The sequence below is a fragment of the Grampus griseus genome (assembly GCF_964374135.1).
Source record: "Grampus griseus genome assembly, chromosome: 11".
Classification (NCBI taxonomy): domain Eukaryota; kingdom Metazoa; phylum Chordata; class Mammalia; order Artiodactyla; family Delphinidae; genus Grampus; species Grampus griseus.
The window spans coordinates 77,554,002-77,698,180 of NC_139005.1; the positions used below are offsets into that span (position 1 = coordinate 77,554,002).

The 144,179-nt window shown below is 38.3% G+C and overlaps 2 protein-coding genes across 3 annotated transcripts; one reads left to right on the forward strand and one right to left on the reverse strand.

The window, feature by feature from the left end:
- The first annotated feature begins 9,797 nt into the window (after positions 1 to 9,797).
- On the forward strand, positions 9,798 to 37,200 carry METAP2 (methionyl aminopeptidase 2). 2 transcript variants are annotated; one of them, XM_082665482.1, is made up of 11 exons: positions 9,798 to 10,030; positions 11,796 to 11,903; positions 15,745 to 15,810; positions 19,572 to 19,674; positions 28,475 to 28,636; positions 29,394 to 29,575; positions 30,658 to 30,752; positions 30,993 to 31,089; positions 32,384 to 32,487; positions 32,993 to 33,108; positions 36,507 to 37,200. In XM_082665482.1, the coding sequence occupies exons 1-11, from the start codon at positions 9,880 to 9,882 to the stop codon at positions 36,757 to 36,759; spliced, it is 1,437 nt and encodes a 478-aa protein (XP_082521608.1). In that variant the 5' UTR covers positions 9,798 to 9,879; the 3' UTR covers positions 36,760 to 37,200. The 2 variants fall into 2 exon arrangements, with proteins under 2 accessions (XP_082521608.1, XP_082521609.1); XM_082665483.1 differs by having other exon boundaries at positions 11,799 to 11,903.
- Positions 37,201 to 37,340: 140 nt separating this feature from the next.
- On the reverse strand, positions 37,341 to 53,290 carry USP44 (ubiquitin specific peptidase 44; the record flags this gene model as incomplete). Its single annotated transcript, XM_082665481.1, has 5 exons — positions 37,341 to 40,846; positions 41,688 to 41,893; positions 45,930 to 46,038; positions 48,480 to 48,675; positions 51,869 to 53,290. 5 exons carry the CDS (start codon positions 53,288 to 53,290, stop codon positions 40,647 to 40,649), a joined length of 2,133 nt encoding a protein of 710 aa, XP_082521607.1. The 3' UTR covers positions 37,341 to 40,646.
- Between the last annotated feature and the right edge of the window lie 90,889 nt (positions 53,291 to 144,179).

Consider the following 144,179-nt stretch of genomic DNA (forward strand, 5'->3'; position numbering starts at 1 on the left):
AGGCTTATAAAACCGAGTTTTGTGGGACTTCTCTGGTGGTCCAGTGGTTAAGACCCTGTGTTTCCCCTGCAGGGCACATTGGTTCCATCTCTGGTCAGGGAACTAAGATCCTGCATGCCGTGTGGCTAAAAAAAACCAAGTTTTTGTTTAGGGGAAAAAAAAATCAAGTTTTGTGCATTTTAATTATGCTTAAAGAATTATTAAAAGATGCTGAAGTTTGTTTTAAAAAAAGTTGCTTAAAACTGGCATTCCTGGGTAGCTAGAAGAGTATTTTTTATTATCATTAAATTATTCAATGTTGGCTTCATTATCTTTACCCTGAACCTGAGGAACTTAGTATTAATAAATGTGAAAAATACCCAATTATGTTTGTTGAAGTCATGCTTTTTGATATGTCTTGACGTCTCCCCTCGATAGAAGCACATTTCTACATAATGATGGTTATATATTTACTTGTCATAAGGAAATCCATGCTTGCAAATATAAGACAGTATATCAGTACTTGCCTTAATGCCCCCCCAGATCTATTTTCAATGTCTTTTTTTCCTCTTTCTCAGCATAATGTTTATTAGTGAATTTAGATACAGGCCAACTTAGAAGTGGATCTTCTTTTATGGAAAGAGAGGCAGATAATTTCAATAGAGTATTTTTGCTCTGATCAATTGTGTACTCATTATAGTAAAAGTTTATATATATGTGTGTATGCTAGTGTGTGCATGTAGTGGAATAGTTCATATATTCAAAAAATATGAAGAATAATAAAACAAACTACTACCCAGCTTTATCAAATCTTAATATTTTACTACATTTGCTATAAATATATATATAGTTTTGGCCGCGCCACATGGCTTGTGGGATACTAGTTCCCCGACCAGGGATTGAACCCGGGCCTTTAGCAGTGAAAGGTGGAGTCCTAACCACTGGACCGGCAAGGAATTCCCCATTTTTTTCATTATTATAATTTTAGATATAACCAAAATTTCCAAGGAGTCTTGCCTGATTTCACTCAACTTTGTACCCTGATCTTGGTATATGCCATTCTCATGTATGTTATACAAATATGTCATAATCCATAATCTATCAGGGTTAAGATTTTTAGCTGCCAGCAACAGAGAAAAACTGACTAATTTAAGTAAATAAACAAAAATAAAGGAACTTATTCAAGAACTTAGAAAACCTTTGGAAGGGTGGAAGAATCAGGTTTGCAGGCTTCACTGCCGGGGAAAACATCCAGTGGGGACACCACAGTCACAGCTGTGGTGGAAGAGACTCTACAGTTTGCACTGCCGGCCCTGACCAGGACACGGCTACGAGAGCTACAGCCACTGCAGCTTCTGGAAGCCACTGGAGCTGCTCCTCCCACCTAAAGGGGGTCTGGGCAGCCTCTGCAGCTGCCTGAAAGTCTGGGGCAGGCTCTTGGGATTGGTGGAGCCTGAATCATGTGCCTGGACCCTAACTTCAGAAGAGACTGAGAAAGCAAGAATCTGGCATTTTTGGCATCTAGAGTGGAAATGCGCTCTGCTTCAGCAGGTAGGGGAATCCCCTCATGTGGAAAGTAGGTTCAGAGGCTGGATGCTCAAAACAAATTAGCAGTTGTCCACAATTTATACATTCTCTTGTTAATGGACATTTAGGTAGTTTCCAATTTTCCACTATCACAAACTGCTGCAGTGAAATTTTTGTACATTTTTTTTGTACATAAGACTTTAATTATAATGTAGTTAAACTTATCCACCCTTTCCCTTATATTTGTGGGGGTTTTTCTTGTGTTTAAGAATTTATTTTCTACCTCAAGGTGATAATGATATTCTCCTTATGCTTCTTCCAAATGTTTTATTATTTTGGCTTTTTATATATAACTCTTTAGTCTACCCGGGGTTTATGATGGGAATTGGGAATCTAATATAGATAGTTAGATAGATAGATAAGCAGCTGTAGCACAACGTTTGGAATAGGCCATTATTTCCTCTCTGGTTTGTAATGTTATCTCTGTTGTATATCAAGTTTCCATATGTGTATGGGGCTGTTTGGGGCTATCTATTCTGCTCCATTGGTCTAACTAGCCTGGTGCCAATACCACGATATCTTAGTTACTAACACTTCAAAAAAGGTCAGCAAAGCCTCCCTTTGTTTTTCTTCAAGTGTATTAATGTTATTTCTAGAATTAGCTATCTTACACCCCAAAGAGCAAAATGATAAAAAAAAAAGAGAACATTTTCATGTATGGTTTGTATGCAACATGAGCCACAAAGAGCAACAATACCACCTTTGCCAGTGGCTGGACAGTAGCAGAGAGCTCAGAGAAGGAGGCAGGGAGTTATCATCAAAGACATCAGGTGTGTTTGGAGTTAAGGCTTTGATCTCCCACCCTGTAAAGAACAGGCTGCTAGGAGCTCCAGTCTCAGTGATACTCTCTTGTTTTCCCATGACCACTTACTCCTCTATCCCCATGTTTGCCTTCACAGGGGAACACAGAGTGTATCAACATCAGGGCCCCTGGAGACACCTTCTGAGCATCCCTGAGTAATTTCCAATGTGCCAGCTAGTGTGCTAAGAGAGGTACATGTTTGCTGAAGATCTCATAGCTAGTATGCTCTGCTAGTGTGTTATCAGGATCGTATACTGTTGTCCCTCTACCAGGTGTCCTCTGTGCACAGGATTGGGCTGGAAATTGAACTAGAGCATGCAAACCATATGAAACAACGATTGCACATCAGATGGGCTTTCTTGTGCATGGAGCTTATTTTTAATTCATGGGCTAGGTGAATACTGGATTAGGTGAATGCTGGGTTAGGTGAAGACTTTATGGTTTTTTAATTCAAGATTTAGAGTCCAACTGTAGATTTAAAAGTTTCAGTTAGGGTTTGCAGAAATAGGCCATTATTGAATTGATATTCATCTCTTCAAATGTCACTGCAACTTGTATAACCGAGCCATAAAAATAATTCTACATTTAAATATGAGATGATTGGGCTTTGATTTCTTACAACAAACTTGAAAGCCATTTTAGAGCTGCCTCACACAGTGCCTGCTTGCTTTATCATTGTAGATTTTAAAGGATTTGGACTTCATTATTTGCTCCCAATTCTAGCCTAGGGTCAAGGCCCTCCATGATCTGGTCCCAACCCTGCCTATTCTATCTTCCACATTCTAAGCATCAGTGAAACCAAACTGCTTAGCATTCTTCTGATTTGTCTGCACCATCCCTCCTTCATGCCCCTGTTCTGCTCCTTACTCGCTGGGTCTTTAGGGGTGAGAAGGGCATGGTGGGATTAAATATTGTTACCTCTTAGGTGTGTCCTGGATATTAAATGAAATCTTGCAAGAACACTGTTTAGCATGGTACCTAGTGTATAGTAAGTGTTCAGTAAATATTTACGGTCCCTGACCCAGTATCCAAATTCTCCTCATCACTCGAGACCCTACTCAAAGGCTTCCTAAAAAATCCTTTAAAAAGATTTCTCCCTCCTCAAAACTTCCTCAGTGTTCTATCTATCTATACTGCTCCGACAGCACTTTATTCCTTATTTTCCACTGATTAATGGCATACATTCTTAATCTCTCTGTACAGACTTGAAGCCTTGGAGGGCAGGGACCAAGTCTGTACTGCTGGCTGTGACTGTACACCTGTGGGTGGAAGATGACAATTATTGGTTGAATGAAGTCATTCCATGGTCAGGTGTCTGGTAGCACTGCTTGTTTAGCGGCATTAGCAAAGTCTGCTGACAGTGCTTCAGGTACCGGAAACATTTCCCTCGCGGCATTTACCACTTTTCTTAAAATTCATTGTCTTCACCAAATGTGAAGCAATATTAGGATTGAGAGCTCTAGGGATTCTCTGCTCCTGGGAGTCCTGGCAGGTGTCTGCCCAAAATCAACCAAACCTCAGTGACTGGGAGACAATGTCAAGTTGATTCAATGTCTGCTGAGGTCCAGCTCCCTGGTTTGTAGACGGCTGTCTTCTCACTGTGTCCTCCCATGGTAGAAAGGGGTGAGGGAGCTCTCTGGGATCTCTCATAAGAGTACTAATCCCATTCATGAGGGCACAGCACTCATGATCTAATCAACTCCCAGAAGTCCCACCTCCAAACACCATCACATGGGTTTCAACATATAAATTTGGAAAACAAATGTTCAGTCTATGGTATAATATAAACAAAAAATCTGTGGGGTCCTCTGTAATTTTTCAAGTATAAAAAGGGTCCTGTGTCCAAAAGTTTGAGAACCTCTGTCTAACCCTTTTCCATATTACAACCTCAGTCATAGTATATTCCTAGTTCAACTCTAATTACCTCTGCCTTCAACACTAAAATAACCCTCATTCTTTAATAAGTAGTGGGAATCATTAACTGGAGTGATGGATAGAGAGAGCCTGTGAATGGTACTGTCATTTGTCCTCCAGTATTTCATGTGGCTCTTATCTTCTTTTGTAAACCCTGGACACTGATTCCCATGTAGCCCTGGTCAATGAAAACTTGTAAGTTCCATGTGGGCAATAGTACTCCTGATATCTTGGCTATAGGAATATTGCCTGGTGCCATATATGTGTTTCCCAAAGTCCAGCCTAAATATTTGGATACTATGGGGAAGATAAAGAAGTTCTATCATTAAGGATCTAACTATTCTCCAGTTACAAAAGGAGATAATAATATATTGTAAGATAAAAAGTTATAGGATGTTTTTGGACAGAACTAAAATAGGTAAAGAATTACAGAAGAGAATGTGGCAAGGGAGTCACATTTAATTTCAAGAAAGGCACTCTCCAGGAGAACAAAAGAGGAGAGCATTGCAAGAGTCATTGATGAAGTAGTTTTGAGATAAAAGGATCCTTTGCTCTATAAGCTAGTGTCTAGGATAGTGCATCCCAATCTCTTGTGAGAATCCTTTTTTTGTGCCCTTTCATGATATTGACCTCTCTAAAGTCACCAGGGCCTTCTTTTTTTAAAAAAATTTATTTATTTATTTATTTATTTTTGGCTGCATCGGGTCTTAGTAGCAGCGCATGGGCTTCTCTCTAGTTGTGGCGTGTGGGCTCCAGAGAGCGTGGGCTCAGTAGTTGCAGTGCGTGGGCTCTGTAGTTGCAGTATGCGGGCTCTCTAGTTGTGGTGTGCATGCTTAGTTGCCCCGCAGCATGTGGGATCTTAGTTCCCCGACCAGGGATCAAAGCTGTGTCCCCTGCATTGGAAGGTGGATTCTTAACCACTGGACCCCCAGGGAAGTCCCACCAGTGGCCTTATAATATCTAAAATCAATGGTCTAGTTAAGACTTTGTACTACTTGATCTTTATTCAGCAGTTCATATAGCTGACCAAACTTTTTGTTTTGTAAAACTTTTTTCTCTCCTTACTTCCACGTGATTATTCTCTAAAGTATTTTCTCCTTCTTGTCCTAACATTCTTTTGTGGTTTCCTTTACAGAATTTCCCACCATTGTTTCTTATAAACAAACAAAACCCCCAAACATTAGTGTCCCTCTGGGTTGTGTTCGTTTTTTTTATCCTTTTCCCTGAAGTACTTCATTCTTAAGCCTTCTACCACACCCAAGCCCTGATGACTCTCATGTCTATATCTCCACATCCATATTTCTAACTTACTACCAGATATCTCTGCCTGGATGCCATGCAGGCATTTCAAACTTAAAATGCCCAAAGCTTATCTTCCCTTCCGTCTCCTCCAAGACCTCCTCCTCCTCCTTTATTCCCTATCTCAGGGAGTGGTACCGCTATCCATCCGGGAACCCAAGCCAGAAACCTGGCTTGGTGTGTCATCTTCAACTCCTCCCTCTCCATATTCAATGGACCATTAAGTTCTCTTAATTCTACATTAGACATGTTTCTGCAATCCAGTCTCTCCTCTCTAGCCCCCAACAGCCTTCACATAAGTTCTCATCAATATTGTTATCAACAATAACATATTAGCAAGTTTCCCCTACTAGCAGGCTCTGCCATTTCCAATTTTTCTTTCTTTAGAATACAAGCCATCAGACTTAGGGATATCACTGCTGATAAAAGTTTAAAAAATGGTTTTGAGAACAGACATGGTGTGGGCCCCCCTTTTTCAAAAAATTTTCAGGGCACAAGAAACCATCCTCTACTCTGTTATTTCATACTAATAATTTTAGACTTATTAAAAGACTGTTCAACTTCAAAAACTAGCAAGTACCATACTCTCAGAATAGAATACAGTTCTTTAAATATATTTGGCTTTTAAAATAAAACACATGGATTTACTGGATGGAAACCACTGCCCTAGAATCTAGACTGCCATCAGAGTGATCTTTCACAAAGCAAAAATGACCACGTTTCCCTAGCTTGCAGACATCTGTATGTATTATATAACCATATACATTTATCCACAGAATCTACATCAATATCATTTTACTGGCTTTTAATGGCTACACAGTACTATTCATTGTATTGTCATGCTGGGGACATGTCTGTCGTGGTATATTTTAAGCATTTTTTAAAATATTAAATTTTAAATATCCCTTGTCACATATCACCTTGAGACCTTACAATAAAAGCCACTCTTCAGGGTAGCATAGAAGGCTATTTACAATCTGGTCTCACTTCACCTACTCCTCAGCAAGAACTTCCCCTAAACATGCCACTGTCAAATGAAAAATAATGCACAACCTAAAAGTTGAGAGTTATGTTTTATTCGGCAGACATTCTTAGGACTTCAAGCCCAGGAGACAGCCTTTCAGATAAACGCTGAGAAAACTGTTCCAAAGATCAAAAGCGGGCAGCCAGGATATATGGGAGTTTTTGCACCACCACCACTAGTCGGAACAAAGGGCTACTGTTAATGAAAGAAAACGAGATATCCCAAGTTAAGGAATTTAGTGTTTTTCTACGTATGGGAAGATGCAAGAGTCTGGGCTCACTGAAATCATTCCTTTGATATGCACCTCAGCTATCCGGGTCTCTCAGTCAGGAGCAATTCCCTGCCCCTTCTCCAAGGGGACATTCGTCAAGGTCTGTGTTATGGTCTGAATTGTGTTCCCTCCCTCCAATTCATATTTTGAAGCCCTAACCCCCAGTGTGACTGTATTTATATATCTGTATCTATGCCATATCATCTATACATTTTAAAATAGTTATATAGCACTTTTTAAACCAAAAAGATATGGAAAAAGATCCTCAGTATTTCCCTTAATGTCAAGCAAACAAGCTTTCCCATATTTTTCTTAATATATTTCTTGTTAACCCATTGCCAAAGGTCACAAAAGACATGTGTGCCTTAGGATATTTAGGCCATCATATAATACACACAAATGGAAAAATTTCAAGAGCATGGCTTATTAACAGCAATGTTGGCTAACACATATCACTATTGTGTCAAGTGTTGTGCTGTCACAGGTGCTTTTTCTCCATTTTGAAATTTAATTTCCATATCCTATGATGTGGTACTATTATTATCCTCATTTTACAAATAAGGAAACTGAAATTTGGAGCGATTAAGTGATTTGTCCTAAGCCACACCACTAACCAAGGACTTCAAAGAAAATAAGGCGGAGGCTAATTATGTTGCTCAGTTTGGAATTAATATTTTCTCACCAAAAATACATTTTTGGGACAAAATAATAAATATATCTTATTACATTGATTTTACAATAGGAAAAGTCTCTCTCTAAGGAAAAAAACCTTATTTTTGTCTGCTTATCTAGTTAATCATCTAAGACAAAATGACTTCATGTGATTAGCTAGAAAAAATATTCTCGTCTATGCTGGTATTGAGTTATATTTAATACAGGTTCTTTTAGATTCTTACTTAAGTTTTCAACATTTCTTATTCCTTTACCCCATTCAACTTCCTCTTATAGAGAAAACCAAATGAAGAAAAATGTGAAAATAAGGAGTGATGGGCTGTTAAGTATAATTATTCAGTTATCTCAGACTCTGCAGTGTCCTGGAAAATTATCATCCAGCAAATATTCACTACCGTACTGTCAAGATATGGTTTTCTTTTTTTACTATTACCTTGAAAGTTTCATTTTCTTGCGTCTTTTCGGAAAGAAAGGGGGAAAAGTAGAGTACAATCCCTTTGCAGCAAAGAAACAGTATTTTGTGTTATCAGTGCACTTTAGCATTACTTTTTTCATTGAACAAATTCTGACATTGATAATTCTGTAGATCAACTTATACCTCAAACACCCTTTGTCAAAATTTATCTACTGACCCTCTAGGATCCTGTGTCTACTGGACTGGGTCTGAGGTAGTAGCCATGGCCCAAGTGTTCCCAGAACTTATAGTGGAACTGGGAAGATTCACAACAAAGCATGAAGGCATTTTTCATACAGCAGATCTTAGTTATAAGGATGCTTTTGGCAGTAGCTTTGCACCACAACCAGGGTGAGCTTTGATTCCTCCTGAGGTTGACAGCCACATCCTTGCCCCCAATCTTAAGACCTTTTAGACCCTTTTAAAAATCTTCATCTTTATGACAGACTAACTTGGAATAGAAAATAATAAATGTTGTAAGGAAAGTATTAGCATTTTATTTTATTCTTATTTATTTATATGTCTCATTGAATGCCAAACTTTCTTGAGGATACTTTTTTTTCACTTTTGTATCTTCCACCAAGAAAAATTACTTCTAGTCTACAATCAATGCATATTTATTGAACAGATTAGGAATTTCAACTGGGAAGGCACAATACAGAATTACTAAATTTCTGGCACCTGATTACTTGGGTTTGGATTCTAACTCTGCTATTTACTTCCTGTATGACCTGGTGCAAGTGACCCAAACTCTCTAGCTCTAATTTCCCCAACTCAAAAGTGGATTAAATGAGATAATGAATGTAAAGTACTTGGCACTTCTTAAGTGCTATTTATACAATGAGTATTTACTGGGCTCCTACAATGCTTTAGGTTAGAGGTAGGTGCTGGGAATAAGAGTACAAAACAGGCGAGGTTCCTATCTTCATGGAGCTCAAGGTAGTTGGAGAGACACACATAAAACAAATAATCACACAAATAAATTACAAATTGCCATGAAAAAAAGTTAAGAATTCAATGCGTGGTTGTATGAGCAGGGCCTGATATAGATTGTTGAGGAAGGATTCTCTGAGGGAGTGGCATTTAAGCTGAAACTTGAAAGATGAAGAGATTCTCTATTTCCTCTCGTTCCTCAACTCTCTAATCTGGCTTCCATCTCTCTACCTAAATAGCTCTTTCTAAGGTCACCAGTGGTTTCCATGTCACCATAATATATACATCCGGCATTTTTCATCCTCTTACTTGACCTCTTAGCACTCAACGCAGTTGATCACTCCCTCCTCCTTGAGACGCTGTCTTTCCTTGGCTTCTCTAATAATAGACGCCTCCTGATCTCTTAACCTCTGACTGCCTCTTCAGTCAGGCCCCTTTGTAGGTACATCTCCTTAAGTGTTTGGATAGCCTCACCGTGAGCTGTAATTGTGAATAAAAACGCAGTCCTTTTGAGTCATAAAAAAGAAGTGTGTACACGTGAAGGCATTTTTTCGCCCCTCTCCTCGCTTCCGGTGCGCTGTATAAAACCACGAATATAAAACTTTCCGGTTCCAGTCGAGAGGCCCCTCTCCCGCGCGCGGGCAGCGCCTGTCCATAGGGCAGGCACGGGAATTCAACTTGACCCTAGCAGGCAGGTTTACCCTAGGCGCGGGACGAGGGTGTGGTCAGATTTCGCGCGGTTTCCCCGACCTCCTCGGCCACGCCCGCCTGAGACGAGCCCGGCCCAGCTCCACGCGAAATCCTCACAGTCGAGTCCTCCACCGTCCCAGCATTCCCCGCGCCCCTACCATCGAGAGCAGCTTCCGGCGTCGCTGGTGTAGGTGGGTGAAGAAGGAGCGGGCCCTCGCCGCCCTGTCTTAGTTCCTCGCGCTCTCTTGGGCAACATGGCGGGTGTGGAGGAGGCAGCGTCCTGCGGGAGCCACCTGAATGGCGACCTGGATCCAGACGACAGGGAGGAGGGAGCTGCCTTTACGGCTGAGGAGGCGGCCAAGAAAAAAAGACGGAAGAAGAAGAAGAGTAAAGGAGCTGCCACAGGTAAAGGGAGTTTTTATGTCTTCCCAGTCCCCGCCGGGATGGCCGAACGGCTCGACTCAGGCCCGGCGGGGCTGACAGAGACTAGGGACTTAGAATCCTGGACTGATTCCCAGGACTGAACGTGTGTCCGGGCCGAGCTGCAGATTTCCAGCCCCGGGGAGAGGCGGCTCCTCGCGTGGTATTAGGGACCTGGTGGGGGAGGGGTGGAGAAGAGGGTGCCTCAGTTTCTGTGGGGTCGTTGGGCTGGAGCCCCTGCATTGCCGGCGCTTAGCTCCCACGCAGACGGTGCGACGGACCTGAAGCCGTGCCCAGGGCCCAGCCTTCTCACCTTCCTCGCGGATTGGCCTCCTCCTCAAAAATCTGGTTCTGACCCATACTGCCGCCTCCTTGCTGGAGCAACGTGGGACATATTTTCGTCGAGGGTTGGGGGTGGAGTAACCGAGTCTTAGCGCCTCAGCAGCACCTCCCCCCACCATCCCAGTTTACGGAGAGATTTGTGTGGCGCGCAGCCCTTTTGGGGTGTGTGTGTATGTGTGTGAATGCCCACGCGCTCTTGTTACTGAGTAGTAACAGCAGGATGTGTGGTGGTGCGACTCTTCACCTGCCTAATCCCACAGTATCGTCAAGCTTTTGGGCTTTTAGGCCTGGATTATGATGCCACTTGTAGGCAGTCTGGGTAGGATATTCTGTGGGTCCGAATGGAGCTTTTCTAAATCTACTGGTAAGGCAAGGAAAACAGCTGAAAGTTTTCAGTTGGATTATATTATGAGTTAGAAACTTAATTGTTTGATTGTGAGAAGTCAGTGTTTTTGTTGCATCAAGGCCTTGGTTTTAGGAAGAGTTATTTGTACTGTTAAAATCAGCCACAGAAAGAGTGAGAGGATAGTGGAGAAGCCAGAAGTGATAAAGTGGAGTTGAGAGAGATTAGAGAGGGTTAACCTGTATCCTTTTGAAGTTTGATTAGATGGGAGTTGAAGAGGGAGAGCTGTAGGGGCTAGGATGCTTCCAGAGCAAAATTGAATCCCAGGATATAGTCTGGTGGCAGTTCCTGGCTTTCAGATGAAATCCAGACTCTTCAGTTTGTCCTTTTAAGGTGTTTAGCAGACTGACCCTAATATATCTTTAACAGTTCTGTCTCTCAGGATGAATTCTCTGCATAGCCAGCATGTCACTTCATTATGTGCTACATGGTAATACTACCTCTTTTTACGCATACATATCACTCATATAGCTACATTCTTATCACTTCTACAGCAGGGCCTGCTCTTGTGCTCAGCTGTTGGAGAAGTTTGTTTTTTTAGTAATGGAATGTCTTTTCCTACTTATTTTTATTTTACCCAGCCCGGCTTGACAGTTTCTTTCTTCCTGAACCCCTGAAGCCCCCAGGACCCCACAGAAATCCTCTTACTAAGGCCTTCAGCATTTATGGCCCATCTTAAGTCCTTGCTTGGTTAATAAATTATTTGTTGTAGTCTAATTGTTAAATACTTTAAAAAAGTTAAAACTACTTAAGGGTAGAGAACAACTTACAGTTTAACTCCTAGCACAGAGAATGTGTAATGAGTATTTTGTTGAACGGGCAGTACCACTTAGATATGGAATATTTTTCTTTCGTTAAATAAATTTTATTCTGCTTCAAGTAATGTTCTGCTTTTGTTTTATGAACATTTATCAGGAAGACTTAACATGTTTTTTAGAATCCTTAGAACATATTTTAGTGGGAAGATCTTTATTACATTTGATTTATGTTATTGTATTTGATCAGCAGAGCAACAGGAACCTGATAAAGAATTAGGAGCCTCGGTTGATGAGGTAGCAAGACAGTTGGAAAGACAAGCATTGGAAGAGAAAGAAAGAGTTGATGACGATGAAGGTAAATGGTTAATTTGATTTTTGTGGTTAGGAAAGCAAGAAAATATGACATTCTTTAACCAAAGTTGCTTATTTGTCCATATAGTCCAATATTCTCTGATATTTTACTTAACTGATGTTAAAGCCTCAATGTCACAGATGAAAAGGAAAATGTATTTAGTTATTAGCAACTCTTTTAAAAGTTGGATATGTTGAATGCTCAAATAACACAGATCTCAACTTTAAAAACGTACTTAACAAAAGGCCGAGTAGTGGGTATTAATAAGATAAAATTGAATGCCTGTTTATTTAACTAACTTTTATTGAACAGCTAATATGTACTAGGCACTATCTTAGGATACTTTCATCCATTCTCATTTTACCCTCACAAAAACCAAGCAAACAGGAAATGATAGTTATATGATTTGCCCAATGTGACACAGCTAGTTTGTGTAGAATAACAGAGCCAGAGTTTCAAACCTAGCACCTGATTCCAAGTCTATTCCTTTTACTCTATCAAAGGTACTTCCCTTTTTGTCAAAGGAGCATGTTGGAGTGCTTCTCAAATCTATTATGAATTTCCTGACCCCAGATCCTTGTGGTATTTTGGAGCTTTTGCCAAAGATTTCTTTAAAGACAACAACTCTTGGAATTGTAGGAATTGATGCTATCAGTAAGACAGTGGAGGGAGTGATTAGTTAGAACTATTTTTATTCTACAGCCTCTTTTGGCAGAAGAGGAGATAGGGCTTCCCCATTCTTAATTATCTATTGCTATGATCTACTGTTCTGCCTCAAGAACTGCCAGCTTGGGCTTATGCCTTCCAGTCCTTAGCAACAAATACGTGCTGTACTTTATCATGTTAGGATAATGCAGAGCAGTTGTTTTTCCTTTAGAAGGATAAATTCTCTGCCTTCAAGGAGCTTACAGTCAAATTTAGTGGAAAAAAATGCCAAGAATTGTTACCAAACCCGGACACCAGGTTGCGGCAAAGGAAAGTACAGCGTTTATTGCAAAATGCCAAGCAAGGAGAATAGGCAGCTCATGCCCAAGAGACCTGAAGGCTTTTAGAGAAGGGTTTTTAAAGGCAACATTAGAGGTGAGGGTTGCCAGGTGCCTGATCAGCTTGTGGACATTCTTCTGATTGGTTGGCTGTGCAGTAACAGGGTGACTTTTTGGGAATCTCAGTTATAGTTTTCTGGTTTCAACTGATCTGGAGTCTGTGTGCTGGTGGTCAGCATACAGCTAACTTTTTCCACCTGGTTTGGGGGGGTTAGTATCTGCAAACCAACTCAAGGATATGGTTCAAGATATTATCTGTAGCTCTTGAGGAAAAACCAAAGGTCCTTTGTTTTTAATGGCCAAACTATTATTATTTAGTTTTGTTTGATTGTTTTCCTTTGTTTTTGCATTTTTCTCATGTCTCTGATTAAATTTGCTCTTTGGAACTCAGGGAAAGCCTAAGAGTCTAAAGCTTTTTTACAGAAGAGGTGGGAGACTTGGGGTCTGTCCCTGAGAAGGCCCTACAGGGTCCTGCTTTGGTTTCAGATTCAAGGGAATAGTTAGCTTTTCCTTTTCCTTAAGCAAATCTCTTGTCCATTCTGCCTTGGTTTATGCTTCAGATTATAAACATATTTTGAACTCTTAACAAGAAAGGTATTTGTAAATTCAAGGTAATATAATAGGTTGCTGTTGACCCACTGTGTGTAGAATATCAATCACAGTGCTAATTTGAAGACAGTGCCTGCCTTGTTTCATTACACCTCTGCAAAGTTATATGAATCTCTTGACATTGAAGGAGGAAATTTTGCTTGTCAGAATGGGAATCTTCAGTGTACTAAAGAAGATTTTAGGAATATCAAATATTTAGGAATTTAGTTTTCTCCAGTTTGGGTTCATTGTTTTCCTAATTCATTTTGATAATCAGGATCAACCAGTACTATTAAACTGTTGTGGGCTTCCCTGGTGGTGCAGTGGTTGAGAGTCCACCTGCCGATGCAGGGGACACGGGTTTGTGCCCCAATCCGGGAAGATCCCACATGGCGCAGAGCGGCTGGGCCAGTGAGCCATGGCCGCTGAGCCTGTGCATCTGGAGCCTGTGCTCCGTAACGGGAGAGGCCACAACAGTGAGAGGCCTGCGTACCGCAAAAAAAATAAAATAAACTGTTGTGAGAAGTCTTTGAGAGGATGGAAAGCTAATATTTCAATATCTTTTTTCTAAAGGAAAACTGATTATTGTGGAGAGACAAAATATAGAGTTGGAAAGATATACTGGTATCTGCAATAAAATTTATTGAAATTTGGAGGTGGAATTGTGGGCTGAATGCTGATGGAAAGCTCATTGGAAGGAATGGGACTTAAAACCAAACAAAAGAGACCATTTTGGGGCAGGACAAAGTGTAGTGAACAGTGCAAACTGGCCTCATTATAAGACAATTCATTGAGGGAGCTTTTGAGCAGTTTTTTTCCCGTCTTTCGTTTGTTTATTCATTCGTTTCCTTCCGGTTTTATTGAGATATAACTGGTATACAGTTCTGTGTGAGTTTAATGTATACAGCATAATGATTTGACTTAGATACATCATAAAATGATTACCAAAATAAGCTTAGTGAATATCCTAGTTATTTGCTCTTAGTTATTTTAGTTATTTGTGGGTAGATTAGCATACTTCAGAAATGATTGTTGAAATTTATTGAGCAACATTTTTAGAAATTCAGACACTTATGTCTATTTTTGATACCTTTATTTAAAATATTTTAACTCACTGTTTAATCTTGGTCATAATCGTATTCTTTATTTTTTCTCAAAGTTTAAGTGTATGGTCATTGAGCTTCAAGCAGAGTTGTTATGAAAACCAACAGGCAGATCATGGCTATTTTGTATATTCTTTTGCCAGCTGTTTTTTTAAAATAGTTCTTATTTTTGGTCATCAGGTTCTTTTGAAAATCTGAAAACTATGAACCTAGGAGAAGTAGAAATTTTTTTGTATACAATTTGATCCAGAAAGAAGGAGAACTCTTTTTCTCTAATAACAACGTTGCAGGAAAAGATATTTTATTTATTTATTTATATTGGCTGCGACTGGTCTTAGTTGCGGCACACGGGATCTTCTTTCTTTGAGGCATGCAGGATCTTTCATTGTGGCGCATGGGCCCTTCGTTGCAGCGTGTGGGCGTGTGGGCTTCTCTCTAGTTGTGGCGCACGGGTTTAGTTGCCCCGCGGCACGTGGGATCTTAGTTTCCCAACCAGGGATCGAACCTGCATCCCCTGCACTGGAAGGCGGATTCTTTACCACTGGACCACCAGGGAAGTCCCAGGAAAAGATATTTTAAAATATGAGACCCCATTTACCTCTCACTGGGTTAGGAATCAGGTGATATTCTTGGTTCAATTTTGCTATTTATCTGTTAGGATTATCTTGGGCATGTCCTTAAACATTCCTTGTTACCTCATAGGGTTGCTTTAGGATCACATGAGGTCATGAAATACAGGTGTTTAACTGCAAAGCATATATAAACTATTATTATTTCAGATGAAGTCATATAGTCATTATTACAGGTATTTCAGTAACACTAGTTATTTTTCTTTCCTTAAAAAAAAGATGTTATTTAATACATGTTTTATTCTTAAAAATATCTCAATTCTTTTAGTAGAGTAAGTCAAAGTAAAGTTTACTAGTGCTTTTGATTGCACAAGTCAAATTCTGATACTTAAAGCTAACAGTATACAAAATTCGAAGAGTATTGGGTCAGCTTTGTCGTATGCTATTTAAGATGCACTGTGTGTTTGTGTACTTGTCTGCTTGTGCTTGTTTCGTCCCTCTGCTTATAAGGCTTAAGTGAACTTGACATGTCTTTTCTTAGATGGAGATGGTGATGGAGATGCAGCAACTGGAAAGAAGAAGAAAAAGAAGAAGAAGAAGAGAGGACGTTAGTGTTTTTAGTTAATCCTACTTGCCAAATTAGAAGTGGTTTATTAACCAGCAGGTTTGAAGAGTAGATTTGAAGTTGCTTAAGATCCTGGTATATGTTAGGGAAATAAATATAGGCTTAATGGAGGTAGAATTTAGTGAAACTCACAGCTATTTGGCAAGTACTTTGGTTTAACAGTCTTGTTATTTTCTTTAGCTGTATTCAGCCAGGGGATGTTAATAATAAATTTGTTGTATTTTACTGCATGTTAGGGATGAGTTCCTAAAAACTTTATAATTTAAAATTTGAATAATTCAAATAGTTTTGTCAGTGATGACTAAAGTAATGCCACCAAGTGGTAATAGGATAAACATAGTTTGCAGTTCACCTGCCAGTTTTGATATTACGAGATTCTTGGTGAATATTTAATGAGGAGTCCCATTATTTAAAATTTGTGTGTATGGTGAATTTTTATTAATAACATGTATTGTAGTATTTCAGATTCACTTAATATATGATCCTACTTGTATTTTATTTCTATAAACGATATAACCAAACATCTTCATAGACCTGAAGCTCTTAGGGAGACTAAGGGGAGACTGTATAGCATAGACTAAGGAGACTGTATATAGACTAAGGGGAATAAAGTTTGGGTTGAGAATCAGAACAAGTTCTAATCTTGGATGCCCTTTGGTTATTGGGGTCCATTGAGTGTCTGGCTAAACCTTCCTTTAAAATCTTTAGGCTGAAATTTTATGAATGAGAATATTGAGGGTTTGACTTTCATTTTTATCTCTGGGTTGAAATACTTAAATTATTTTTTAAGAAAGCTATTGGCTCTGCCAGCCATTCCCCTGATATGTCTCTAGGTGGAGATGGAATAGCCTTCTTTCTAGTCAGGCATCTATCCTGGTTAGATCCTTCTACTCAGGATGTCAGTTCTGCCCCTAGCATAATCTGTATTTAATGAGCACAGATTACTTGCATTCCAGGAATCTCCAGGTATTATGATGTCATGTTCCTTCCATTCAAAAATTGTTCATAGTGTGCTTGTGAGACGTATTACCTGAGATTGGCTTGAGAAAGATCTATTTCTCCAAATACTCTAAAATTGCTTCCTAATGAAGGTAAACAAGCAGGGAGGAGCATTAAGAGGCTGCTTTGTATTTGCCCTTGGTAGAATTCTTCCACTGACAGATGTTTTATTATGATGCCATCAGCCTTTGTTGTGCCTCCTCTGAGGATGTTGTTGAACTTAGTGTTCATTATATTTCTTTACGAGCAGTCTTGAGAGACCCTTTTTTTTCTGGTCTTAGTATCAAGAATAATTGTGCTTTTCCTGAGTAGTTAATGTGTTTTATTGCAGAAGCACCATGAACTATGCAAATAACCTAGCCTTTTTTTTTTTTTTTTTTGATATTGGCTACTAGAGGATTTAGAGCCAAATCTGGTTTTGTATTGGCCTTATTTCAGGTTCTATTTTAGGTTCTTTCTGTGTTTTGATTTTTGCTCTCTGATTTGCTTTGAATGTCTCTTATTTGTGTAGGCTGTCATAAATCACTTATGAAATAAACCAAATACTGTAATCAGGGGCAGTTTACTGCCCTCATTTTCCTCATCTATAAAGTGAGAGAATTGTAAGTGATAGTTAACAATAACTGCAATACAGATATTTATAATTATTCATAGTTTTAGATAATAACTTGGACATAGTACGTTATAAGTTTCAAACGTTATCCAGGATTTCATCTAGTTCCTCATTTTGTAGATGAGGAAACTGAGGCTTGGCACATTTAGACATTTGTCCAAGTCACAGCTAATAAGTGGTAAAGGCTAGGCTTCAACTTATTTCAATGACAAATTCTTTATTTTTTCTCTAATGAACTTCTTGAGTCCTTTAACTATTTTGTCTTAATAATTTGTGGACAATATAAAAGGCATCTTTATTAGATTTGTAGATGAAATATAAAGCTGAGGATGATAATACTTTGGTTGACAGAAATCAAGATTTCAAAAGAAAACTGAGACAATAGGCTAATATTAACAAGCTGAAATTTAAATAAGCATATATAAAGTTAGTATAAGGTGATAGAATCCTAAGGATTTTGAGTGCTTATACAGTGAGAACCAAAAAGCTAGGAATCTTAACCTTTCAGTAGCAGTAGGATTTTTAGAATCAACAGTGTATTATACTAATTGTACCTTATTTGAACTATTAATAGAAGTCAATTCTAGTACCAACTTAAAAGGATCACTGACAAGGTTGATGAATATGAGTGAAAGTGTTAAGAACCGCATCCCTTAAAGTGGTTTCTCATCATAGAGAGGAAGGAAGCAGTAGAAATGAAAAGTAAATTTTTTTTAACTGCGAAGAGTTAAGTAGAACTAACAGATGAAAGTAACAGGGAATTAGTGTTGGAAGAGCTTTCTAACAGTTACAGTTCTCCCCAAGTGAATGTATTTTAGCTTGGGAATAGTGATTGCCTCCGCTGTAAGGCACTTAGTGCCATCCGTCAGGGGTGTTAGAGGATTCCTGGATTTGAGTGTGAAACTAAATTAGATGACCTCTAAGGTCATTTTTGATTTCAAATTCTAAACGTTCCCTCTTCGGAGGAACCTAAAACAGCATTCCCCAAGTTTATTTGTCCGTAGAACACTTCTAAGCATTACATAAAAAAGAGGAAAACGGTGGGTGTTTGTGAAATATTGAATATTCAGATTAAAAGAGGGAACCAAAAAATGGTTCTGTAGATAAATGATTTGGCTCAGTAAATTGTCAAATTTTTCTTTATATGCATCCTTTTATTTCCCATTGCAGAACAAAAAAATCTAAAATATGTGTTAAAATTTCAGATAAAAACCCATAAGACTGGTTAAAATCAAAAGAAAACCACACACTTCAACTCAGTAGTTGTTACATGCTGCAGGTATACATTGAAAGTCATATATTATTGCATAAATTAAGTCTTATGTAACCTCCTGACATTCCTTGGATACAGCACTTGTTACTAAAAGAAAGTTCTTTGTAGAATAAGAACTATATAAGAACTAGTTCTTACGCATTTAAATGGATTTTTAGAAGACACATCTCTAAATATTTTTAAAAAGCATTTTGGAACACTGGTGTATTAGAATGTAGTTTGGGAAATAATGTGTCCTTAAAACATATGCTAAAAAAAAAAAAATATGCTAAGTACTGTAACTTTTTTCAAGTATCTGGAAATTTGTATATGGCTACCTAAAGTCTTTTAGCCCTGGGGTATGTATACATACTAACATACTAAGTATGTATGTATACATAATATACATACTATGTATACTAACTTTTATACATAATATACCCTTGGAATAAGTTTTTTACCTATTTTATTAAACATAATAGCTTTATATTTTTACTTTATCGCTATAGGATTTCTTTTTTATTTTCTTGTTGCTTCTTTGATTTTTATTTGCGAAAGCCAGCCTCTGTATGCTATTTCATTTCCAGTATAGTAAATGAAGACAAAAACATTAGAAGTGTTCTTTGTGCCAAGGCATATACTGTTTAAATACATAATGGAGTTCTGAGGAGTTGAATATTTTTATTCCCAAGTAATTAATTATAAATCAGGAGGTGGCTATTGTGGTGAAGTATCTTCTGTTTTGAACTGTAAATTGATACCAGGGAGGTTCCTTAAAGTCAGGACATATAATAACAATTAGGAACTGAGAAAAACTAATGCTAACTGCTTAATTTTGTTTTTAACTACAGAAGTTAATGCTTTATTTGTATCTCACAGCAAAAGTTCAAACAGACCCTCCCTCAGTTCCAATATGTGACCTGTATCCTAATGGTGTATTTCCCAAAGGACAAGAATGCGAGTACCCACCCACACAAGATGGGTAAGGATCATAAAATAACTTCCAGTTTGACTTTTGAAAGTTGTAGTTTAGCAATAAAGCAGATTTGATTTTTCTTAGGACTTTGCTCCACTACCTTAATAAAAAAGCTTATGAATTTGTTGCAGAGAAGATACAGTAGAAGCCCTCTTATCCAAAATGATTGGGACCAGTAGTTGGTTAATCTTTACTGATAAAAGTTAACTTAAAACAAACACTTGTTTTTCATCATTCTTGATCTTTGAGCATGGATTGCATTGAACTCCACTTTTTTTTTTTTCCATGGGCTGAATCCATAATGCATTGTCTGGTCTGTTCCATTTTGAGTTTCTGTGAACAGTAAGAACTAAGTAATCTGCGGCTGATGCCTATACCTACATTGTTTTTTTTCCTGAAATCATTTACAGTTCCATTTGACAGAAGTATTTTTTGACGACTTGCCTTTATTGAAACTCCTCTGAGTAGTCAATTTAGTTTTCATAGAAACAATTCTTTTTATGTAATGTATAATTAAACTACATAATTACAATAACAAGTACAGATGACTTACACAGGTTTGGGCACAGATAACCTGATTCTTGGAAGTGTTCTGAAAGAATGCATTTTATTTGGTTAGCAGACACTTGAAGTGGCATTATGTAGACTAGTCAAGAGCCTGGAAGCTGGGACCTAACTCTCTGCATTTGAATCCCAGTTCTAACACTTATTAGCTTTGTGACTTGGGCAAGTAATTTATCATGTCTGTGCTTTCATTTCCTTATCCATAAAATGAGCTCTTCATAGGGTTGTTGTGAGGAATAATATATGTAAAGCATTTAGAAGAGTGATAAACACATAGTAAGCATTAGGTAAGTGTTAGCTGCTATTATTATTATTATTCAAAACAGGAACCTAGCCACTAGTATTCAGACTACAGTGGGCATTGGTCTGTATGGTTTACAGAGGGATCAGGAGCATTGGTTAATCCAGTGGTTGCAATAGTTGGTTAAGAAAGCTTCTACTGTAGCACTATTTCTTTGACCTGTAAAGACATAGTTGTTTTTCTTTAAACTTAGAAAGGAACATGATGTTATATTTTATGGCATGGGCATCTTTTGTTTGAATTTGAATACATCAGTCACTATCCCTGTCTTAAAACATTTATTTTTAAAGTGTTACAAACATGCAGTTTTATATTAATTACATAAATTTTCATAGTTACATATGATGTGATGACACTTATTTTTTAATATAATCTTTTTTTTTTTTGCTTGTTTCCTCTTCCTTCCCGACCCATGTAACCACATAGCAGGTAGCCTTCCATATGTTTTATGCTCATGTATGTGTACATCTATCTCTGTTTGTGTAAGGAGAGTGTTTTGGTCATTGTTTGTTTACAAAAACAGAATCGTAGGCGCACTTTCCTCCTCCATACCTTTCTCATCAGGGCTGCATCTTGGAAGTCCCTCTAAGTTAATCAGAATAGCTCTGTTATTCTTTTGAATGGCTTCATAATCTGTGGCATGAATATACCGTACTTTATTCCACCATTTTGTAATTGATGAGCATTCACTTTGCCTCCAGTTGTTTTTTTTGCTGTTATAAAGCATTTGCAATAAAGATCTCTCTTAAGTATATACATATATATGTATAAATACATATATGTGTCTGGGAATACACATATATATCTCCTTATGTGCTGGCAGTTTTATTATGTGATAGTTCTCCAGGAGTGGGATTGCTGAATCAAAGAATATATTAATACTTTATGATTCCCAGATTGCTAGTGATTTTTGAGCATCTTTTGATTATTGGCTTTATTCTTTTGCTCTTGCAGAAGTTTAAAGATTATACTTTTATTTTATTTTTTATTGGGGTATAGTTGTTTTACAATGTTGTGTTAGTTTCTGCTGTACAGCGAAGTGAAGTAGAGTTCCCTGTGCTATATATAGCAGGTTCTTATTAGTTATCTATTTATACATATTAGTGTATACATGTCAATCCCAATATCCCAATTCATCCCACCCCCACCCGCCACTTTCCCTCCTTGGTGTCCATACATTTGTTCTCTACATCTGTGTCTCTGTTTCGGCCCTGCAAACCGGTTCATCTGTACCATTTTTCTAGATTCCACATATATGTGTTAATATACAATATTTGTTTTTCTGACTTACTTCACTCTGTATGACAGTCTCTAGGTCCATTCATGTCTCTACAAATGAGCGAATTTCGTTCCTTTCTATGGCTGAGTAATGTTCCGTTGTATATATGTACCACATATTCTTTATCCATTTTTCTGTTGATGGACATTTAAAGGTTTTATGTAACAGTATATATTCATATTTTGTACTTCTGGGTTCCTAGCAGTCTCTTCTGTTTTCTCAAACTCTTATTTTTTGTTTTATTACATCTTTAATTGGTCTAGAATTTTTTGTCTAAGGTTGGGGGTGCTAATTTTACTTTCTTTCAAATGGATAGCTAGTTGTGCTAGAATTGTTTCTTAAGTAGTTCATTCTATTTAATTGAATGACCACTTTTGCCATATACTATTCTTATATAATGGAACTCTGTTACCTTGTATAATGGAACCAATTTCTGTATTATTTATTCTGTTCCACTCATCTATTTGTCTATTTCTATACTAATACTGTTTATTTTGATAGTTTGATAAATCAGTTGTTTCTTCTCTGCCACACAACCCAACCAAACAGTTCTTTTTTTATTTTTCTCAGATACTTTTGGTCATATTTTTAGTTTTAATACACATATCCACAGAAAAATGCCTTTCTTATTGGAGTCACATCATATTTATGTATGTTTCAGAAAACTGACAGTTGTATCACATTGACTTCTCCATTGTCGTCGTATATTTTCCACCTTATTCTGATTTTTTTTTTAAATGTAGGTCCTGTCCCTTTTTTGTTAAGTTTGTTCTTAAGTGTTCTATTGTTTTGTTACTGATGTGAACGAGGTATTTTTATTCCCATTTCCATTTCTGTTTTCTTATTGCTAAAGGGGAAGAAAGCCATAGATTTCCTATACTTGTTAACACATTGTTAATATATATATTTTTTTAACTCCTGCATACCTTTCTCAGAGTATCTTTAACATTTTGTCACATTTGCTTTATCGTTCTTAATCTCAATGGAATATGACACTTATATTATGTATAATATACAAATAACACTCCATTTTCTCCTTGGGAGATAGAAAGATAGAAGGCAAATGTGGAAAAATGTTATATTGGTGAATCTGTACACATACTGTTTTTCTGAAGTATTTGAGAGTAGGTTGTGCATTTTGGGGTGGGTTACTAGATAAGTAGATATTTTGTCCTTTTCAGAGTTGTCAAATATTAAGGCACATGATGTCAATTTCTTTCACTTGGATAAGGTATTAACCAGTTTCTCTATTATATCGTTATTGTTTTTCCTCTTGTAATTAGTAATTTGTGGGAAATTATTTTGAGAATGTAAATATCTCATTCCTTAGGAACATCTTCCTTACGTGTGGAAATCCATGATTTTTTTAATCAGTTTTTACTAGGATGGTTGTTGCTCTTTAAAAAAATTTAACATTCTGTGTGCATTTCCTGTGTCATTAAAATTTTTTGAAACCAATTTTAATAGCTATAATGCTGTTCTGTATCTAGCATAACTTTATTAGCTATTACCCTATTTTTGAACATTAGTACTGTTTTCAATTTTTTGCCACTAGAAAAATTTCTGTGATGAACATCTTGGTATGTTAATTGAATCTGATTTTTCCTTTTTTCTAGATCTCTAGAAATAGAACAAAGAATTATTTTGAAATTCTTGATATATATTTCTAAATTCAGTAGGCAATTTTTTGAGATACTTGTTAATTTTACAAGCAATACATGTTCATTATAGGACAGTTAGGAAACACAGATAAGCAAAAAGAAGAAAGTAAAAATTTCCTTAATTCTGCCTGTGATTTAAAACCACTGTTTACTGTCTACTATTTTACTGTATTTGATCACTTGGTTAATGTGGTGACAGCCAGCTGTTTCTTTTTTAAAGGTACTTTGTTCTTTTTGCAGTTTCCAGGTAATCTGTGGGATACTTTGGTACTGTTGGAAAATCCTTTTTTTAACAACCTTTCACTTAATTATTTTAATATCCATTGATGATCCTTGCTTTATCAGTTATTTTGTGAGGACTTAATAATGGTGAATTTCTAATTCTGTCATGCCTTCTACATTTATTTGCTGACATTATTCTATAAGAAGAATTTTCCTTTACCAGCTGGGGATCAACTATAATTTTTTCTTATAGGCAGTTAAACATGCTTTCTCTCTCTCTTTTTTTCTTTTTTGGGCCGTGCTTCGTGGCTTGTGGGATCTTAGTTCCCCAATCAGGGATTGGACCCAGGCCTTTGGCAGTGAGAGCCCAGAGTCCTAACCCCTGGACCCCCAGGGAGTTCCCTTTTTTTTCTCTTTAAATACCAGTTTCCAGAGGAAGGAATTGGTGTCATATCTGCCTCATTCTTAATTATTTCTGGGCTAAAGATATGTATTTTTTTTATAGATATGCATTTTAAATGGTTTTTGTAAATGTGTCATATAGTGCTTTAGGAATGCACTTATAATCACTTTTAAGTTATCTGTGCAATGAGTTCAGAAACATTTATGACTATTAGAAATTAATAGATACCTTTGTATCTTTTGATTTTACTTATATTTTCCTGCTTTTAATACATCCGCCAGTAAAGACGAAATATTAAAAAGACTCAGAAATATCAAAGAGGTGCAAAGAATTTACATACTCTATATTATTATTATTTTAAAATATTTAATTATTTACTTTTGGCTGCATTGGGTCTTAGTTGTGGCACATGGGATCTTTCATTGTGGCATGCAGGCTCTTCATTGCGGCGCGTGGGCACTCTAGTATAGCGTGTGCGCTTAGTTGCCCCACAGCATGTGGGATCTTAGTTCCCTGACCAGGGATCGAACCCATCTCCCTTGCGTTGGAAGGTGGATTCTTCACCACTGGACCACCAAGGAAGTCCCTATATATTCTATAAACACTTCCTATAAAGATTCTTTTTCAAGCAGTTGTTTTGATAGTTTTGTTTTGCAGACATAATTTTTTTTTAAAGCATGCCTCACCTGACTCTCAGTTTAACTGCCTTTTGGAATAATTGGTATGACTTAGAATGATTTTTTTCATCTTATTTATAAATTTTTGTAAAATAGACTGTCAAAAATTCAAATTTAGGTAAAGGGAAGACTCCTTCAAAATCTTTCATTTGGGCCTGTAATTATAATTAAAGACCCTGACAGTAAGCTCTCGAATATCACTAATGATTTTCAACTTGAACTCAAGACTTAGCAAAATAATTTATTTAATTCAGTTGATTGATAGTTCTTTACTAACAATGCAGAACATTCCATAATCTTTTGAAGAATCCACTGCTTCTAAGAGTTAGCCAGGGACTTTCCTGGCAGTCCAATGGTTAAGACTCCCTGCTTCCACTGCAAGGGGTGTGGATTCGATCCCTGGTCAGGGAACTAAGATCCCACATGCCACCCTGAGGCCAAAAAAAAAAAAAGAGCCATTCAACCTTCAGGAGTGTAAGATAGTCATGAGATCTATTGATTTTAGTATTGGGGATCTTTATTATGTTCTGATTCTAAAATGTCAAATAGCATTTGAAATTTAATTACACTTATGGGTTTTTTTTTTTTTTTTTTTTTTTTTTGGGTTCGCGGGCCTTTCACTGTTGTGGCCTCTCCCGCTGCGGAGCAGAGGCTCTGGACGCGCAGGCTCAGCAGCCATGGCTCATGGGTCTAGCTGCTCCGCGGCATGTGGGATCTTCCCGGACCGGGGCACGAACCCGTGTACCCTGCATTGGCAGGCGGACTCCCAACCACTGCACCACCAGGGAAGCCCTACATTTATGTTTTAACCTATAAGAAGTCGATTTGAAGAATGTTAAGGTTTAGACTGAGGAGAAGAAATGGGAATTGATAATGACCAATTCCCTTTTCACATCCCTACATGCATAATACCCATCAGTTCCCTGTGGACATAGTCTTTTATCTTACTACCCTAGAGTAAATATTAGCTGGTATTTTTACTTTCCACAGAAATCTTTGGCTTTTGAAGCAGAAGGTGCTTTCAGACTTTACTGTCAGTATGGCTGTAGGTATATGTGCCAGGATTATGGACCATGTAAAAGATGAAGAATTGTGATTTATTTTGCTTAAAGATTGATCTGAGAATAAAGCTAGTACTCTTGTGCCTAAGATGATTTATTCTTAGAATGTTTGGATTCCTGGTTTTCAGGAAAGATTTTTGGACTTTTGGGAGAGACAGGGCTAGAGTTACAACTAGAGGTCAGGAGATTATGGCTTGTCTGTCCGAGCATGGAGCGAGCAACTATAAGTGTACTGCAGCTGAAGAAGGTTGAGTCACATCTTTAGAATATACTTTTTTTTTTTTTTCTTTCTTTCTTTTTTTTTTTCTGTATGTGGGCCTCTCACTGTTGTGGCCTCTCCCGTTGCGGAGCACAGGCTCCGGACGCGCAGGCTCAGCGGCCATGGCTCACGGGCCCAGCCGCTCCACGGCATGTGGGATCTTCCTGGACCGGGGCACGAACCCGTGTCCCCTGCATCGGCAGGCGGACTCTCAACCACTGCACCACCAGGGAAGCCCTGGAATATACTTTTTAAAGGATCTTATCCTGTTATTTTCTGCTCTGAGGGTGTTTGTTTGAATACTTTGATTACAAGTTGCCTCTTAGTTTTTACTATTCCTATAAAAGTAATTGATAACACATTTAAGTATGTAAGGGGTTTAAAATTGACCTTAAACTGATAATATTTCAGTTTTCTAATAACAGCAGTAGATAGATCCAAAATATATTTCTAAACAGTAAATAAGCTATAGAAGCCTCTGTGACTCTTAAATACCCTCAGTTTCACATAGGACAGCTCCTTTGGGCCTTTGTAGCAAATCAGAGGAAGTAGATGTTGGCACAGGTAGCTGCTGCAATAAGAAGTAATAATGATGAACTTGATGCTGACACGCAGAGAAACTCTGAAAGCATTTTGGGGCATTAACTTAGGGGGCTGTAGTTTAAAGCAGTTGGGTAAACTTTTTTATAGAGGGTCATATTGTAAATATTTCAGGTCTTGAATATTAATTCACTTCTGCTGTTGTAGCATGAAAGTAGGTATAGATGGTATATAAATGAATGAGCATAGCTATGTTGCAAAAAAAAATTGTTTTTGACTTTTTATTTTTTAGTTTTATTTTTGTTTATTTATTTTTGGTTGCATTGGGTTTTCGTTGCTGCGCACAGGCTTTATCTGGTTGCAACGAGTGGGGGCTAGTTTTTGTTGCGGTGCACGGGCTTCTTATTGCGGTGGCTTCTCTTGTTGCGGAGCATGGGCTCTAGGTGTGCGGGCTTCAGTAGTTGGGGCACGTGGGCTCAGTAGATGTGGCTCACGGGCTTAGCTGCTGCACGGCATGTGGGATCTTCCTGGACCAGGGATTGAACCCCTGTCCCCTGCATTGGCAGGCGGATTCTTTTTTTGTTTAATTAATTAATTTATTTTATTTTATTTATTTTTGGCTGTGTTGGGTCTTCGTTGCTGTGTGTGGGCTTTCTCTGGTTGTGGCGAGCAGGGGTTACTCTTCCTTGCAGTGTGCAGGCTTCTCATTGCGGTGGCTTCTCCTGTTGCAGGGCACGGGCTGTAGGTACGCGAGCTTCAGTAGTTGTGGCTCGTGGGCTCTAGAGCGCAGGCTCAGTAGTTGTGGCGCACAGGCTAAAGTTGCTCTGCAGCATGTGGGATCTTCCCGGACCCGGGCTCGAGCCCGAGTCCCCTGCATTGGCAGGTGGATTCTTAACCACTGCGCCATCAGGGAAGCCTGGCAGGTGGATTCTTAACCACTGTGCCACCAGGGAAGTCCTGTTGCAAAAAAATTTTATTTACAAAACAAGTGCCAGGCTGGATTTGCCTGCAGGCTGTAGTTTGCTGACCACTGTCTTTGAGGCAAATGAGAGTTATTTCTTGAAGGCATCACTTTTATACTAAGTGTAATTTATACTTCCGTGATCACTGACTTGTGAATTCTGTATTCAGTATTGCTTAAGAATCTGTGAAAGCTATAACTTCAAAAAAGATTTTCACTTGAAGCAGTTATTATTTTTGAAATGTACTGCTTAAAAAGGGACTTAGTAGATCTTCTCATTTGCAAATACTGAATATAAAAATCTTTGTTATCCTTGGCAGTTTTAAAATATGAGCCATCTCCTTCAAGGAAGATTACCTCTAATATATATACAATTAGAAAAATCCTGTGAATGCACATAATATTTTATGTTTTGAGAAAGGTATATGCAGGTTGCCAGGTCAAGTCTTTGGATTAGTACTTGCCCTGTTGGTGAAGTTAAATGTTAATATTTGGCGCATCCTTAAAATTTATATTACCTCAAGGAGAAGGATGACTTTTTTTCCTCCCCTCTGCTTTGTTTCTAGGACTCTTTTCTGATTTTTCTGGTTCTCTACTTTTGTGTTATTTTATGTGGTGTAGGCTATTAGTCCCTCTGACTGTGAATAAAATCTCACTTGAGGATTGTTTTTTTTCTAAGAGTCTTACAAAAGGTTTAACTTGATTAGGTTTGGTTGTACCTGTGTGGGTACTTGTATTTCAGAAACTTTGCCGACTTTTAATAAAAGAAACTGAGTATGTAATTTTTTTGTCCAAAATAGTGTATTTTTATCTCTCAGCTGTTATGCTTATTTTGCTGTTTATTAAATGACTAATGCTATACTATGCATACTATAAAGGCGAACAGCTGCTTGGAGAACTACAAGTGAAGAAAAGAAAGCATTAGATCAAGCTAGTGAAGAGATTTGGAACGATTTTCGAGAAGCTGCAGAAGCACATCGACAAGTTAGAAAATATGTCATGAGCTGGATCAAGCCTGGGATGACAATGATAGAAATCTGGTAAAAGGGATATGTTTTTGTAAGAACATGATAAAAGAAATTGTTTAGAGCTAACTCTCCAATTGTAATGTATGGCTTTCATTATATAATGCTTTGCCAAAAAACTTTAAGTGAAGGTTCTAGAAATACCTTCTAAATTCTTGTAGTGTCGATGTAATGAGGAAACCATAAGAGGACATTTGCAACTTCATTCACCCTATTTTGTACTCATGTACTCTCATGTGTACAAATGTACACATTACTGATTCTTATTTTCTGTTTGGAAATCTGTTACTTTGCTATCCAGTAAATCGTATTAAATTAAAATTCTGGGACACAAAACATTTATAATGCAATGAAGAAATAAATAAAAGTAATTATTTCTCCAGCTTTCCCCTTGAGAAATAATAAGCTATAGGGCAACTTAATACTCTGATCCCAAGAATATTCAAAACATGCAGCATTGAGAAAATAAAACGTAATCAGCATTTAAATTAGTCTAAGTCAAGAGTCTTATTTCCTGGTAAATCAGGTTGAAAGTGGATCGTGTTTTTCTGTTTCTCCAGATTTCTAGTGGAATTAAATTCTCTTTATTTTTTAGAGATGAACCTACTGTGTTCATAACGTCAAAGGACTGTTATTTAGTCACATGCAGAAAGTACTCAGATCACTCCCAGAAAGTAATTTAAGAGTTTTAGTAAACTTTTTGGAGTTGATGAACTGTAAGGTATATACGGGTAGGAACATAAAAGTAAACAAATTCCTTTTTTTTTTTAAGTGAAAAGTTGGAAGACTGTTCACGGAAGTTAATAAAAGAGAATGGATTAAATGCAGGCCTGGCATTTCCTACTGGGTGTTCTCTGAATAACTGTGCTGCCCATTATACTCCCAATGCTGGTGACACAACAGTATTACAGTATGATGACATCTGTAAGATAGACTTTGGAACACATATAAGTGGTGAGTTGTTAGAAATAATTCCCACTCCACCCTCCTCCTGAAAACTCTAGTCTTGTCCCTGTTGGGTGGGGCTGTAGATACTGAACTCTCACGTTTTCTTCTTGATGCCTCACTTTTCAGTAGAGCTATGTTGAGGTAGATTTTGAGATTTACTTTAAAGCATCCTACTTAGTGGAGTACAGTGAAAACTGTTGGGTAATTGAGGTTTATTACCTATTGTATCAAGGCATGAAAAATAGAATCTTACATCTCATTCAGTTCATTGTTGTAGACATTTTTTATTCATATAACAACAAAAAGCATTTACTTAGAACCTTTTAGTTTACCAACCTTTATATATAATGGTTAACTTTTCTATATTCTCTCCCAAACCCTGTTAGGTAAGTACCTTTTACTTTCACTTAACAGGTGAGAAAGCAAAGCTTAGATTTAAATACTTACCTGAGGTTTTACTAAATTGGAGAAGCTAGTCTGATGGTTAGTGTCCTGTGGACCTATACATTTTCTCTGCCCACCGTGCTGTTCCTTAGTTCCCCAGGCTTTTCTCACTTTGATTTGTTTCTGTTTATATATTTTTTGTAACTGCCTGGGTGAATATTGAATTGGTGCTGTCTTGAAGTAGTATATACCAACCCTGGAATTAATTTTTTCATTTCAAAACCTTTGTATAACTTATTTACACTTTTTTCCCCTTTGATTACAATTGCTGTCTGGGTACTTGATGTGCTGCCTTCATTTGAGCCCATCTTTTTTTTTTTTTTCTTTTTTTTTTGCGGTACGCGGGCCTCTCACTGTTGTGGCCTCTCCCGTTACGGAGCACAGGCTCTGGATGCGCAGGCTCAGTGGCCATGGCTCACGGGCCTAGCTGCTCCGCGGCATGTGGGATCTTCCCGGACCGGGGCACGAACCTGTGTCCCCTGCATCGGCAGGCGGACTCTCAACCACTGCGCCACCAGGAAAGCCCCTGAGCCCATCATTTTATGTTTCTGTTAACTAGCAAGGTTAATTAATAGAGTAGATACTATAAAGTAGATCATTTGACTAGCTGATAAGTAAACTTAAAGACAAATTTTCTCTTTCAGGTAGGATTATTGACTGCGCTTTTACTGTCACTTTTAATCCCAAATATGATACATTATTAAAAGCTGTAAAAGATGCCACTAACACTGGAATAAAGGTATGTGAACTGTAAGCGCCATTTCATTCAACATATTTTGAGCACTTTATAGCCTGTTTGAGTTATGTAAGACTGGTCCACCACCCTTAGGGTTTTAAGTGGGTTATTGTAATACAGTGTATGGAAGGCTTTTATAGAGGAAGTCATTTCTGCTTGTCCCTTATTTTAAGATATTAAGAAGTTAAGTTGCTGTAAAATTCTGCACTTTGAATAACAGAGTATACATGATTCTGTTTTTAGTGTGCTGGAATCGATGTCCGTCTATGTGATGTTGGTGAGGCCATCCAAGAAGTTATGGAATCCTACGAAGTTGAAATAGATGGGAAGACATATCAAGGTATGTTCTCTAAAAACGCATCTTATTTTGAAATGTCTGTGACCTTGGCAGAAATAATTTTGCAAGATAGTGTTGAGTTCTTTCTTTAGATCAGCTGCTTCATCTTTATCTCTTGGGAATTGGGAACATAAAGAGGAAAAACAAGGGAAATGACCTGTTCATGGTAGGAATTCTGTGGTAGCTAGCTGGTGGGAATTGTTGTCATCTACCCTGGTAGCTGATAAGAAGACACCTGGGGATTTATTTCAGGATGGCTGAAATGTAGGCTAGATTTTTTTTTTTTTTTTTTTTGCGGTACGTGGGCGTCTCACTGTTGTGGCCTCTCCAGTTGTGGACCACAGGCTCCGGACGCGCAGGCTCAGCGTCCATGGCTCACGGGCCCAGCCGCTCCGCGGCATGTGGGATCTTCCCGGGCCGGGGCACGAACCCACATCCCCTGCCTCGGCAGGCGGACTCTCAACCACTGCGCCACCAGGGAAGCCCTAACCTTACCTCTTGACAAATAGAATACTGCCAGCATTACAGAAGCCCCCCCTATTCTATATACCCCTTCTCAGTTACACTACAGAAGCCTTCTTCTAATAAGCCACTATCTTCAGTACTAAGGATTGGCATTTCCTTTTCTTTGTCTTTACCATCTGTTATGCATCCCTAAACATTAGTTTAATTATGCTTAATTTTGAACTGTGTGTGTGTGTGTGTGTGTGTGTGTGTGTATGGAATTGCACCGTATGTATATAATTGTGCCTTCTTTTGCTCATTTGGTTTATTTCAGGTCAGTGTATCTGTAGCTTTTCATTTTTATTGTTGAGTAAGTGTTCCATTGTGTGAATGTATTCAACAATTTGTTTATTCTGTCAGTGATCCCAGGACCTTGGGATTGTTTAGATTTTCTTTTTTAACATTTGAAATGTTGATGTAATAATAAAATTTAAGGTTTTTTATTTCTATTATTTTGACACAGAATCCTCATTTTCAAATTACCTTTTGGTCCATAACCATGAAAATACATATTTTTCATGTTTGTAATGCTTATATACATGATATTTTATGACTGTATTTTTATTAACAATAACTCCCTAGATGGACCCCCACCCATCATGTCCTCATCACATAGTTTATTCTTTTCCCATCATTTTCCCTACTCCTTCTAGTTTTTAATCAGTAACATTGCAGTATCCCAGTAGTTTTCCAGTTTGTATTTAATTATCTTAATGTGGGGTTATTTAATAGAGCCATACCTGTTTGTGCTTTTAGAGACCCTGAATAACTTTTTTTTTTCCTGTTATGCCAGTGAAACCAATCCGTAATCTAAATGGCCATTCAATTGGACCATATAGAATACATGCTGGGAAAACCGTGCCCATTGTGAAAGGAGGAGAGGCAACAAGAATGGAGGTATGTATGCCATTAACACTGTTCTTGTTGTGAAGCATTTTGACTTTTTTTTCCCTACCAAACTATGAAGCTAGTAGTAGTTGAGTATATAGTATGTTGAGCAAAATTAACTTGCCATCCATTCTCACCCCGACAGGAATTGGGCTGTGTGAGTGTGCAGATTGTGTCTGGTCAGACTGGGGCTCAGTCAGCTGTGGAAGTGAGGCATGTCAAAGGTTCATTCAACACTTCGTGAATATTTACTGAGCATCTCGTAGGTGCCCGTCTCTTTAGTAGGCACTGGAATGTATTCAGTAGTAGCAAACAAAATTCCCTGCTCATGTAAAACTTAACATTTTAATAGATGACACAAAGACCAAAAGTGCTAAGGAGATAAAGCAGGAAAAGGTAGATAAGGACTGCCAGGTATGGGACTACTTCAGCCTGAAGTTGAGATGGGAATTTTAATTAGTTCTGAATTTCTGAAGTTTTCTTCTCTACCCTTGACCCTTATATATATTTTTAGGAAGGAGAAGTATATGCCATTGAAACCTTTGGTAGCACAGGAAAAGGTGTGGTTCATGATGATATGGAATGTTCACATTACATGAAAAATTTTGATGTTGGACACGTGCCAATAAGGTGAGAGACTATAGTTTTTATATGACTGATGAGTTTCTCTTCCCAGTTAATAGCATTTTAAAAAGTGTGACGGACATCCACAGTGGCACATTCATAAATGCACAGTTCTGTGGCCTAAAAATAAGTTCTGTGGATTTCTACAATTCAGCAGAACAATTGTCCTGTTAAAAATTTTAACTGAGATGAGAATGATGTAAGTATTCACTTCATATCCAGTTTCCAACAAGCGTAATAATTTCAGAGATTATCATTTTGCTGGCATTCCTAGGTTTTTGTTCTTAGTATTTTCCCATTGGTAAACTTTATATTTTTTTATTTATTTTTATTTTTTTTAACATCTTTATTGGGGTATAATTGCTTTGCAACGGTGTATTAGTTTCTGCTTTATAACAAAGTGAATCAGTTATACATATACATATGTTCCCATATCTCTTCCCTCTTGTGTCTCCCTCCGTATCCCACCTCTCCAGGCGGTCACAAAGCACCGAGCCGATATCCCTGTGCCATGTGGCTGCTTCCCACTAGCTATCTACCTTACGTTTGCTGGTGTGTATATGTCCATGCCTCTCTCTCGCCCTGTCACAGCTCACCCTTCCCCCTCCCCTTATCCTCAAGTCCGTTCTCCAGTAGGTCTGTGTCTTTACTCCTGTCTTACCCCTAGGTTCTTCATGACTTTTTTTTTCTTAAATTCCATATATATGTGTTAGCATACGGTATTTGTCTTTTTCTTTCTGACTTACTTCACTCTGTATGACAGACTCTAGGCCCATCCACCTCATTACAAATAGCTCAATTTCGTTTCTTTTTATGGCTGAGTAATATTCCATTGTATATATGTGCCACATCTTCTTTATCCATTCATCCGATGATGGGCACTTAGGTTGTTTCCATCTCCGGGCTATTGTAAATAGAGCTGCAATGAACATTTTGGTACATGACTCTTTTTGAATTTTGGTTTTCTCAGGGTATATGCCCAGTAGTGGGATTGCTGGGTCATATGGTAGTTCTATTTGTACTTTTTTAAGGAACCTCCATACTGTTCTCCATAGTGGTTGAACCAATTCACATTCCCACCAGCAGTGCGAGAGTGTTCCCTTTTCTCCACACTCTCTCCAGCATTTATTGTTTCTAGATTTTTTGATGATGGCCATTCTGACTGGTGTGAGATGATATCTCATTCTAGTTTTGATTTGCATTTCTCTAATGATTAATGATGTTGAGCATTCTTTCATGTGTTTGTTGGCAGTCTGTATATCTTCTTTGGAGAAATGTCTATTTAGGTCTTCTGCCCATTTTTGGATTGGGTTGTTTGCTTTTTGTTATTGAGCTGCATGTGCTGCTTATATATTTTGGAGATTAATCCTTTGTCAGTTGCTTCATTTGCAAATATTTTCTCCCATTCTGAGGGTTGTCTTTTGGTCTTGTTTATGGTTTCCTTTGCTGTGCAAAAGCTTTTAAGTTTCATTAGGTCCCATTTGTTTATTTTTGTTTTTATTTCCATTTCTCTAGGAGGTGGGTCAGAAAGGATCTTGCTGTGATTTATGTCATAGAGTGTTCTGCCTATGTTTTCCTCTAAGAGTTTGATAGTTTCTGGCCTTACATTTAGGTCTTTAATCAATTTTGAACTTATTTTTGTGTATGGTGTTAGGGAGTGATCTAATCTCATACTTTTACATGTACCTGTCCAGTTTTCCCAGCACCACTTATTGAAGAGGCTGTCCTTTCTCCACTGTACATTCCTGCCACCTTTATCAAAGATAAGGTGTCCATATGTGCATGGGTTTATCTCTGGGCTTTCTATACTGTTCCATTGATCTATATTTCTGTTTTTGTGCCAGTACCATACTGTCTTGATTACTGTAGCTTTGTAGTATAGTCTGAAGTCAGGGAGCCTGATTCCTCCAGCTCTGTTTTTCGTTCTCAAGATTGCTTTGGCTATTTGGGGTCTTTTGTGTTTCCATACAAATTGTGAAATTTTTTGTTCTAGTTCTGTGAAAAATTCCAGTGGTAGTTTGATAGGGATTGCATTGAATCTATAGATTGCTTTGGGTAGTAGAGTCATTTTCACAATGTTCATTCTTCCAATCCACGAACATGGTATATCTCTCCATCTATTTGTATCATCTTTAATTTCTTTCATCAGTGTCTTATAATTTTCTGCATACAGGTCTTTTGTCTCCTTAGGTAGGTTTATTCCTAGATATTTTATTCTTTTTGTTGCAATGGTAAATGGGAGTGTTTTCTTGATTTCACTTTCAAATTTTTCATCATTAGTATATAGGAATGCCAGAGATTTCTGTGCATTAATTTTGTATCCTGCTACTTTACCAAATTCATTGATTAGCTCTAGTAGTTTTCTGGTAGCATCTTTAGGATTCTCTATGTATAGTATCATGTCATCTGCAAAGAGTGACAGCTTTACTTCTTCTTTTCCGATTTGGATTCCTTTTATTTCCTTTTCTTCTCTGATTGCTGTGGCTAAAACTTCCAAAATTATGTTGAATAATAGTGGTGAGAGTGGGCAACCTTGTCTTGTTCCTGATCTTAGTGGAAATGCTTTCAGTTTTTCACCATTGAGGATGATGTTGGCTGTGGGCTTGTCATATATGGCCTTTATTATGTTGAGGAAAGTTCCCTCTATGCCTACTTTCTGCAGGGTTTTTATCATAAATGGGTGTTGAATTTTGTCAAAAGCTTTCTCTGCATCTATTGAGATGATCATATGGTTTTTCTCCTTCAATTTGTTAGTATGGTTTATCACATTGATAGATTTGCGTATATTGAAGTATCCTTGCATTGCTGGAATAAACCGCACTTGAGCATGGTGTATGATCCTTTTAATGTGCTGTTGGATTCTGTTTGCTAGTATTTTGTTGAGGATTTTTGCATCTATGTTCATCAGTGATATTGGCCTGTATTTTTCTTTCTTTGTGCCATCCTTGTCTGGTTTTGGTATCAAGGTGATGGTGGCCTCGTAGAAGGAATTTGGGAGTGTTCCTCCCTCTGCTATATTATATTTTTATTTACTTTTTTTTTTTTTACTTTTCGGAGATGGTTGAAGTGTCTACTTTTTGTTCAGGTCTTTCAGTTTACTGCCGAAATTTCCCCCAAAAGGGCAATTCCCACCTTCATACTATTGATGAGTCTGTACTTGGAATTTAACACACACACGCATAGACACATAAATATAAGGTAGCCTTCATCTGGTCTCCTATTCATCTGCCATCTATAATTGGGTGTTATACATTCTGGTTTTTGAATGTTGAAAGAGGCAGCAAAAAGTTTTTTGAATTTTAATTACTAAGTGAAGTCATAGCTTTGGTTTGAGTTTTCCTTAATGAGGGAAATGAGTTGCTAACTTTTTAGCCAACTATTAATCTTGGATTTTCTTGTCTTAGGCTTCCAAGAACAAAACACTTGTTAAATGTCATCAATGAAAACTTTGGCACCCTTGCCTTCTGCCGCAGATGGCTGGATCGTTTGGGAGAAAGTAAATACTTGATGGCTCTGAAGAATCTGTGTGACTTGGGTATTGTAGATCCATATCCACCATTATGTGACATTAAAGGATCATATACAGCGCAGTTTGAACATACCATACTTTTGCGTCCAACATGTAAAGAAGTTGTCAGCAGAGGAGATGACTATTAAACTTAGTCCAGAGCCACCGCAGCACCTTTTATTTTCTAAGCTTTGTTGGAATACATTATACCAGAATTAATTTGCAACCTGTTGTCTTTAACAGTGGACCTATGTAATACTTTTATCCATGTTTAAAAAGGAAGGAATTTGATCAAAGGCAAACCATTTAATGTAATTAACCAAGGAAAAAGCTTTCAGGACTTTGAACTGTTAACTGTTTTCCTTCTGTCTAGGAAATGCTATAAAGCTCCAATTAATTAGGAATGACCTAATACATTTTGTTTCAAACACCTAAGAGATGCTTTTCAGATATTTATATTGCCATATTCTTAATTGAATGCTTTGAATGACTACATCCAGTTCTGCACCTATACCCTCTGGTATTGCTTTTTAACCTTCCTGGAATCCATTTTCTAAAAAATAAAGACATTTTCAGATCTGAGAGCTATATTTCAATGTCTGTGGTTATAATTCTGTACAGGAAATAGTTTAGCTTAATGTAGGAAAATGTAGAGCCTTTTATCTGGATTGTAGACCTCCACACTGAAACTTTTCTTCTGACGTAGTGGCTAAAACAAGATCTATACATGCATAAAGTGGGAGGAGAATCTTCATAAATTAATATACAGCTTTAGGCATATTTTACCTTTATTTTCTTTTTAGGACCATATTAGTCCTCGTCTCTCATTTTTCTCCTGACATTGGAAAGATCTAATTAAAACATATTAGTAGGAACATTGTACCAACTTAAAACCTTGATTTACTAAAATCTCAACCTTTAGATCCTTTGTCCAGTGGTAGTTATTTATTGAGAAATGTATTCAGCTTAGTAAGTGAAAAGGGCGCTTAAAACCACACAAATAAAAACAGGAGTACTTCCCATGTTTGGATCTTGTTCTAGTTAATTTTTAGGCTTTTTCATTAGTGAACCAAATTCTCTTAACACCCTGCCCCTGTACTGGCTTGAATTCATAACAACATGGGCGGTATTTCAGGAAGTGAGGTTACAGTGATGCTCATAGCAGCTAAGTGCAGAAGTTAAATGTGAGATGCCTAATACTTGTTTGAACTGAGCCCCACAGTTCTTGAGCAGATTGCTTGAATTTCGTGTAAATGATTCGTTGGGAATGTTCCCACGTAATTCCAAAATTGTTATGTACCAGGGTAAAGCCTTAATTTGTATATGCTTTAGCACAATAAGATTGCCTCTGGGATGCTGTTCAGTTTGTATTTTGTTTAACATTTTTCTCCTAAGAAACCTGACTTCTGTACTAAATCATTTATTATACATTAAAAAGTTGCTCTTTCAGATTAGAGCTATAAATGTTATCTTGTGGGATAAACAGTATAGTTTTTAGCTATATGAGCCATGTTTATTATGGTGCTAATGTTCAGTAGCTACCTTTGAATAATCTCTCCATTTCCTCTGATGATGTGCAAGTAGCAGAGCTCACCAGTTCACGCCTGGACATGTTACAGGGCTTGCGCCCTCCAGCTAGCTCTTTTGGGGCTTTGAGTCCATACCTTTCTGATGTGCTTTGGTGGGAGGTATAAAGTATCTTGATTTCTAAACCCAAGAACTTTCGAATTGAGTCAAGAATTTGTAGCTTTGTAAAACCTCTTCAGCAGTAGTGATCTCAAACCAATTATAAGCTTGAAGCTCCCTTCCCAAGTTGGGAGCAGTGGCATCACTGCATGCCCCGGAATGGCAAGGGATATGATCTTGTAAATAGGAAAGCTGTTACTTAAAAATTGTATTGTTCACCTACTAGCCATGTATCTCTTGAAATCATTTTGTCATGTTTACAATGATGTACCTTATTGGTAACAAATTATTAGCTTGATGTTTAACAATAGTGCCTTTAGTAAATTATTTTACAACCAAAACACGTTGTTTTTTGTTAGATCAACTTAGAATGTGTAAGTCCACAAGGAGATGTACTGTAAGAAATCTAAGTTTCTGTTCATTGACTAGGTTTTAGTTTTGTTATTTTAATAGCCTTCATTTTTTTAGATCAGTTTTAGGTTTGTAGCAAAACTGAGCATAAAGTACAGAGTTCCCATGTACCCCCCCCTTCCTCGACTTCAGAAACACAGAGCCTCCCCATAGGTTTTAGTTTTAAGGATTTAAAAAGTAAAGGGCTAAGTCACTTACTACTTTCTCGTATGTATTTACATTGAAGTAAGTACTGAAACAAGCAACTATACCATTGTAAACAACATAGCTTCCAGAGTTGTTTTTAACTGTTCCACTAAAATTAGGTACTAAAAGGTGTAGCAGTTTAAGTATAAAGTAATCCTTGACATTAAGAAACGCTAGACTCAGGTATCTTGACCACAGTAAATCTTTAATGAGGTATAATAATGTTAACAGTTGAGGTAACAACTTGCATAGGTATTTAATAGATGAATGATTTTAAACCTTAGCCATTTAATACTCGAGCTGTAGTTTTGGCATGAATGATTTGTTCAGTGATAAATTCTCATTGCACTTCACGATCAGCTGCCTGAAATGATTTCAACCTGCAAGCAAAACCCACTTGAGAAAAAAGATAAAGCATCTTCCAGTGGTTAACACTTAGCTAAGATATTACATAGCTCTTCTATAGAGGTTAATGGATTCTCATCTTTCTGAATAAAATTAAATTAGCAGCTGTAGGACTTTAAAGAGATCTAATAAGGTTGTTAGGGAAGAGCAAAGAGTATTACATACTATATTTTTAATAAAATGCAAGTGTAATTTTTTTTAATTTTAAAAAAGGGCCCAGTGTTTGAATATCTAAGAGGCTCTTAGTATTCACATAATCCTAGCAAGAGTAACTTAATCCAGGCTTTAGTTATTTAGAAAAATGAGATACTGAATATTTTGCCCAGATGCCAATATCTTGTGTGTCCTATGCAATTTTTTCTCCTCGACTTATTTTTATCCCTTTAAACTAAAAATTTCAAGATACAATATAGTACAAAGCTTTAAGAGATCTAATGTTAAATATATAAAATGAACTCATATCCAAGTTGAACTGTACTTGTATTATATCATAATATACTGTTTGCTACATTCAGTTTTTTTATGACTGCTTTATTAGAATCTGGACAAACCTATTTACTGCCAGACAATCATTATAAATCTTGGCCAGCATTGTTTTCATGTCCATAGTACTGAAGTCATTTAAACATGCTATTTATAAAGCTGTCATCTTCATTTGTATACAGTTTGACTATGCCAAATAAAGAACAATTATTAAAACTTAATAAATTTTTGAAAAAAGGAAGTTCCAATAACCAAAATAATGTCTGTTCTGAGCCCTGTAACACACAAAGCCTCAGGAATATTAATGAGTGTGATCAGTGAGTATTTAAGTGGTACCTTGATATTTCACTTTGTAGTAGTTTAACTCCCTTTAGAGGGCAAAGGTGACTTCAGTATACAAATCTGAAAGAAATGCCTTTTTTTTTTTTTTGGTAAGACTATTAGTGAAAAAAGTCTAATATTCTGTCTGATAAGAATTTGTATAGAAAATAGCTATAAAAGATAAATAAGAAATGTATAAAATGATGCCACCTGAACTTCTTCAGTAGAAGATTGCACAAATTCATGATCTGAGCCAATTAAGACATCGAAATATAAAAGAGGTAACACCAGTCTGAGGTAAACACTAAAAGTTTAAAACTCCCAAGTACTTGAAAAACGTTTAGTTACCTGCTGACATTGATACACATATACTTACGCTAACTTCCTCTGTAAAAAAGAGATTTGTTGTAGTTAGATACAAAATATGTAAACATAGTGTGCACTGATTAGTAAGTAAAAATAAAAACAATGAAGCTCAAAATTAAGTCAGCCCTTTAAAAAGTATATATACAAATCACAAGAAGAAAGCCCCACTGTCTTTGGATCAGCTAAGGATTTCATTAGAAGAGGCATCAGCTTCTTCACTGGGATGCTGGCTACCAGACAGGAGTTCTGGAGGCAAGAGTTTAGAATGTCCATTCTCAGTAACTCGCTGGGTATAAAACAAGATATAAGCTTGGGCCTTGCATACTTCATCCATAGTGCACATGCTTAGCTTGGAATCATTGCAGTGTACCCAGAACCCTAGAGTGAAGCACAGAAATACATCTTAATGTTTACAAAGGAACTTTAGAAGTTTCTAGTATAAATGAAAACATGGATTTAAAGACAGTTTCAGTGAGAGCTAAGCTTTTTTCAAAGGGAAAATAATAGTCTAGCCAATTTATTTCTTTTAATTAGAAATACAGCTTGGGCAGTATGTTACTCTGGAATTATCTACCTTTATTCTAGAAGTAATTTGAAGTTACAGAATCTGACCGATTGGTTCACTTGACACTAGCTTTAATTCCTGGTATAATCTTACCAGTTCATGCTTTGCTGGTAATTATACTGTAAAGCAAATAGTGTACAACTCATGGTAGTGTTAAATTAATTGCCTTCATGGGTTATTTGGGGCCTTTTGTCCATACCTCTTTTTTCTAAGGTTCATGGAGGCATTAAGTAAAAGTTTTATATGTTAGAACTTGAACTCAAAAGTTTGTTCCAAATATCTGTGATCTGCCAGTTCGTTAGATGCTTTGTTCTTTAACGAAAGTAACTGAATTAAACCAGTTAAAACAGAGGATCTACTTTTGGAGTGTGCCTTTAGTTTAATTTCTGACCTTTAATTACTGAGACCATCCTTACTATTTTATCCCTTCAGCTCTTATAAGTCAAAACTACCACAATCCTGCATAAAATATCCCATTTTCTGCACAAAACCCCCTGTTTTTTATGAACAATACTGCAGAAGCATTCTTGAAAGAAAACAGAGGTCAAGTGGCTTTGCTTAAGATTACTTAGTGGTCAGTTTAGAAACCCTGAAAGCCTGAACTCTGGCTTCCAAAAGTCTAACCCAAGATAAAACACTTTTTCTCGTCTCTACCTCCTTCGGAATTATAACAGTAGGCAGTGTAGTGTCCTGAGCCAAATCCTTTCCCGTGGTGCATTACTACAGCAGATAAATCATAGATAAAACATTCTGGTCTGAGGGATTTCAGGGATTCCCTGCAGCAATAGGGCTCCATGTTTAAGATTTCTTCAAAGCCAACATGAACACCAATCTTCTCTCGGTTATTATGTCCTGACCACCTACGAACAAATCAGGGTAAAATTGTCAACAAAATCAAGGGAAAATAACCACGTACTAGGTCCAAACTCATAATAATAGAAGGCCTCAGCGTAGAGTACAACCATATATAATAAATAGTGTAAACAGAAAATCCTTTCAATGCTAAAGTTGGCTATAAATAGAGGAATGTAGGCTTATTTACCAAACAGGTACAGTCAGGTTGTAAAATAAATTATTTGGCTTCTGTAATTAGATGACAGTATAGGAAGAAAATTAACTTTCAGAAAAATGTGGCACTATGGCATTTTCCCCCTTTGAAGAGAGAAATTCAACACACCAAAGGGTTTTTAATTCTTACTGTCTTGTCCATACTTTGAGGAGGATGTTCCAGAACCTAGAGTTTGTTCCTGGGAGACATAACCTGGACCTTTCTTGGCCAGGGGTGGAGAAAAAACAAAACAGGCACCTCTAATTCCTCAGAACATTTCAGAGCTCTTCATACTAAAAAAATAGAAACTGTGACCCTTCCCTGTGTGTAAATTAGTATAACACCTGTTAGTGACAAAACTCAAATAATGTCCCTATACTGTCAGTTTCTCAATCTGTTGGTCATGCTTCCCAGTACGGGGTCTATGCATGTAAAGCAATGTTTTCATCTTATGCATAGTATGAATTGGTGCTACAGGAGAAAAATAATGTAATATATGTTAGTTCTTTCAAGAGATTATAATCCAACTTGGGGTGTTATGGTGCAGAGACAAAAGAGAGACAGATGAAAATATAGTATTAAAGTATTGGGGCTTCCCTGGTGGCACAGGGGTTAAGAATCTGCCTGCCAATGCAGGGGACACGGGTTTGAGCCCTGATCAGGGCAGATCCCACATGCTGCAGAGCAACTAAGCCCATGTGCCACAACTACTGAGCCTGCGCTCTAGAGCCCGCAAACCACAACTACTGAGCCCACGTGCCATAACTACTGAAGCCCGCGCACCTAGAGCCCGTGCCCCGCAACAAGAGAAGCCACCACAATGAGAAGCCCGTGCACTGCAACGAAGAGTAGTCCCCTCTCGCCACAACTAGAGAAAGCCTGTGCACAGCAACAAAGACCCAATGCAGCCAAAAATAAATAAATTTTTTAAAAAAGTATTAAAACATGAGGTTAAGACAGCAGGAGGTAGAGAAGGGAGAGGGGCATATAGACAGGTTTTATGAAGGAAAAAAATGTGAAAATGCTTATTAGTATGATGTAAAATGTGGTATGGAACTAAAGTCACGTGAGACTTGCAAATTATGTCATCTGCTGGACTAGAAGTCATATCCCAATCTTTCCCTATTAAATGTATAAAAAAATCCTGTATCCAGTGTACCTTTAATCTTAGTAAAGATGGAAGACCAAGCATGGAAAATAATGGGACTTGCTTAACCTAAGTTCCTGTCATTCTCACTTTATCTCCCTTTTATTTTACCATAAAATTCAAACCTTAAATTATTTAATTATGCTAAAAAGTTATCTAATTAGAAAATATTCATTTCTGCCATTTGCAGCAACATGGATGGACCTAGAGATCATCATACTAAGTGAAGTCAGAGAAAGACAAATATCATATGACATCACTTACATGTGGAATCTAAAATGATACAAATGAACTTATTTACAAAAGAGAAGCAGACTCACAGACTTTGAAAACAAATTTATTGTTACCAAAGGGGAAAGATACGGGGGAGGGAGAAATTAGGAGGTTGGGATTAACCTATACACACCACTATATATAAAATAGATAATCAACAAGGACCTACTATATAGCACAGGGAACTCTACTCAATACTCTGTAATAACCTATGTGGGAAAAGAATCTGAAAAACAATAGATATATGTATATGTATAACTGAATCACTTTGCTGTACACCTAAAACTAGCACAACATTGTAAATCAACTATACTCCAATATAAAATAAAAATTAAAGAAAAAAATATTCATTTCTATCAATAGGTGGGTACCCATTATTTTCTGCTGATAAAAATACAGTAAAATGATAAAGAAAAAGATAACACTATATCCAAAATTCATAATGGTTTACTTCTGAGAGGGTGCAGGAATAGGACTAGGAGGCACACACATCGGAACTTCTAAGGTATTAGAAATGTTGTTTCTTATGCTTCTTAAAAGCTCTTGGGCGTCCCTCCCCAATCCCATTCTCCCTTTTATCTTACATACCCTATGTATTGTATACACTGGCAAATACAATAGTACTTTTTGAATAGATGAAGAGAAAGGAAAGAGATAAATGTGGTAGTAATGGCTGCATAAAAATGGTCTCTGAATCAGAAATATGGCATGAAACGTCAAAAATGTTTTGGGCAGAAGATGGAAGGGGGTCAAATAGGTTTAAATTAAGGTGAGCTTTAAATGGCAGATTAAAGAGTCAATTATGAAGAACAGGAGGTTCTTCAACAATTTATAGTAGCCAATTAAGTACCAATTTAAGTACCATAAATTTAAGTCCTTTCAATGCTGTCTTTATGGAATCTTATATGTTCTCACCTCTCCATGCTACCTGGCCCTGAACAATATTCACCTCCTAACAATCTTCCTGTTTTCATTCCACTTGATTTTACACACCATGGCAGGTCTCACCAGACTTTTCACTAAACTTTTGTTATATACCCTTTCCTTCCTTCATACCTTTGTTCAGGTTGCTCTCAGGCTAAAGTCCTCCTCCTGTATACACCCCATTCATTCACTTAATATTTTGGGGCGTCTACTATGTACTCAGTTCTAGGCTTTGGAATATAGGAATGAAAAAGACAAGATCCATGTCATTACTGAGTTTCTGTTCGTGGGGAGAGAAATAATAAACTATTGCAGATAGCGGTTTTTGCCATGAAGCAAAAATAGGGTAGGTAACGTGACACTGAAGGTTGGGTGGTGCTACTTTTAAATAGGATGGTCAGGGAAGTCCTCTAAAGAGATGAAATATGAACTGAGATTTAAATTATACAAAGTCCTCTATGCCATTAGAGAGGCTTTGGGAATGTTTAGATTTTGCCTAACTCCCTCCTCCAAGGCGCTGATAAATCATTTTGTATATAGTTTGTGATACTTGGTATTTCTACTTCACCATTATTTCTGTGCATGCCTGTATAATCTTGTTGAGAAAAGAATCCAACCTTATATTCCCCAAAGAATATGAAACAACATCTGGCATTAAAAAGCACTCACATGGTATCTGCTGACTGTACTTTTAACAGCTTAAATAAATAACTTTAGTCAATTATTTCCATTAACAGTGATTATCTCTGGGAAGTGGGACTGAGAGAAAGAGGTACTTTTAGTTTGGGCTTTTACATTACCTTCTGTAATGTTTGAATTTTTTTTTAACATGTATTCCTTTAATTTAAAAAAGAAAGAAACTGGCAACAACTAATATGTACAAGAAACATGATCTCAATAGTTTCCAAATCATAGCACATAAAGTAACTTCTCATTTCTTAAGAGAAAAATAAACTCTCAAGTTAACATGGTTATTACAAGGTATGAATCCATATGCTTTGATTAACCAACAGATTTGCCAACTAATTTATCTAAATATATTTCTGAAAACTGAAGCTTTTTGTTTTTGTTTTTAACTGCTTGGAACTGAACTGCTATACCATTGTTCAAATATTTTCCAAGCATGAAGCAATTGGGTCAAATACTCTCAAGTTATAGATTTAAATTTTAAAAATTTTATACCTAAAATATGCTGTATACTCTCAAATCAAATACTCTCAAGTTATAGATTTAAATCTTAAAATTTTTTTTTAAATCTTAAAAATTTTATACCTAAAATATGCTGAATATTAAGCAGAGACTTACAAGGAGAATGATACTAGCAGACCGAAATGCGAGGGGTCAGCAATACATTCTGCAAGGGAAGATAATCAAGGACAGTTACTGAACATGGTGTCTCTATGATTAGGGCTAGAGACAATGACAGAATTTTTTTCCCTTAAAAAAAAAAAAAACAAGTAGATAAGTCATCTAGCCAAGTATTAAAATTTATTCTACTACTAACCTGAATCGTTTGAGATGTAGTCTGAGAACCTGAGGTAGGTGGCAAATCATAAGCTGTTTCTGGGCTTCTGTGAGTACAACTGGTTTTGAGGAAAACCTTCTACGCTTTGCTGTGATATTAAAGACAGAATGAGATGCAAATTTAAGGATACAAGGAAAAGCTGAGTAAACTCAAAATAATTCAGACATGCATTATCAATTAAACATCTACTGCATTAAAGGCATTTTACTGTGTTAGAGATAAAGGCATGGCCTTGCCCTCAAGACACTTAGAATCATGTAAACACACAAAACTTATGAGCTAGTCAAGGTATACAGACATGTAAACAAATAAGCACATTGACTCTTGAACAATAAAGGCTTGGATTACACGGGTCCACTTACATGCAGATTATTATTTTTTTCAATACATGTACAGTCGGCCCTCTGCAGGTTTCGCATGCAGATTCAACCATGGATCGAAATTTACATCTGCAGTTGGTTGAATCCGCTGATACGGAATCTGCAGATACAGATGACCTACTATGGAATTTGAGCATCGGTAGATTTTGGTATAAAAGTGGGCGCTCCTGGAACCAATCCCCCATATATACTGTACATGATTTAATATAATCCTGAAAATAAGGCAACAGAATGATACTGTGCTATAATATTTTTAAATGGATTTGGCCATGCCAACTAACAGGAAAAGTTAAAACTCTCCCTAAACATACTTTAATATACTCTGAGTCTAATTAAAAAGTTTCATGGTCAGTTCATTTCTTGAGGCTAATCAGGATCCCCGGGGCATGGGACCTTCCTTCCAAGAACACCCATCCCTGCTTCCTGGGGATCCACCCCAGCACTGCCCAAGAAAGCAAGCCTTTACTAGCTCAGCATCTGAGGTCTCCCTCAGTATCTTGCTATTTTAGTACCAAATCTTAAACAAGTGGAACTGAGGATTCTTTTTGTTTACCCCCCTGCTTCTCTAGAGGTCCACCTATGGACCTTGTCCTGGCTGGGCCATTGGCTACCAAAATTTGCTCTTGATGTCCAGGAGCTATTCTTCAACTTGTACAATGACTGCGACTCCAGCCATAGCAGCAGCTGCTTCTCATGTAGGAAGTAGAATCAGTCCACCATGAGGCTGTCCTCTAACCCATCTCCTCTTGCTACCAGAAGCCTTTCCTCCAGGTCTATGCCCCTGAGATCCAGGTATCAGGCTGCTGCTGAATGTCAAAGACCTACCTTTGGATTGTCATCCAGAAATATATGGTCCAAGTGTAGCTACACAAACGATGTTAACTCCTTGAATTATAATTTTAAACATTTGACATTATGTATTAAATTAAGGCAGCTCTTTTAGGCCCTTATTTGGTGGACCGAGGAGACACACACAAACATGTTATAAAGCCATATTCTGCATTTATTCATATCTTTCTACTCCCAGATTTGGTGATGGAAGCATCTAGGACCATTCACATTTATGTCCAAGAAAAAAAATACTTCACTAACAAATCTGATAAAGGTTTATTTTCTTTTAACCTTATAAATCTTAGGCTCCTATAAATTAACAGATTTTATATTAGGCAGCACACAGAAAACAATGTTAGTATAAGTTGTTCTAGAATACGATCAACTGATGTGCCATTTTTTCAATGCTGGAACAGCCATGTTTCTTTTATATTTACCTTATAAGTTTAGTATCTAAAGCCCTAGAATCATTTTTTCAGACATGGAGCTTAAGGAGAATATCTGCAAATATAAAGTATAAACACTAAAATGCCATGTACACATCGACAGAGATAAAGAAACTGGATAAAGACACAGAAGATCCGATGTGGTTTTGTATACCGTTGCCTGGAGGATGATGCTTCTTTAATTGAAATGGCTATTTCATCCCCCAGTGCTGGGTTCCTATGCTCGCCTCTATCAGAGAGCTTATCATAGTAGATCTTAATTGTCTGTTTCCTCCATTAGGTATGTGAACATCTTGAAAGTGTCTTACGTCTATCCACAGCAACTAGAACAATTACTAATATAGAAGAGACAGTCAGTAGATGGTTTTTGAATAAATTTTTGTTTTTATGAAGCCAAAGTCCATAGCAGCAGTCCAACTATATGTCTTATTTCCTATTATATAAGTACGCGCACACACACACACACACACACACACACACACACACACATATTATCTATATATCAATGTTTTGATATGTAGCAAAAAGACTCATAAAGCAAACATTTCACTCAGTACTAAATAACATGGTTACCTTTTACTATTCCCATTTGCTACTTTATTCTGCCCTCACATATTAAATTTAAATCTTATTTTACGAATTCTTTCTATAATTTACTATAGGATCAAAACATTTATGTCATCAATAAGGGAAAACAAACACATAGTTCACAAATGCCAATTAAAAAGTAGAACTATCCAGCCAAGTTTCTTTTGATAAACTAACAGTTTATTTCTATACCTGCTACTAAAGGAATTTATTCCAGCTTCCTTCATTTGTGTTTCTCTTTGCTAACCTTAGAAAAGCAAAGAGAATATACAGCTTCTACTTACAATTGCACTGGTCACATATGTAGATTTTTCCTTCTAAAGCTTCGGTTTCTGTGAATTTGGCCAACATTTCAGTAACCAGACATGGCTGGGAAGCAATATCTTTTCCACTGCATTGGTATCTTTCTGGAAATTCCAGTGACAAGTCCCAGAAAGGTTCTATGGTGTTTGATTTGTTGTCACATGCAAGACATGTAACCTGCAAATAAAAATATTAGTTTCTCAGATTACAATCCTTCTGTCAAAATATTTATTCCTTTCACTAGAAGCCACTGCCAGTAAATTAGCTCTTCTTCTGAAGATGCACTATCAGAATTCTGAATAATCTGTTTTATATTATTTTCAGGGAATAATTTTTTTCTTCCGTAAACCCATCATGCATTGATGGGCTTTAACTACTAGGCATTCGAAAAGCTCCAACGGCATTAGTCAAGTCTGAATTTAGTAGAAAACCAAACCATGGACTCAGTTATATACCCATTGTGTGTATATATGTGTGTGTGTGTATGTGCGTCTATACATATATAATATATATGATATATATTTATATAAATTTAATTTAATGTGTTTAGATTATTAGACTTGAGGTTCTTTGCCCCTTTTCCTTCCTCATCTTTCACTGATTGATTTTCTCTCCCCAAATCCCTATAACCTCTTAACCATGATACAAGTAAAATACTACTAGTATATTTTTATATACAGATTTTAAAATATAGTATATTTTTATATATGGTATATTTAGTATATATTTTGAAGCCCTACCAACTGATAATTTCAAAGGATAGTACATATAACATAAATATACATATAAATATTATACATATAATATAAATACTCCCACTTAAAGCAAACATCACTACATTAAAATCCTCATCAAAATATAGGAACCATATAGAATATGAGGCCTTTCTAACAACTTATGTAGGAAACAGAGTAACTGGAAAAGGAAAGAATAATAATTTCAGTAAAGCATTCAGCAGGATTTAATGCCAACAAACACTGCCCATAACTGAAGACAGACTCTGTAGATCTAAAAATCCACACATGATACGAAATATCACTAAACTCTTTCATAAAAGCTATATTCCTGGAACAAACAAAAATAAAGAGGCCAATTTTAATGTAGATTTTAGATTTAACACAATGACACAAAGAAAATAATACTCCTGGTGTTTAGTTTGGGGACTCACTAGGACCATGGTCTGACCTTTTGAGAACAGTTTCTTGAATTTGGTGTGGGGGTGGGGCGGGGTGGGGCATTCCAACCTCTGAATCTCCTGAGATGACCAGTTTCCTAAGTGTTTATTACACATTGAAACGAAGACAGCAAAATGCTAGCACAACAATTTTTATTAATTTAAAAATTCATCCATAAAGGAAAAAACAAGCACATAACCACTCTCGCACTATTCAAAATATAAAATGGCAACTTTCTGGAAAGAAATTTGCAGCCAAGTATCAAAAGTCCTAATCTTTGACAAAGTAATTCTACTTCTAGGACTCTGTCCTAAGGAAATCATTAGAAAAACCGTATTAATTGATTGTGACATTATAATCATGTCTGGAAACAGTTTACAAGTCAACAATATGGAAATGATTAAATAAATTATGGTATATACATATGATAGACACTGAAATGTTGTGAAAAGAATGATCAAATATTTTGATGACTATGAAAAATCCTTACATTATTAAATGAAAAAGTGAAAAAAAGCAGGTAAATTCAACATGACCATACAATTAGCGGGAAAAATATGTGTAAATATTCAGAAGAAAAAAAAAACCTAGATGGAAATATACCAAAATATTAATAGTTTTATGTGTGGGTTATGTGGAGTTATAGTACTAAGGGATGATTTTTCTTCTGCATAGATTTACTATACCATATAGATTTTCTATATGGTATATATTATTTTCTTTATAATTGTGTATTTTAACTTTTGCATAAAAAGTTTAAAATGACAGAGAAAGATGGTGGAAAAATAAAATTGCATGCAACACAAGAAGCACAACTCTTATGTGCTAATTGACACAATGTAGAATCTATACATTTCTGAAATATGAAGGGAAATAAACTTCATAGATATTCCCTAAGAAATACATTTGAAATATTTAAACTACATTCCAGAAAAGTATGCTATAAAAACAAAAGGTGGTATTATTACCATGAAAGTTGAACTGAGGAACAGAAGCATGTGTATAGGGGCCTAATTGCCTCAGTTAAAAAATAAACTTTTTTTTTAAACATCTTTATTGGAATATAATTGCTATACAATGGTGTGGTAGTTTCTGCTTTATAACAAAGTGAATCAGCTATACATATACATATATCCCCATATCTCATCCCTCTTGCAAATAAACTTTTTAATAGATCTTTATTGGAGTATAATTACTTCACAATACTGTGTTAGTTTCTGTTGCACAACGAAGCGTATCAGCCATATGCATATTGACTTACTTCACTCTGTATGACAGACTCCAGGTCCATCCACTTCACTACAAATAACTCAATTTTGAATAAACTTTTTTTAAAGCTCTATGCTCTGGAAAAGTAGAGAGCCGATGTCTAGTAATAGTCTACCAACAAGTCCACTCATTCTAGAGAATCATTAATTAGATGGAAGATTCTGGTTTTCTGACTTTCACAGGGAAATTTTTGCGGGTGTAATTAAAATAAAGGAAAACCATTTAGGATCTTTCTAGATGAAATCACATTTATTTACCTTAAAATTTTGCTACCTACTTGTTAAAAGTTTTCAAACCTTGCCCCCTTTGGTTCTATAGGAAATCCTCCAGGGCTACTCCTTGGTCCCTGAAATTTCTCAAGTGTACACCAAATCCATTCCCAGTACAAAAGTATCTTCAGGGCTTCCCTGGTGGCGCAGTGGTTGAGAGTCCGCCTGCCGATGCAGGGGACACGGGTTCGTGCCCCGGTCTGGGAAGATCCCACATGCCGCGGAGCGGCTGGGCCCGTGAGCCATGGCCGCTGAGCCTGCGCGTCGGGAGCCTGTGCTCCGCAACGGGAGAGGCCACAACAGTGAGAGGCCTGCGTATCGCAAAAAAAGTATCTTCAAATCTGTTCCTTGTGGGATTAAACTCTTCTCAATCCCTCAGAGAACGAATGCAATATCATTAACCTAAGAAGCTCTGTTTCCTGATTCCCTCTCCCCATCAAAAAGCTTTAATATACCATGGATGTAAAACTAATTCCAATGATTCATGAAGGAAGCAACTATAAGAGTGAGCTGACTTCTTCATACATTGTAAAAGTGACCAATTTTGACCTGACAACAGTACTAGTGCTAACATACTCGATATACAGAGAATATGCATTTTTAGGCTTCACTTTATGAATTCCCCAAGATGAAAATAAGATTTTTAAAAATCCATACCTGACTAAGAAGTTGTCCATGAAAGATGTTATTTACAACATTCAGAACCTGCTTGATAAGTTTCCTTTGAGAAGTGGGGATAAGAGCTGGTAACCTGGTACCAGTTGTCTCTAGTTCATGCTGTATTTTATCCAAAAGCTCACAAAGAAATTCCTGAGCATCTTGTTGGGCATAACCACGAAAAGCAGGAATTAGTCTCCATACTGAGTGTAGCATAGCAAATGGTGAGACCAAGGCCCACTTTCCAGACCACATGACTTGGAACAAAGTATGCAATTCATGACAGAGAGAAATGTATTGTGAACTTGGCTCCCTTGGCTGAATAAGTTCCATCTTTCTACTCTTTGATGCTCCACCGCTTAGTCCTGATGATAAACTTGGATGTCTGGAGCGAACAGAGCATGTTTCTTTTTCTTGGCATTCATTCATTTGATATACTGTATCTGTGATTGGAGGATGCTTATAAGATGATCTTGTTTTATCACTAGCTGTCACAGCTAGCCATTGGTTCAGATCAAGTTTTAAAAAACATTGTCGAAAAATAAGTAAATGACTTAACACTTGAAGAACAGAATTCATATAGCAAGTATTTCCCAAATTTCTCAATCCTGTTACACCAGGAGTTACTATTGGTCTTCGTTTAACAGAGGAGTCACTGGCTTCTTTTAGTCTTACATCTTCTGAGGTAGATACTACTTTATCTTTTGCTGGTGATGCTGAGGCTTGCAGTGGTACTTGAACAGGAACTATTTCTACTGTGGTGGACTCAGCTAGACCTTGCAAACGTAAACTCTTTCTTGGAGGCATACTTTCCAATTCTGCTTTAACTTGATACTCTAATTCTTGCCGTCTTTTCTTCACTTCTCTTTTTGCTATTTTTTCCTGAAATTGTTCTTGCCTTCTTCTTCCAGTGGGTGACTGTTCAAACCAAGTTCGAAAGATTTTACCCATTAGTATCCTTCTCCTGTGCCAAAGAGCAGTATACATTTGATCTTCATTTTGAAGCAGAGATTGGGTGCCATCATGTAAGAAATAAGAATCATCACTTGTACCCACAGACCGTAAAACCCTTCCACTACGAGTGGTGCAGTGATAATTCTGACTTTTGATTGCACTTAATGTACTTCGTAGTAACTTCAGGTCTCCAATTGCATTATCATTAAGAACATAATCATCACAAAGGTAACAAAAAACATACATCTCGTTCACCTCCAATGCAACAGGATGACTGCTTTCTTGAAAGTGCCTGAGTGCATGTTCTTCAATATATCTTCCACAGGCCACATGGGAACAGCTAAGGCAAGCCCAAATAGACTCAGTTGTATTGCAGTCCACACAATGCCATTTCTGAGGGTTGAGGATGGAATGGTCTTGAGCAAGCCGCAACTGCCCAATGTGTTTGCACTTATCCATTGTTAGCATTTATTTAGTCTAGCTGAGAAACACATAATCCAAACAAGTCTCTGTTCATAACATTTGAAGCATCTGAAAACTAAGCAGAACAATGTCAATTTTTAATAAAAGAAAAACAAAAAGCCAATATTTTTCTTTTTCACAAGGTATTTTTTCCAGGAATTATTTTATTTTTCCAGGAATAATTTAATAAAATTGCTCTCTCTGCTCCCAGTACTTGGGCTGCCTGTCATAATACCATATGCAGTTCTCACTTTTCATTTACTCTAGACTTCACTAATCTTTCATCCACCTTGCTCTGAAAGCACACACACATCACCTAACTTTCTCTGATGGTTCCTTTTAAAAACTTTGTTTTTAATTTTATGCCACCATCTACTGGTAAAGAATGGGTAGCAATCCCTTTTCACATCCCCTTTTATCCAATAGTCTGAAGGCAGTTTACAAAAATATTCATTTTCTTAAAAATTGGGACTGGCAAGACCCAAATACATCTCATTAGTGTCTATATTCTGAGAGCCCTAAGTGGTGTTACTAAAATATAATCATAGTTAAAAGCATGGGTTTTGAAGTAGAAGCACTTAGGTTTGAAGCTACCTCTGCCACATACTGTTTATATGTCTGATTTGATCAAATATTCTAACTTCTCTAAACTTCATCTGTAAAACAGGGAAAATCATACCACCTTCACAGAATTGTTAAAGGACTGAGATAACAAAATATCTGGCACATAGTATGCTCAGATATTTTGTGAGATATATAAATGCTCAGTAAACAATAAATATCTACACATAGCTATAGTGAACAAATCAATATTACATTCTATTTATTTAAATGATACTAAATAAAAATACTAAATAGTCTAACTACCATTTAAAATTTGGCTTTCCACTAGTAAATCAATAATGACCTTTAATTCATGGCTCTGTAACGATAGACTCTGATTTGATAGACTTGACAGTTTGCCTTAAGGAAAGAGAAAAGCATTCTCCCATTCTGTCTTTGTATTTGAATAGACTCTCAGGAATGTGCAAGGATGTATAAGCAAATTAAGAAAAAAGAGGAAAAATATGAAGTGAGTGGCAATATAATGAACTTCTACATTCTGGCAGGCTAAGCATTATCTGAAATTAGAAGCTTATTTCAAAAAACAAACCTACAGGGCTTCCCTGGTGGCGCAGTGGTTGAGAGTCCGCCTGCCGATGCGGGGGACACGGGTTCGTGCCCCGGTCCAGGAGGATCCCACATGCCGCGGAGCGGCTGGGCCCATGAGCCATGGCCACTGAGCCTGCGCGTCCGGAGCCTGTGCTCCGCAACGGGAGAGGCCACAACAGTGAGAGGCCCGCATACCGTAAAAAAACAAAAACAAAAACAAAAAACCCCACACACCAAAGAAACTTAACATAATAAAACAAATGTGATTCTGACCCAGAAACTTGTTCCTTTATCAGTTAAAGAAACACATCTGCTACCTGAACCTAAAAAGAGTGAAACGAAATCTAGTTAAAAAGTAGGGAATCACAAAACATTTTCTTCATTGATTTAACATAAATTGAACACAAATTTTATGTTGCAGCTGAGGACCTAGATACAGAGCACTCACAACATTGTGTGTAGCATGATCAATGCTTTCCATTTTTTAGGACAGCAAGACAGTATGAATTTCAATGTTACTTGCAGATGCTGCCCAAGGCCCTAAGAAAACTGCAAAGGTAAGGTTGATTTTTGGGTTTTCCCACCTCTTTTTTGTAAAATCTCCTAGCAATCAGAGATACTCCTGCCCACCACCAATTTCTTAACTCTTAAATACAGGGTTTGCTGAATAAAGATTTAAGACTGCCAGCCCCAGCCCTCACAACTGCACACACTTCACTTCTCTTCCCTCAAAATTTCCTGAGGCCCAAAATCTGGTCAAATATAGTATTTTATTAGAACCAGCATTCAACAATAGCTGCAATGGCAAAAGTAAGACATCAGTGATTAATATGCTCCATTACCCTAAATCCTTCCAGGTACTGAGGTTAATAATCTTGGAATCATACTTGTCTCCTCTCTTTCTCTCTCCCCACATCAATCCTTTAGGAAGAATGTTTGGCTCTACCTTCAAAATATATCTAGAATCTGATTACTTATTATCTCTACTGCTACCACCCTGGACCAAGCCACAATCAAGTGGATTACTGCAATTAGGCTCCTAAATGTTCTACCAGCTTTGATCCTTGCTGCCACCAAAAGTTTACTGTTCACACAGCAGCAGCACACTCTGCCTTTAGACCCAGACAATGAGGGCCCAGACCTGACACGTTAGAGGGCCCCTGCCTGGCTCTCATTATGTGGAGTCAGCAGAGTCAAGGGATGTGGCCATCTGGAACAAGCATACATCCCAAACTCCCCTTTTAAACTGCTACTTGGGACCTGGAGAATTCCCTGCCCCAGTCATCCTCAAATCCTGCTTCCAGGGCATACCAGCAATAAGAAGCCACTGAAGAATTCTATAAAGGAGAATGACACAATCAGATATGTAGGTTACAGAGGGACCTGAACGGCAGATCTAGAGGAGGGATGAGTAATTAAAGGAGACTCTACTGCTCCAGATATTACAAGGAAATTAAAGCTGTAGCAAAGACAGGAGTAGAGGTAGATTAGTGCTGACCAAACACTGGTTGAAAGAACTGACTCAATATGGAGATTAAGTGAAGAATCTAGGGTTCTCTTCTATCTACTTTTACTTAAAAAGGATCACACAAAGAACACAGAGATAATTTAGTTAAACATTTGTTTCTGGCAAGTCATAGACAATAATTATTAATTCAACTTCTCGTAGAGATGAAGTGGGAAATGCTGTTTATTTATACTCAAGGGAAATTATTTCATTCTAAAATTTTAAAGAGGTGGTATGAGTTGACACCTTGCAGAACATTCAGAAAATAAGGCTCAAAAGAAAAAAAACCTAGAAAGAATACACACACACACACACACACACGTATGTGTATATGTATATATACATACATGTGATATATACATATATACATACGTGTGTGTGTGTGTGTGTTATCTCGGGGTACTAGGACTACAAATTATTTTATTAATCCATATTTTTAAATTCCCCAAAATAAGTTTTAAATAGGAAAGATAGTGCTAGATTATAGACTAGTCTCTTTACTTCCTTCTTCTCTATATCCTGCAAATACATTCCCTTAGTTATAAGGAATTTTCCTATTTCGTTACAGTTGTTACTAAAAAATCTATTTAGATGATGGCAAGGCCCTGACCTTCAACAGGAAGTGGCCTATAATCAAATAGCATAATTCCATTTGATGCAAAATTGTAAAAAGGGTGAAATGTTGATCAGATGCCATCTCTCTGAGAGGCAATATAGCAGGGAAGAGGTCTCACAGCAAAACAGACCTAAGGAATCCAAATGCCTGAGTCTAACACTCGGCTGCATTTATTACGTGACATAGACAATTATTTATGTTCCACATACCTCAGTTTTCTTATCTGTAAAATAACAGTAGTAATAACATCAATAGGGTTGATGAGGGAATTAGGGAAATTTATATTTGTAAAGCACTTACAACAATTCCTGGCACTTAATAATATGGCCCTTAGTACATCTTACCTTCCAATAATAATAATAATAATAATAGTGTTACTACTACTACTATTAATATTAATATTATAAATGCTAGCTTCCCTCTAGTTTTATCACTTTTAGCCAGGGGTTCTTCTCAGGCAAATGTGTACTAAGGCAAACTTAGGTACTAACTGATAATTAAGATGTTAGCTGAGGACTAAGGTCAGACCTCTCCCAGGGGTATTTGCATTTTAAAAGGCGATCTTTCAGATAAAATCTTTTTAAAAATCCAAAGAAGTGAAACCAGAATGGTGGAATGACAGATCATGAGATTAATATTTTAGAGTAGGGGGCCCACTTGCTCAGTCTATTTATGAAAGAAACCAGTAGGGGGTGGACGACCAAGCGAAGGGCAGGGAAGAATGAAGAAGGAGCTAGAGAGCCAGGCTGCTGCCACCAGAGACCTCCAGTTTGCTCTGCTGCCTGGAGCCACAGCTCAGAGACAGTTACTAGAGTACCCCAAAGAGGCCTGGTCACACAAAGATCTAAAAGCCTGGCCACAGCTCAGAGACAGTTACTAGAGTACCCCAAAGGGGTCTGGTCAAACAAAGATCTAAAAGCGTGGGCACAGCTCGGAGACAGTTACTAGCGTACCCCAAAGGGGCCTCGTCACACAAAGATCTACAAGCTTGGAAGAGAAGAAAAGGGGATGGGAGTACTTCTTGACACTTCCTATTTTCCTCTACTGGGTTCAGAGCACTTCTTTTCATTTGCTAATCCACTGCTGAGAAGCTATATATTAGCTCTGTTTGGCTCCAGCAGATAGGATAAGTGATTTGGGGCAGTATATTCATTTTATAGAGAGTTAACAAAATATTTTTGTACCCCCCCCATGTAGATTCTGGTAAAATATTACCTGTATCTATATATAATAGCAATATACAAATAGTCAAGATGTTTTGAATGAAATCTATATATAAAGATTAAAATTACCTATATCATTTTCTCATATTTTTAAAAAGTTTCACACTTTAAATTTCACTTAACAGCTACGAAATGGCTTTTTAAAAAACCAGATATGCTATCTTTATTTTAAATACAGATGGATTTATAAATATTCTGAAGGCTTCACTTTGTCATTCTTCACTGCTTAAAGACAATAAAAAATTTAATTTGTTCAAAGAAAACCATTCAAGCTACTCAAACTTTTCATGCCATATAAATGAGCAAGCATCTTTATTTTTACAATTCCCTTCAGCAAATCTCTAAAGTTTACAAAATAATTGTATTTGACTTGTTGAAACCTAATTATTTTACAGAGTTAGCATACCGTTAAAGCAATTATAAAATAGAAAGCTAAAATGACTAGAAGAGAAATAAAACATAAGATCTTATTAGATATGGTATTTATAGTCAAAGGTTTATATCCACACAAACATCAAATAAGATTACAGGTAAAATATTTAACTTGTTACGGTTCGACAGCACAAAACTGCTTATACTTACCACACAGTGAGGACTGTAGAATCTATTTTAATGGCTCTTCAAACCTCTTCTTGTAATGAACCCTTTCTACCAGCAGAGGTTCAATGGTCAGATGTAGATAGCCATCTACCAAGTCTTTATCTTCAGACCTAGCCCTTCTGAACCAGTGCCAGGCACACTTCAACTCAGCTTACCTATACATCTTGCCTTCACAGAATTAGCTTTTCCAATATTCTCTTATTAAAGATACTGTATTATCATTCAAGTACCCAGGCTACAAATCTTACACTTTTTTTTTGATTCCTCCCTCCCATCTTTTCCATGCGAACATTCAATTTGTCATATATAGCAGGGCTATCATTCCCCAAGTCTTGATTCCTTTCCATTTCCAGAACTATCATTCTCATTATGGACAAATCATTCTGAAGCACAGCAGTAACCTCCAACCTGGTCTCTCATCATCCGGACTCTCGCTTTCCTTCATAGTACTATCCCGCCAAATTAATCTTCAAGTTTGCTTTGAGCCTTTGATGCTTGTACTTAAAATCCTCTGTTCCTCATAGTCAAGTAAAGCAGTGGATTTCTAACTTCGACTAAGACTCCTTTAGAAACTTTACATCAGGTTCCAGTAAATGTGTGTATACATGTAACACACATACCTGGAGCAAAAGTTTCACAAACAATCCTTATAAAAATAATGTATTCTGATATTTCCTATTCCATTTCATTTAAAAAGAAAATGCTGGTCACAAATCACTAAACGGCAGTTTTTCAAATACTGCAATAAAAAAATACTTTACATTTGACAGTCGTGCTTTCAAAATTCTCCAGATTCCAGCCTATCTTCTTCATCTCATCTTATTACCCCTCTGTCATGAGCACTCCAGACAAAAGGAATAATCTCCAGTTCATTTCCTAAACTCATCTTCCTCATTCCCTCACTTCCACCTTTAAAAAATTTTATCTATCCTCCAAGGCCCAACTCCTTCATAAAGTATTTCTAGTTAAGAAAATCTTCTCTCCTAACTTCCTAAAAGGCTTGAATTGTGCCAAATGTGAATTCTTGGGTTTATCTGTGTGCACATCCTTACTCTGCCAACTACCTGCTGGGTAGGTTCCCTGTGGTAAGGGAGGGACTACTCAAGCATCTTTTATCTCCTTAGTAAGAAAAGGTAAGGGCTTTATGAAGATCCTCTAGGTTCTATAGCCATACTGTTTCAGGCTACCAAATTCTTGGCACAGTCAACTAGTATTAACTGCAGGCCCACTTCAGTTTTCTTTGTGTCTTTTAAATCAGTGGTTAAGAATAGAAAGTCATTGATCACCAGTGACCAAAACTGTCCCCTCCTCTTAACCAAGTGGCCGTTTTGCCCAGCTCAGGCAGTTTCCTGATAGTTTGTGATGTCATTATCCTACTTCCTCTGTTCTTAAACGAAGCCTACCATGTGTCTTGTCCCATCCTACGTGCTTCCAGACGCCCAAAATAGATCTTACACAAAAGCAGACTGAGAAATACTTCCCCAACCCTAATTGGGGTATTTTAAATTTTGGTATGACATGTAGTGACCCTTTAAATAAATATTTGTGCTCCAAATATAAGTATTACTAAAAGCTATAAGAATCACTGAAAAATTAGAAAGGTAACTAATTTTTTACTTCGAAAATGAACATTCCACTATAAACTTTTAGTTATCTTTAACATAATGATCCTTCTCAGGTGACCACTCACTTTCCACTTCAGTTTCTTTAGAAGACACTTAGAAAGAAAGCATAGAAACTACAAGAGGTTAGGTACCAGAGATCAGTTATATGAAAGTAATTTAGATTTTCTAATCAGTGCAATTAGTAGCATAGTTTTCAGATTTTTCTCATTAAAAATGTTTTTATGGAAGTCTGGAAGTTACCATGAAAAACAAACACAAAAATAGCCAAACTACATTATTATTTTAAAAAGTGACATAAAATGAGGGAAATGGCTAATATACATTTCTAGAAAGAGTATTTTAAAATCTGAGTAGTCACTAATATAACATCATCATGCTCTATTAAGAAACTTCCCTCTTTCATAGTTTATACTTAGTCAAATAATCATCATATAAGATTTACATTTTATATAATGCCTAGTGTGTCTTATAGGCACAGTTTTTACAACTATCAAAGGATTGTTTAAAACTCTTATAAGACCACATGATAAATTCAAACTCCTGAACATGGCATGTAAGAGTTTTCAAATTGTGGCACAATTTATACTTTCCTACTTTTATCTATGACCAGCCACTTCCCACACATCTTTTGTTAAAATGTTTTTATATATCAATGACCACATGGTGAATAAGTTCAATTTTTAAACATTTCATAACTGGGATATGAACTCTTGTTTCATAGGAAATGGGTATGCACATTTTATATAAATACTTACATAAATTACATACTTATTGAAGAAAAAAACATGTACCACTGGGCATAAAGTAGAATATTTAAATAAAATTGTCACAGTAACCATCTTTATCTCATTAAAGAAAATTCTCCCGAGACTTCCCAAGAGGGATGGCATATGTTGAACCTTTATTTAACAAAGATAATTTTTGTAACAAAACTTATTTTTCTTTTAACAATACCAAATAACCTAAACAGATCCTCTAGAAGCTATTAAAAGTAGGAAGATTTGTTATTTTCCATGATAAAAGATACGAGGAAATGGCAATTTCAGTAGGAAGTAGGCCTTAGGAATTACTAACCACCACAATCCTTACATGCATTTGGATAAGAATGAAAATAACTATCCACAGTAATTATGGCAAACCTTACCCACTCCTTATAAGCAGTTTTCAATTTTCCATTTATTTCACGGAACCACCATAGTACCCTGTTCTCTTTTAAGAGATGTTTATAAAATGCCAAGGGTCAAGCATAGTGCCTGGTACATATAAAGGGATTCAATATTATTGAATGAACAAATTATTGAATGAATAAACACAATGGGCTCTCAAACTCCCTCTGCTCCGTCTTAGGTATGCTATTATGCCTATTATGTGTTTTGGCACCTCTCCTTGTCAATCATGATGTATTTCCTTTCCTTTATCCTTAGAAAGGCTCTGGTTATTCTTTCTTCCTCTAGAGATCTAGAATCTATAATTACCCGGATCTTGCTTGAAACTCATTAAACAATAAAGGATACTCTTTCCCTGGGCCTTCTTCAAGTCTTAGCATGCCTCTCCTGAGGCACAGAGATTGTATCTAGTACCGACCATCTAAGGAAAAGCAAGTTCTGCTGCCAGATTATTTGATTTCCTCACCCACCACAACTTACAAGTATTTCATTCACAGGCAATTTTGTTCCAAAATATTTATCATTACATCAACCCACTGCAGCTAACTTCATAACAATAGGGGAAACGTTCATAAAAAGATTGACCATTCTACCATGGGTCTAGTAAATTGAGCTCAAATACTTTGTGTGAAATGGCCAGACTGTTATTCTAGTACATATATGACTTGGCCTAACAAGTATATTCTTGGACTATAAATTAGTTTTCTATGGCATGTAAAACTCCATTAAAAATGAATTTCTTATAATAAAGTGTTTATGATGTCTGAAAGTGCTATGAAAAATCAATTGTACTTCTTATAGTAATCTTTGTCAGAAGCCAGTATTGGTAGAATCCTTTTATATTTTAGTTACTTGTCACCTGTTTGGGCAGGGCCTAATGGCAAAACTGTCCCCATTACTGAACTCAGGAAAAGATTGGGCATACATTTCCTATCTTGATTAGACTCCTAAGCCCATGCTCTCAGCCTCTGTCTAATCTCCCTCAACTAGACAACTCCATTAGAATCTGGCAATGTTCCTTCTGGCTAACATTGCCAGGAGGGAGAAAAACTTCAAAGCATGTTTTTTTCTGCTACCAAGATGCCAAAATGTTGCCTTTCCCTGTACTTCTGTATGATCCAAAAACCCAATTGAGCGAACATTTACAGAGGTTTTTCCTCCATGTTAAGCAGTAAGTCAGGTGCTAGGGTTACAAATAAAATACAATCAGACTCTGCCTTCAAACAATCCAACAAGCAGAAAATCCTCTTATGTACTACCAATGCTATAACACTCAGAAAGATTCAAGTGTGTAGAGGAAAAGTTTGGTAGAGGTATATATGATACCTTATTTCTTTCTTTTTGGAGTGCAAGAAAAAAAATATGTGAAAAAGGGGGGTAAAGTCAATTGGGTAGAAACAATATACTTCAAACATTTAACCCAAATCTTCAACGGATTTCCCATTTTAAATATTCCAAAAAGTTTATCATTGTATATTACACTAAACGTGGATTCACCAATCACTTAAATTTTTTTAAGCTTAAAAAAAATGTGGGACATTAATGTTTTCAACGAAAAATAAGACTTATGCACAATCAAACCAGTCAAAACACTTCAACTTTCTACCATGTATATGTATTGAACTCTCTGTTCAATATCAGAATGTGTCTAAATTTCAATATGAATAGTCTACAATGATAAATACTGGAATGAAAAATCTGCTACCCATTGCAAAATTAATGGCTAGGACACAAAAAGCTAGAGAAACGGCAGTTTGGGGGAGAGAGGCTAAATGAGACAAAATGTATTAAATCTCTTTCAAATGGCCTGAGACACTAAATTAAGGTTAAAAAGATTAGGGTTCCAAGAATACAAAGTGTTCATGTCTTTCAAGACAACTAAGTACTGAATCTCACTGTGATTATGAAATATTCTATAAACATGTGCTTAACTTATGCTTGGCTTTCCTAATTTGATCACAGTGAACAGCCAATTCTTTTTCCTTGTTTATACCTAAAGCTGGTTTTAAAGACAACTCAAAATGGAATTCCAGGCCCAACATTACCACCCCCCTACTTTTACCCCACAGGCAGCTACTTAACAGATAATAAGGAATTCAAGTGCAGGGCCTGAAAGTCGTATTTCTATGCTAATTTCACAACCCCGTTACTCGCAGGATCTGACAAGGCTTAAAAATGGGGAGCGGGGGTTTGAGGATAAAGCGGCTCTCTCAAGGCTTGCTTATTTTTTAACTTCCAAAATTAAAACTGCAAGAAATTATCCAGTTACCAGTAGAATTTACAACAGCTCAAACTTGAAGTCGAAACAATTACCACGTTTCACTTTCTTTTTTATTGCGGGGGTGGGGGAGAGGACGAGTCCTACTATTTCGTAAACTTGAGCAGTCATTTTCTTCTCCCTATGCTGACACATTTCTTTATGCCCCCCAAATAAGTTTAGCCTATTAGCATTCCTTCCCCGAAGGCCAGCGGGAATGGTTTAGAAAGCTGGTATTCAAAAATCCCAAGTGTCTCTAAGTGGCAGCAGGTGCTGGCAGTGCCGGGACCCGATCAATGGAGGGAAGGCAAGACATTCCTTCTAAATGGAGGACTAGAACCGCCCTTCCAAAGCATCCCAGGGGCGCTTCGAGCATCACTTGGCGGCACTCAGAGCCAGGAGGAGGATGCGGTTTTATCTCGACAGTGTCAGCTCTACAGAGCGCCCCAGCCCGCATCAGATACGCGATCAGATTCGCGATTACACCTCCTCCACGCTCCGGCACGCGGGTCGGGGCACAACTCCCCCTCTGCATCCCCTCAAGTCCCCCAATTTTGCCCCTTCTCCCAACTCGTCCCCCGCCCCCAGCCGAGCGCAGGGTGGTTACGCGGTGCCCCTGGCCACAGGGGACGCCGCTCCTGGCAGCATCTCTGGGGACTCATGAGGTGCCGGCACCGGCCAGGGCATCGCTCGACCCATCTTAACTTCCCAGAGGCGCCAATTCTAAATTCGCCGGACCCGCCGCCGCTGCCGCCACCTCCTCCTCCACGCGCCCCTAGGCTCGCTCCCCTCAGTCCGTCGGCAGCCCCCTCTCCCTCCCTCAGGACCCCTGCGCCCTGCGCGGCGGGAAAACGCCGCTAAGTGCCTCCCGGCCCTGGGGGCTCCCGTCGCATCTCTGCTCCAGCAGGGAGCCTCGCTCCGCCAACCGCCGCAGCCGCGCGCGCCTCTCACGCACACTCACCAGCCCGAGCCGGAGCGGCCATCTTAGCGCTCGTCTCCCGCGCCCCCCTTCCCCGCTCCCCGGTGCCGCGGCTACAGCAGCAGCGGCGGCGGCGGCGGCGGCGGCCGGTCGGGCGGCTACGTCAGCGGTGACGCCGCGGCTGACCCCGCCTCCCTCCCCTCACAAGCCTTCGGAGGGCCCAAGGGGGCGGGCCGCGCTGCGTGGCGACTGCGGACCCGTGGGTTGCCGGCCTGAGGGGGAAACCCGCGCCCGGGCTCCGACTGGGCGTCCGGGGATGGACGTCCCCCGGCGCCGCTTGTGGCTCTGCGCGGGCAGTAGAAGCTCCTCCGGGGCGGGCTTCGCACCTGTCGTAGCCGTCGGGGCCTGGGAGGGGGCATCCAGTGTTTCCTCCCAGCCAGTGAGATGCACAATATCCCCTGGGCGTCCTTACTCCTTCATAGAATTTCTGCCACTCAGCGCCGAATTGGTTGACAGAAACGCGCGCCAATCTCGTTGTCGTCAGAATCTGCCCAAATTGGCGTAGAAAGTTTTCAAGAAAACGTTTCCTTCTCGAGGATGCACTCAGGTGTGAGCTCAAGTGGCGGCGACTGCTTTGAATTTGGCTTCTTCAGACGGCAGTCGGGCAAGGAAGGTTCCAGAATGGGAAACTCCCTGAGAAATCAGAGGTAAGGTACACGAAAGTCACCTCTGTCCAGCGTTACTTTACCTGAAATTGCCAATTTAAGGTAATGCAGTAGATTCCGAAAAGAAACGAAGGGAAGAGACTGAGGGATAAAAATCTGGAGAAGAGTAAAGTCAAGCCCATAGGTACGGGAAGATTAATCCGTTACTGTTTATTGAGCTTTTACTTTGCGCTCGGCTCTGAGCCAGTTCTGCGCCGCTACCCCGTGGGGAGTGTGGAAAATGAAAAGACACTGTCTTCCTAAGGGGGGAACTTGAAGAATCAGCGAGACAAACGTGCGAAGTTAACATGTCAATGGAGTACAATATCTTGCAATATATAAGGCAAGCTATAAAATTGTTCATTTCTTTTAATCATCAGTTCCACTTTGGGGAATATCTTTCAATGATATGACCTTAAAAAAAAATGAGTGCACAAAGCTATTCATAGCATATTATTCAAACAACAAAAATTTGAAGGGAAAAAAACACAAATCTAACCAAAAGGAAATGGCTAATTAGCTTCTGGCATATTGGCCTCAGGAATTCTTACGCAGATCACAAAATGGCAATAGCCTTACCAATTAATACTTGAAAAAATACCAAATATGTACATGAAGATTCAACTGCATAAAATGTAGTTATGCACATAAAGGTTAAAGATAAAGAATGAATTTGTATAGTTTAATATGCCTTTCATTCTTTTTTTCTATGTACTTAAGTGCATAATAATTCTTTCCAATTCAAGTCTGTCCCCAGTGCATTCCTCCCACTCAAAACACAAACTGCTGTCTTGTAATCTTCCTTACCACCTTCATTTCTAAAATGCACTAACTTCATTACATGAGAGCAAATACTTCTTCCAATTAAGTATTTCTAGCATACAGTATAGATTTCCCTGTGGTTCCTAGAAAGCAAAATATAACAAAAGTCAAAATCCTTGCTCGTACTTTAATGTCATAAAACCCTTCTGGAAGTTTGTTTGGCAAACTCTATCAAGAGTGCCACCTCTGATGTAGTAATTCAACTTTTAGAAATCCAAAGGGTTTTTACCTGAGACTCAGGCAGCTTAGAAGGCTGTTCATTTCACTGTTATTTAGAATAGTGAAAATCAGAAATGCGCTGTTCATTACTATTGGAATGGATAGGTACATCTGGAATAGTCACAGCACAGAATATTATATAGTCATCAAAAATCTTATTTTCAAAAAGTAAGAAATGAAGGAATATAGGTCAAGACAACTGTATCTGCCATTCCCATTCCTCTAAAAGGTTCCTTCTTCAAAAATTATCTTATGGCACTACATGACCCCTTCTCCCTCTTTGCAGCAGTTTGTGGACTGGCATGGACAACAGACCCAAGGGCAATAGATCTGTAGAAAGCTTGTTAAAGCTCTACTCAAACACTGTTCAAGGAGAAAGAGGGGTTGAAGTGGATTGAATAATGGTTTAAAGGTGCATTGGGTAGGCAAGTGGTGTACACCAGGCAGCAAGAACCACAAGGAGGCAGAAATCACGAATAATCAGAGGATACAGGGAGTAGCAGCTGAGTTACAGAGAAGCAGCAGTAACATGGGTCTTTACAAGATTCTGAGTAGAACTGCTTGGATTCTAGGAGCCTCTAAAATAACTGAAAGTAAACACTAAAAGCAAGATGCAAAGATGTATATACTGTATTTTAAAATATGTATAAATTATTCACATTCAACAACATTTGGAAGGAATACATCAACATTTTAATAATGGTGGTGAGACTACAAGTGATTTTTATTTTCTACAATGATCATAATTTTTTTAAAAACCTTAGAATTAATTAGAATGAAGACCATCAGTAGTCAAAAATTCTAATCAGAAAATAAGATGCAAGTGGTCAAAGTGACTAGCAGACAGAATTTTCTGAGATCATAAATGGCTTCAAGGGAAGGGTGGCTGGGTCTTTTAAGGACTGAAATGATTTGACTAAATGAAGAGGGGGAGGTGAAATGAGAAGAAGATGAAGCAAGGGCAAGCTGAACAGGCAGAGGCGGAGGGTACTGAAGAGGATGTCCTGAATAAAATGTCTTTGATACAAAGGTGTAAGCTAGGGAGAGGTGCTGGGTAGGAAGGGGGAACTGGAGATAAATTATCTGGAGATCATTGTTAATTGGGTTGATAATTAAAGAGTAGTAACTGGATAGTTTGTAGCGTAGCCTTTTCTTTATTATTACTACCATTTATTCAACTTTGAAAATTTCCTCAGCTACCATTTTATTCCAGGTCTTAACAACCTAGGCCTAAATTATGACATATCTAGCTTGTTTCCTGAGCTCCCGAACCTCTCTATTGTAATCTCATTTTTACATAGCTGTCATAAAATCATTCTTCTCATGTAATTTTCCTATTTTTTTTTTTACCACCATGTCACATCTAAGTTTTTTATTTAACAACGACGAAAAAATCTCAGTCCCTTCCCACCTTCATCAACTGACTGCCCCAAACTTGCCTATTACATCCTCAAAATCAGTCTTTCCCCAAATCAGCCTTTTGACTGCTAGGAAGTCAGTCTCCTTACCTTCTCCCTCACTTCAGGCACTTCCCGCCTTTAAATCAGGGCAGATGTTTATCTCCTAAGTAGAAGGCCCTCCAACTTTCACTCCTGCAAATCATTACAATCAGCCTCTTTTGGAGCTGGCCTAAAAGCTCTCACCTTCTGGAAACCACTTTCCTAGTAACAACTGGGCTTCCAGATTCCCCATCCCCTACCCCCACTAATACATTATCATGCAGTCACAGCTTTTGTTCTGAGTTGCCCGCCGGGTTCTCTCTCTTTGCATTGTAACTTCAGGGGCAAGGACTATGCACTTGCGCCATTCGTATACCTTACTCAGCGCAGTGCTGGCCGAAAATGCTCTTAAAATGTTTAATGAATTAACAAAATTAGAAGTTCCCTAGAATAATACGGGATTGTGGAAAAGACGTGTAGGGGTTTCCCTTGTTTCCACAGTCTCCATATGGGAAGAAATGGCAATTTGCCCCTTTCCCAAGGTAAGCAGACAGTTTCCTAAACAAGATTAAGATTTAATGACTCGAATACTCAATTCTGAGGCCATATCCAGCTTCTTCTGAAGTGGATGCAACACAAACTGGTTTTGTTTCTGTATTCTGAGAGGAAGGTGTGAATGAATTAAAGGAAGACAAAACACACTGCAAATTTTTTAAACTTTAGAGCTGCTTTTTATGCTTTGATTTTTAGAATTTTCTAGTCCAGTCTTTCATGAATCTGAGAAATAACAGGAATCCTAATTGTAGACAGATGAAGAATTTATGAGCTTGTTAGCTTTGAGGAAGCCACTTTCAAGGATTTTCAGAGTTTTACATACTGAATGTTCCTATCCAACTTTAAAGTTATATAAAGTTATGACAAATTTTTTGAGTACCTATGTACAGCCTGGCACCATGCTAGGCACTGAAAAATCCAAAGCCTTCATTTAAATGTTACATGTTAAATGTTACAAGGAGATGAATGGAGAAGTAGGTAAAAAGAATACTGAAGAGTTCAGACCTAAAGTTTGATTAACATGCAGCAACACAGTGCAGTTGAATTTTTAAAATGAACGACCCAAAGAACCTTAAATCTGTGGCAGATACGTAAGAAAGAAGTTGAGAGTAGTGTTGAAAACAGAACCGCCGATGACCGCTGATGGCAAGATTTGGCTTCAGTAAGTGAATAGAGAGGAAAGAGAACAGAAAAAATGGCTTTAGAACTAGCCTTTTTTTTAAAAAAAGGAAAGAACGAGGATGGTGGCAGATAGGGGAGGTAAGTGCAAGTTGAGAAGTAGGTGGTACCAAACGTGATTTAATTTTAAAGACCATTAAGTGTTTATTTAGAGGTCTGTGAGGGAAACTTGTACCTTGGAGGTGAATTACCAATGTAGGCCTACTGGAAACTGAAACAGCCCAGGGTTTTGGCATTAATGGAAGAAAAATTGTGAAGCTAGTGAATGTCTCTGTCCTTTTACCATCCTCACCACCTTCACCATACTCAGTTTTTCAGGGATCGTCAGGCTGCTTGTGCCCAGGGCTTTACCTCAATCTATCAAGGCCTTTCTCTCTTTCCTCCTATCAAAACTGTCCCCATTTTGTTCTAGGACTGTTATCGCAACCTTCCATTTTCTAAGGAGCCCAATTATCATGTAGTAAATTGACTCACTTGTAAATTATTAGCATCTAGTAATGTTTTTGCATTTCTCTCTATTTAGGTCTGTGTTCTAATGGACTTCTTATAGACACCAGAATATGGAGTTTCTAAAATGAAATTTTAAGCATTGTAGCAGATTAATGGGATAAATATTTTCTTAAGCCAAGACACCTTTCCAAGGATAAGCTATGATGTGTGTGTATGTGTGTGTGTGTGTGTGTGTGTACGTGTGTGTACAGTTGACCCTTGAAAACAGTGAGGGTTAGGAGCGGCTACCCCTCCCTGCAGTCAAAAATCCAAGTGTAACTTTACAGTCAGTGCTCCATATCCTACAGTTTCTCCACATCCACAGATGCAACCGACCATGGACCCTGTAGTACAGTAGTACTTACTTATTGAAAAAAATCCATGTGTAGGTGGACCTGTGTAATTCAAACTCGTGTTGTTAAAAGTCAACACATATATTTACGTAGATAACAATATAACATATTTATTTATAATCACAGTGTATGAATTTAGTTATTTTTACTTCTTTACATATGTTGCATGTTTTATCTCTATCTCCTCTGTAATGTTGGGAAAATAGTATCTGTCCTGTCTTTCTTACAAGGATGTATTAAATATCAAATGAAGTTTTGCATGTGTAAACCCTTCCTTCCGTGTAAAGAGTAGAGTAAATGTATTTATCATTATTATTTCTCTTAGGATTATTACCACCCTGTAAAGTTCTTTGAGGTCAAGAACTGAGTTTTGTTCATGTTTATAATCCTTTGAATTGAGTTTTACTTCTGTACTAAAGTAATAGTTGGAGGATAAATGCTGTTAAGTTTCAGATTAATTACAGTACTCTGAGAAACATGCAGAACAAAGTTTTAGTCTCCCTTTCTTACAGCAGGGGGAAAAGGATCTGGAAAAGCAGAGAGAGAGAAGGGAAAGGAAAAACATTAGGGGAGGAAATTTTAACTTTTAAAGTTTTAATAAACCATGCCCCAAAGATACTAGTAATCGTTCATGAGGGAAGATACTTGAGGTACCTAAATTTTGTTTTATATCCTGTACATTTCTTTAAGCCCACTTCTTTTTTTTTAATTATTTAATTAATTAATTTATTTTTGGCTGCGTTGGGTCTTCGTTGCTGCGCACGGGCTTTCTCTAGTTGTGGCCAGTGGGGGATACTCTTCTCTGCAGTGCACAGGCTTCTCATTGCGGTGGCTTCTCTTGTTGCAGAGCACGGGCTCTAGGCACGCAGGCTTCAGGAGTTGTGGCATGTGGGCTCAGTAGCTGTGGCTCGCGGGCTGTAGAGCGCAGGCTCAGTAGTTGTGGCGCATGGGCTTAGCTGCTCCGCGGCATGTGGGATCTTCCTGGACCAGAGATCGAACCCGTGTCCCCTGCATTGGCAGGTGGATTCTTTTTTTTTTTTTTTTTTTTTGCTGTACGCGGGCCTCTCATTGTTGTGGCCTCTCCCGTTGCGGAGCACAGGCTCTGGATGCGCAGGCTCAGCGGCCATGGCTCATGGGCCTAGCCACTCCGCAGCATGTGGGATCTTCCCAGACCGGGGTACGAACCCGTGTACCTTGCATCGGCAGGCGGACTCTCAACCACTGCGCCACCAGGGAAGCCCAGGTGGATTCTTAACCACTGCGTCTTCAGGGAAGCCGCAAGCCCACTTCTTAAAAAAAAAAAAGTCGAATAAGAAAAGCATAGGTGGTTAACCGTAGTTGTTTGTATAATTATTTACATCTTCCCAAGCCATTTGGAAATTAAAATCCTGCAGTGTTGCTCCTGGGTTGTTAGAAAGAAAGCTGAATAGAGAACAGCAGTCAATGCAGTAGGTACTGCATCATATAAAGGAAACCATGTACTGTAGATGCAGGATGTATGCATGTGATAAAAAGAACTAACAATTCTTCATGTGCAAGAACTAGGATGATCACCCTGCTTTTCTCTGCCATCTTAAGATTGCTTCCTTTAAGGTCAAAGGCCCTCTCGATAATAATCATTGGTTCAGCCATCTGTTAAGTAGTGTCTGTAAGCCTCCCTTTCCTCAGCTAACCAGAGATTAATGAGGTCCTAGAAAACCACATTTCCACAGGAGATTCTTAAGGGGCAAAGCGATTGTATGCAAAGGAGATAGCTCCATCTATTTCGTTTTATCTATGATCCTGGAACTAGTACTTACAGAACTAAGCAGAAAAGACACTTGACATAGATTTCTTAATTTTCAAAACTAAATATATGGCTCCTGATCTTTAGAAAAATAATGAAGGATGAGTCAGAAAAAAAAATGTGACATGAAGGAGGTTTTTTTAAACAAGTATAAAGTTTTCTTTCTTTTGTCTGTTTGTATGAAAACTCTAAAATGCCTCAGGAATGATCATAGGAAATTTGTATAAATTCACCATTAAACACTTATGAAATTATCTCTTCATAAAAATCAATGATAGTATTAAAGGATGGCTTAAACATTTAATTTACTTGCTATGCCCATAACATTTTATTGAATTAAGATTAAATCTGGTTTTACCATTATCATTAGCCAATCACAAAATTAAACTGTACAAAAGAATTATAATTTTAACTAGTCTTATTGTGAATATTTTCCCCCTTACTATTTTGTTTAATATGATCATGTAATGAATATTAGGGTTATTCCTACAAAAAGGCCTACAAAGTATGCTTTTGCTGTGGTGGTGTGATGGGATGCCAGGAGAGACCAAGCTTCTTTGACCCCGTTCTGAGGGTCAGAAATGCCCATATTATTAGAAAGTTTAAGAGGTCCAGGTTAAAATTCAAATCTGGGAGGAGGTAATTTGTTAAACTGTTATTAGTTCTGATATCTTAGTGCAAATTAATGAATTAGGTAAGTCAACAGTGCTCTGAAAATAATGGGAAAGAAGCTGTTAAATTTAGGAAATGAGGGAAAATGAGAATTGTGCATGGATATTATGTTGCCTCTGGGAGGCTTGATCAAGAGTGGAGCAGCATCAGGACACAGGTCTTTGGGGAAACAGAAAGAGGGAATCTGAATGCATGCAAAACATTTTATGGAAGACCAAGTGCTAGTCAGTAAGTCCAACACTTTAAATATCTACCAAAATCTGAGAAGAATAACTCTTCATAATCAACTCTGTACTTAAGAAAATTTTAAAAAACCTCGTTTGCAAGTCATTTAACCTTCATGCCTTCAATTACTCTTATCTGAAAATGAGAATTACAAAACTGACTGCAGATTCACTTTGTTTTTGTGAGGATTATATGAAAGCTTTTGTAAACTATGAAGCTACATTAATTCAAGGTAAATTTTAAGTCTAAAAGGTGGATAAATGATGTTTCTACCTAATTTGTAATTTATATTGACACCAATAAAAATCAGATTTAAATTGTAGTATAACTGTTAGCTGTTATTATGTATAAGACAGAGATCTGGGACTTCCCTGGTGGTCCGCTGCTTAAGACTCCATAGGTTTGATCTATGTTCGGGGTGGGGGGGGGAACTAAGATCCCACATGCTGCGCAGTGCAGCAAAAAACAAACAAACAAACAAAAAAAAACCCCAGAGATCTAACAAAGTTTTTAAATGATAATGGTTCCCAACAAATGCTAGGTGCAAATATTACTGAATCTTATCCTAATATGTGAGGCACTTTGTTGCTAAGCTTTTCCCCTTGTTCTGTATCTTCGTTCTCTTCCCTTTTGCTGGCCCCTTACCATCTGCTTTAAAACATGCAGTTTTCTACAACTTGGAAGTAATTGCTTGACGTATTACTTCTTGTCTCAACCACTTTATTTCTCTTCTCCTTTATGTCATCAATGAGAAGCTTGTATCAGTAGATCTCAATGGCATAGAAATAATCTAGTTGGTATGAAACTACATTTCATCACAATCACTAAAATTTCATTCTCCTTCAATCTCCATATCTACTTAGAGATATGTCTGGCCTCCCCCTACCCACTGTACTTACCAATTTTTAATTCATCATCAAAGTGCTCTGTAGAAATAATAATAGCTTTATATATTGTCAAGCACTAATGGAACATTTTTCATGTTTGTGAATTAGAACCATGGAACAAGACAGTCTCAGTTAGTAGTATTTTTCTCAATCCTAAAACGTTCTATAAATGAGAACTATAATAAAAAGCCTAGAAACAGTCCTTCCCCGATTTTAAAAAAATTGTCATGTCTCTATGAGAGTGATTGGTGGATACAAAATGTTGAAAATCCCTGGTTTATACATGCTACCTCCATTTTCTTTTCATGTGTTTTCTGTTAGCCACCTATAATCAGGCTTCCCACCTTTCTGCTTTGAAACTGTTCCCTTAAAACAGGGTCACCAGCAGTTCCTTTCTTGTCAAATTCAAAAGCCATTGATATTCCTCCACCACTGGCTAAAATTGATCACCCTTTCCTTCTTAAAACGCTCTTAGTTTTTATTCTAAAGACCTAGGCAGGCATCAGGACAAAATGAGAACACTGGCTGCCGCTGGTGCTGCTCCTGCTGATGCTGTTGCTGCTCTCACTTAGTAGTTAGCTTGTATTCATTGATTTCCCCTCATTTAAAATTTTAGATTTATTTTTTTACTGAGGTAACTTTGCTTATAATATTATATAAGTTTGATGTGTACAACATTATATTTCTGCTTCTATATACTCTACAGTGTGCTCACCACCAAAAATATAGTTTACATCTATCACCACACAGTTGTATTCACTGTTTACCATAATTCTCACAACTATCCTGTGGAGGTCAGTGTTATCGTCATTTTACAGTTGAGGAAACATGCTCAGAATTTAATCAACTTGCTCAAATTCACACATTAGAACAAGATCTGCTCTGGGAAGTGTTAGGTTTAACAATAGAGAGAAAAGCCTTTTCCTAATTGAATCACAACATGCCCTGTTTCTATATTTAGATTAGGTAGAGCTTTTTGTTTTTTTCCTATTTATCTGTAGTTCGGAGTGTTACGGTACTTCATTCGTGAAGATGGCATTTCAAGGAGTTTTTTGCCCAGGCTGACCATCCACAATTTTATCTAGTCCACTTTTTCTCTCCTTTTCAAGTTAACTGACTCCTATAGGAATACAAATGCAACCTTGGACTCGTTTAGGCTAGGCAATGCTCTAACCGCATACACTAAATTGAAAAGTATAGTTATCAGAATTCAGTGGATGACAACATAGATTTTAAATTAAGCTATATAGTATAATTTATTCAACTTTTGACTGACTGGGTATGTTTTATTGAAGCCATTGTAGAGATACAGTAGGATTTAGTTACATACATATTTTGTTTTCTCAAGTAAGTGCATAACAACAGTGTAATCTAGCTACAAAAGATTTCCTTAAGGTTTTTGTTGGCATGTCACCGTTAACAATTGGAACTTGAGTGTTTTAGATTTCATCTGAAATTAGTGGTTCAAATACAACAATAAATGGTTTTCATGGTTGTCAGCTTTGATTGAAGTAATACTAAACTTATTACACCACTACTTTTGTTTTTTAACTGACAAATTTGAAAAATAATACAGACACAGTATCTGTCTTATGAACACATTAAGTGTAGGTCTTTGATTTTTTTCATTTAACACACCCTTACCTTTTTCAGAGGCATTTTGGCTTTATTTCTTTAGCAGGTTTTTTCACTAAATCTTTTACCTTTCTCCCAAAATGCCTCCCACAATTTGATTAACAAATCTGATGGAGGGAAGAGAGAATTATGAGTTATCCCAAAGATATATTAAGGACATCATTTCAACATAAATAGAACGAGGAAAAGAAGAATTATGCATTAGTAATAAAGTCGTTCACTGCAGAACAGTTTAGACCTCTCAAAGGATTTTCGTACACATTCTCTTCATACTTAGCATTATATAGCTGAGGAAATTGAGGTAATAAGGGACTTGTGAGGCCACACAGCAATTATCAGACTAGGATTAGAAGACAAGTCTTCTTAGGACCAGGTATTGCTCTTTACTGTGTACCTTATAGATACCATAGAAGTGATTTGAGTAATAGTTATTAAAACCATTTTTTCCCCTCACAACTTGTCTACTTGTGAAAAAAACGGATTTAAATCTGACTGCCTAAATCAGACAGAATAGTGTTTTGGAACCCCCAAACAGAATTTGTGTAGATTATAATGAGAAAACATACTTTAGAGAATTTTACCTACAGCTTACTTTCTGTTAGATAGCTGCCTTGCCAAGCTAATTTGACATACGTTTCAAGGAGTCCAAATCAATTTAAAGGCCATTCTATTATAATTTATAGAAGCTCTTCCACCATAATTTATTCACCCATAGGTAAACTCATGACCTTGGAGAGTGAACAGAAAAACAAGTAAGAAGGAAAGGTCTCAGAGAAGAAACAGAAATGCATGTGTTCTCTAAGTTACGCATTATAAGGGTGGGTGTGAGGATCAACTGGTTCATACACGAGGTGTTTCCTCCTCTTCTTGATCTGAGTTATATCCTCATTTATTCATCTGCATTTGATTGTGAAATGCGTTGATGGTCACGAATCAATTTCTTCTGTTACACTCAGGGATACAGGAAGTGTCCTAATAAGCCCCAGCATCCACACGAAAAGGATAAAATCTTTGGTCTGAATTTTGCAGATGAGGCAGCTGAAGTGGGGGGTAAAATGACTGGTCCAAAGTAAAACAATGGGATACTTAAGCTTCCAGGATTCCAAAGCAGAGCTCTTTCCTCCAAGATGTAGTGACTCCATAACCAGGTCCTCGTGTTATTGGAAAATTCTTCCTGGGGGCAAATCAAAATTTACTTGTAACATTTACTCTCTGATCCTATTTCTGCCCTCCAGGGCCTCACTGAACAAACTGTTTTCTCCATTTCCCCCACCCCCTACCCCAGTCTCTTTTATGTCTTTGTGCAGTTTAGGATCAGAAGTGGCTTTGTTTCCTAAGAAAAAATCTCCAACCAAGAATTTTCAGTATTTTAGATCTCTTTCCCTCTCTTTTTAATGCCCACTTGTGCCTACTTGCAAAAGATTTAATGTCTTAAATATCTTTTGTCCTTCCCTTCCTCCCAGTCCCCAATCTCCTCTTTTTCTTTTACTCCCTATTTTTTGATAATAGAATCATCATCTAGTCAACCATTTATTTTAGATAACTTAGAATCATCTTTGACTCCCCCCATATACCCCATTTCCTGATCTGGGTAGCAGATGAGGCAACTGAGTTCAAAAAATTTAAATAATATGCCTAATATCACACAGTAAATTTCAGAGCTGGGATTTAAACTCAGTTGTGTTTGGTTCTAAAGCTCAGGGTTGTTTCACTATTTCACTAAAGCCCACTCAGATATCTTCGGCAGTCTGGAAATTGGTATAGCCAAGTTGTGTTAAAGGGGATTGTAAGTCCACATGTCTAATTTTGAGGTTATTTCTATGGTACCTTGGGCTATATTCATTACCTTCATCATTATAATCAAAGGATAGTTTAGAGATAGATAAGACATCATTACTATCTTCAAGGAATTAGACGTGATGGGAAGACTGACAACACAGTGTGGTCAGTGTTATAATAATGAAAAAAGGTCAGGGACTTAGTTGAGATTCAAACACTTGTTGCTCTATAGCCTTGCTTCTGACAGTAACTAGTTTAGACAAGTCATTTAACTAATACATATTTCAGTTTCCTTCTCTGTAAAATGAAGGGGTGTGACTAAATAAGGGAACCTCTTAGTTATTAAAACTCACTGCTCTTTTTTTAAAATTTATTTATTTTATTTATTTATTTTTGGCTGTGTTGGGTCTTCATTGCTGCAGGCGGGCTTTCTCTAGTTGCGGTGAGCAGGGGCTACTCTTTGTTGCAGTGCGCAGGCTTCTCATTGCGGTGGCTTCTCTCATTGTGGAGCACGGGCCCTAGGCGCACGGGCTTCAGTAGTTGCGGCACGCAGGCTCAGTAGTTGTGGCTCACGGGCTCTAGAGCACAAGCTCAGTAGTTGTGGCGCACGGGCTTATTTGCTCCGCGGCATGTGGGATCTTCCCAGACCAGGGCTCAAACCCGTGTCCCCTGCATTGGCAGGTGGATTCTCTACCACTGCGCCACCAGGGAAGCCCTCACTGCTCTTTTTATTCTTAATCCTTAGTTCTATTTTGGCTTTTCATTTTATTTCATTCATTCACTGACTCATTCATCATTCCATCAGCATTTATTGAATACCTTCCATGTTCTAGGCACTATGTGGTACACTGGGAACACAAAGAAAAGATACAATAACCCCCTCCCCTCAAGAAGCTCACAAATTTGGAGACAGATAAATTCAAGGAAATAAATTAGAGACAGTAAATTCAATGTAGTTTCCAATAGAGTTGTTTACAAAATGCTATGAGAGTGCAGCAAAGGGACTGTAAAGTGGGGTTGAGGATGGGGATGCAGTGGGGAAGACTTGCCAAGGAGTTGACATTTGCAAAGGCTCTTAAAAGACTGAATAGGTGTTTGCTAAAAGGAGTGCACGTGGGAATTCCAGGCCTAGAAAATATATAGATTGTGGCTTTCTTGTGTCTGCCTGCTCCTGATCCTTTTCTTCGTCAAAATATTAGCTCTTCTTTAGTTATCAGCACAGTTAGTTGCTGCAGATACAATACATTGGAGATTTGGTTTCCTTAAATACCCTAGATAGAAGAGAATGCTTTTTTTTTTCATGCAAATGCTCTCAGTTATTAGGTAGAAAGAAAAAGATACTTGGATCACAAATTCTGTTCTCTGTAAGTCCATAGGACTTTGAAATGGAGCTTATATCTGTTTTAATAAAAAGAACTGACAAGCTATTATAATAACCTAAATAAGTCACACACATAAGGTATTTTGCTAAGGGATAGAACTCATGTTTTTGTACTCAAAAAGCATTATTATTCTGAAATATTTAAAACATTTGTCAAGAGAATTGAAGAAGTTTGAGAATTTTCTGGAATGTAAACTGTCTCCATATTGTAAAACCCTGCAGTAGTCCCACTACTGAGTTCAATACCGTAAGTATGAATTGTCTTTCATTCTACAAAAGGTGGGGTTGAAAATAAAGATATAAAGTAAGTTCATGTTGGTGGTTTCATTACTTTTTACCTTATATATGCTTATGGGCTTGGAATCTATTGTTTATTCCCGGATCGTAGTAGGAACAGTTTTCTACTAGTAAGAAGGACTTGTGATTCAGTCACATTCCCTAGTCATTGTTTCTGGAGAGGGCAGATTTAGAAGCAAATTGGGAGCCATTGCCTAGAGTTAAGAGTGTGCCTCAGTGTGAGGAAATACTTTCATCATTAGAACTGTCCAGTAGTACACTAATTTCATTTTGTCTTCTCTTAGTTATTTAAGCTTGACCAATTTGTAAGTTTCCTTGGAGAAAGTATGTCATTCACCTCTATATTCTTCCTTCCTCTATCCCCACCAATCTGGTGCCTGACACATGTTAGATAAACACTCAATATGTCAAAATGAATTGCCTATGAAATCAGGAATGGTCTGAGATAATGCAATTAGGCAGAGGTTGGTGACCATTTGCCAGGCATGTTATAGCGGGTGACAGACACCAAGGCCTTCTCCATTGTGGTGTGGTAGAGAAATGCAGACCATGGGGCTTGGGTTCAAATATAGGCTCTATCATTTATTAGTTGTATAATCATGAATAAATCACTCTTCTGTGCCTTGGTTTGTGAATGAGATTGCATACCCACTCATCTACTCAAGTACACTGTAATCCTTCCCTCTCTCTCCTGTGTCATCAGTTTTCCTCTTTGCTGGATTATTACTAATGCCATAGAAACATGCTGTTATTTCTCCCTTCTTAAAAATATCATCTCTTAACTCCAGCAACAATTGCTCCATTCCTCTGTTCTCTTAATGGCAAAGGTCCTTTCGTCCCATTATCTTTTAAACTCATTCCAATAAGGCTTCCATCTCCATCATTCCATAGAAGCAACTCTTGTTGAGCTTCCGGTAACTTCCACATTGTTAAATACAGTGGTCAGTTTTTAATTTTCATCATTAGGGGCATCAACACAATTGATCACTTCCTCTTCCTAGAAATACTCTCTTTCCTTTGCCTCCCAGGAATTCCACACACTCCTGGTTTTTCTCCTCCCTCACTGGTTGTTCCTTTGCAGTTTCCTTTGCTGAATCCTTCCGTTTTCCCCACCTTTTACATTGGAGAGCACTAAGGCTCATTTCTTGGTCCTTACCTCTTTCTCACTCTCTTAGTTATTTCATCTATGCGTGTGTGTGTGTGTGGTTTTATTTATTTATTTATTTATTTATTTATTTATTGGCTGTGTTGGGTCTTTGTTGCTGCGTGTGTACTTTCTCTAGTTGTGGCAAGCGGAGGCTACTCTTCCTTGCGGTGCGCGGGCTTCTCATTGTGGTGGCTTCTTGTTGCAGAGCACGGGCTCTAGGCTCGCGGGCTTCAGTAGTTGCGGCATGTGGGCTCAGTAGTTGTGGCTCACAGGCTCTGGAGTGCAGGGTCGGTAGCTGTGGCGCACAGGCTTAGTTGCTCCACAGCATGTGGGATCTTCCTGGACCAGGGATCGAACCTGTGTCCCCTGCATTGGCAGGTGGATTCTTAACCGCTGTACTACCAGGGAAGTCGCTATGTATGTGGTTTTAAATGCCATCTAAATGAAGACAATTTCCAAATTTTATCCCCAACCCAGACTTCTCCCATTAACTTCTGACTCGATATATCTGCCTATTCAACATCTCTACTTGGATGTCGAATAGATAGCTAAACTTAACATTTGCAAAACTGAATTCAAATTCTTCAAATCTGCTCTATTTTTTCTCATTTCAGTAAATAGCATCTTTGTCCTTTTAGTTGCACAGGCCAAAAATGTTAGCATCTTCCTTGGCACCATGTGCCTTTGCCACCCACATTCTACATCAAGAGGTCCCTTCTACTTTCAAATTATATTCAGAATCCATTTCTCACTACTTCCACTGCTATCACCATGGACCAAGCTGCGGTAATCTCTTGCTTGGATTATTATAATAGCATTTTAACTAGTCTCCCTGCTTCTACTCTTGCCACCCTACAGTCTTTGCTCGTCAAAACAGCCAGAATGGCTTCCTATTGCTCTTAGAGTAAAAGCTAAAGTCCTTACAAAGACGTTTAAGGTCCTAAAAGATCTGGCCCTGCCCCTTCCCCCTTGTCTTTCCTCACCTCTTATCATTTTCTTCATCACAGTTGTCTTTTTGTTGCACTTTAAACAGTCCAGGCAAGCTCCCGCCCCTGGACTTTTTACACAGAGTGTTCCCTCTGATTAGACCACTCTTCTCCCAGATATGCTCTTTAAAATAACGCCTGTCTAGGGCTTCCCTGGTGGCGCAGTGGTTGGGAGTCTGCCTGCTAGTGCAGGGGACACGGGTTTGAGCCCTGGTCTGGGAGGATCCCACATGCCACGGTGCAACTGGGCCCGTGGGCCACAACTGCTGAGCCAGCGCGTCTGGAGCCTGTGCTCCGCAACAAGAGGGGCCACGATGGTGAGAGGCCCGCGCACCACGATGAAGAGTGGCCTCCACTTGCCACAACTAGAGAAAGCCCTCGCACAGAAACGAAGACCCAACACAGCAAAAATAAATAAATAAATGAACTCCTACCCCCAACATCTTAAAAAAAAAAAAAATACTAGAAGAGATGAAAGTTTAAAAAAAAAAAATAACGCCTGTCTTGACACTGCTATTTAAAATTGCAAGCCTCCCCCAGCACTTCCCATTACACTTATTTATTTTTCTGTAGCATTTTGTACTTTCTAAATTACTTCATTGTTCTAATATTATGTTCTAAATAACTATATAATTTGTTTATATATATACATAAGCAAATTGTATATTGTCTCTCTCCTACTAGAATGTAAGCTGTATGAGAACAGCAACTCTCATCTGTCTTGTTCGCTGCTGAATTTTCAGTACCTCAAACACTCTTTGGCACATGTTAGGCACTCTATATTTTGTTGAAGGAAGGAAGGAAGGAATTGAATGTAAACAACAAAAATGATGTCTTAGTTTCACCTTCCTGAACTATGGTAAGGATCCAATGAGAGAATGGATGTGATAGTCCTTATTAAATCATGGAGCAACAATTAAGTTAAGATACTAGTATTGATAGTATGCCTTGCAGTCTGCCTTGCAGCCTTTTTGAACTTTTGCTATATGTGGTCATTGAGTAAAGACTGGTCTTACGAAATCATACCTCCATTTAGTCAGACTTTTGAGATGAAATTTTCTAAGTTCATTTGACTATCAGTGTTCATTTATATTTCCTTTCAACTCTTAATACTCCTCTTTGCTTATGCTCTAGAATAACGTTACTTTAATTCTGTGGTACATCTCTTTCTGCATATCCTTTGTGTATGTGTGTCCTGCTGGCCATCTCATGTGTACATGTGTGTACACATGTGTGAGTACATGTGCATGCTGCATGTGCTGTGCTCTCCAACCTGGCTCTCTGAGCCGTCATCAGCCAGATCAATAATAAGAAAGTTGCTTTTATGAGGGTCTAAGACCAGCCAGAAGCTTCAGATAAGCCAGATAATGGGGGTGGGGATGGGGAGGAACCAGAGATGGATAGTATAGATAGGATGACAGATATTAAATTTTTGTGCTTGTTTTCTGTTCATTTTGAGAGGCTTGAAAATGGCAGCGCAGTGGCAGCTTGTTCCCCCTGAGTCCCTTGCTACTCTCACTGCCATTGGCCAGGTAAAGGACCCGTCACAGAGAGGCAGGGAAATGGATGAAAAGGTATCTTTTCCCAGAGCATTTTGGAAAATTGAGCTTTTACTTTATATTTAGCCCTCAGAAGAGAATACACAGATTATACTGTTACTCCAGATTATGGGGTTTGGGCTGGAAAATAATTCATCAAGGGATAGGATAATTGTCATATAAGAAAGAGTTAACCTAAGTCCCGCTATTTAATTCTGTCAGCCAAAGAGCAGAAGTACTTGATGGCACACTGACCTGTCTTGCACTTTCTCCAGGGGGTTTGGTTACCTGAAATGTCTTGTTACCAACCTGTTTTTGTGAGGCTGTGCTTGTGCTGGATGTGATAGCTGACTCTAGGATTGATTTAGCCAATTTGGCTAGTTGGACAGGCATCTTCTCTGCGTCTCCCCATTTCATGTTTTTTCCCCCAGAAACTGTACCCTTTCAAAGAGGACTGCCTTCCCAGACACAGTTGTTTTTTTAATGTCTTTCTCTCAGCTCTAATATTCTAGCATAAATCTAGAAGATTTTTTTAGAGTATCATGAAATATTACTGTGCCCAGACTCCAGAATTAGGAGTGATCCAGAGAAGGTTTTCAAGGTGTGTATTAGAATAAAATTTCAGTGGATTTGGATTTAAAACAGACGTTGATTCAAATCCTCTTTTCTTCACCTACAAAATAGGTGATCTCACAGAGTTGCTCTGAGGATTGAATGAGTTAATATATGTAAAAAGTAATAGATATAGCCAATTATTTAGGCATATGATAAATGGTAGGTGGTTGCTGATGGTAGGGATAGTACCTTATTATTATGGTGACATTTTATTGCTGAAAATAGCAATAACTCTAGTAAGAGTGAACTAGAGTTAAAATTGCTAGATTAGATGGTAGCAGTTGATCCCTGACTCTGCCAACCACTGGTCCTTATTAGGGAATAATCAATTTCTTGACTATCCAGATTAAAGTTATGTTTGTCATACATCTAATATGGGGATAAATGGGTAATTATATCTATGAAGCTTTATGTAATTTGTATAGTTAAAACATGTTGAAGGAAGTTGTTTTGGGAAGACGTTCCATCTCTAAATATCATTCTTCACAACAATCAGGGGAGGAATTCTGCAGGGCAGGCTGTGGAGCCTGACTGAATCTGGAATTTGGGTGTTGGAGAGAAAGGGGAAGGAGAAGTTGTGAACTATATAAGGAGAGGGTACCTCCAGAGGCTCTTAAGGAAAGAGATATACATTTGAAAGTGACAAAATTTACATTAAGAAGCCAAGGATTATAGGGCTAAGTCCTTACTAGGTAGATAGCAAATTCCTGGAGAAAAAGAATAATGAAGAATAGGAAAAGGAAAATATGGTTTTCAATGTGGTATCTCTGGGAATTTAGCTCACCTATGACACTGAAAGAAGTGCAACATAATCTCACAGTCCAGATTCCAAACCCTAGTCCTCATTCTATCAAACTGTGTACATGTGATCCTCAACTAGGAAAAAGTGTGCAAGGAAAAATAGAAGACATAAACCAAATGTTAAATACCTTTTCTCTGACTGGTAGGATCAGGGGGTTTTAATGTTCTTTTTAAATTCTTTGTAGTCATTTCCACATTTTACAATAAGCATATGTTATTTCTATAATAAAAATTTCATTCTTAAATATTTCAAAAGGTCTGTTTTCACCCATCCAGAGGGAGCCACTGTGTTAATAGTTGCTATTATTTTATAAGCACTCACTTACATGCCTGGGGACTGTGCAAGCAGCTTTATCAGTATCTTGTCATTTAATCCTCACAATAAGTCCATGAAGTATAGTGTTATTTCCATTTAAAAGATGAAGCCACTGGGGTACAGAGAGGTCAAATAACTTACTTTAGGTCATGTAGCTAGCAGATGGCAACACCAGGAATTGAATCCAGGAAGTTTGACTCCAGAGATTCCTGTTCATGTTTCCACTGTGTTACAATGTCCTGGTCTGTACACACACCAAGGCAAAGGAGGCTCTCTGCCTTGGGTCTACTTTAGGTATATCACACACAAGATCTGTTTGGTGGCTTCTAGACTATTTTAACTTTTTAAAAGCTTAGTGTAAATAGGCATTCAGATACTCTTATAAAAAATATTTTTGCTTTTCTTAGAATTCTTATGAAAAGGCAACTAACTATTTCATTAAAAGATAAACTGGAGAATTGAATTCAAATATACACATAAAGATCTGTTTTTGACCAATCTGAATAATACTGCAAAATTCTCTGTTACATCATTAATGTAGCTTTTGCTTTTTAAGCCATTGTCTCCTGGAGATAGGTTTTTAGTCCCTATGACTGTTTTTAAGAATATGTGCAAAGAAGCAGGTAATGACATTTTTTCTTTAGTTAGTGTAACCTGTATAGGAAAGATGCTTATTGGGAAGTCGTGCAAGAGTAGTAATCTAGGTCAAGAGTATAGCCTTGATGTAGAATTTCCTTCTATAGTTTCTCTAGCGAAGAGTTTTTAGGTTTGAAAAAATACCTTATACAATACAGGCCAGTAGATGACCTGGACATCCTTGAGTCCCTTTCTCATTCCCCTCCAATCTATTTCCCCTTCCTAAGGTTCTACTACTAGTAACAAAGAACTCACAGTTTCCAGAAGCAGCCCTTCTGTTTTAGGACCACTGTTTGTAACTTTTCCTGTTGTTGAGTGGGAATTAGTCTTCTGGTAGCTTCTTTTTCATCCTACAAGTGATTGAAAGAGCAATTTCAATAGGTCTGAAACAAGTCTTAATCTATTTTTGTTGTGCGTGATGGCAGGAGAGAGCCCTCAATATTCTTTACATCACTATTGTGGATAGTACTTTATATAGTACTTTTTTTTCTTAAGGTGCTTTCTGTGTAGTACATGGTATTTTGTCTTCCCCTCTCATCTGAGAGGGAGGCTGGGATAGTTCACACACATACACACACACGACCCTAATCCTTACAAGTTAGATCATCTTATTCCCAATTTTACAGGTGAGGAAACTTAGGTTAAATAACTTCAAAATCACCCAACTAGAAAGTGACCACATTGGCATTTAGAACTCAAGAGTTCCCAAAGGGTGAATACCTGGGCTTTAAATCTTTGCTCTGTAATACACTGCATGTCAGGTCAAATGGATTATCTGTGGTAGAGAGAAGGTAAGATCACAGAACTTGTTTTGGAGCTGGAATCAGTCTTGCAGTCTTTTGGTTCTGTTTCTACTTGCTTGTGTAGCCTACTGGATGTCACTGGCTTGAAAGTATAAATTCAGCTCATTCTCCCCGGAGGGCTTGCAGACAGTGATGCCTGTTTGATCCTTTGGTTTAAAAAGAACTGGTTGGTATCTTTAGGACACTATGGATGGCATACTGCTCCAAAACTGGGCTACGCCTCTAGTTTGAGATGATTTCGCTCTAGGATTTCCAGTTTGCTTGCTTTTTTTTAAGACATAGTATAAAACCCAGTTCTTTCCTTAAGCATGGCCAGTTCTGATGGAGCCCAGTGCTAAAACAAAAGAACATGGTCTTTTCCCCAAAGGATTAGGGAGAGTAGTTAGGTACAAGGATACGCAGCCCCATCTTCAAATGGACAGGATTTTTGCTAGATATTGTTAATAAGTCACTTTTAGTTTATAGATGGGAAGGGTCAGGGATAACAGTAAAAAACAAAGGCCTTGATTTTCTAATACATCCTAAACTCCAAACTCCACCGAGATGGTTTAAGTACACAGCAAAGCCCAAATCTTCAATCCCTAAAGGAACAGAAAGAAATCACAGTTCTCTGAATTCTCTTTCCCATCAGCCTCACCTGCCCACACTTCAGACCTTTCTGAATTCTCAAACCACACACTGATGGCAGACTTCGGCTCCACTCATCCAAAGCTTTCCGTTTTGATCAGTTTAAATCCCTATGAGGCAACTGCCATCAGAAGGCTAATAGGTATTGTGAGCTCACACAGGGCCGTGGGGGAGGGGTGAGCTGGCCTGTGGGGAGCCCCATCTCGAGGAGCTGGTCACTCAGCTTCAAACAAATCTGCATCACACTGGGGGTTTCCACCCCTTTTTCTCTGTCAATGATCCCCATTTGTCCCCAGGGCCCGGGGTTTCAGGTCCTGGTGAGCCATTCTCATTTATCTTCCTTTTGTTTTCAACCTGCATTCTGCCCTAACCATCAACAATTATCATTTATTCTGTAACTTTTAGTTTGGTGGTGAATGCTGAGGCTTTGCTAGGCTTTCAGTTTTGTCATTCAGGCTTTTTCTAAAGAACAGGGTCTCAAACGTCAATTCCTTGATCTGTCTCTGGCTGAGGTGGTCAGCGTTGGAGGGGGTTTCTGAGTCCAAATTTCTGCTTGAATTTTCTTTGGTGTCATAAAGAGTGGGAAAAAAGTCATTTTTCAGTGGTTCTGAATTTCCCTCTCTCTCTCTCTCTCTCTCTCATCTCTGAAACCTCTTTGAGAATCTTTCTGTCCTCAGAAAAATGCACAATTTTAGAGGTTCACAGACCTTCTGATACCCATGAGTGTACCATCTCCAAGTTAGGAACCTGTCTGCCCTAGTGTCCTTCTAGAGTCACATGGCTTCTGATCTAACATGAAGGAATAAGTAGTGAATGTGGCTTTTGAGAAACAATAAACTGATTTCCTCCCACTTTTCCATAATTTCCATGTGCATTTTTAGCCTCATATATTTGAAATTCTTGGAGCGCTGTGCACTGTGGAATGGGAAAGACAATTTATTTCCAATTTGCTACTATATTGTTTTACAACTTCAATACCAACACTATTTCATAAGCTTTTATTTTTTTAGCCTCTTTATTGGAGTATAATTGCTTTACAATGGTGTGTTAGTTTCTGCTTTATAACAAAGTGAATCAGCTATACATATACATATATCCCCATATCTCCTCCCTCTTGGGTCTCCCTCACACCCTCCCTATCCCACCCCTCTAGGTGGTCACAAAGCACCCAGCTGATCTCCCTGTGTTATGCGGCTGCTTCCCACTAGCTATTTTACGTTTGGTAGTGTATATAAATCCATGCCACTCTCTCACTTTGTCCCAGCTTACCCTTCCCCCTCCTCGTGTCCTCAAATCCATTCTCTACGTCTGCGTCTTTATTCCTGTGTTCATAACCTTTTTTAGGGGAAATGAAGCACTGAAAATTTCCCCGTCCATTGCAAGTGACAGTAAGGTGACCCCTAGTGGACTCTTATGGTAATTACCGGGACATTCTGGAATAAGGAGCCATCATTGCTGGTGGAGGGGCAGACCACTGAAATTAGAGCAGCTATTCAGCTACCTAGTGCTTGAAGTTCAGTTGGATGTACAGTCATCTTCAAGGCCAAGGCTGGGACAGGTGAGGGAGGTACATTCGAATGAAGCAAGTTTCATCACTGGTTAAAAGAGACTTCAAGAGACCTTGAGTTTCCTGGAACTAACATTTCTCTAAAGGACCAAGGATTAGGTTATGACCAATCCACCAGATTGCTTTTAGGGAAAAGAAATTTTCTCTTTGAAATAATAAACAGTGAGAGGGATTTGAAGTCATAATAGACCTTGTAGGCAAAGAGAAGGTAAGTATTCCACAATTTATGTTCTGTTTTGAGTGCTGGGACATGTTGGTAGGGGGAAGAGAAGGAAACAAACGTTTAAAAAATTCCAGCTCAGGGCTAAATAGTCTCTCAATCTCCCAGTCTCTGTCTTTCTCACCCTCACCCTATACCTTTTATCCAGCCTTACTCAACAACCAAAACAAGGCAAAGCTTTGTTCACAGCCATTCCCCAGGGCCTACTCTGGCCCCTTTTCTGGCTCTAAGTCATGTTTCCTGCCCACTGGACCTGCTTGACCTTGGTTACCTGCTTTGCTCCTTAGAAGTCCTTAAGAGTGTTTATTGGACTTACCTCTCAGGATATGCCCACTCCTGCTTGCTTTGGGGAGGATATGCTGCCCCAACTCTGTTCATGAGGACCCAAGCCGTGGCAGCAGCTGGCCCACTCATGGTGGGGAACAGCTGGTTTGGACATTTGGTTTGGGCCTTTTGTCTATCAGTTATCCCTTCTGCCCTTGCCCCCTCTAACCTGGTATTTAGTCTTGTACCCTTGAGCCTGTTTCTCAAGTCACCATCCCCTGGCTTTGGTCCCATGTTTAACGCCTAGATCTCATCTGACTCTGTAGGGCTCAGGCTTCTTTAGTTAAGGCTGACCTTTTTGGAACCCTGCTATGATGGGATATATATTGTGTCTTCAGGGTAGCATGATCATAGGTTAATAATGTTTTCTCAAAGGGAAAGAAAAACTCAATATCTACTATTATTCTCTTGATCAGCATTTAAAGATACTATTAAACCAAGCTGTGTCATACATTTAAATTTGAATGCCTTTTTCTGACGTTTAATATAAGAACATAGAGACTTATTCGTAACTTACAGAATACTTGTAAAGTCTAAATAATGTGTTAAAAAAACCCCAGAATACAGAAGTTATGTGTGAATTTCCTGTCATGCTAAATTATTATAAACATTTGCCTGCTTGGTTCAGAATTATTATCTCATCTCTTGTTTCTCCAGCTGCAGCAAGACCCCTCAAGAAAACCATGTTTATACCTGGAGTCATTCATGATCTTAACAATAAGAATCAATGATCCTGTTCAGTGAATAACAGCTCAGACGGTGCTCATAACGTGAACGGGCTCTGAAGCTGGCATACAAGAGGAGTTCAGAGGTTAGTGGATGTGAATGGTTTAATGAAAGATGACATGTCACAAAATACTTCAAGTCCAGCTGGTGGTATAAGAATCCATCTGGGAATTAAGCTCATCAGGAGTATAAAAACTGGGTTTGTTTAGGTTTGCCATGATCGAATGAATCTAAAGTATAGGGTTCCATGGTATTCTAGAATGAAAAAAAATTAACTTTTGAAGTAGTAAATGAATTTACTTATAAAGTGAACTGAGACTGTTCTTTTGAATGCCAAGGGGATTTCTTTCTTTTTATTTTTTTTAATTTTATTTTTTGGCTGCGCGGCATGTGGGATCTTGGCTCCGGGACCAGGGATCAAACCTGCTCCTCCCGCGTTGGAAGCGTGGAGTCTTAACCACTAGACCGCCAGGGAAGTTGCTAAGGGGGTTTCTAATTTCCCATCAAAAAAGGAGAAAAGGTCTTAAGGGTGGAAAAGCAGTATCTACCTCTTTATATTGAAGATTTGAAACACTTTTGACTTTTTCCATGAAGCACTTTCCTTAGTGCATTTTGCCATAAGGGGGTGCTCTGGGATAATACGTTTCAGCAAAGCCGCTGTCTTTTCTACTTGTTTACCTAAAAAAAAAGCAAACATAGATTTGTTCCTTCTACTTCTCATCCAGATTCACTAACCTTTGAAAGGTGTCGATTTAAATTAAAATGAAAAAAATAGTGAAAACTATTTAAAATAACCAGTGTCATTTTGTGTAGACCCTTGTTTCCTTTTTTGAGAAATAAGTTCAGAGGTTAGTGGATGTGAATGGTTTAATGAAAGATGGCATGTCACAAAATACACAATAAACCAAAATTACACTTGAATTCTGCTGGCTTGGGAACTAAAGCCATATCTTGATGAATTCGTATTTACTCTTTTACTTTAGTTCCTTTCTGTGGCATTACTTTCACTATGTCTTTGGCCAGTGCTATGGGGATGCACTGTAGTTGAAACTGCTTTCTTGCAAAGGTCTGTCAGTGTTTCTGTAACTTCTTCTGTTAACCTCTGCCACATTTATTGACCAGTTCTTAGGTTCTGTTCTTGCCTCCCTAAGTGTGGGGCGTGACACAGTGGGGAGGAAACTCAATTCTGTTTTTATAGACTGGAAGGGAAAATGAGAGGCAATCATAGTAGCTATTCCAGGCACAGAATGCTGTGAAGGACAACTAACTAGCCAAGGTCACCAACAGGGTTCTACTGCAGGATGTCTGAAGGTGTTGGCTCCTTATTGCCTGGGTGGCAAATGGCCCTGGTATATAGTAGAGGGATAGAGAGAAATGTTATATCTTTGCTTATAAAAGAGTAGTTCTTGCTATATATTCCCTAAACCCATCTCCTTAGGCATAACTACGTGAGACTTCTTTTGTCATCTTTTTTTTTTTTTTTAATAAATTTACTTATTTTATTTATTTATTTTTGGCTGCATTGGGTCTTCATTGCTGTGCACGGGCTTTCTTTAGTTGCGGTGAGTGGGGGCTGCTCTTTGTTGCGGTGTGCAGGCTTCTCATTCCGGTGGCTTCTCTTGTTGTGGAGCACGGACTCTAGGTACACGGGCTTCAGTAGTTGTGGTGCGCAGGCTCAGTAGTTGTGGCTCGCGGGCTCTAGAGCGCAGGCTTAGTAGTTGTGGCACTTGGGCTTAGTTGCTCCGAGGCATGTGGGATCTTCCTGGACTAGGAATCAAACCCGTGTCCCCTGCATTGGTAGGTGGATTCTTAACCACTGTGCCACCAGGGAAGTCCCTCTTTAGTCATCTTTATGACCATTTAACTCTATATACAAGAGGGAAATTTGGCTGAGGATTTATATAAATAGTATAACTTGGGAGGTTTTTAGAATAATGTCTATTCATCAGTCTTTAGTGTCCTTTTTATGCATGGCATTAATTTTTTTAAAAAACAAGGTATATCCATATCAATATCTATATTTTAAAATACATTTTTCTTTTTTTTTAGTAATTGGTATTTCATTTTATTTTATTATTATTTAAAAAATATTTATTTATTTTTGGCTGTGTCTGGTCTTAGTTGTGGCACACTGTATCTTTTGTTGCGGTGCACAGGCTCTTCATTGTAACATGTGGGCTTCTCTCTAGTTGCGGCGCGAGGGCTTAGTTGCCCTGTGGCTTGTGGGATCTTAGTTCCCCAACCAGGAATCGAACCTGCATCCCCTGCATTGGAAGGCGGATTCTTAACCACTGGACCACCAGGGAAGTCCCCAAAATACATTTTTCTTAAATATATGTTAAGTTCCACTTCCGATAATTGGTTACCTTTATTTATTTATTTATTTATTTCTAGAGGTGATTCAGAGAAATGAGGAAAAGAAAGAGTTCTGGGTAAAGGAAAATGTACATAAGCTTTTTCCTCCTCAGTTTTAAGATTTAAAATAGTATTTTCCTTGTTCTTTACACTTGTGGGAAAAAACCCCAAACTTTTCTTAGATTCTTGACTATAATGGAATATCCTAAGGAAAAGACTTTGTTTAAGAGTCTAATATTAGAAACCCTAAGAGGTTATCAAATGGCCAAGAACTAAAACAAAGAAAGAAAATGTTCTCTAAGTTTTTTTTTTGTTTTTTGCTGTTTTCCCATCTATAAATTTAAAAATTTTAAGATTTAAAGTGAGCCATAGACTCCATGTGGCTGATAGTGTTCTCACATTTTGTGGGCTGATCAAGCATCAGAAGGGGGAAGTGCAGTCACTAAACTTGCTCCTGACCTGCACACACATTTTTTTCCATTAATCCTTTTCACAGAACAGATGCTCTGGGTGCAGCTTTAGGCCAGAAGAATGTCCAAAATATGTGGGTGTGAATTTGGCCAAAGGGTTAGTTGAATGTGGAGCACAGATACCAGCCTAGTAACAGGCCACATTTTAATGAAAAACGCACATTCAGCATGGCATTATGTTTTTCAAAGAGGTAATTCCCAGTCATGGAGGACACAAGGGAGAAACAGGCATTCACGTGGAACTGCTTTAAAACAGAGTTCTTGTGTATCCTGGCCATGGGGCAGGGCTCACTAGTAACCCTTGGGAAATTAGATAATGGAATTTTGCTAGGCATAATTGAGTTTTTTTGGATCATCAGTCATAATTCTTCAAAAAGAAAAAGCCCTCTACAGTTGAATAAAGGAAAGACTTCAAAATTATAATTGGCTATGCTAGAAAAAAAAACTTTCAAAAGGGGAAAAGGGGTTGTCCCCTTCACATGCTGAGAACTGTGAATAAGCAGAGAAACAATTTTCCTTGTTCCACTTAATAAAAAAATAGTGAAGAAAACAAAGTGACCAAAAAAATCTTTACCTGAAGAGTGAAATATAAAAGTCTCTTAGATACATGTTATACTAGAAGTGGTTCTATTTCCTCTCAAGAAATGTGTATGTGTTTTAAACCATTTGGGATCATCTATAAGTACATAAGCAACATAACTGAGGTTATTTTTTAAGAATGAGAGAAATGTAGAAATATTAGACTCAGTCACTTTTTAAATGTGAACAAAATGCTATTTGATAGTGTTAAAAAATAAACATTTAATTTTATGTCATTATTATGGCTAGTTGTAGATGGCATACAAAAACAGTGGAAAGTGGCTTCAAAAAAAGGAAATACATTGGGACTTCCCTGGTGGTCCAATGATAAAGAATCCACCTTCCAGTGCAGGAGATGCGGGTCAGGGAACTAAGACCCACATGTAGTGGGGCAACTAAACCCACGCGCCACAACTGCTGAGCCTGCGCGCCTCAACTAGAGAGACTGAGTGCTGCAAACTACAGAGCCCACGTGCTCTGGAACCTGCGCGCCACAACTAGAGAAGAGAAAACCCGCATGCCACAACTAGAGAGAAGACTGCACGCTGCAACGAAAGATCCCGCGTGCCTCAACGAAGTTCCTGCGTGCTGCAACTAAGACCTGACGTGGCCAAAAAAATTAAAAAATAATAATAAATAAATCTTTAGAAAAGGAAATACATTAATGAAAGTATTATATCTGAGGTAAAGAAGGTGACAGTTTATTCTACTTTCTGCTAGTCAATTTTATGATCAGCCCCTTTCTTCAGAAGAGCTAGGGTGATGAGGGGATATGAAATTAGGACATCAAGGAAGAATGAAAGAATCTTAATGTTGTTTAGTCTGAAGAAGGCAAGACTGGAAGAGTCAAGAGGAGGAAGAAGGATCAGGCTTCTTCTGGAAGGACCCTCCAAGTTGAATTTTATTCAGTGAATGGAAAAAATAGGGATTGGTCAAACTTGGTTCAATATTGAGCTCTTCAAATAGTTGGCCATTGTTGGGCAGTAATGTTGTAGAGAAGATTTCAATATAAAGATGCCATGCCAATAGGATAAAGTTTATGAGATAGAGATATAGCCTCAATTCTGCCAAAGCCTTGAGTGTAAAAAAACTCAAAACTCAATTTATTTGCAAATATTGTTAAAATAAATAAATAAGCAAAGAAGTAAATATGCATATCCTTTAGGCATAAAATAAATGTTATATTTTACTTCTCAAGTGTTTGTTGAATTGAATTAGGTTAAATGTTATAAGCCCAGGAATAATTTATGGATAATATTCTTTCATTTTTAATATAGTTAAGCCTATTTTCTTTTCTTTTTTTGGCCGTGACACAGGGCATGCGGGATCTTAGTTCCCTGACCAGGGATCAAACCTGTGCCCCCTGCAGTAGAAGCACGGAGTCCTAAGCACCGGATCGCTTGAGAAGTCCCAAGCCTATTTTCTATACTATAAATTAGGCATGCGAAATCTCAGTTTTAGATAGAAAATCCTATTTCTACATTTAGCCTCTCTTAAATTATTACAACTAACAACATAAAGAAAACTCTTTTAAGTTTTAACAACTATTGGAATAAATTGAACTCCTTCTTGTTACCTTCTCTGTGAGCTGAAAACATTTGAGGCAAGGGCTAGAGGTTTCCTACACTTGGATTAAAAGAAAAAGAAAAACAACTCAGAAGCCTCTTTTCTTGCTCTGGAGGATTGGTGCTGGAACAATTGGGTATCTCTATGGAAAAATATGAAATTGACTTCTACCTCATACCATAGACAAAAATCAATACCAGGTAGATTAATGACTTAAATATGAAAGTCAAAACTATAAAGCTGGGCTTCCCTGGTGGCGCAGTGGTTGGGGGTCCGCCTGCCGATGCGGGGGACACGGGTTCGTGCCCCGGTCCAGGAAGATTCCCACATGCCGTGGAGCGGCTGGGCCCGTGAGCCATGGCCACTGAGCCTGCGCGTCCGGAGCCTGTGCTCCACAACGGGAGAGGCCACAACAGTGAGAGGCCCATGTACCGCAAAAAAAAAAAAACCAAAAAATACCTATAAAGCTATTGGAAGACAATACAGGAGAATACCTCAAGGGTTAAGTGCCCTTAAACAAGTCACAGAAATCACTAAACATAACATTTCACCATTTCACAATAAAGGATATCCAGATGGTTGATAAATTTTATGAAAAAGATGCTCAACCTCATTTCTATTAGGGCTGTGTAGATTAGTGGGATACCTTTACACACCTACCAGATTTGCGAAAATTAGTACATCTGACGATATCAAGGACTGGCCAGGGGAAGAAGCAGCCGGAGCGCTCATCTTATAGGTTTCTAATGGCAATGTAAATTGGCACAACTGCGTTGGAAATTAGTTCACATCATCAGGTAAAGTTGAAGATACTCATATCCTATGACATGAGAATTCCACTCCTAGGAACGTACTATGTGCTTATGTTTATCAGAGTTCATGTTTAACAGTATTCATAACAGCATTGTTCTTAGTAGTCCCCAGATGGAAACGTCATAAATATCCATCAACTGTACAGTGGAGGAATAAATTAAAGGATATTTAGAAAATAGAAAATTAGGCAGAAATGAAAATGCACAAGTATAGCTATAAGCAACAATATGGAGCAAAAGAGAATACATACAGTATGATTCCACTTCTATAAAGTTCAAAAATAGACAAACCTAAATTATATTATTTAAGGATACATACATGAGTGGTAAAACTAAAGGAAGCAAGGACATAATTATGATAAAAGTAAAGATAATGGTTAACTCTAGGGTGATGGGAGAATAACAGAAGATCCATTCTCCAGGGTTAGCCAAGTATTGATGATTTCTAGAAGGAACAAGGTATAGAAAGTTCATGAGTTGAAAAGAAAGTGTGTCTAAGAGAAGAGCTGTCTATAAATAAGGTATCATCTAGAGTTATCAGATCGAAATTCTGAAATATTTTAGAAGATAAATTCATATCCAAACATAACTAAGTTAGTATGGGCTTATATTTATGATTCATTTATTACCTGAAATCTTATGAGGGTAGATTATTGGTAATATTGTAGAATAGGCCAAAAATTGTTTTTTGGCTCTCTGGCCACCTCCTTCCTTGATTTTATCTCCTTGCCCAAACCCTGTATCTCATTTCTAAATTATTTAATGAAGATGATTGCTGCTCTCTTGGCTTAAGGGATTAACTCTCCCAGGAATTTGTATTTTAAGAGATTTTTTTAAAGAAGACTGAAAGGCTTTAAAGACCCGTAATAAAATCTTAGATAATGGAATTTAAACTATCCTTTTAAAACGTGGAGCAATTTTTCACAACGTGACTCACGTGTAAGGTTTTGTGAGTAACAATCAGCCTCTGCTTGCAGAAGGCCCACCAAAGAAGAGACCCCTGTCTAGCTTGGAGGTTGGTTTCTTTTGAAATTGACAAAGATTTAAAGCACTTTGCCTGAAGTTTTTGCTCTGTAAGAGGTGAAATCTCTACTAACTCAATGAATTGTAAATAGAGATACACATTTTAGTTGTCCATGTTATGCGATGGCTATTTTCAGTTCAGTGAAATGAAATATAACCAGCCACCAAAGTATGAAACTTATAAGTCCTTCATAAACTGAAAAATTATATTCTTGGCTAGAATGGAATGAGTTTTTTTGACTTATAAAGTATAAATTGTTAAGATCACTAGTTTGGCAAAGTTAGAAAAGATCTATTATTATGCATACGTATAAGACTTCTACTGAATTTGAAATGCATTCTTTAAATAATTATCCCCAAGATTGGATCCTCTCCTGGGATAGAAGCAATCATCAGAGAGTACTAAATACCTAACTGATCGAGTAGGTAATTTGTGGAGCTGTGCTTGCAGTGAACAGAAGAATTTTTTTTTAAATTATTTGTTTATTTATTTATTTTGGCTGTGCTGGGTCTTAGTTGTGGAACGCGGGATCTTCGTTGCGGCATGTGGACTCTTATTTGCGGCATGCATGCAGGATCTAGTTCCCCGACTAGGGATTGAACCCAAGCCCCCTACATTGGGAGCACGGAGTCTTACCCACTGGACCACCAGGGAAGTCCCAAACAGAAGAATTTAAATAAGTTGGATTATTGAATTAGTCCAATTAGTTGAATTAATATTAATTCAATTAGTATTAATTGAATTAGTATTAATTAGTATTAATATTAATTAGTTGAATTAATATTCAACTATCTAACTGTTGAATACCCAAAATTCACTGGGTGAAAATAATTGCTAATCCACCTCAAAATTGTGGGTGAAAAGAATTGCTCCTTTATTGGTTTAAATGTTAGCTCAATAATATAAACAGGTGATAAAATATGTACAGTTTACCCTTGAACAACACGGGTTTGAACTGTGTGGGTCCACTTATATGTGGATTTTTTCAGTAGTAAATAATACAGTACTACACGACCTGAGGTTGGTTGAATCCTCAGGTGCTGAACCGTGGATACAGAGGAACTTGGGATACTGAGGGCTGACTGTAATTTATATGCAGCCTTTCTATTACACACAGTCGATGCCCCTAACTCGTGTGTTGTTCAAGTGTCAACTGTAGATTCTCTCTCTCTCTCTCTCTCTCTCTCTCTCTCTCTCTCTCGCATGCACACACACACACACACACACACATTTTCTTGAGAATTTCATTAGTTTCTTTTCTGAGTGGTCAGGGATACCTGTAATAGATTTCTAAATGGTTGTTTAAGTATCTTGATGCATCTTTGTTTGTTTCAGGGTAGGTAATCTGGTTGCCACAGTTAATATTTTATTTTCTACTTCTATTACCTAATTTTTATGGGAATCTCACAAGTGCACAAGGGTATATATATACATATATATATACATATATATGTATATATATGTGTGTGTGTGTATATATATATATATATATATATATATATTCATTCCCTGGAACATTTTTTTTTTCCAACCCGTGCCCCCTGCATTGGAAGTGTGGCATCTTAACCACTGGACCACCAGGGAAGTCCCCCTGGAACATTTTTTTAATTTAATTTTTATTTTATATTAGAGTATAGTTGATTTACAATGTTGTGTTAGTTTCAGGTGTACAGCAAAGTGATTCAGTTATCCATATATATATATATATCCATTCTTTTTCAGATTCTTTGCCTATATAGGTTATTACAGAATATTGAGTAGAGTTCCCTGTGCTATACAGTAGGTCCTTGTTGATTATTTTATATATAGTAGTGTGTATATGTTAATTCCAAACTCCTAATTTATCCTCCCCCAGCCTTTCCCCTTTGGTAACCATAAGTTTGTTTTCTATGTCTGTGAGTCTGTTTTCTGTTTTGTAAATAAGTTCATTTGTATCATTTTTTTAGATTCCACATAAAAGTGATATCATATGATATTTGCATTTCTGTACACTAACAACAAAATATCATCAAGAGAAATTAAGGAAACAATTCCATTTACCATTGCATCAAAAAGAATAACACACCTAGGAATAAACTTACCTAAGGAGGCAAAAGACCTGTACTCTGAAAATTATAAGATGCTGATGAGAGAAATTGAAGATGACACAAACAGTTGGAAAGATAAACCATGTTCTTGGATTGGAAGAATCAATATTGTAAAAATGACTATACTACTTAAGGAAATCTACAGAATCAATGCAATCCCTATTAAATTCCCTGGAACATTTTAAAAGGAAAAAATAAAATTGAAGACAAGCTAAAAGCCCATTGAAGTGGGATGGTTGTATTATGGTACAATGATAAAATGGAATACAATGATAAAATGAATGAGCTAGATTTATAGTATAAATGTAAAAGGATTCCCACTTCTACTATATTACCTTCCTTCTCCCAGCCTGTGCCTGTGACCTCATCAGGAGTTCCCTACAATCAGTTGATAGGGGAAGAGGAATCTTAGGACTGGTTTACAGATGATTCTGTGCAGTATGCAGGCACTACTTGAAAATGGACAGCTATAGTACTATGACCCCCTTCTGAGACATCCCTGAAGGACAGTGGGGAAAGGAAATACTCCCAGTGGGCAGAACGTCAAGCAGCACAGCGGCTTGCTCATTTTTCTTGGAAGGAAAAATGGCCAGATGTTACCTATACACTGACTCATGGGCTGTGGCCAATGGTTTGGCTGGATGGTCAGAGACTTGGAAGGAGCGCGACTGGAAAACTGGTAACAAAGACATTTTGGGAAGAGGTATATGGGTAGACTTCTCTGAATGAGTGAAAATGTGAAGTTATTTGTGTGTCATGTGAATGTTCACCAAAGTATATCCTCAGGAGAGGAGGATTTTATTTTTTAATTTAATTTAATTTAATTTTTTTTTTTATTAATCAAGGATTTTAATAATCAAGTGGATAGAATGACCCATTCTGTGGATACCAGTCAGCCTCTTTCCTGAGCCACCTCTGTCATTGCCCAATGGGCTCATGAACAAAGTGGCCATAGTGGCAGGGATGGGGGTTATGCCTGGGCTCAGTGACATGGACTTGTACTCACCACAGCTGACCTGGCTATGGCCACTGCTGAGTGCTCAGTCTGCTACCTACACTGAGTCCCGATATGGCATCCTTCCCCAGGGTGATCAGCCAACTACCTGCTGACAGGTTGATTACATTGGACAACTTCCATCATGGAAGGGGCAGCATTTTGTTCTTACTGGAATAGACACTCTGGATGTGGATTTGCCTTCCCTGCATGTAGTGCTTCAGCTAAAAATACCATCCATAGACATATAGAATGCTTTATCCACTGTCATGGTATCCATACAGTATTGCTTCTGATCAAGGAACTTAATTTACAACAAATGAAGTGTGACAATGGACCATGCTCATGGAACTCATTGGTCTTACCATATTTCCCATCATCCTGAGGCAGCTGGCTTCATAGAATGGTGGAATGACCCTTTGAATACTCAGTTATAGTGCCAGCTAGGTGGCAGCATCTTGTAGGACAGTGTTCACCAGGAGGCTCTATGTGCTCTGTACTTTCTGCTGTTCTCCCATAGCCAGGATTCATGGGTCCAGGAATCAAGGGGTGGAAATGGGAGCAGTACCATTTTTCCCCTGGTGACCCACTAGCAAAGTTTTTTCTTCCTGTCCTCATGAGCTCATACTCTGCTGGCCTAGAGGTCTTGGTTTTAAATGGAAGAATAACTTTACCAGGAGACACAACAATGGATTGGAAGTTAAGACTGCCACCCGGCCACTTTGGGCTCCTCATGCCTCTGAACAGGCAAAGAAGAGAGTTACTGTGTTGGCTGGGGTGACTGATCTTGAAAACCAAGGAGAAATTGGACTACTACTTCACAGTGGAGGTAAGGAAGTGTATGTCTGGCATACAGATCTCTTAGGGTATCTCTTATTATTACCATGCCCTGTTATCAAAGTTGATGGAAAACTACAGCAACCTAATTCAGGCAGGACTAGTAATGACACAGACCCTTTAGGAATGAAAGTTTGAGTTATCTACCTGGTAAAGAACCACGACCAGCTGAGGTGCTTGCTGAGGACAAGGGAAATACAGAATAGGGAGTGGAAGAATGTATTCTAAATACCAGCTATGGGACTTCCCAGGTGGCACAGTGGTTAAGAATCTGCCTGTCAATGCAGGGGACACAGGTTTGAGCCCTGGTCCAGGAAGATCCCACATGCCGCGGAGCAACTAAGCCTGTGCGCCACAGCTACTGAGCCTGCGCTGTAGAGCCCGCGAGCCGCAGCTACTGAGCCTGCATGCCACAGCCACTGAAGCCCGTGTGCCTAGAGCCCGTGCTCTGCAACAAGAGAAGCCACCGCAATGAGAAGCCCGCGCACCGCAACGAAGAGTAGCCCCCGCTCGCTGCAACTAGAGAAAGCCCACACACAGGAACGAAGACCCAACACAGCCAAAAATAAATAAAATAAATTTATTAAAATAAATTAATTAATACCAGCTGTGACCACATGACCAGTAATAATAAGAATTGTAATTGTCATGAGTATTTCTTCCTTATTTTGTTATGAATATGTTTGTGTGTGTATTCTTAGCAAGTATCTTCATTTTCTTCTCTCTCTTATCCTCTTATCATATAACATTAGATGTATTGACTTTACACTATAATATTTAAGTTGTATGGTATCAAGAAGAGTGAACATCACCCAGGAACTTTGCATCTTCTTTTGGAGAAAGTGTTAGTGCTTTTTCAGTTGAACAAAGTATAGTTGTATTATATTAGCTGGAAGTATAACCTTATTATTATGGACTGAATGTTTGTGTCCTTCCAAAATTCATATGTTGAAAACCTGACCCCCAGTGTGATGGTATTAGGAGATGGGGCCGTTGGGATTAGGATTAGATGGGGTCATGATGATAGAGCCCTCAGGTGTGGGATTACTGTCCTTATAAGTGTCACAAGAGAGCTTCCTATCCCTTCCTGCTTTCTGCCATGTGAGGATACAAGAAATCAGCACTTAGTAACTGGAAGAGTTGCTGGAAGAGCAGTCTCACCAGAACTTGACCATGCTGGCACACTGATCTCAGACTTCCGAACTTCAAAACTATGAGAAATAAATTTCTGTTGTTCATAAGCCACCCAGTCTAGGATACTTTGTTATAGCAGCCTGAACTAAGACACTTGTTATTATCTTTGTTTAGATATCAGGTATGGTTTAAAGAGTACCAAATTGACAAGTAGTGGATTTGTGATAATAATGTTATGTATAAACTTGGCTAGTCTATGGTGCCCAGATGTTTGGTTACATGCCAGTTTAGATGTTGTGGTGAAGGTATTTTAGATGTGATTAACATTTAAGTCAATAGTTTGAGTAAAGCAAATTACCTTCCATAAGGTGGGTTGCTGAGTAATACACAGAGTAAATTCCGTTTTTATTAAAAATTCATATTCAAACATATGCACACATATAAATATGTACCCATGAGAAAAGTTCTGGAAATAATGCACACCAAACCAACAGCGATTACCTCTGGGGAATGGGACAGGGGCTGAGGTGAGGAAAGAGGTGTATCATTCCTTTTTGATTTTATAAAATTTCTGTAATTAAAATTTTCCCCAATCAGAATGTATTTCTTACAATTGTCCTTTATTCCAGAAGAAGATCCTACTTTGCTTTGTTTTGGTTAAGAGGATCAGTTATCAGTCTGACAAATTTTGTTTCCCAATATTCATCTACAGCTGTAAGCTGGAACTAGTGCTATGCGTGTCAAAGCACAGCTACACCATGACTATCTTCCTTCCGGCCTACAGGCTGTACAAATGTGCAGAATAAGACTAAGAATAATGTAACTTGTTTGAGATTCCATATTTTACAATAACTAAATGTAGTAACATAAATTATTAAAGATGTGAGATATTTTGTGTGAGTGAAGATGGCTTTTTTTTGGTAGTGTACTTGCAGTGTTGCAAATTGGGCTCCTCAGGCAGCAGGCTCTGAGACACAGCTTAGCATGCAGGATGTTTATTAAGCAGTGCCCTTGGGAATAAAGCTTGTTGAAACATGGGGAAGGAAGCAGAGGGATAAATCCAGCTGCGGTGCACACCAACCACAGTCTCAGCTGACCCCACAAAGAGCTCTGAAGCTAGAATGGCCGTTCGGGATTGTCCTAAATTGGCCCTAGGTGGCTAAGTGTTTATACTCCCACATCAACCAGTCATTGGATAAGGGGCCACCCTGGAAGGGGCATGGTTTTGGGCAAGGTTTCAGGCAAGGGTCTCTGCTTCTGAGGCAATCCTGAAAGGGGCTGGCTGACAGCAGAAGACTGATTGAGGTAATTCCTGAAAGGTGTTAACATAGGGTAAGGCTGTCTGCCACGAGTACTCCTAGCTGAAGCAACAAGTCCATCAGCGAAGAAGAATCTGGGTGGCACACCACAATGTCTACCTCATGCACCCTTCTTATTCTTGGGATCAATTTCTAAAACCATTTATGTGTCATTTTTTTAAATATGTAATCCCATTACATAATCATATCAGTATGGTACTTTAATGAGATAAGTCACGTGAAATACTTATGGTGCTTATTAAGTGCTAGCTATCATTATCATAATTATTATTCTCACCTAGTTGGCAGATGTCTTGAAAAAAACATAGTGTAATTTCCCAAGCTTTGTTTTTATTAAGCATGGAGAAGAGCTGGTACAAGCGGAAAAGAATATTATAACATTTCTGTTGAACATACATTATATTAAGTTTATCCTGAAAAAGTTACAAATTTTAAGTTGTTTTCCTGTAATCCCTTTCATATGATAAAGAGAATTTTATTCTTCCCTTTTGATTTTATAAGCTATAATTCAGTGTCATTTGATGATTCCTAAGGAACTCTCTTTCCTGGTTTATTAAGAAAAAAGTTAGACCCAGATTTTTTTTTTTTTTTTTTTGTGGTACACGGCCCTCTCACTGTTGTGGCCTCTCCCATTGCGGAGCACAGGCTCCGGATGCGCAGGCTCAGAGGCCATGGCTCACGGGCCCAGCCGCTCTGCGGCATGTGGGATCTTCCCGGACCGGGGCACGAACCCGTGTCCCCTGCATCGGCAGGCGGACTCTCAACTGCTGTGCCACCAGGGAAGCCCAGGCCCAGATTTTAAATTAATTCCCTTGACAAATGTAATCCCATCATAAATCATAACAATAAATGAAAAGCCAGCTTCTGCTCTAGGAAAAAATAGTCGTGTGAGACTGTTGTGTTAATGCTGTTGAAATTTGGTTTTGTACATTTGACTGTATGCTGATGAAAAATATCTGTTAACCAGGGGGAAAAGAAAAGAAGCTAATAATACTTACTGAGTACTCTTCTAAGTATTTTACCTGCATTATCTCATATATCAGTCTTCTGAGGTAGATACTGTTACTGTCTCTTTTATAGATGATGAAACTGAAGTTCAGAAAGGTAATTTGATTAAGGTCAAACATCTAGTCAAGGGGCAGCACAGGAATTAGAACCCAGGATAATTGGGCTGCAAGATTCATATTTCTAATCATTCCACTTTACTGACATGAAGGACTGATTTGAGTCCTTCAAGGGTTTGAGTCCTTGATTCCTCTCAGTTAATCAATTGTTTATTGAAAACATACTGTGAACCTAGCACAGCCCAGGACTGGAAAGATTTTAAGATGATCAAGGGGAGTGTTTCTGCACCTTAATTATTCATTTACTATTTTTCTTTGTTGTCATGTGTACCACATGAAGTATTACTTCCCCCTTTCTGAACATTCTTGTTTCCAGAACTTGACTTGTATACTCAAATCTCTCAACTGTGTTAAAAAATCTTAACAAAAGAAATAGTTTTTATTATATCTTTTATACCTTTTGAAAGATGATTCAACATTTTGTTTAGTACAATAAGAAACTGAAGAGTGATATATCAGTGGTGATTTATTTTACTAGTGCATATGCTTCTAGATAATTTAATAATATTCTTCCATTTTCTTACTATTTTATTCTTTAAAAAAATCACAGTTGAGAATAGTTGGTCAGTAATGATGAACTAATTTCAAGGATGGTGACATAGCAAAGTAATTGAAGATATGAGAAAAATATCTCTAAGATACCCTATGTTAGATTTTAAAGAATTCATTGGACCTGTTTGGTAATTGCAAGATATAATGAGTTTTATCCTAAAAAATAAAAAAGCAAAATTTCTCCTTGTTTTTTAAGACCTCTAAGATAAAAAATCAATCTTCTTAAATAAAGACCTCTATGAAAAATTAATCTTTACAAATAGAACTGCTCAAAAAAGAAATTCAAAAATCAAAAATGAGTCCAGTGGACACTGACATTATACCAAGGTTACATTTTGAAACAATTTCATGAGATAGATTCTATTATTTCCATTTTACAGATCAAAAAACTTAGTGTTCAAATTAAGAAACTTACAGTCCGCCCAACTCCACAACCTGTGCTAATACAATCACTTACTATTCTGTAATAGTTCCCCTAACCTCTCATATCATCCTATAGTTTTCCTTCAAAAGCTATATATACATATAGTTTCTTACTGTATATATACATACAGTTTCTTACTTACCTCTCATATCATCCTATAGCTTTTCTTCAAAAGCTATATATACATACAGTTTCTTACTTATAAGGACAGAAACTATGTTTTGCTGACCACAGTATATCATTGCATATAGTGTAGTGCCTGGCACAGAGTCAATGTGCAGTGAATATCAATTGAATTGAATAAATGGACAATTATTTAATCACTGTGCTTAGCATCCAATCAGTTAGCATGGGCAAAGGTATCTAACCACTTTATATATTGAGCACATATTCTGTAAAGAGTGAGTTTTAGGCTCTGAGAAAAGAAGATCAAGACATAGTCCCTGCCCTCAAGGAACCTTTGATATAGGTGGGATGTAGGGCAGGGAGCAAAGACAGGGGCATTAAAGAGTTAATAATAATGCAGGTGGGAAGATATAGACAATTGATCTATAGAGAGCATCACCCTCCCTAGGAGCTTCACAGCTTAACATGAGGAAGTCATCATGGAGGGCTCCCTTTTGTCCAGGGCAGAGAAAACTTCCACATATAGAAAGAAAAATTTGTGTCCCCTTTTTCTAATCCATCATCTCTTCCAGGAAGTTGTTTCAACCTAAATCTTATATGATCGGTTTAAACAGATATCTTCTTTTTCTCTTCTTGGAGAATAGGAATTGGTGGTGAATGTTCATATACAGGCTTTGAGGATCATTAAGTCACTCTCCAGTCTTCTTTTCTCTAGGCTATATAATTTTTTTAAAGTTTTCATCATAAATTTTATTTTCCTATCCTCCAGTTGTAATTACTGCTTTCCTCACACTTATCTCCAAAATTTCCAGGTTTCTTTTAAGCTGTGAAGCTGAGATTTGAACATGGTCCTTATAACAGAATCATTGTTTTACAATTTCTGCCTATTTTCCTCTTTCTTTTCTCTTCCTTTTCTTTCTCTTTCTTTCCCGTGTTGGCCATGCAAAACAATACTCTTTTTTTCCCCTATGTTTTATTATACAGACATATTAGAGTCAACTTTTACTCTAATTGATAGTAGTATACAGTTAACTTTACAAAAGTTACATCTCATCTGTGGTAAATTGAACCATGCCTCCTGTTTATTCATGCCCCTGTGTGGTGTTCTCCCCTTGAATGTGGGCTGGCACTGAGACCTGCTTTAACTAATAGAATGCAGAGGAGGTGACACTGCTCATTCCAGGCTTAAGCCTTAAGAAGACCTCGCCGCTTTCTGGGGTAAAGCCAGCTGCTATGTAATATTTCTACTGTGAGACTGCCATGCTGTGAACATTTGTGCTCCACATGGCCTCTCCACGAGCCCAACCTAGCCACATGGTAGAGGCCTGTGGAGGAGACCAAATCCCCGGCCAACAGCCCTCACCGATCTAACCGACCACGCCAACTACACCAGCTTGACTGCCCATGAGTGAGGCCATCTTGGAAGGAGATGTATTCTCTAATCATAGTTGCACCACCCCATCTGAAGCCATGTGGAGCAATGACAAGTTTTCCTTGCCTCGCCTTGCCAAAATTGCAGAATTATAGGCAAACAAACAACTTTCTAAAGCCACTGTTTTTCAGGGTAATTTGTTAAATAGCAAGACAATTGAAACACTCTCTCTATGCAAGACTTTTTTTCATCTGTAAAATGAATTAGTTGGACAAGGTAATTTCCATATAGCATAAACTCTCAATTAGAGTGTGGTCCACCTTGTTCAACACATTGCTACTCAACTTCTGCCTGCAGCCCTGTGTTGGTCCTACAGATTCTTCATACCAATTTGTGACTGTTCTTGTTGAAATTTTTTCTTTTTTTTTCCTTAGACCCAAGTCTCTAACTTGCCAGAGTCATTCTGAATACTGATTTTTATCCTCCAGCATGCTAATACTGCTCTCAGCTTGTTGGTGTGTCCATTTTATGAGCTTGCTTTTTACTTCATCATTTCCTTCAGCAATCTCACAGCTGCATTCTCACAGCTGGACTGGCTGATTCATTGTCTTTTCTTGGCTCTCAGAAAATCCTACTGGCATAGTTTCTAGGATTCAGAATCCTGAAACTCGCCTTTCCCACCATTTTGCTGTTTCTGGCTCAAGAATACTCCTAAATGGGTCACTTTTCCAAGACATAGCATGTCCATCCATGTGAATTTCTTGTGAATAATATGTGCTATTAGAAAGTTAATGAGAAAAATATTTCCCTTTTTTGGTGGAGTCTGAGCTCAGACTCTCTGAAGCAATCATCATCAATTAATTATGCCTCAGGACTTCTGTGATATCGATGTGAAACCAGTAATTTTTTTTCACATCACGTCTCAGAATATTACAGCACATCTGCTCTCCTTGAGCTGAATTCATTCCAGAAGGAACCTGTTTCTTAGTAAATATTGTCCAGTCATTTTTAAAGGACCTTTAAGCTTGGAGAGTATTAAAGTAATTGATTCTCAGCATTTTTTAAACTACTTTCAATTTTAGCCACTGCTGACCATCTGTTTATTCACTTCAGAAAGAGTTCTAAACATAGCCTAGAGTCATCATGAGTAATCTTAACAGGCTCACTGGAGCATATGCTATAACCCCGGTCTTCCCAGAATTTCAAAGTGCTTTGGAAAAGGACTGCATGCCATATTAGGGTCCACTTATCCTGTCTCACAGATGATATACTCAGAATATCTAGGAGCTAAATATATTATCTGAGGTAAGAGCAAAATAGAAGAGTTGATCTATGGGACAACTATAAGGTTGTAAGGTTAACACAACGCAAATTCCTATGATGTAAGGTTACTAGTTCCAGTGCAGAAGGCCAGTGTTTTCCCTCCCCACTAAACCTTTCAACTTGGAAGAGCACTAGTTGTCACAGGCTCCTTAAGTACTTGAATACAAATGTTCTGGGGTAATATCGTTTACCCAAAGTTCTGCTTTCCTACTACACTGGACTCTTTTTTTTTTTCTATCCTGCATCGTTTCTTTACAAGAACTGCCTCTCCTCTACTTCCTGTGATTCTTATGGGCTACATTTCCCAGGGGCTAAGTCATTTGGCCACAGTAATGGCACATGAACCAAGGTTGGCCTTTCAAAGTAACCTCTTCTTCTAAACACAGTGTTTGGCTCAGGAGTGGACATTGACCTAAGCAGGACAAATCAGAGACTTTCACTCAACTGATGGATGATGGTAGAGAGGATTCCTTCTACAGAAGCTGCTAGATTAGGATGTACCATGGAGCCACACATAGTAATCTTCTCTGGCCTCATGGAGTCTGTCTTATATTAAGAGAAAACTAACACACAGGAGCAGAGTGGAGAAACAGAGAGAAAATGAAAGCTGCCGATATTGGTTTGGTCCCTGGATATAGTTGTATTTAAACTTCTCAGCTAACCTAGTCACTTGCTCTTTTTCTTAAGCTCATTTTAATTGTGTTTGAATCATTTTTAATTGAGTCAATTAATCGCAACCTATTCTTTAAGGAAAATTTATGCAACCTTAAAAATTCCTTTCTTATCCATCAGTCCCACTTTTTGGTGTATATCCAAAGAAATGAAACCATTATCTTGAAGAGATATCTATATTCTCATGTTCATTGCAGCATTATTCACAATAGCCAAGGTATGCAAATAATGTAAGTGTCCATCAACAGATTACTGGATCAAAAAAATCTCTCTCTCTCTCTCTGTAAACACACACACACACACACACCCATACCCCCATACCCCCCCCCCCACAGGAATATTTTTCAGCCTTAAAACAGAAAGAAAGCCTGTCATGTGAGATGACGTGGATGAACCTGAAGGGTATTATGCTAGGTAAAATAAGGCAAATACTGCCTGGTACCACTTACACGTGGAATCTTAAAATAAAGGTCAAATTCATAGTAACAGAGTAGACTGGTGGTTATCAGAGGCTAGAAGATAGGGGAAAAGGGGAGATATTGATCAAAGGGTACAAACTTTCAGTTATTAGATGATTAATTTCTGGAGACCTAGTGTACAGCATGGTGACTGTAGCTAGTAATAATGTATTGTATACTTGAAATTTGCATAAAGAGTAGATCTCAAGTGTTCTTACCATACACACACACTCACACACACAAGGTAACTATGGGAGGTGATGGGTATGTTAATTACTTTGATTGTGGTAATCATTTCACAATGTATACATATGTCAGACCATCATGTTGTACACCTTAAATATATACAATTTTTATCTGTCATTCATAGGTAGGTAGGTAGATAGATAGATAAAATTCAGACAGTTAAAACTGAAAATCACTAATCAAAGTGAACAGGCAAAATTCAAGTTAAAAAAGTGGGAAGGGAAGAAGTAGAAGGGAGAAGACATTCTCAAACTTGGAAAATCTTGGAGGATTATGGCAGTTTTCTTTGTAAAGATAAAAACATATAATTACAGGGACTTCTCTGGTGGTCCAGTGGTAAAGAATCTGCCTTCCAATGCAAGGGACGCGGGTTTGATCCCTGGTTGGGGAACTAGGTTCCCACATGCCTCGGGGCAGCTAAGCCTGAGCACCACAACTACTGAGCTCGTGTGCCTCAACTAGAGATCCTGCGTGCTGCAGACTACAGAGACCACGCACCCTGGAGCCTGCGTGCCGCAACAACAGAGCTCACATTCCCTGGAGCCCGCAGGCCACAACTACAGAGAGAAAAAAACCACACGCCACAATCAGAGAGAAGCCCGAGCACTACAACTAGCAAGAGGCCCAAGTGCCACAATGAAGAGACTGCGCACCACAATGAAAGATCCCCCATGCCTTAGCGAAGATCCCGCATGCTGAAGCTAAGACCCGATGCAGCCAAAAAAGAAGAAAGAAAAAAAAGAGAGAAAAAGAAAAAAAAATAAAAATAAAAAAAATTAAAATTGTACTCGGTTAAAAAAACCCCATATAATTACAAAGCTGACAGTTAAGATGAACTAAAGGGCTTCCCTGGTGGTGCAGTGGTTGAGAGTCCGCCTGCCGATGCAGGGGACATGTGTTCATGCCCCGGTCCGGGAAGATCCCATGTGCTGCGGAACGGCTGGGCCTGTGAGCCATGGCCGCTGAACCTGCGCGTCTGGAGCCTGTGCTCTGCAATGGAAGAGGCCACAACAGTTAGAGACCTGTGTACTGCCAAAAAAAAAAAAAGAGAAAAAAAAAAAAGATGAACTAAAAACAGGTACTGATCATCCGTACTTAGAAGTGTCCTTTTCACTTCTCCTGACACATCCATCAGAAGATAGCTTATGCTCAGTGGACTCATCACATCTTCAGCACATCTTGAAATCACTATCACCTGTCCCCAAGAGGCATTCCTAAGGAGGTACATGCCAGAGTTCCTTAATTCCAATTATTTCTCTGGTTTCTATATTTCTAATATTTCAGGCTAAAGAGATGCTACAATCATATTTCTTGGTCTAAAACTTCCCAGTGGGTAGCAATACATTTTTTTGAAAGAAGATTAGGATGGAGAATCTTGTAAGACAAGGTTCTACCTGGCTGGATTAAGGAAACCACTTCTAGCTCTGGCCCTCTCACCTTCTGAAAAATTACTAAATTATATGAAAATTCTGTTCTAAAATTTTAACAACTATCATTCACATTTCCAAGAAGAAGCCTATTTTTTAAATTAAAATTAAAATTAAAAATTTTTTTTGGCTGCACCACATGGCTTGTGGGATCTTAGTTCCCTGATCAGGGATTGAACCCTGGGCGCCAGCAGTGAAAGCACCGAGGCCTAACTACTGAACCGCCAGGGAATTCCCAGAAGGCTATTTTTTAAATAAGTGAAAGTTTGAACCCTTTTACCAACTACTCCCTGTTTTTTCCCAGCCCCTAGCCCCTGGCAACCAGTCAATTTTTTACTCCATGTTTCTATGAATTCCATATTTTACAATATTCGAATGGAATATATACATACATACGTTGAGAGACACTTAGGTTGTCTCCATACCTTGGCTGTTAATGAGTAGCTGCAATAAACATGGGAGTGCAGATATCTGTTCAAGATAGTAATTTTATTTCCTTTAGATATGTACCCAGAACTGAGATTGCTGAATCATATGGTATTTCTATTTTTAGTGTTTTTGAGAAATTTCCAAACTGTCTTCTGTAATGGCTGTACCAATTTATATTCCCACCAATAGTGCACAAGGGTTCCCTTTTCTACACATCCTCACCAACACTTGTTACCTTTTGACTTTTTGATAGTAGCCATTCTAACAGTTGTGAGGTGGTATCTCCCATATTGTAGTTTTGAATTGCATTTCCTTGATAATTAGTGATGTCGAGCATCTTTTCATATAATGGTTGGCCATTTTATATGTCTTCTTGGAAAAATGTCTATCCAGGTATATATATTTTTTAAATTTATTTATTTTTGGCTGCATTGGGTCTTCATTGCTGTGCGTGGGCTTTCTCTAGTTGTAGCGAGAGGAGGCTACTCTTCGTTGTGGTGCGTGGGCTTCTCATTGAGGTGGCTTCTCTTGTTGCAGAGCACGGGCTCTAGACGCGTGGGCTTCAGTAGCTGTGCCTCATGGGCTCTAGAGAGCAGGCTCAGTTGTGGCGCACAGGCTTAGTTGCTCTGTGGCATGTGGGATCTTCCCAGACCAGGGCTCGAACCAATGTCCCCTGCATTGGCAGGTGGCTTCTTAACCACTGCACCACCAGGGAAGTCCCTATCCAGGTGTGTTTATATTTTAAAATACCTTAACCACATTTTGGAAGTACAATAAATACACATATGCACATACATACTAGATCAGGCTAGAGACTTCTTGCAAAATAGGAGGAAGTATTAACAGAAACATACGTTCAATTTGGACTCAATATTATCCTGTAAAAAATTAACAACCACATTAGAGGATCTAGTAAAAAATGATCCTTTTGTTAAGTACTTAAGCTAAATTAATCAAATATCATTCAACACCTGCATACAAGAAATCATGCCAAATATCGAGAATGAGAAGATGAAAATGATTTGATTCTTTGCCCTTAAGAATTTAGTAAGGGAGGTAGATTTGATTTCCCAGACAAGCAGAACTAATTCTTCTTCCGTTAGGCTCTCATTGCACCTATCTCAATTACAGCACAAATCATAATTCTTTCTTTTTTTTTTGGCGGCACCACATGGCATGTGGGATCTTAGATCCCCAACCAGTGATCGAACCTGTGCCCCCTGCATTGGAAGTGTGGAGTCTTAACCAGTGGACTGCCAGGGAAGTCCATCATAATTATTTCTTTAAGGATCCATGTCCTCTTTTACAATAAAAATTCTACAATGGGACAATTGACTGTCATTCACTTTTATGTTTTCAGTGCCAAATACTGTCCCTGGCACAGTAGATATTTAATAAAAGCTGGATGTTGAGGCACTCATGAAATATACAACTCAATCTGACTTAAAAATGGGGAAGTGTGTTAGTTCACATAAGAGGAACTCCAGTGGTAGGGTGGATCCAGTAGTTTCACTATTTCATCAAAGGCAGCGGGTCTTTCAAAGATGTCACAAAGAAAGAAAACTACAGGCCAATATCACTGTTGAACCTAGATGCAAAAATCCTCAACAAAATACTAGCAAACAGAATCCAACAGCACATTAAAAGGATCATACACCATGATCAAGTGGGATTTATCCTGGGAATGCAAGGATTCTTCAATATATGCAAATCAATCAATGTGATAAACCATATTCACAAATTGAAGGAGAAAAATCATATGATCATCTCAATAGATGCAGAAAAAGCTTTTGACAAAATTCAACACCCATTTATGATAAAAACCCTCCAGAAAGTAATCATAGAGAGAACTTACCTCAACATAATAAAGGCCATATATGACAAACCCACAGCCAACATCGTTCTCAATGGTGAAAAACTGAAACCATTTCCTCTAAGATCAGGAACAAGACAAGGTTGTCCCCTCTCACCACTATTATTCAACACAGTTTTGGAAGTTTTAGCCACAGCAGTCAGAGAAGAAAAAGAAAGAAAGGAATCCAAATTGGAAAAGAAGAAGTAAAGCTGTCACTATGTGCAGATGACATGATACTATACACAGAGAATCCTAAAGATGCTACCAGAAAACTACTAGAGCTAATCAATGTATTTGGTAAAGTAGCAGGATACAAAATTAATGCACAGAAATCTCTTGCATTCCTATACACTAATGATGAAAAATCTGAAAGAGAAATTAAGGAAACACTCCCATTTACCACTGCAACAAGAAGAATAAAATACCTAGGAATAAACCTACCTAAGGAGACAAAAGACCTGTATTCAGAAAACTATAAGACACTGATGTAAGAAATTAAAGATGATACAAACAGATGGAGAGATATACCATATTCTTGGATTGGAAGAATCAACATTGTGAAAATGACTTTACTACCCAAAGCTATCTACAGATTCAATGCAGTCCCTATCAAACTACCAATGGCATTTTTCACAGAACTAGAACAAAAAGTTTCACAATTTGTATGGAAACACAAAAGACCCCGAATAGCCAAAGCAATCTTGAGAAAGAAAAACAGAGCTGGAGGAAATAGGCTCCCTGACTTCAGACTATACTTCAAAGCTACAGTAATCAAAACAGTGTGGTACTGGCACAAAAACAAATATAGATCAATGAAACAGGAGAAGAAGCCCAGAGATAAACCCATGCACATATGGTCACCTTATTTTTAATAAAGGAGGAAAGAACATACAATGGAGAAAAGATAGCCTCTCCAATAAGTTGTGCTGGGAAAACTGGACAGCTACATGTAAAAGAATGACATTAGAACACTCCCTAACACCATACACAAAAATAAACTCGAAATGGATTAAAGACCTAAATGTAAAGGCAAACACTATAAAACTCTTAGAGGAAAACATAGGCAGAACACTCTATGACATAAATCACAGAAAGATCCTTTTTAACCCACCTCCTAGAGAAATGGAAATAAAAACAAAAACAAATGGGACCTAATGAAACTTAAAAGCTTTTGTACAGAAACGGAAACCATAAACAAGATGAAAAGACAACCCTCAGAATGGGAGAAAATATTTGCAAATGAAGCAACTGACAAATGATTAATCTCCAAAATTTACAAGCAGTTCATGCAGCTCAATATCAAAAAAACAAACAACCCACTCCAAAAATGGGCAGAAGACCTAGATAGACTTTTCTCCAAAGAAGATATACAGATTGCCAACAAACACATGAAAGGATGCTCAACATCACTAATCATTAGAGAAATGCAAATCAAAACTACAATGAGGGGCTTCCCTGGTGGCGCAGTGGTTGAGAGTCCGCCTGCCGATGCAGAGGACACGGGTTCGTGCCCTCGTCCGGGAAGATCCCACATGCCGCAGAGCGGCTGGGCCTGTGAGCCATGGCCGCTGAGCCTGCGCGTCCGGAGCCTGTGCTCCGCAATGGGAGAGGCCACGACAGTGAGAGGCCCGCGTACCACAAAAAAAAAAAAAAACTACAATGAGGTATCACCTCACAGTGGTCAGAATGGCCATCATCAAAAAATCTACAAATAATAAATGCTGGAGAGGGTGTGGAGAAAAGGGAACCCTCTTGCATTGTTGGTGGGAATGTAAATTGATACAGCCACTATGGAGAACAGTATGGAAGTTCCTTAAAAAACTAAAAATAGAACTACCATACGACCCAGCAATCCCACTACTGGGCATATACCCTGAGAAAACCATAATTCAAAAAGAGTCATGTACCACAGTGTTCACTGTATTTCTATTTACAATAGCCAGGACATGGAAGCAACCTAAGTGTCCATCCACAGATGAATGGATAAAGAAGATGTGACACAATGGAATATTACTCAGCCATAAAAGGAAACAAAATTGAGTTATTTTTAGTAGGGTGGATGGACCTAGAGACTGTCATACAGAGTGAAGTAAGTCAGAAAGAGAAGAACAAATACCGTATGCTAACACATATATATGGAATCTAAAAAAAAAAAAAAAAAGGTTCTGAAGAAGCTAGGGGCAGGACAGGTATAAAGACGCAGACGTAGAGAATGGACTCGAGCACATGGGGAGGAGGAAGGTAAGCTGGGACGCAGTGAGAGAGTGGCATGGACTTATATATACTACCAAAGGTAAGATAGATAGCTAGTGAGAAGCAGCCGCATAGCACAGGGAGATCAGCTCAGTGCTTTGTGACCACCTAGAGGGGTGGGATAGGGAGGGTGGGAAGGAGATGCAAGAGGGAGGAGATATGGGGATATATGTATATTTATAGCTGATTCACTTTGTTATAAAGCAGAAACTAACACACCGTTGTAAAGCAATTATACTCCAATAAAGACATTTAAAAAAAAAAAAAAGACAGCGGGTCTTTATGTTGCTTTGTTCTGTTTTAATCCTCAGGCTGGTTCCTTTTGGTGTTGGACAATGGCTACTGGAGCAATTAGGCTGCATGCAAACTTGGTGTGTGACAAGATAGAGAGACAGAGACAGAGACAGAGAGAGAGAGAGAAGGGGAAAGAGAAAGAGAGAGAGATTCTCCTGAGCTTCTTTCTTAGGAGAGATGAAAAGCTTTCCCAGAGCATCTAGAAAACCTCTTCTCATATCTCATTGGTTGGAATTGGGTTGAGACAGACCTGGGACCTGGGACCCTTTGCTGCAGTGCTGCAATGCTTGCACCTAGACACACCTCTCCTCAAGCAGCAAAATACAAAGAAACTATATGGGACTAAAAATAACTGTGTGCATGTGCAGTTGGGGCAAAATCTGGACCCAAAATATACAAAAAGACAAAAAAAACCCACTGCCATTTCTGAAGAGCTGGGAGCAAAAACTGGGTGTCAGGAACAAAAGCAAGGGACTGCTCATGCCCCTCTGCACATAACACTACCTAAAGGGTGGACAAAACACCTAAGCCACCCCTCCGGCCCAACCCCTGGACACACCCCCTACCCTCACCCCATATAAGGAACAAGCTCACCCCTTCCTTGGGGAGCAAGCAAAGGAACCTGTTACTTGTTTTCGCCCCCTCCTGCAGCTGATGCAGGAGCCCCAGAGGCCTGAATTTCTTGTCTGGCCTCGAGTCAATTTCTGTTGATTGGGGAAGGTCAAGAACCCTGGTCGGTATCAGGGTCACATATTCCCTCTCATAAAGGGATGGGATTCCCTTTAGACTAGGGTTTCTCAACCTTGACACCATTGGCATTTTAGGCTGGATAATTCTTTGTTATGGGGGACTGTCCTGTGCATTGTAGGTTGTTTAACAGCATCCCTGGCCTTTACCCACTAGAGGCCAGGAGCATTCCCCAACCAGTTGCAACAACCAGAATGTCTCTAGACATTGTCAAATGTCCCCTAGGAGGCAAAATCACCCTGAATGAAAAACACTGGTTTAGATAGTTTAGGATTACTCCAGAAGCTGAGGGAGGATCAGCTTTGTGTAAGGCAGATGGGGACATAGGTTTGAACTCATCAGGGTACTATCAGGAAGGTAATGGATCTGTTTAGATAACTGACTAACAATGTCCATTATGCTTTTTGAACACAAAGGCATGACAGGTTCAGTGTGCAATTTAAAATGTTAGGTTCTTCCATCTCATATGTTCTCAAAACCAATTTCTGCACAGTTTGGTGAAATTAGAAGTGAAAAAATGAATTTGTGTTAGAGGGATTGGTTATTGTCTCTTGCCAGTTTCTTACAAAAGTAAAACTGAGTAAGGCCACTTTAAGTTGGAAGTTACAGAAACGCAATCCCAACTGCTTATGCAAAAGTGGAACTCACTGGTTCATAATAATAATTGTAGCCAAATTTTATCAAGTGCTTCCCCCTTAACAGGAATTGTTCTAAATGCTTTCTGTGTGTTAACAGATCTCATTCTCGTAACAATTCTGTGAGATCTTTACTATTATTTCCATAAGGAAACCAAAGCACGGGGAAGTTAAGTAACCAGTAACCAGCCAGTAAATGACGACAATTTGTAAGTGCTATTGGAGCCCCGAGGAGGAACTGATTAATTCTTACCTGGATATAATAAGATCTCATAGAGAAGGGGCATTTTTACTTTGCTTGGAAGGAAGGGTAAAATATTTATATAATTAGGATGGCATTGTGTTGAAGGTGGAATAGAGAGAAGGAGAAAATGTTCCCTCCTGCTGTGTAATGCTCACTCGGGGGTGGACTTCAGCAAAAGCCCTGGATCCCGAAAGGTAGAGCTCTACTCAATTTACAAGTCCCCACCTATTTCCCTCATAGGCACACTCACAGCTCTGATGTGGCTGGTTCCGGATGGATTCTGGTATTAACTGCAAAGTACTTGGAAGCCGCACTCTGACTTTCAACTCTTCTTGGGAAGCTTGGCTCGTGAGTCTAGACTCCTTCTACCTTCACAGTGAGTGTCTTCTAAAGTAGGGGTCCCTAACCCCCAGGCCACAGACTGGTACAGTCCGTGGCCTGTTAGGAACCAGGCCGCACAGCAGGAGGTGAACAGCAAGTGAGTGAGCAAAGCTTCATCTGCATTTACAGCCGCTCCCCATCGCTCGCATTACCACCTGAGCTCCGCTTCCTGTCAGCATTATGGTGAGTTGTATAATTATTTCATTATATATTACAATGTAATAATAATAGAAATAAAGCACACAATAAATGTAATGTGCTTGAATCATCCCAAAACCATCCACCTGCCCCCCGGTCTGTGGAAAAATTGTCTTCCACAAAACCAGTTCCTGGTGCCAAAAAGGTTGGGGACTGCTGTTCTAAAAGGTCTCCTTGCCCTTTCCTGTAATCTGACCTCAATCAGGATTGGGGTCATCACAAATAGCCTTGCAGTTTGTGTACCATACAATTTCAGGTGCACCACTCACAGAAAACTTTTAAATGTCTGCAAGAAACCATAAACCTATGATTTTTCATCCCCAATACAACACCTGGAGCCCACACCAGCAGGAAACAGGCTGAGAAAATGTCAAATCTCCAAGAAGGCCATAGTCTCTAATACCAACTTCAGATGTGGCCACAGAGGATAATGGTGAAAGAACCCCCATATAGCAGAATCGAGGGTGATCAGAAAGGCCAACCAAGGGGCTTACTCTCAGCCAGGGCAGGGAATCTTCGCAGTTCTTGCTCATTAGGATTTGACAGTTGCTGTGGACTAGTGATTACTATGTATTTCCCATTCTTCCCTTTTCTGACTTGGAGTTTTTATTGTGGTTGGCTCGTCTTGTCATACCACTGCACATTGGCTGTCTTATGAGTCACTACTCCAAAAAGGAGCTACATCCAAATATGATGGAAAGGACTGCTTAGCACTCGGAGATCTCGGACTCCAATAGATGTGGTAACTGGGTGGGACGTTGGATGGGTTTCCATGGGAAGGAGGTGAATTCGTTCTTATGTATCAGAAGGGTATGTATCAATACTTGGGTGGCCAGAGGTGGTCTGTAGAAGAGCCTACTAATTGGCCTCTGATATTCATTCTGTCAGTCTTTCTCTTACTAACAGAAGTGCCAGTTTTTAGCTGGGAACATGGCTCTCAAGCTAGAAACAGCATTTTCCAGCTTCCTCTGAATGTAGGCCATATAGCTAAGTTCTGGCCAAAGAAAATATCTTTACTTATCTTTCTACCCTTTTACATAAGCTGCAGTGTGGTGGTGAACCAGATTTGACTGTGCAGTAGAGAACTTCATTTAGTATATTTCTTTGCAGAGGTTGGCAAATTTTCTTAAAGGGCCTGATAGGAAATATTTTGACTTATAGGCCATAGGATCTCTGTCACAACTATTCAGTTTTGCTGTCACAGCAGCCATAGACAATACTTACACAATTGGGCATGGCTGTGTTCTAATAAAACTTTTTTTTTTTTTTTTTTTTAATAAAAACAAGCGATCACCCTACTGACAGTAGTTTCTCTACCCCTGCTCTAGTGGAACAATAACATAGGTGAAATCTGGGTCCTTGGACGACCTCATGGAAGAAAGTCACCCTACAGTCCACATCATCTACTAGCTCAGACTTTTATGTGAAGGAGAAATAATTCTTCAATCTTACTTAAGTCACAGTTATGTTGGATTCTGTTAAGGTGTTCAAACGAATGTCTTAATGCAACTATATCTTATTGTGAGAAATCCCTAAATATTTGTAGTCATGATCCACTAGAAGTATTATTACTTTATTTTAATCATTAATCTATTTCTAGAAAAAAAGAGCAATGATTTGGAAAGTAACTTTCTCAAAATCCCATGGCAAATCTGTGATGGTATTGAGGAATGCTCCCATTTCCCTTGATTTTGAAGATGTCAGGAGTAACAACTAAAGTTTTTTGTTTTTGTTTTTAACCTGAAATCATTGTGAAAGTGCTAAGGAAATGTCAGATGACCTCTGAGCCATTTATTTACTGATAAGGATATAATGAATAACATTTCATTAAATGCACATTAGTTGCAGGTTCTTACCTGCAATCCTGGTTAAACGTAAATATCCTAAAGGCAGCATGCTTGTAAAGGAAATTCCAATATGTTGCATAACATTTACATTTTGCCCATCATTTAAGGCCTTGTATGCACTATTAACTTCTCTGACCATCTTCTTTATTCATAATCAATATGAAATTGAGAAGAGCTTCCTTTCATGCTGCTGATAGCCCACTGTTTTCTGAAGAGCAAGATAATGACAACAAAAGAATTGGTCACTTTGAAAAAGAAAATTTACTAAATGAAGCAGGAGGTTGGAGGGAATGGGTTATAATTTTTTTTTGAGAAAATTTGCATCGATTGTTCATATTAAAAAGGTCTTCAGAGTATTCTTTTTATTTGCCCTCTTTTTAGTGAAGACATCAGTGTGTACTCAGTTTAGTGTTCTCATCTCTGTTGTAAATAGCACATTTATTCATTTACTTAATTTCATCTTTTGGCTCTATAGTTTTAGAAGTGCCAAGTGATATTTATATTACCAGTTTGGATTTTTGCAGTAGTAGGTGTGGTTGCCTTATAAAAGTTCTTTCGGTATAGCAAATGTCATGTTCCTTATTTGTGTGTTATTTTCTAAACATATTCAAGGCAGCATCCCCTGAGACAGCTGTGACAATAATGCCCCACCATGACAACAGAGGAACAGTGCCAAAGCTCAGCAAAACAAAATTTACTTGGCAGGGGAGAGAGAATAGAGGCTTTTCACAGCTCTTTGGAAATGCTAATAAGGTCTCAACCTTGAACCATGCTTACTTTTTATCTGGGAAACCCTTTCCAGTTACGATACCATCTGTATAAGTAGAAGGAAGAGATTCCAAGCTGGGAGTTTATACAGCAGCAGATTTATGAGAAGGGCTAGTCCCAAATCCAGGTGCTTCCTTTTCATCTGAGATAACAGTACATTTGGGGACATTTTAAAGTCCATAGTCAACTTCTTTGGGCCCTTAAACTTGACAGTCTCCAGCTTGGCAGGCATTGCCACCCAGGGGTGGTGTTGTGTTAAAGTGGATGAAATACATTTACAATGTGTAAACAGTTGACTCAGAGCTCAGATTTTGTTCTGATGAATAGCTCTTTTAGCTTCCCATTTTGTCCTATGTTGCATAGTTGGAGAAAAATATTATTATTATTTGATGGCTCAATTTAACGATCCGCACTAAACCAACTAAACTCAACCTTCACACTCACACCCTCCCTCCAATATGTGGCATTAATCTTTTAAATAAGTGGTCAGAGGAATACCGTTTTATGGGCGTGTTAAAACTGGTCATGCTGTTATGTCCCAACAACCCATGAAGCCTTGAAGCTGGGTTGTTGGGTGGAAACTTTCCCTTTCCTTTCTCTGCCACATCCTCATTGGGATGATAAGATGGATGGTGCTTTCCTTCTGTGATTTATCTGTGGTTTCAATGGTGTAAATCCCGTGAAGAGATGGTCTATTAAGAATTACAAAAGCCAACACTTTTAAATATCTGTTTGAAAACTTTATTCCTTTTTTACTGTTTCTAAAAGATTAAGAACCTTGAGGAATAAGCTGTAGCTCTCTTTTTGATCATTTTTAGTGTTAGTAATTTAAAGCCCCCCAATTATATAAGCTGACATTGTTTAATATAAAGACAGATAATACATGGGAATCATGGGAAACCCAAGTTGTATCATTGCATAGCAAAAGTCATCTATTGGTTATGATTAACTGTCTTAAAGTTTATCTTTTCCTACAGAAGAAACAATATTATTATTAGCAGGCCCCTTTGAATGCTTATTGTTATTATTCTTTAGTACTGGATATCAGGTAATATTTTTCTGTATATTATTTTCACGCATAGTTAATAAAAAAAGCAGATGAGATAAAAACAACATAGGAATATTATTTATTATGTCTATGTAAATGAATAAGGCTTAAATATTTTATGACAATTAAATTAGTAATATGAATAATAATATGAAATCACTGAGTGGTCTCCATAATAAAATGTTGAAAGTTATATTTACACTGATTTTCAAATTAAAGTGATTTAGGGACCAAAGCATACTTCCATAATAAAATCATTTTTCAGTGTTTCAACAAACCAAAATATATGTGTATATCTGTATGTAAGTAAAATAATGCTTGTTGTAGAAAATTTGGAAAAATTTCACCTAAAATTTTATCAGAGATAAAAACAAATACTTTGTTACATCTTTCCAGTCTTTTTTAAAAAATGCACACAACCATTTTCTCTTTTACCTCATTGATATAAAAATCTATTTAAATCCAACAGTGTTTTACTATCTGCTTTTGCTCTCACGATGTGATATTTTATACATTTTACTATTTCTTTCAGTATTATTTGGTAACATGATTTTAAAGCTTAATCAGACGAACATACCACAATTTATTTAACAAAATATCTATTGTTGGACATTTAGATTGGGTTCAATTTTTCCTTTTTATAGTAACATTCAGCAGAATACCACTGAACATAAATCTTTGGATGCATCTTGATTATTTTCTTAGGATAAGTTCCTAAGTCTAACATTAGTGAGTCCAAAGTTATAGTCACCTCGACTTTAATGGGTGAATAATTTTAAAATTTATTATTTTCGGGCTTCCCTGGTGGCGCAGTGGTTGAGAGTCCGCCTGCCGATGCAGGGGACACGGGTTCGTGCCCCGGTCCAGGAAGATCCCACATGCCACGGAGCGGCTGGGCCCGTGAGCCATGGCCGCTGAGCCTGTGCATCTGGAGCCTGTGCTCACAACGGGAGAGGCCACAACAGTGAGAGGCCCGCGTACCGCAAAAAGAAAAAAAAAAAAATTATTATTTTCAAGTCAATAGTTTCAGTTTCTGTATGTGAGAAATAAATTCTCTAACAAAATAATCTTTTTTCTTTTTTAATGGTAAAGATAGTTTTGGCTTGTCCAACGAATGAAACTTTATATCAGTGACTCTGTGTATGTGATTTTGTAAGCATTGCAAAATGTATTTGGGGAACAAATTGCCTTGGAGACCCCTTCTTTATGAGTGCCCCATTGCTTCATTCACAGCAATCCATTTGCAGCTACAGGCTTGACATTATCACTCCTGTCATTTGGGCAGGGTTTTGGAGGGTGGAGGTAGAGACAAAGACTGGTGACCAAAGGTAGATTAGGAATTAATACCAAATCAGGCAAGAAGGACTTAAATAAATGGTGAGAACTGAGGCTGGTCAGAATGGGTCTGAGAACCAGAGTAGATAATTTAATCTATTTTAATGAATGCTAATCAGCTGGCTTAGTGACAGTCTTGTCCTAATGTGCCAAAATACAAAGGCTTATGCAAACATTTGAGTATTGGATACAGTTTAGTTATTAAGATGTAGGCCCTGGGAACAGATTGCACAGTTGTATTCCGCTTCAATCATTTACCTCTCCCCAACGTGCCCAAAAATGCAGCCACGTGAATCAAAATAATTATTAAAAATATTCACTTCAGAAGTGGTAGTGTTTTGAGTGCAAATGTAACCCAAAGGTCATGGACAAGCAATAATTAATTTTTAATAAATAATTTTTATGCATTGAGCAAAGCCAGAAGATTTAAAAGCTATTTTGTGGGACTTCTCTGGTGGCACAGTGGTTAAGAATCCGCCTGCCAATGCAGGGGACACGGGTTCAATCTCTGGTCCGGGAAGATCCCACATGCTGCGGAGCAACTAAGGCCGTGCGCCACAACTACTGAGCCTGTGCTCTAGAGCCTATGAGCCACAACTACTGAGCCCGAGTGCCACAACTACTGAAGCATGAGCGCTTAGACCCCGTGCTCCACCACAAGAGAAGCCACCACAATGAGAAGCCCACGCACCCCAACGAAGAGTTGCCCCCGCTTGCCACAACTAGAGAAAGCCTGCGTGCAGCAACGAAGACCCAACACAGCCAAAAAAAAAAAAAAAATAGTAAAAGCTATTTTGTGCTTGCATTGCTGTAATACTATGGAACAATAAGGAATTTTCTTTAAAAGGGATAGAGCATCAGCCCACCAGGAAAGTTGTTGTTACCTAGGACAGTCTTCCTTCCATCTAAAACCAAAGAATCGGCATAAATAATCCCTCCTCCCAAATTAAAGCGAGATAAGAAGGATAATCGAAATCTTGTGAGACAGAGTTTATCAGAGAGATGTGATAGAGAGAGGTGATGTTAGGACCAAACAGACGATCCCTGTTGTCACTGTCCCTGTGGTCCTCTGGCCAGGGCTGTGTCTCTTAGAGCTGTGGTTTCCACATCTGAGCATCAGCTACAGCTGAGGCATTGACAGGTTCTAAGTCAGAATCTTTGCGGGGAGGGGACTTGAGATTCTATCTTTTAAAAAAGTTTTTCAACTCAGTCAGGTTAGGAGCTGTTGTCTTGAAGCTTTATCGTTTTAAATTGTGATCATGGACTCTGGCCATCGACCTAGTAGAGTTTCTTAAAGTTATATAGTCTCCAAAGTAGGGATGTTAGAAAAAAATATTAGAAATATTTGTATTTTTAAAATCTCATTTAAAATGTACATTTTTCATGCTTTATGAAATACATGATATGTGAGTACCTATTGTATGATATAATTTATAAATAAATATGAATGGGACTAGTGCTCAAAATGTTTTACTGATAGGGTTGAGCAGTCAAAACAAAATTTGGGAACCACAGCCTTAGAAGGCTGGGAAAATGAAAACTTATCCTGAAGGGGCAGGTCTGTATTCAAAATGAATATTTGGCCTTCAGAAGCAGATATAATGGACACTACATTTCTAGAGTCACTGTATCATAGAGAATGACTGACCCAGGCAGGACAAGGGTAAAATGCCAGGAAAAGGAGAAACCTGGGCAGGAATTGGGATTCTGACCACTGATAGTTCAAGAGGCAACATGGTGTAGCAAACAGGTAATAGGTTTAGGAGTTAGCAGATCTGACCTAAACTTTGGGTTCTGCCACCTCACGGCTGTGTTACCCCATCTCTCAGTCTCAGTTTCCCCATCTGTAAAACAGGGATAGAAATACTTGCAGAGATGCTTTGAGGATTAAATGAGATAATGTATATTTTAACAGAGTTCAGCACATAGTAGGTACTCTATAAAGTGAGAGCTATTGTTATTAAGAGCTATTGTTAGTAATCGTACCATTTATAGAGGCAGTGTACGGTAGTGGCTGATAGTATAGGCTCTGAAGTCAATTTGCCAGAGTTGGAATCCTGGCATTGCCACTCACTAACTGTTAAGTCAGACCACGTGATGGTATTACTACTACTATGAATAATAATAGTAATACTACCTATTTCCTGGGGTTGTTATGAAGTTTTAAAGAGATTATATAATGTAGAGTATTGTAGGATGATTTCTGCCTCAGATTAATATATGCTTTCTATTAACTGCTATCATTATCATCATTGTTGCATCAGTTTTTTTTAAGTGAGGAGGTAAATAATAACTGAACAATTGTAACCATGTGTTTTCAATTCTGTAATTAATAACCAAGTAAAATGACCAGTAAATCTGCTGGTATCTTTCTCAAATATGTGTGTACATTAAAATCATCTGTGGGGCTCATGAAGGACAAAGCTAAGTCCCACTTCAAACTTCAGAATTTTTACAGTGGAGCCCAGGAAGCTGTATTTAACACAAGACACACAGGTGGTTCTGATACATTAGAAAGTTTGAGAACAAGAGATTATAGTGTCCTTCTCTTAATTTTTTTAGTTGTCCACAATTCAGTTTTTCCCAAAAGCGCCAAGAAGGCCATTCAGATAGTGTTAAATTAGAAATACCTCTGTGATCCAATTGACCATCTGATTTGATTATTACTTGATGCCTAAATAAATTGTACTCTGGATTTAGACTATTAGGCCACTGGTTGGGAGTTTTGAAATGCTTACCTTTCATTTGGAGGTTACACTTTGCTTTTTATTTTCACTTACCACCATCTTACTATATACTTTACGGTTCAAGATAAATTAACATATTGATAGTCAAGAGGAAGGGAATTTTGAGATGAACTAATTCAATGTCCAGATTTGATTAAGAGGCTATGTCTAGTTGAAATAGCCTGTGTTCCTCTATGTTGAAATAATCAATATGCTACAATACCTAATACCTATGCTGATGCTTTAAAGTACTTTAAAGTTTAAAGTATGTCACAGAAAACTTTTGACTTACTTGCGTTTATCTACTTGGAGTAACTCTCATATACAGTGGAAGACAAAGCTAACAAGGTATCAGTTGTCTTAAAGTTCTGTTGTTACTATCTTATATAATGTCTTTCCCCTTTATAAAATTATAAAATATAGTAAGCATACAGAAAAGGTATATAAAATAATATGACAAATAATAAATGACCACTACCTAGCTTAAAAGAATCTTAGCATTTAACCACATTTCTTTCAGATCTTTTTGTTTCTTTTTTTGGCATAAGAGTACCAAAAAGTAATATATACTGGTTGAGATATGGTGTGTTCCCCTCCTCTGTCCTTCTCCTGTGATAACCACTATCCTGAAGTTGGTGTTTATCATCCCATGCCTGCTTTTGTTTTTGTCTTATTTTTGCCTGTTTTATACTCTTTTTTTTTTTTGAGTTATGCATCCATAAACAGTAGGTAGGGTTGTTTGCATGATTTTAAACTTTATATGAATGGTATACTGTACCTATAGTCTGCAAATTATTATATGTTTTGCTTAACATAATAGATTTATATGTGTTGACAGATGTTGCTCTCATACATTTATTTAAACTGCTGTACACTGTGCCATTGTTTAAATATACCATAGTTTATTTACCTGTTCTTCTTTTGCTGGATGTTTAGGTTTTTTACTTGATGTGTTTCCTTATGCACATGTGTGAGAGCTTTTCTATGGTATAAACCAACAAGTGGGATGTACATTTAACTTAGATATTGCCAAATTGCTCTGTTATGCAAATTATAGTGCATTAGAGTTCCTATTTTTTCCACCCCTTCAAATCGCTGGGTATTATCAGACTTCTTAATTTATGTCAATCTGATGGCATCTCATTCATTGCTTACATTTACATTTCTCTGATTACTAGTGAGATTGAATATCTCTTTAGATGTTTACTGATCATTTTTCTAAATCCTATATATTTTTTCTAAACAGTGTCAAAGTTTTGCTTTTCATATTTAAATTTTTAAACTTCCTGAAGCTGATTTGTGTGTGTATAGTGTGAGTTATTTTTTCTACATATAAAACTACTTATTAACATGTTCTGAATGTTAAAAAATAGATTTTTTAACGGTGCAAGTAGAGTCGTATCTTTCCAGGCTTTTTTTCCCTCTTTACATTTCAATGATTCTGAAATTCTTAACTGCCAACAGAGCTGTGCATCAAAAGACATTTTACGTAGTTACCATTTAATAGGTACATGGAAACTTAGCCTTGTATAGAAATTTCTGTCATTTGATTGTCACATTGGTTGTTATTTGCATAGTATCATAAATATTTAAATTTACGTCCCTCAGTGTCACTTAAAATAATTTCAAAAAGATTACACTTTAATGTAGCATTGTAAAGTTACTGTTTATTCAAAAGGGCATGGGAAAAAAATCTATGGGATATAAATTTTTTTATGAGGGAACAAAAGTTTGTCATTCTAAGACTGGCTTGCTGACTGTATTTTCTTGATTAGCAAAAGCCACATGCTTGATTCCAAGAAGGGGAGCCGCACACAAATACTGTTTAATATTCTTACTGTGACATGTGTCACAGGCCTGACAATGCAGTTAAAGGCAGTGGAAATTGCCAAGTATAGGAGAGATTGGTTTGACTGATTCACACATCATGAAAGATTCAGGCACTAAATATAAGTCAAAATTTTCTAGATAATAGTCAAGGAAACCTGTCTGATTTTTACAGTCATATGTAATTCAACTAAGAAAATAGAAACAAATGCAGAGTACAGAATATATCCTGGCATTCTTTTTTTTTTTTTGAATTTTATTTTATTTATTTTTTTATACAGCAGGTTCTTACTAGTTATCCATTTTATATATATTAGTGTATATATGTCAATCCCAATCACCCAATTCATCACCCCCCGCCCCCCACCCCCCGCTGCTTCCCCCCTTGGTGTCCATATGTTTGTTCTCTACGTCTGTGTCTCAATTTCTGCCCTGCAAACCAGTTCATCTGTACCATTTTTCCAGGTTCCACATATATGCGTTAATATACGATATTTTCCTCTTTCTGACTTACTTCATTCTGTATGATAGTCTCTAGATCCATCCACGTCTCTACAAATGACCCAATTTCCTTCCTTTTTATGGCTGGGATTGACATATATACACTAATATGTATAAAATAGATAACTAATAAGAACTTGATGTATACAAAAAAAAAAAAGAGTGGATTGTTTGTGTCAAGGTCACGTTCTTTTACAGGATGGCACGGGTCTGTCAGGCAGATTACCTCACTAGTGTTGATTGGGTAGTTCCTGACTGACTAGCTTAAGATTCTATTTCTGTTACTGAACGCAAGTTCCTGTGACTGACGCACAGTAAGGCCAAACAAACCGAAACGTCGAAGTTTGGAGCAGAGAAAGGTTTGTTGCAGGGCCATGCAAGGAGAACAGGTGGCTCGTGCCCAAAAAAACACCCTAACTCCTTGAAGGGTTTCAGCAAATTTTTAAAGGCCAGGTGAGGGGAGGGACATCCTAGGGTATGTGCTCAGCTTTGGGTAGTATAGTCATTTTCACAATGTTGATTCTTCCCATCCAAGAACATGGTATATCTCTCCATCTATTTGTATCATCTTTAATTTCTTTCATCAGTGTCTTATAGTTTTCTGCATACAGCTCTTTTGTCTCCTTAGGTAGGTTTATTCCTAGGTATTTTATTCTTTTTGTTGCAATGGTAAATGGGAGTGTTTCCTTAATTTCTCTTTCAGATTTTTCATCATTAGTGTATAGGAATGCAAGAAATTTCTCTGCATTAATTTTGTATCCTGCTACTTTACCAAATTCATTGATTAGCTCTAGTAGTTTTCTGGTAGCATCTTTAGGATTCTCTGTGTATAGTATCATGTCATCTGCAAACAGTGACTGCTTTACTTCTTCTTTTCCGATTTGGATTCCTTTTATTTCTTTTTCTTCTTTGATTGCTGTGGCTAAAACTTGCAAAACTATGTTGAATAATAGTGGTGAGAGGGGACAACCTTGTCTTGTTCCTGATCTTAGAGGAAATGGTTTCAGTTTTTCACCATTGAGAACAATGTTGGCTGTGGGTTTGTCATATACAGCCTTTATTATGTTGAGGTAAGTTTCCTCTATGCCTATTTTCTGGAGGCTTTTTATCATAAAATGGGTGTTGAATTTTGTCAAAAGCTTTTTCTGCATCTATTGAGATGATCATATGATTTTTCTCCTTCAATTTGTTAATATGATTTATCACATTGATTGATTTGCATATATTGAAGAATTCTTGCATTCCCGGGATAAATCCCACTTGATCATGGTGTATGATCCTTTTAAAGTGCTGTTGGATTCTGTTTGCTAGTATTTTGTTGAGGATTTCTGCATCTATGTTCATCAGTGATATTGGTCTGTAGTTTTCTTTCTTTGTGACATCTTTGTCTGGTTTTGGTATCAGGGTGATGGTGGCCTTGTAGAATGAGTTTGGGAGTGTTCCTCCCTCTGCTATATTTTGGAAGAGTTTGAGAAGGATAGATGTTATCTCTTCTCTAAATCTTTGATAGAATTCGCCTGTGAAGCTGACTGGTCCTGGGCTTTTGTTTATTGGAAGATTTTTAATCGCAGTCTCAACTTCACTGCTTGTGATTGGTCTGTTTATATTTTCTATTTCTTCCTGGTTCAGTCTCAGAAGGTTGTGCTTTTCTAAGAATTTGTCCATTTCTTCCAGGTTGTCCATTTTATTGGCATATAGTTGCTTGTAGTAATCTCCCATGATCCTTTGTATTTCTTCAGTGTCAGTTGTTACTTCTTTTTCATTTCTAATTCTGTTGATTTGAATCTTCTCCCTTTTTTTCTTGATGAGTCTGGCTAATGGTTTATCAATTTTGTTTATCTTATCAAAGAACTGGCTTCTGGTTTTTTGATCTTTGCTATTGTTTTCTTTGTTTCTGTTACATTTATTTCTGCTCTCATCTTTATGATTTCTTTCTTTCTGCTAACTTTGGGTTTTGTTTGTTCTTCTTTCTCTAGTTCCTTTAGCTGTAAGGTTAGATTGTTTTTTGAGATTTTTCTTGTTTCTTGAGGTAGGCTTGTGTTGCTATAAATCTCCCTCTTAGAACTGCTTTTGCTGCATCCCATAGGTTTTGGATCATCGTATTTTCATTGTCATTTGTCTCTAGGTATTTTTTGATTTCCTCTTTGACTTCTTCAGTGATCTCTTCGTTATTTAGTAACGTATTGCTTAGCCTCCATGTGTTTGTGTTTTTTACGTTTTTTTCCCTGTAATTGATTTCTAATCTCATAACATTGTGGTCAGAAAAGATGCTTGATATGACTTCAGTTTGCTTAAATTTACTGAGGCTTGATTTGTGACCCAAGATGTGATCTATCCTGGAGGATGTTCTGTGCGCACTTGAGAAGAAAGTGTAGGAATGTCCTATAAATATCAATTAAATCTATCTGGTCTATTGTGTCATTTAAAGGTTGTGTTTCCTTATTAACTTTCTGTTTGGATGATCTGTCCATTGGTGTAAGTGAGGTGTTAAAGTCCCCCACTATTATTGTGTTACTGTCGATTTCCTCTTCTATAGCTGTTAGCAGTTGCCTTATGTGTTGAGGTGCTCCTATGTTAGGTGCATATATATTTGTAATTGTTATATCTTCTTCTTGGATTGATCCCTTGATCATTATGTAGTGTCCTTCCTTGTCTCTTGTAACATTCTTTATTTTAAAGTCTATTTTGGGCTTCCCTGGTGGTGCAGTGGTTGAGAGTCCGCCTGCCGATGCAGGGGACACGGGTTCGTGCCCCGGTCCGGGAAGATCCCACATGCCGTGGAGCGGTTAGGCCCGTGAGCCATGGCTGCTGAGCCTGTGCTTCTGAAGCCTGTGCTCCACAATGGGAGAGGCCACAACAGTGAGAGTCCCGCATACCACAAAAGAAGAAAAAAAAAGTCTATTTTATCTGATATGAGTATTGCTACTCCAGCTTTCTTTTGATTTCCATTTTCATGGAATATCCTTTTCCATCCCCTCACTTTCAGTCTGTATGTGTCCCTAGGTCTGAAGTGGGTCTCTTGTAGACAGTATATATATGGGTTTTGTTTTTATATCCATTCAGAGAGCCTGTGTCTTTTGGTTGGAGCATTTCATCCATTCATGTTTAAGGTAATTATCGATATGTATGTTCCTATTACCGTTTTCTTAATTGTTTTGGGTTTGTTTTTGTAGGACCTTTTCTACTCTGTGTTTCCCACTTAGAGAAGTTCCTTTAGCATTTGCTGTAGAGTTGGTTTGGTGGTGCTGAATTCTCTTAGCTTTTGCTTGTCTGTAAAGCTTTTGATTTCTCCATCGAATTTGAATGAAATCCTTGCCAGGTAGTGTAATCTTGGTTGTAGGTTCTTCCCTTTCATCACTTTAAATATGTCATGCCACTCCCTTCTAGCTTGTAGAGTTTCTGCTGAGAAATCAGCCGTTAACCTTCTGGGAGTTCCCTTGTACGTTATTTGTCCTTTTTCCCTTGCTGCTTTCAGTAATTTTTCTTTGTCTTTAATTTTTTCCAATTTGATTACTATGTGTCTCGGCATGTTTCTCCTTGGGTTTATCCTGTATGGGACTCTCTGTGCTTCCTGGATTTGGGTGGCTATTTCCTTTCCCATGTTAGGGAAGTTTTTGACTATAATCTCTTCAAATATTTTCTCGGGTCCTTTCTCTCTCTCTTCTCCTTCTGGGACCCCTATAATGCCAATGTTATTGCATTTGATGTTGTCCCAGACGTCTCTTAGGCTGTCTTCATTTCTTTTCATTCTTTTTTTCTTTATTCTGTGCCGCAGCAGCAAATTCCACCATTCTGTCTTCCAGGTCACTTATCCGTTCTTCTGCCTCAGTTGTTCTGCTATTGATTCCTTCTAGTGTATTTTTCATTTCAGTTATTGTATTGTTCATTTCTGTTTGTTTGTTCTTTAATTCTCCTAGGTCTTTGTTAAATATTTCTTGCATCTTCTTGATCTTTGCCTCCATTCTTTTTCCGAGGTCCTGGATCATGCTCACTGTCATTATTCTGAATTCTTTTTCTTGGAGGTTGCTTATCTCCACTTCATTTAGTTGTTTTTCTGGGGTTTTATCATTCCTTCATCTGGTACATAGCCCTCTGCCTTTTCATCTTGTCTACTTTACTGTGAATGTGGTTTTTGTTCCACAGGCTGTGGGATTGTGGTTCTTCTTGCTTCTGCTATCTGCCCTCTCCATCCTGGCATTTTTTAATTACTATGCTTTGAAATTATCTTGTTAATCCTAAAAGTGGTAAAGGGAATCAGCAAGTGTTAGGCCAAATGGAGATCAGTGTTTGATGTCACATATCATGCTGTCTATAAGAAGTAATTTGGAAGTTTATAAATTAAAAAAGTCTCAAACTATGTAATATTGTATAATAAAGTAGAATAATTATATGCATAAATATATACTATTTGTCAATTAGTAAAACATTTTTGTGTACGTTTAGTATACTGTTCTATTTTCATGCCCTTTTAAATACACAACTTTTCAATGCTACATTAACGTGTAATCTTGAAATTATTTTAAGTGACATTGAGGGACCCAAATTTAAATTTAAATACTTATGATAGTATGCAAGTAACTGAAAAAAAAAACGGCATTATATTGATGTTCTGTCTGAGAATTGATGACATTTTAGAATCAAAGAATTTGGAATGTCTCTTTTCCAGGTATGGATCAAGACTCCTCTGTCTGTTACCTCTTTTTCTTGGGAAGATCTGTTGTATTCTAGTTAAGCAAGATTAATCACATAGTCCAAGCCAGGACCAAGAGAACTATAGGGAGGGGATATAGGCACTATCTTTATCTTAGAAGAGAGGCAGGACTCTAAAAAGAACTGGATTGAAATTGGTGAAGTCAGCTTGGACTGTTATGCCTGAGCTCTGGTGTTATTTGGGAAGGGAATGACCCAGGCTTTTGGAAGTGTATTGAAGTGATTATCCTTGAGATTCTCAGAGTAAGACCATACCTTTGTGGTTTGGGGTGGTGATTTCCATGATGCCAGTGGAAATTTGTCATGTTGGAAACTCAGTCATCTTGAAAGAAACAGTTCCTGGGACTGGAAATAAAGCAGCACTTGGATGAGCCTTAGACAGGATGAGGGGAGAACTCTTCTCTCACTGGACCTCTTGGTGTTTTGACTGGGTTTTGCTGCATGGACATGCCAGTACACTACCAGTGGTGGGGGTGAGCCAATGTTTGCCACATGGATGCAGGTTAAAAACCAGGAGGCATGGATGTGCCTTGAGGGTTCCCCCTGTTGGTTGCTGGTCCTGTGGGCTCTGAAAGAAGCCACATCTTATAGCAGTCATAAATTACTTCCCATGCCAGTGATTCAAATGTTGGTGTGCACATATATCTTCTGGGGAGCTTGTTATGAATGCAGATATCTCAGAGCCATTTGCAGAAATTCTAATTAAGTGTGAAGTGGGGCCCTTAATCTTGTTTGTAACAAACACTTCAGATAATTCTAATGCATTTAGTTCAAAATTTAGCAGATAATCTTAGGGTCTCTTCCAGCTGGTTACTTTTGATTCTTTGTTGAAGTCTTCTTACAGGTGGTAGTCTGCTGTGATGAATTACTAGAAAGGCCTGTTGCATGCTTTAAAATGTATGGCCAAGAGGAGAATGACGCTGCATCCCAAGGCCAGAGCAGTGGGAGCAGTGGTGGTGACCCAGCTGAAGAAAGCTATGCTGAATAGAGTAACTGTCTCATCAGGGGCATTGTGAGAGGCAGCAGCCTTAGGCCGCTGGGGAGGTGACAGTGTTGAAGTCTGCAAGGGTTTTTCAGGGGAAGAAATAAGAGGAAATAATTTGGAGTCAAGGATTTAGCTAATTTAGGATAAATTTAGGGCTCAAGATCACAGAGTGGTTTCCAAAAGAAGGGAAGACCACCTTTTCTCGTTCCCTATTCCATCCCCAGGTATATGTAGCCAGTAAAGACTGACTTCAGTTTCCCTCAAGGGTGACAAACAGGAAGAGAAGACAGAGCCCGACACTGCTATTCTTGGGAACCATTCTCATCAGCTGGGCTTTCTTGGCAGCTCCCAATGGTACTGCTGCTCTTGGGGACTTTCTCCAGTTTATGTTTGGTAACTACCCCCACCCCTTCCCAAACATTCTCAAGCCACACAGTGACTGGAAACCTCAGTGTCGCCTCTAGAGGGCGCCTGGGTCTCTATCAAAGCCCTCAGTGGTCTAGCTAGTTTGGGATTCCACTTCTAAGAAATTCCTTTTTTAAGGTTACACAAGAGAGGCAGCCCTGTGGGGTCTTAATCAATGTCCTGTGCTCTCTGTCTTCTTCAGTGCCATGCTCAGGGCCAGGTTTCTTCTCTCGCCCCTGGCTCAGGATTTTGAATTTTCCATTAGGTATCCTCTTCCTGGTGCTCCCCCTGCACTGCAGGGTGTTGATGGTAGAGTCTATCACTTTCTCCTGCCAGACCCATTCTCAGGAGTCTTGTGGATTTGGCAACAGCCCTAATTACCTCTTTCTGTGTTGCCCCAAGTAGAGTACAGGAGGACCACAGAGGCAGACTGGGATCAGGTACTGCTGTAGAAATGTATCACAGAGAACCCTAAGGTAGATTTGCAAACTAAACCTAGAAAATCACTCCCAGGAAGCACCAATAATATCAATTTCCAACCAAGAATAAGGGAAAAAAAGTTCTTCTCTGTCAACCCCAAAGAAAGCCCATTTTGACCTTTTGTCCTCAATAGACTTTGCCTGAAATAAGAAATGTTCACATGGTATAGCTGCCATTAATATGGGTGACCTAAAGGTTAATATAGCCCAGGGAATGCTTTTCATTGCTCTGTATTGTTTGTTTCCCTTTTGTGAAATTCTGTGGCCAGGGAACTGCATAGTTCCAGTATGAGGTCCAGTAGCACATTACTAATTGCATTCTTTAAAATACAGATTTATGTTGGTTTGTTTGGCCATACCAGGAGAGAAACCAGTGTAGGGGGTTATAAAGCGTCAAGGTTATAAACTTCATGGGGCTTTCAGGCAAATGAGGAATTTTTATTAATTCTTTGAATGCAAATGTCCAGTAAAGTCTCCACTTGTCACACCCCCTGCAGCGCTCCAGTTAGGAAAGGATTGCAACCTGCTCAGTTGGGGGCCAAGTGGAGGAAAAAAACAATCTGATTATTCAGGGGCCCTGCGTTGTCAAAGTGTGTAGCTGAGTAAAAAAGACCCTCCTTCTCCCCTGACTCCTCTCCTAAAAAACCATGTGTCAAACACAGATACAAAACAGAGGAATCCCTCTCATTTGTAGCCCCTGGCAGAACACATTTTAGAATGAAATCAGCAGGTACCTTGGCAGACACCCAAGATATCAGGTAAATTGTTAACTATCTGACCGTTCTTTTACAACACCAAAATTGAGTGTGATGTTAAAGCAAAACCTCTTTATTTTAAACTAGTTGTTCATAGTCCTATTTTAGATGCCCCTAAATAATCCTTCATAAGAACTTTAAAAAAGTGTACTTTTCTTTTTTTAGCTTTCGTACTATAGCAACAAAAGTCCAAACTTAGAATAACAAATCAACATGTATCAATCACCTTCATATTCCTGTCAAGGGCCTATTGGGTTACCATGAAAAAGATCCTAAATCTATCTTCTTGTGACCAAGTCAGCATGGGATGAACTTTTCACACTTTAACATATTACCTGTAGCCAAGTGTTGTTCCTGACCTGTGTTTTCATTTATAATGCATACAGTAGAGATTTGATGGTTAAAGAAGGAGGAGATTGCTTTATACCAGTAGTTCTCAAACTGTGAGCTGAGGACTCCTGAGATACTGGGGAATTAGAGACAGTGTTCTCTAATCAGCATGTGAAACAGCACTGTCTGTGGATCAATAAATAACAAGTCTTGCATATATATGTACTTTAGGAAGTCAGGTGCCATATTGGTTTTTACTCACTCTTGTATCTTTAGTGCCTCACTTGGTGCCTGGGATATATTATGCATTCCATACATAAATAAATAAAGGAAATAATGAACATGTTTTTCCTAACATATGTGTAATAAAAATACAAATTTATTTTAAAAGCATTACTAAATTCATATTTTGCCATCATGATTTTTTTTGTTGTAGTAAACTATTCACAACATAAATTTACCATTTTAACCATTTTTAAGTGGATAGTTCTGTGGCATTAGTCATCACGGTTTCTTAATAGATACTAAGAGCACAAATACTAAACCTAAAAGGGGTCCTTATACCTACAAATGTTGGAAACCACTAGTATTCAATTTTCCTGATGGGAAGTCATCCCATCTTGACTGTTTCCAGTGTCATAGATCTCACCTCTTCAAGGGGTGGCATGTTTCATGATTGGGCCAATAAAAGTGTTAAAAAGTTCTTATGAGTATTGAGTTGAAATCTGTCTCCCCATATTTTCCCATTGGTCTTACTGATTCTAGTTGGAAGAAACAGAATCAATACATTATGCTTTCTTCCAAGGAAAAGCCCTTATTAGTTGTCAGCTTTTCATTTTTTTCTTTTAAAGCAACTTATTATCAAGTTGATTAAATCTAACCAAAATTCCTCCCATTGAAATTTAAAATTAAAGACTTAAAAATTTTTTTCTGCTTTTCATCAATTCTGAGCTTTAAGAGAGATGAATAGTAATATAAAAAGCATACATAGGTTGGATAGGCTGGTCATGTCTTCCCCATACCCCAGAGACCAAGCCCCGGTGGGACAGTTCAGGCCTTTGCTTGCACAGGGGAGGCCTTACCCAAGAAAGAGCCTCACTCATTCCTCTTTTTGTTAGTACTGATGAAGCACATACTAGGCTATGCTTGACCTCTCCTGCTCTTCCCCACAGCCAGCCCAGCACAGAAGAGACTAGACATTTCCCCCCCATAATCCTAGGTGTGCCAACTTTTAAAAACATCTTTGTACCCAAAGTTATCACTGTAATTTCTTTTCCTACATTTTCCCCCCCTATCTTATATTTTCCTTTTCATCAGATATTTGGGGTATATTTTAAAAAAATGTTCTTTCTTTCTCCTATGTTCTTCTCCTGTCATTCTGTTTTCTCTCCACTATTCTGCCTTGTGTCCTGTAGACCAGGTGTCCCCAACCCCTGGGCCACGGACGGTACCAGTCCATGGCCTGTAGGAGCCAGGCCGCACAGCAGGAGGTGAGTGGAGCGAGCAAAGCTTCATCTGTATTTACAGCCGCTCCCCGTCGCTCGCATTACTGCCTGAGCTCCGCCTCCTGTCGATTCAGCAGTGGCCTTAGATTCTCATAGGAGTGCAAATCCTACTGTGAACTGTGCACGCGAGGGATCTAGGTTGTGCGCTCCTTACGAGAATGTAATGCCTGATGATCTGAGGTGGAGCTGAGGCAGTGATGCTAGCGCTGGGGAGTGGCTGCAAATACAGATTATCATTAGCAGAGAGGTTTGACTGCACAGAGACCATAATAAAATCAATTGCTTTCAGACTCATATCAAAACCCCATCAGTGAGTGGCAAGTGAAAACAAGGTCAGGGCTCCCACTGATTCTGCATTATGCTGGGTTGTATAATTATTTCATTATATATTACAATGTAATAATAACAGAAATAAAGTGCACAGTAAATGTAATGTGTGTGAATCATCCCCAAACCATCTCCCCGCTGCCACCCCAGTCCATGGAAAAATTGTCTTCCATGAAACTGGCAGCCCTGGTGCCAAAAAGGTTGAGGACCGCTGCTGTAGGCCACTAATTTCCTTCTGTGATTTGTTTGCCAACAATAATCTCTTTCTGAATTATTCATCTTAATTAAGAGTGAGTGTCAGTGTTAAACCAGACTCCTGGCTTCATGTTTTGATGAAGAATTATTATACTCAGAACACAGTGGGCCTAGTGCTAGGTCATACTCCAGTGAATGCCGAAAGAAGGTTGACTATTGAGCGAAAGACAAAATAACAAAATAAGCTAGTCGGAGCTGCCAGTCCATACTTGGCTGCCTCTTGTGTTTCCCTGATTACCAGAGCCAGAATTAGCTATGAGTGGGAGACCATGCTTTCTTTTTCCAACTCCCACCTCATGTTGACTCACATGGACATTTCAAAGGATTCCCCAAGTCCAAAATAATTTGCAATGAATACAAATACTTAATTTCTAATTCTGGCCTTTAATTGAGGTCTATAAAGGAATTTTGTACTTGATGGTTAAATAAAGTGTGTGGGAACCAATATCTAAATTTAAGTTTTTGACTTCCTTCCAGAAGTCAGTTCCTGGACAAGATCTTGCCAGTTTAGCTCCTCAGTAGTTATTTCTACAACTGAGCCTTTGGCAAAACTTATTCATAACATGATATGGAATCAATAGAGCCTACCTTTACCTGGTTTTCTTTCCTCCCATCTCAGAAAATCACTTATGCTCAATCAGAATTTATCAGTAGCCCTTTAATTCTTTTGGGTCTTGCTCTAAATAATTACCTGAAAGAACTAGTGAAACCCAACTAGCTCTAGCTATGACTTCAGAGTTGAATTTAGCTAAACCAACCCAATTGCATCATCAGTTCTAAGGGCAATATAGGCCTTCCATAGTAATAACTGACCCATCCCCTTTTCACTAGGACAGGAAGTAATCTTGTCTTTTCCTACCAACAAGGAAAATTTCTGATTGCTCTTTAACATAAAACAGGAATTGTGTTGGTCATTATCCCATGGTGATCATCTGAATACATATCTAAAGATAGGTTTCAGAGGATTCTAGGACTGGAAGAAAGCCCTCAGGTAATATGGTCCATTTCCACAATAGTCCTTTATGTCCATGTTAAAGAGTCTAAGTCCACTCTTGGTCATTTCCTCACCATGTTAAGTGGCATTTTCTCTACAAGAGTTGCTAGTGTCAATCTCCTCTCTTAGAAAGATAAAACTTTCCTCTTATTCTCTGAAAACATTTGGAATGTGTCTACAGTACAATATGTAGGTTTCTTATCCTTTGCATATGGAGGGGACATTATTAACCTGTCATTAAATGAGCTTATCCTTCAAATGACAGTTTCTTCAAAAACAGACATCCTGGGGGGAAAAGAAGAAGAAGAAGGATGTACTGTTACAGATAAAAGGAGACTTGAGGGCCATATCAGCCAACCGAAATCTGTGGGCCTGGTTGAGATCCTGATTTGAGCAAAACAACTGTAAAAAGATACTTTTGATACAACTGAGAAATTTGATCATAGAATGGGTACTAGACGATATTAAGAAATGATTGTTTTTAAAAAAAGAAATGATTGGGCTTCCCTGGTGGCGCAGTGGTTGAGAGTCCGCCTGCCAATGCAGGGGACACGGATTCGTGCCCTGGTCCGGGAAGATCCTACATGCCGTGGAGCGGCTGGGCCTGTGAGCCATGGCCGCTGAGCCTGCGCGTCTGGAGCCTGTGCTCCGCAACGGGAGAGGCCACAACAGTGAGAGACCCTCATACCGCAAAAACAAAAACAAAAACAAAACAACAAAAAAAAGAAATGATTGTTAGTTTTGTTAGATATGATCATTGTGTTGGGGTTATATTTAAAAAAAAGTTATTTCCTGTTAGGGATACAAACTGAAGTATTTATAGGTGAAATGATAATATATTTTAGTTTTAAAACATTCCAGAAAAATAAGATGAAATAAGATTGAATAAATGCTCATTATTGACACTGTGTACATGGAGATTCATTAGATTACTTGCTTTAATTTTGTATACATTTGGAAATTTCCCCAAATACAAAGTTGTTTTTTAAGAAGGGAGAAAGAGCACTTCCTTTATTTTTCCCATTAATTTGTTATTGTTATTATTCTCATAGCAGAGAAGAAATATAATTTAACCTGGGGCTTGCCTGTATTATTTGTAATAATGATAAAATAATCCAAAACTTAATTACTAAGTTAAATAACTACAATGGTTAGTTATTTTTATATTTTTAGTGCTGACTACTATATTTCAGGTGCTTTATAAATATCTCATTTAATTAATAGCTCTGTAGAGTAGGTTATGTTATTCTCCTTTTGCAGTTGAGGAAACTGAGGTTCAGAGAGTTTAAATAACTAGTGTAAAGTTAATAAAGCAGCAGATGATTGAGCCTAAGGTCTGGACCCAGACCTGTCTCATTCCAAAGCCCATGTTCTTTGTACTACCATCCTACTTCTCATTCTATGTGTAGTTTGGGGCCTTACTGACTAGAGGCAGCCAAGTCAATAGGCTAATTAACAGTGATTCTCCTAAAACATAACCCAGACTGTGTCATTCCTCAGATGAAAACCTCCCAAAGACTTTCCATCTCATATATAGTAAGTCCCCTACCTGCGAACGAGTTCCGTTCCAAGAGCACGCTCGTAGGTCCAATTTGTTCCTAAGTCCAACAAAGTTAGCCTCGGTACCCAACTAACACAATCGGCTATATAGTACTCTACTGTAATAGGTTTATAATACTTTTCACACAAATAGTACATAAAAAACAAACCAAAAAAATAAAGAAAACATTTTTTTTTTTTTTTTGGTGGTACGCGGGCCTCTCACTGTTGTGGCCTCTCCCACTGCGGAGCACACGCTCCGGACGTGCAGGCTCAGCAGCCATGGCTCACGGGCCCAGCTGCTCCGCGGCATGTGGGATCTTCCCGGACCGGGGCACGAACCTGTGTCCCCTGCTTCGGCAGGCGGACTCTCAACCACTGCGCCACCAGGGAAGCCCAAGAAAACATTTTTAATCTTACAGTACAGTACCTTGAAAAGTACAGTAGTACAGCACAACAGCTGGCATACGGGAGCTGGCATCAAGTGAACAGGCAAGAAGAGTTACTGACTGGAGGAGGGAGAGGAGGTGGGAGATGGTAGAGGTGAAGGATCGTCAGCAATAGGAGGTGGAGGGCAAGCTGCAATTTCACTCACACCTGACATTAATGGAACACATGTTCCCATGTTTGAAAGTTCACAACCTGAAGGTTCGTATGTAGGGGACTTACTGTAGTGAAATTCAAAACATTTACAGAATCTGCAGGGTCCTTAATGATCTTCCCTCCCTGCCACCCATTCCACCTCATCTCTTTGAACTCTCCCGTTTGTTTACTCTGCTGCAGCCACACTGGCATCTTCAGTGCTTTCCCCTAAATGTACAGAGCACCCTCCTTAGGCTCTTCACTTGATGTTCCTTCTGCCTGGAATTCTCTTTCCGTGGATATCACATGGTTCACTTTCTTCTCCCTCCCTTCATTTCCTTCACTCTTTGCTCAGAGGTCTTCTTATCAGAGAGGGTTTCCCTGACCATCTAAATTGAGTAGTACCCCCACTGAAGTTTTCTCTTTTCCTCCTTAACCTTCTTCATTTTTCTTCATAGTGCTTATCCCTACCTGACATTATTATGTACGTATTTGTTTGTCAGTTTCCCCTTATTAGAATGTAAACCCAGTGGGAACAGGGACTTTGTCCATTTATTCACTGTTGTATCTCTTGCACCTAGAACAGTACCTGGCACATGGTAGTTTCTCAATAATGTTTGTTATGGGCCCCATAAACACTGTGATCTGAGTCACCAGTGATATACATCATGCCCAGTAACCAGGCAATGTGTAGGACTGAAATGGAATCACTGATAAAGACCAGCAGCACCCTCTGATATCCTCTTGTATGATGTGGACGTTGTGGAAAGGTTAGCATTCCAGATCCATCACTTCCCAGCTGCCTGACAATGAGTAAATTTCTTAACTCTTTTTAGTCTTATTTTCTCATAGGTAAAATGAGATAATAATTATTAGATAATTACATGATTATTAGATACTCATGTAGAATACTGAGCAAATTGTACAGTCCAAATCTTTTTATGGTAAATCAGAGTTCCTCCTTCATCTCCAAAAGCTTCCTTTCTTTCATAATTCCAGACAAATGATCAGGCAGCCAAGAGCTCTGAAAGGCCTTTGGCTAGAAACTGAGGATTTATTAAAGCTCTGTGCTCTCCCTCTTGTTTGAGCATGTAGATGACATGGAATAACCCCTCTGATTTATTGAATTAGCTTTTCCAGTGTTGTTTATGCTGCCGAAGATCACTTCCCATTTTGATAAAAATCACTTCATAATGGGGATCAGATGGTACAAAAATGACAGTGGTCTCTGCTGGATCTGTCACAATCTTTTTTTTTTTTTAACCAAAAATCTCCAGCATGCCAAAAGTTTGCAAAAAAACTTACTGTTATAATTTTCCAGGACTTAATACATTAGCCATTGTTATGAGATAATCTCAAAACATTAAAAGATCCTGGCTAGGAGGTAAAAAAAATAATAATTAAAAAATGGAGCAAAAGTATAGATGCATTGGTAAAAAAATTTTTTCAAGTTTGAGTGGAAAGTAGTGTAACCATAGGCGTGTACATTAACAAAAGCAATAAGCTAAATAACACACAAATGTTGTATTGTCTGGTTATTAATGCTTGAAGGTCATGTCTTAGTTTACAATGGCGAAGGGAATTTACTAAGGGAGGATTATTTCACAGGAATCTTTTTGTCCTACAAGTTATGTGCAGGTTAAGATAATCAACAGTTCTTTTTTATTTTTATTTTTCTATGAGTGGAACCATAAAGAAGAGAAGTCTCTGCAACATATACTTCTTGCTTGTTATATTATGGTGTTTGGTTCACAGGCCCTTGGGAAGAGAAGAGAAGTAAAAAGAAAAGAGAAGAGGAGAGGAGAAGAGAAAACACTCTTTGGGCATAAAGCCGGGGGTTAGTGTTCTAGTCAGTTGGCCATAGTCAGGGAGACCGAACCTTGCGCAGGTTTCTGGGATTTAATACCTAACAGAGCAGGAAGCAAATGAGCACTGAGCCATGTGGCACCTTTTTCCTGCCATCTTTAAATAAACATAGCACAAAGGTGGGTCTGGCACACGGAACTGGGTTTCCTAGTGACTTGATCTCTGTCTTGGCATTTGGTCTATGTTTACAATCTAAGTAACAGATATGAAGTAATGAAACAAAGGAGGGAAGTACAAAATAATGACGGTAACATAGAGGTACTCTTTACTCGGAGTCTTTTGGAGGATACAGGAGGGATGGAGGAGTCAGCTGTACTGCGTCTGTCTTTGGTCCATCTGTGGCCCAGGCTTTTGCTCCATTCAACAGTCAACAGTTACCCAGTATTGCACCATAGCTACTGGAGGGCAGTGAGGGCTGTGAAAAGCATGTGATGTAATGACGCTTTCAGAGAAAGCTGTCGGGACTAGTGATGATAGCTGGGTGCCAAGAACTTTTTGGTATTGGGCATAAACAAGGTTCTCAGTAAATATTTGAAGTGAACTGACTCAGACACAGGCTCTAGTCATAGACTCCATTCCTTTACCAGTATAACCTAGGGTGTTGTATGTCTGTGTTGGGGGAACTAAGAAATACTCAAGGCTTGTTTTGCACATGCGTCACTTTTTCATCTGGGGGCGGTATTAGGGCTGGTAGTCATGCAGGAAGGGCCAAGAACACACTCAAAGACATGAGCTAAAAGAGAGTCAGTGGGCCCATGTCCTGCCTCAGAGACCCAAATGATAAAGTCAAACGGCAGCTTTGAGTGTGTCTGTGGTGTGTTCCTTTAGCTTCCCCACTTTAATTATTTTTAGGGTCTTACACAAGTTCAATTCAAAAAAGCCTTTTTGGGAAGAGCTGTGAGATACTATCTATGCAAGCAATATGTATATTCAGTGGAGAAACTGCTATGAACCACCCTTTGACAAAGGTATTGCAGTGTCCCTCTAAGAAGTGTAATCAACTCCTGAGGCAACAAGGGGCATCAGCGTGTATAAGAGCTTTGCCACTGGGGCAAGCCATGGCTGAAGGGAGCAACAGGCAGCCTGAGACTAAAGAGACTCTGGTCCCCACCAGGCAAAAGTAATTCAGTCTGGGTATCACAAACTTTCAAGTAAATCAAATAATGAAATAGCCTGAGAGCAGGGACCAAAGTTAAAGCTGTTTTTTGAAGATGCCTGTGAGCACAGGAAGCACAGGAAGCTCTGAGTGGCTCTGTCATCAGGTGGGCAGCATAGTTACTCTTTGCCTTATTTTCAGGGCAAAGAATGAAGGAAGAGGCAGAGACCACAAAATGATTTTGTGGCAAGGAGGTATAACTAGAACCCAGGAGTGGTGAAATCTGAGAGAGTTTCACATGTTATTGGAAATTTCCCAGTGAGCACCACAGCCAGATGAAGTACTGTTGAGTTTAGGGAAATAAATTTTTACTAAATGGCAGTGACCAAGCAGTTAGCAGTTTCCAGCTTTGCCAAATTCAATCCTTTGTTAACAGTGTGAACCAGAATTAAAGCAGAATACAGCCAGCCCTCCCTATCTGCGGTTTCTGCAACCGCAGATTCAACCGAGCAAGGATCAAAAATATTTGAAAAATAAATCCCAGAAAGTTTCAAAAAGCAAAACTTAAATTTGCCATAAACTGGCAACTGTCTGCATAGCATTTACATTGTATTAGGTATATAAGTAATCTAGAGATGATTTAAAGTATACAGGAGGATGGGAGGATGTCTGTAGGTTTTATGCAACTCACGCCATTTTATGTAAGGGGCTTGAGCATCTGTGGATTTCGGTGTCTGTGGGGGATCCTGGAACCAGTGCCCCACATGTACCAGGGAATAACTATTTGTTTCCATATTGTCTTTTGCGATCTGAAAGCTGATGTCATTATTTCCTAATTTCATTTTATGATTTTCTCCATATCTCACTAGGACCAGTCAGCGAAAGAATATTTAGCTAACAGACAACAGGAAAATACCATGCATAGCAACTGAAGATGTATGAATTATAGATAAACATCATGGTCCCTTAAAATCAACAAGGAAAATCCTAGCATCTATCCAATAATGACTTCTTGTTTTAAACTATAGCTCATTTCAAGTAATCCTTGTGTTCCAGGAAACAACACCTGTTCTGATGGAAGCCCTGGCATGAGAATGTAGGATAAATTCTCCAAGCCAAACTACTATATAATACCAACAATAATATTTCATTATGTGAGATATTTGTTGGTGCCTTTTAGGATTCTTGGAAAATGGTGCAGATTAAGCCATGTAGTAGACAGAATGGCTGTCTTTCAGGATCATTACTTGCTCACACCCTCTCCCCACTTCAACCCCCTGCTAAGAGTCCCTAGAGGGGCCAAGTGGGACTTTAAGTAGGAAAAGCATTTGTACAAGGTGGAAAGATGTCAAGCCAGAGATGAGGACTGGTGAAGAAAGAATAGAGCCTATGCTAGCACGGTGAGGGCTATCGCCATGTTCTGAACTCCGTGAATTTTCAGTGTGCGGTGAGCAGTCTGGGAGAACAGACAGGGCTGGGACCGGGGAAGGAGAGCAGCAGGGACTCAGGGGATAAGTCTGAACAGCAGCCTGGAATTGTGAACCTGGCCTAACCACCATTCTGCTCTCTATTTTTACGAGTTTGGCTTTTTTTGATTATACAGGTAAATGATATAAAATATTTGTCTTCGTCTGGCTTATCTCACTAAGCCTAAAGCTCTCAAGGTCCATCTATGTTGTGCAAATGGCAGGATTTCCTTCTTTCTCATGGCTGAATAATATTCCACTATATATAATAAAATATTATGTATATATGTGTATGCATACATACCACATCTTCTTTCTTT

What these genes read in the sequence shown, in the direction of transcription:
- METAP2 (XM_082665482.1), top strand. Translation starts at nt 9,880, where the DNA reads ATGGCGGGTGTGGAGGAGGCAGCGTCCTGCGGGAGCCACCTGAATGGC. An exon ending in GAGAGGCAACAAGAATGGAG is followed by an intron (nt 32,488 to 32,992) that starts GTATGTATGCCA and finishes ATATATTTTTAG; the next exon opens with GAAGGAGAAGTATATGCCAT. An exon ending in GTTGGACACGTGCCAATAAG is followed by an intron (nt 33,109 to 36,506) that starts GTGAGAGACTAT and finishes TTCTTGTCTTAG; the next exon opens with GCTTCCAAGAACAAAACACT.